Genomic DNA, 144,179 nt, shown 5'->3' on the forward strand with positions numbered 1-144,179 from the left:
TCTTCTTCTTTCTTCTTATTTTTTATTATTTTATTATTATTATTATTATTATTATTATTATTATTATTTATTATTATTATTATTATTACATATACATATACTTCCAGGGATTTTGTATTCCTTTGCATTTCACAATCGAGGCCAGACAGAGTACACAAAACAATTTTTTTCCCAAATATCCCGTCCAAGCACTGGAATCTTTATAGACCCCAAACACCCCATAATTGCCACCATTCAAACTAAAGTCAGGCTTTTACAGAGACAAAATATCCTCCTTTCCTGTGGACACCCTTCCATATCAGTCTCTCTATAAAGTCAGAGCTCAACCCTCCAACGATCACTGTTTAAGATGCCGACTCTAACGGACACTCGAGATTCATGTACGTACGAATTCGGAAGGTCCTTCGTCACGTGAACGAAAAAATATACTAACGATCTGTCTTGCTCTTATCAACACCAGACACAACTTCTACTCCTAAGACGCGTATTAAAAGTCTTCCAAGAATCCCAGGATTCTTCTAGAATATTGACGTGAAGGACTGTTCACAGATTTTGTTGTAATGCTGTAAGAATTTACAGAATGTCCTCTTTAATTAGCTCCATCTTGCAGTGTAAATAACCATCAATGCAGACACCGTGTTAAAAGATGACATTCATTCATTTATTTTTTTTATTTTTAAACCAAGGGCTGGTTTGGAGAGAAGTTTGAATCGCCGGTGCAAAGCCAACGCTCACCTCTCACTCCACGTATCGGCCCTGGCCTCGCGGACGTTTTCCAGTACGACCAGTGGCTTGCTGTACGACATGAAGCCTCGCTTTTCCCCATGCAGGAAGACCTCTCCATCTGGCTCACGGACCTTCTCGGTAAGTCCGAAAGCGACCTGACGGTCGGGTTGGTGGTCTAGTCATGGCTTCAACAGCCTGCATTAACACTTAAGGTGAATAACTGAGTATAAAGTACGTAGGATTTAGATACAGACACACAAAGCTGGCATCCTCGAGCAGAACGGACTGTTTTATGTGTCGGCGTCACGGATGGTACGGCGTGGGAAATGAGCCGAACAATACGCAAGCCGATCTGCCTCTAAGAGCTGGATGTAAAAGACTGAACATAATAGAGGGAGTTCCCGTTCAGGATAATCACCTTAACATGCCTGTCAGCCACAACTCCGTACTTTAACATGCTCCGTCATAGAAAAGCCGTTCCACTGCAGTAGACCAAAAGACGTGATGCTGGAAGTCACGCAGGCCGTTTGTTACCATGGTTGTAGATATAAGTGGTTATTAAGTTTAATAGTGAAAAGTATTATTATTATCATTATTAGATTTAGTTTTTAGTGAGTGACAGTCTAGGGCAGAGGTATTCAACTAAAATTGAAAGAGGTCCAGCAAGAGAATTTCTTGAAGCGGAGGTCCAGAAGATCATAATGTCTAACTAGTTAGTGTGATGATGTATATTTATGTAGCCTAGTAGTTGTATCAACATCTGCAAACGATCGATACCTGACTGTCAAATCAAATAAATTCAGTACAACTCAAAAACTTCTTGACAATATTTAATGTCACGTAGCATAGAACCGAACATATGTACGATTGTAGATATGTGTAACGTGTTCTCATTAAATAAATAAAAGTAGGGCTACATTTCAATATAAGAGAAAATAAATAAAATGCGAAAATTGTGTACGTTTAAATAAAGTGCTTAACTTTCGCTTTTATATCTCAGTGGGAGAGCTGAGCTCTAGCTTGGCTTGGCAGGACATTAAACCTGGGCTTGTATGAAGTCAGGGCCGCGCTCATACACCCGTGGAGGTGCTCGTTAGTGAGCCTGGAACCATATTTAGATTGGATTATGTTCATTGTAGATAAAGCTGCCTCGTTGTTGTGTGTAGAGCCAAACATGGGCAGGATGTATAGGGCTACTTTCCTCAGACTTGGGAGAGCTGTCTCAGGGACGCTGTCTTCGGATTTGAGTGGATATGTTTGTTTAAAACCTTTTTGTCTCATAATGGCGTTTCACATTGCCACTTAATAAGTGCAACGGTTTCTGAACATATGAGACACACTGGTTTAGTGGGAAGTGGGAACAGAAATGAGTCTGTTTATTCTGGATTAAATGCTCTGTTTCCGCTGTCCACTTTTCTTTTCTTTTTTTTGGAGAGTGGCATTTGTTCTTTATTCTCCCTTTCTCCGTCTCACTCGTCTGTTTCTCTCCCTTTCTCCGTCTCACTCGTCTGTTTCTCTCCCTTTCTCCGTCTCACTCGTCTGTTTCTCTCCCTTTCTCCGTCTCACTCGTCTGTTTCTCTCCCTTTCTCCGTCTCACTCGTCTGTTTCTCTCCCTTTCTCCGTCTCACTCGTCTGTTTCTCTCCCTTTCTCCGTCTCACTCGTCTGTTTCTCTCCCTTTCTCCGTCTCACTCGTCTGTTTCTCTCCCTTTGTTTTCTACATGTATCGCTATCTTTCTTTCATGTGTAACTTTACTTTAATTCTCTCTCATCTGTCTTGCGCTGTTGAGTCGCAGTGTTTACTTCAGCAATGCACAGACTTGACTGGCTGAGTGGTATCGGGTGGGATGCATGCTTAACTCGCATGCAGTTGGTCTGTGCGTTTCCACTACCACTATTGTAAAGATCGCAAAAGCTGCTCCTAGTAAAATAGAAGCGCTCCGTCAAGTTTTAAAGCATAACCTTTTGTTTTGGCCGTAGGTCCGGGTCCGTATTGGACAGCTTCTGGGTCCGGATCTGGACCGCGATCCGCCTGTTAGTGACCTCTGGTCTAGGGTTTTTTTTTTTTTTTCTTTTTCTGCTTTTATTTTAAGCTGCACACATTTGCTTTAGCAGCATGTTCTAACAACAAAAAAAAAATATAAACAAAAGTGCTATAAATTCATATAAAAATGTTTCAATGTCATCTATCAACATTTCTGCAGGTTCAGAAATGCGTAGTTTTTTCTTTCTTTCCGCATCTGTCCATCTGCTAGGTGAAGAGGTGAAGGCCGAGGATTTCATGGAGGAGTTGGATAACGGCGTAAAGCTGTGTCGACTCGCTGAAATCCTGCAGAGCAAAATTCCTAACGACTTCTTCCTGGACAAGAGTCGGGTCAGTCATGCGCTGAGCGCTACGTGAACGTTGGCATTTTTTATTTTCTAGCTGACTAACTTAAGTACTGCTCTTTATTATTTTTCCAGCGGTATCCTATGACAAAAGTGCTGTTTAAGAAAACCGCTTCCCCGGGGTCATTTTTCGCCCGGGACAACACGGCGAACTTCCTGTCGTGGTGCCGTCAAATCGGAGTAGACGACACGTATTTGTTCGAGTCAGAGGGCTTGGGTAAGGAGCGGGAGCGGGGGGGTGTAAACAAATGTTTACTGGTAACCGGTGCATATCTCACCAGAGCTACTGTTTTTATATATATATATATATATATATATATATATATATATATATATATATATATATATATATATATATATATATACACACACACATATATACATACACACATATATACACACACACACACACACACACACATACAGCCTGAAGATAAATCCTTGATGCTGACTTGGGGATTATGAAGCAAAATGAACCTAATGTTAGAATGAATTTCTTGGGAAGTGATTAATATCCACACTCCCTGGTGTCACAGCTTCCCTTTTAAATCCGGTTCCTCGCAAAGTTCCTTCCTCATGTCGTCTCCTTCTCTCGTTTGGGCATCCTGAATTTATGTTTCTGTAAAGCTGCTTTGTGACGTACAATCCGCTACTGCCTCCGAGAGTCAGACTTAAGTCGCAAACTTGAGACTTGCTTGACAAATGTTAAAAAAAAAAAAAAAGACTCGACTTGACTTTGACTTGACATTCATGACTTGAGACTTGACTCGGACTCGAGTTAAATGACTCTGAGATGGGGGACTCGACTCGAGTCACACTTTAGTCGCACATTTGAGGCTTGAGACTTGCTTGACAAATATTTAGAAAAGACTCGACTTGACTTTGACTTTACGTGTATGACTTGAGACTTACTTGTGACTTGCACGTGTGACTTACTCCCACCTCTGGTCTATACAACCATCGACTCCTCGTTTCAGCTCGGTGACGTTTACCTTTTATGGAGTCGTGTGGGCGACGCCGAATGCAAATCGGCCGTGCGCCGCTTGGTGGTGGTTTTTTTTTTTTTGTTTGGTTTGCACAAATGTTTACACTCATCTTTATTAAAAGTTGTATGAATAGGGCCAAATGTGTAGTGTTTAATCTTTGCAGTGTCGTGTTACCGATAAGATCATAATTATAATTAATCATGTTTATTTCCTCAAAAATGAAACAGAAAACATGATACAGTAATCTTTTAAATTTAGAATTTAGTTGAAAAATGTGAGACTTCTGGACATGCTTGCTTGACTAATAGATCTGACCAACAACTTAGCAGTTTTATAGGAAGACGTCCTGTAGCTAATCAGTCCTTAGCTCCGTCTACACCGCTATTCATCTCAGTACTCATATTAATCATTGCTTATATGTAAACGAAACACAAAGGTATTATCTTGTCTAATCTGACGATGTAACCAGAGTGTTGTAGCATCATCATAAATCTTTTTATGCTTCAGCTGTTTTTTCTTTTTTCCTTTTAGTTCTACACAAGAACCCTCGACAAGTCTGCCTGTGTTTGTTGGAGCTTGGCCGCATTATCTCCAAGTGAGTGAATCATTTTAGGACTACTCGCAAGCAATGATCTGTCTGCGTACATGAATATACAGTGTTGAAATGCCTCGTAACTTGCTGCAAAAGCTTCTCGAACAGCTTTCTAACACTAAGAAGGCTAGATGTGTTTAGAGCACCGTCTCTCGATTTATACCGATAAGCGACGACCGTTAGACCGATTAGCCAAACTTAGAAAGCTTAAACCTGCAAAGTAATCCTGAAATATTTCACCATAACAAAGCCGATCAGCCCAAAGAACAAATTCTTTCGCAGTGACTTTGACAACAAAACGCAACCTAAGACATAACAGAGCTACACTTTTGTTTTGTTTTTTTTCTTTTCATTAAAATTGTCTTTGTGTTCTGTTCATGACTGACGGCACTTGCTGAAGCCGGGTGCTGAGAGACTTCCCTTTTGGTTTTAACTGCTTGCGAGGTCCAAAATGACAAGTTACCTACTTTATTCAAATGCAGCGCTAAGCTTTAATATGAGCTATTTAAGTTTCTCTTGCTCCTTGTTAGGTATGGGGTTGAACCCCCTGCATTGGTGAAGCTGGAGAAGGAGATCGATTTGGAAGAATCTCTGCTAATAGCAGGCGATCCTGCCCCTCCCATCAAAACCTTTACCGTGTGCTGCCAACATGGAGGCCTCCATCAGGCTGTAAGTATTCACCATGGGGATGGAACAGGTATTTCGAAGTTTGTAATGCGACCCAAACACAAACTGCATCCTGAGAGCTTCTGTAAAGCTGACCCTGATTCATGATCGTCACTCACACACACACATTGTGTGCACGACTGTGGGTGTATTTTTGTATTTTCGGATGTGTAAACATCTCACATCGTATCCTGACTCCTGACACTTTCTTTCCACAGGACTCTGACTCAGATGACCCTCCCTGTAATTGCTCACAGAGGTTTTCTATCGAGTACTTGGCAGAGGGACGTTACAGGCTGGGCGAAAAGATCCTCTTCATTAGGGTGAGACTTGTTCGGTGGATTTAAGAGCAGCACCTAACTAGAGAGATTCTATAAAAGAGTCATGGAACATACTAGATGGGGAAACGGGGTAGTTACCGCATACTGGTGTATATGTTTTTTTTTTTTCTTAAGCATGAATATGTTTATATTGTTAACACATTCAAGTTAACTAGTGTGTGTGAATTTACCATCAAGACCTGATATTAACCTTATTACTTATTACCTGATACTTAATACAGCAACACAGCACCACGCTACTCACGTATACTGTACCTAAAGTACTCTTGGCAGGCTACAAATATGTCAAAACTAACTTGTTTATATATGGCAGTAATAACTTTTGTATAAAGCAGTCAGGCCTTGAACCTGTCAAACTAGTGGAGGCGTGTGTTCAGAGATTGTCAATTAAATCATAAGTCCAGGTTCTGGCTTTATCGCTCTCGGACAATTAAATTATTTCCTGTCTTTCAGATTACAAATCTTTGCCCAAATCTGAAGTGTTTTGGTCCCTCCATAGATTTTGCTGCTGCCACCACCTTGCTTCGCTGTAGAGATGTTGGCTGTTACATAATGACTTCTTTGCAAAAATGTTAGATGGTTACTTTTTTGTAAATAAGTCCTAATGTTTTGGAATCATTTACTTACTGAAGGCCATATTTTCGATGACATAATGGTTAAAATCTGCTTGAACTTTCTGATTATTTTGTTTCGCAATAGTCTCTCACTCTCTCATGCTCATGCACTTTTCCAGATGCTGCATGGAAAGCATGTGATGGTGCGTGTGGGTGGGGGATGGGACACGCTAAAGGGTTTCCTGATGAAGAATGACCCCGACCGTGTGCTGCAGTTCACCACACTTGAGCAGAAGATTCTGGCATTTCAGAAAGGCTTGTCTGTCCCAGACTCCATCCTCAGCACACAGACTGCCCAGCCACCCACCATGGACCCTCTCGCTGCTGTCAACCTCCTCTCATCCTCCTCAAGCTCTTCCTCCTCAACTTATATGCCAACCGGTAAACCCAACACGGCCGCCTCTGGCTCAGTTACGCCACGAGGTGTTGCCCAATCTCCAGTCTGCACTCCTTCCCTTCTAAGGAAAGCAGCAGCTCCGAAAAAGAAACTTCAAATGCCCAATGTCTCTCCCAAGACCCTGGGACCTCTAACACTACAAAAGACCTCTAACACTACAAAAAAGGTACCTTTACTCAAACCTTCACCACCAGTGGTCATGTCCCAGAAATCACCTCTTGCCCTCTCCGACCGGAAGCAACGCCCGCGTGGCGCTCCCTCTCAGCCACGTAGTCCTGTGTGCCCAGAACCCACCTGCAAACAAGCCAAGCCGTCTTCCACCCTGGTCAGAAGCGCTTCACAGCGAGACGGCCGGCCACCTCGAGCGCCTCATCGCACTCGACTTGCCCCGAGACGCCCCTCCTCCCCAGCAGCCACACGTTTGCAAGTGGACACGAAAAAGGGGCGCCCCATTTCCCCTCGACCAGCAGGCTTGGCAAGGACTCCCAAAGAGACTAAGCCCTTGGTAGCAAAAGTTTCCCAAGAGCCCAAACCTGCAGTAGCAAAAACTCGAGAGGTCAGACCCTCACCACTGAATACCAAACCCAGAAGTCAAATCTCAATTCCATCTACACAGGTTTCTAAATTTCCTCACCCATCCAGGACCAAGAATCCAGGAGGACCATCTGTTACAGGGCCCAGAGCTCCACAGACTGCACAGAAACCCAGCACCAAATCCACACTCACTACAGACAGAAAAGCCCAAATCAGCAGCAGCAACAGTAGCAGTAGTAGTAGGCCTCTCAAAACGAACTCCTCTCAGGTCAAAACGGTTAAACCGCCATCCAGTGCCGCCCAAAAGAAACCAGTAAACCGAACTGTGGCCTCTAAAAAAGCAGAGGAGCCCTACTTTGAGATGAGCAGTAAGAAGAAGAGGTGAAAAAACTGCTAAATTTGAGTCATCCTCTCTCTCTCTCTCTCTCTCTCTCTCTCTCTCTCTCTCTCTCTCTCCCCCCCCATGTTGTGCTGGTAGTGGCTTTTGACTTTTCCCCTTGGTGTAGCACTTTATGGTACAGGCCCGAGGCATCAGCCTCACACTATGAACACAGTTTCTTTAACAGCAATATTTCTTGTTTCAGAAGTGTGTTTTAATTCTTTTTTAATTTTTTTTTTACGTTTTCTAATTTATTTGGTCTATTTTTATTTGTGTCATAAGCGTCCTATACAGAAAAAAGGGTCAAGAGATAGTCTCTGGTCTATTTTAACCTTCTCGTTGAACAGAGAGTCCCATGTTTGTACCAGCGTCACTTTTACTTTAACCCAGTGACATGAATCGCAGTAATCGAGGCGTTGAAACTGAAACTGAGTAACACACCAATCAAGACATTTCTGATTCAGTTTAGCATTCTAGATGAAATGACACGTAGATTTATAATTCTGTTTATGGGAATATTATGTGTAATTCTCTATTATGCTATTCAGGAATACATCTTTGTATTCATGTGTGTTAAGAACAATAATGGTTAAAGATTTAATAGTTAATCTGTATGTATCTGGGTATTTTCTTAGAAGTAGAAATTGCATACTTTTTTTTTTTTTTAACATGACATTGTAAACCTATAGAGAGCTCTTGCAAGTATCGTGGCCAGCCACTTGCTTTTTATATTGTCTTTTTATTAGGAACTACCTCTATAAATTACCATGTGTACTGCTGATTGAGTGATGCTCAAACTGATCAAAATTAATGTCAGAATTACTGGTTTTCTTTTTATTCTTCTTCTTCTTATTAATTATTTACAGCACAAACCAAACCTGATTTTTTTTATTTTTTTTTATTTTGTCTATACTTTATATTTGTTGTCTTGGTTCCAGATGTGAATGTCTGATTCTTTCTGTATATATTTATATTACAGCACTTTACACTGGTTATTTTAAAATGTAGACTTTCTTTAGCATCCTGTAAATTGTGACACTAAATTTTTGTGTCTAATAAAAATACCTTTGATTAACATGTTTCATGAGCCGATGATTTGGCCTAAAAAGTAATCTGCATGCTTTGAGGCATCAAAAGTGGAAGAGAGCTCTAGTTCTGTAATGTGACCCCTAGTAAGCAGCAGCATAGATTTCATGGAGAAGTATGAAGCATGCCTGTTTGGAGGAGGAACTGCTTGTAGATTGGTATGTCTTGAGTTGTACCTTGATGATTAGTGAACGCAGAGGCACTGAGAACGTTCAGAAGATTCAGCCACTGTCTGCTTGTGCATGAGTCAAAAACATGTTGGTCAAACCAGATCTTTTGCTGTAAAGTTTGGGCTTCAGATCCTTGTTCTTGGCTGAGGGTCGTGTGGAACCTGATGTGATCTTGTTGGACCTCAGGATTGGATATATGGTATGTTCTGAGATTCTTTTCTGCTCACCATGGATGTAAAGAGCGATTTGAGTAGACTTCCTTTCTTCCAAATGAATACATGCAGACAGACAAAGGTATGTTCTCCTTGCAGACCTTTTGTAGTACATTCAGAGAGCATAAGCTCTTTGACAACAGTTGAAGTGATGTGTTTTACAGTAACTCAGATTACACATCTTAATCCTGCATATAAACAAAGATACAAAACTAACAAAAATACACTTTACAATACAGCAAGTAGTGCCATCATAGAATTTCTAATAACTGAACAAACAGACAAAGTTTGGTAGTGATTTGATTTATATTTATTTGTCATTTTAGCAATAAATCTCAACAAAAGGCAGCTTTAAGCTTTGGATCTTGGAGTTTATTAAACAAGCGAGAGGACTTTGGATAAGAAGACCAAGATATCAAGACTATCCTATACTGGAATAAATGTGTTGAGGTCAAATAATTGACCCATTTTATGTTTTTACTAAGTATTTTGCATTCGTTGTGAATCCTTCAGCTGTATTTCATAGAGATTGACTGCCATTATATTGTGCTTCTATTGCTGTTCCTCATTTTTATTTAGTAAATCATTTTAAAAAATAAACGTTAATTATAAACGTTATACCATGATTTTATTTTCTAGATGTATGCCACCAAGGACGTTATTACAGACACAAATTATAACTTGTATAACTATAAAACAAATGACACTTTCATCTAGCAATTGCAGTCATTAATCATAAATGTTATTTATATTGATTGGGATTGAGATACAGATTATATGTGTAAATAACTGTATAATAAAGTATATCAATGTGACCCTAACTGTGCCAAAGGGTCTAAAGAGTGAACATACGTTACCACATGGTGTGTGTGTGTGTATGAACATCACTACTAGAAACCTGACAGGAGTTTGGAGGTAACTGATGATGTAAATATTTTTATTGACAGTCAGTATTTGTCAGTTATTAGTACATAATAGTATTTGACAGTCAGTTATTAAATACAATGTCTGTCTCCGAGATGTGTTTCTGAAACTGTACTGCCATCTATCGCCCAATAGTTTAACTGCTTTGTTCAATAACATGACACAATAAATAAACAAAGATATAATCACATTGTAATTATGATCAGATTGACTACACCAGGTATGTATCTAAAAATGATTCTAACACAACATTATTATAAATCATCAAATGTATTATGTTTATCATGTATACAATCTTAAAACAGGAAAAATGTCGAGGCAGACACTTTATAAAGAAACATACAGTACATTGCATATAAAACATGATACATCTCTGTTGAAATGGCAATTTTTTTTAAGGTAAAAAAAAGATAAATCATGTTAGAACTTTTTTTCAACTGAATGTGAAATTACAATGTATACAAATAAAAACAAAACTTTTTTTTTAGGGAAAGGGGGGAATAGCAAACTAGTTGTGACCCAATTGCAGAATTATACGCACCCCTAAAGTAATATTTTGTTTAAGCACCTTTTGATTTCACGCCAACACTTAGTGCTTTTGGGTAAGTCTATCAGCATGGCACAGCCGGACTTTTCTTAGAAAAATGTTTGCAGACCATGTCAGATTTTTGTTTTGTCACTAGCAGACACCTGAAGGACTCGCACTAAAATTGACGGGTAATTGTAGCTATTCGTGATTTCCCTGGATGCTGCCACCACCATGCTACACTGTGGGCATGCTGGTCTTTGGTGATGTTTTTTTTTTGCACCAACATACATATTGAAACTATGGAAATATTAAAATAATAATAATAAAAAAATGTAATTGGTTTCATCAGATCATAGCATGTTTTACTCCAGATGGATTGAGGTGATTTCTTTGAGCATGGATGTTTTTGTGAGAAAGGGCTTTCATCTAACCATCTTTCTTATAACCCAGACATTAGAGATTGTCGTCACATACCGTGGGTAATCAGTATCTGTGAGATATTTTTTGCAGCGCCTTTTAATGTTGCTGAAGGTCTCTTGGAACATCTCTAAATTTGGAGAGATATTCATTCAGTAAATTCTCAGCGAAAAAATGTCACTCTAGATCTTCATTATTTTTTTATTTAAATAAACAAATATAACTATGTTGGCGTGTGATTCATTTTGTATCTGAGAGTTACACCACATCCTAATGACAGACAGGTTCAAGTGCTGACATGACTTACACTACTCTTGTGTCCTGATTCACTTTCTATCTGCACTGAATTGTACTTAAGCTCAAAATTTGTGTCCCAAATCATAGTAGGTGGAAATTAATATCCCAGTGGTACATTTTATGATAGGTTTTTAAAACTTGGACAATTTTCAGGTTTTTAAGGTTTACATATTGCACATTAATGCCTGATATTATGCTTGTATAGACTGTTAGACCAGTTTACTGACTCTGGCGACACCTGCTGGAGATTATACAGTTACAGTAAGATGTATCTTTATTTCCAGGTCAGTGTTAATGTACAAACGTATGATTGTACACCGTGAACAAAAGGACATTTGGCTCAATCACTCACAGCTGTACACTCAAGCGTTTAAAACGTGTGTTTATTGTAAATACAGCAGATTAAATTGAATAAATAGATGGATGCTCGTCCATCTCTGAGACGTTTGGTGACAAGGAGTGATTACTATCAAGTTAAATGTTGACACGTGAAAACTCTTATATAAAAAATATAGCACGCCATCCAACTAATTAAGAAACACACAACAGTTTAAAAAATAGCTAGCTCATAGCTTTTCTTAGCAGACGCTATGAGCTAGCTTTAGCTTAGCCAACAACACGGGTCTAATTTATTTTAAATAACCCACAGATGCTACATAGATCCCAAATCTCCGGTTTCGCTCTCTCTCTCTGGCTACACCTGCATAAAATGGTGTTAAAAATGTCCATTTTCTGTGTAATTCGATCAGCATTTGGTTTAAGATGTAGTCCGTGTTTGTTTTTAACTAAAGTCGCGCGTGAGCTGGATGGTAACTAAAGAACGAGCTAAACCGAGCCGCGTCCTGCGCCGCGGATCCCCGACCAACAAAACGTTTCTTCGACGTAACGTTGGACAAACGTCGCCTCGTGATAACTCCGTCGTAGAAAGTTGTTTCTAAGTGAGCACCGACTCACGTCAGTGTGACAAAATGGGGTCTTTTGATGTTGCTCTCCGCCATTTTGTGACAGCGCTCACAGGGGTACAACCGTGTAATGGTTGAAACAGTAGTAACCCCGGCTAGTGGATAATATATCCGCCTGATGTTAGGGACCAGGAACAAATTCCCATTTAATCCCATCAGACACCACACTCTACTTCTCTCTACTCTATTCTGTTCGACTATACTCTATTGTTATCTGCCCTACTCTACAATTATCTGCCCTACTCTACTATACTCTTATCTGCCCTAATCTACATCTATTGTTATCTGCCCTACTCTATTACACTATACTGTCATCTGCCCTACTCTATAGTTATCTGCCCTACTCTACTCTATACTCTATTGTTATCTGCCCTACTCTACTATACTCTATTATTATCTGCCCTGCTATACTATACTCTATTATCTGCCCTACTCTACTATACTCGTATCTGCCCTACTCTACTCTTGTTATCTGCCCTTCTTTACTACACTATTCTCTATTGTTATCTGCCCTACTCTACTATACTCTATTGTTATCTGCCCCAATCTACTCTATACTCTTATCTGCCTTACACTACTATTTATTATCTGCCTTACTCTACTCTATTGTTATCTGCCCTAATCTACAATACTCTATTGTTATCTGCCCTACTCTATTATACTATACTGTCATCTGCCCTACTCTACTATACTGTTATCTGCCCTACTCTATTAAACTATACTGTTATCTGCCCTACTCTACTATACTTTAATGTTATCTGCCCTACTCTACTATACTCTATCTGCCCTACTCTACTACACTCTATTGTTATCTGCCCTACATTACTCTATACTCTATTGTTATCTGCCTACTCTACTCTCTTGTTATCTGCCCTACTCTACTGTTATCTGCCCCACTCTACTATACTCTATTGTTATCTGCCCTACTCTATTATACTATAGTGTTATCTGCCCTACTCTACTCTACTCTATTGTTATCTGCCCTACTCTACTCTATACTTTGTTATCTGCCCTACTCTACTCTATACTCTATTGTTATCTGCCCTACTCTACTCTACTGTTATCTGCCCTACTCTACTATACTGTTATCTGCCCTACTCTACTATACTCTTCTGTCATCTGCCCTACTCTACTCTGCTCTACTGTTATCTGTTCCACTCTACTATACTCTATTGTTATCTGCCCTACTCTACTACTCTATTGTTATCTCTTGTTATCTGCCCTACTCTACTATACTCTATTGTTATCTGCCCTAGCCTACTCTACTATATTTTTATCTGCCCTACCCTACTGTTATCTGTCCTACTCTACAATACTCTATTGTTATCTGCCCTATTGTTATCTGCCTATACTCTTATCTGCCCTACTCTACTCTTATCTGCCCTACTTTACTACACTATTCTCTATTGTTATCTGCCCTACTCTACTACTCTATTGTTATCTCTTGTTATCTGCCCTTACTCTACTATACTCTATTGTTATCTGCCCTACTCTACTGATATCTGCCCTACTCTGCTATACTCTATTGTAATCTGCCCTACTCTACTGCTATCTGCCCTACTCTACTATACTCTATAGTTATCTGCCCTACTCTATTATACTATAGTGTTATCTGCCCTACTCTACTCTATTGTTATCTGCCCTACTCTGCTCTATACTCTTATCTGCACTACTCTACTCTATTGTTATCTGCCCTACTCTACTACTCTATTGTTATCTCTTGTTATCTGCCCTACTCTACTATACTCTATTGTTATCTGCCCTAGCCTACTCTATTATATTTTTATCTGCCCTACCCTACTGTTATCTGTCCTACTCTACAATACTCTATTGTTATCTGCCCTATTGTTATCTGCCTATACTCTTATCTGCCCTACTCTACTCTATTGTTATCTGCCCTACTTTACTACACTATTCTCTATTGTTATCTGCCCTACTCTACTCTACTGTTATCTGTTCTACTCTACTATACTCTATTGTTATCTGCCCTACTCTACTATACTCTTGTTATCTGCCCTACTCTACTGCTATCTGCCCTACTCTACTATACTCTATAGTTATCTGCCCCTCTATTATACTAGTGTTATCTGCCCTACTCTGCTCTATACTCTGTTATCTGCACTGCTCTACTCTATTGTTATCTGCCCTACTCTACTATATTCTTCTGTCATCTGCCCTACTCTACTATACTCTACTGTTATCTGTCCTACTCTACTCTACTGTTATCTGCCCTAGTCTACTCTACTATATTTTTATCTGCCCTACCCTACTGTTATCTGTCCTACTCTACAATACTCTATTGTTATCTGCCCTACTCTACTCTATTGTTATCTGCCCTACTTTACTACACTATTCTCTATTGTTATCTGCCTTACTCTAATATACTCCACTGTTATCCGCCATACTCTACTCTATTGTCATCTGCCCTAATTTACTACACTATACTCCATACTCTTAGCTCAGTTTCGTGAGGCATTATAGATAAACAGAAAATAGACAACTTAAACAATTATATATATATATATATATATATATATATATATATATATATATATATATATATATATATATATATATATATATATACACACACACACACACACACACACACACACACACACACACACACACACACACACACACACACAGAATTAATTCTGAATCCCCCCCCCCGGTCGGATTTTAGGGGTGGTGGTGGGAAGGTTCGCACTTGGGTTGGGTGGTGTTAGAATAGAATTAGAATGAATTCTCAATTTAGATTCAGAATGAAATCTAATCGTCAAACCAACCCCCCAAAAAAACACACATCTGAAATATACACAAAATTTCACATCTGAGAAATACACAGAAAAGTTGTAAAGTTTCGTTACACGGCTATTTATAAACTTATTCCTGAGTTTACGGATTAATAAAGGTGTAATGAACGTGTTCACCCCCTCCCCCTTCCCCTCACCTTCCATGTTATCGCTTTGCTACGTTTTGACGGATGTCGGAAGTTTAACGACGAGCCCTTCGAAAGGAAAAAAAAACAGAAAACACTCTATTGTTCAGATAAAACGCGGTCGGACGGAGCGGCAACTAGTCGTGTTGCCTGTAGAGGGTGCTGCTGTGCGTCTAAAGGCTTTTCTACCCGCGGCCTCTCGGCTCCTTTTTTTTTGTCTGAGAGTGTGACTGCCGTTTCCACACACTGAGCGTGTGTGTGTGTGTGCGCGCGCGCGTGTGTGTGTGAGCGAGCGAGCGAGCGATTCGCACACACACTGTCAGATCCACTCCAAACCCGAACGCGGCCGTTTGAAATCGATCGTGTTTTGGACCATGACGGTTTTAGAGCGCCGTTAGATCTGATTGTTTGGGTGAACTTGGGATCGGAGTCGTTTTTTTTCGGTAGCCGTTTGTGTGTGTGTTTTGTGTGTGTGTGTGTGTGAGTGTGTGTATGTGTAACAGACCTTATTAGCGAGCTGGCGCTCTTCTCTCCATCTGCCATTTCTTTAACTTTTGTAAAACACTGAGCGTGGCGAGAGACCGAGCGCCGCCGGAGTATGATGATGGGTTTCCCGGTGTCTTAGGCGGCCACACAGCGCGCTTCGGGCTCATTGTGCGGATCGACATGATGGCAAATTCGACGGGGAAAAACGTACCCGAGCAGCGAAGGAAAGGACTAGCTTTCCTGGACGAGCTGCGGCAATTTCACCAAAGCAGAGGGTAAGAACTAAAAATACGTCCGAATTTAACTTTAAATCGCTGGTGTTAACGTTTTTAAAAGAAAAAAACAAAACTATGTGTTCAGGAAACTGTTTGTTTTTGTTCTCAGATCACCGTTTAAAAAGGTCCCGGTGGTCGGGGGAAAGGAGCTGGACCTGAGCGCTCTGTATGCCAGAGTCGTCTCTCTAGGCGGCTTCGCTAAGGTGAGTGTTGCGTCCAGAAAGCAACAAAAACCAGCCGTGTTTTCACGCACACTCCGTGCGCACGTGAGACAAACCGAGCTCCGTGAAAAAGCGTCCACTTTTGTGTAGTTTCAGGCGATCGTGGCCTCGCTTTGGGCCGGCAGTGTGCTAGTAAAGGCTTCTCTGTGTGTGTGTGTGTGTGTGATAAGAGAGAAGCGATGAATCGAGCGAGAGTCCGGACGCGAGTGTGTGTGTGAGTGTGTGAGTGAGAGTGTGAGTGTGAAGAGCGGCTCGAATCGAGCGGGCACGTTTTTACCCTCGAGTTTCGTCAATCACCGGGTTTTAACGGCGCGTTTCTGCGCGCTCTGATATCGAGGAAGTTGGAGAAATTCGCCATACTGGGGCTTCGTGGCTAAGGGCTGAAATCTAGGCCTCATACAGGCCTGCTGATGGAATACTGTAAATAAACTAGCGAAATATAACCGCGTCTGTGGCTCAGACGGACCGCACTCGGTCTACTCGGGAACCGGTAGCTTTGTGTAACACTTAAGGACTCGAGAGGGTTTTTATACGGGGTAATAAATGTAGCGTTAGCCGGAGTGCTAACAAGGGGTTAGCAAAGCTACCTGATTCAGACTGACTGGTAACCGGCTACAGAGCAAACACACACAAAGTCGCCCAAACATTCAGAGCGAGAAACTTATTTTAAAACCATTGTTCTGCACGGATTTCTTACATTAAATAAATAAATAAACAAATATGTGTTTTTTTTTCCTTTTTTTAATTCTCAGGTCTCGGATAAAAACCAGTGGTCGGAACTTGCAGAAGAGTTTAATTTTCCCAGGAGTTGCTCGAACGCTGCTTTTGTTCTGAAGCAGTATTACCTGCGGTAAGTTTCCCCTCATGCAGCACACACGCGGCTTGTGTTTACATGTTTCAGCTTCTTTACCGGCGTCAACGCGCTCTTTCTGCTCGGGGACACGCGCTACACTGTATCTACAATGAATTTATACTGAATTTATACTACTTTACACAGTATTTACACTGTATTTACATTACGCTGTATTTACACTGTATTTATACTACACTACAGTGTATCTACACACACTACAGTGTATCTACACACACTACAGTGTATCTACACACACTACAGTGTATCTACACACACTACAGTGTATCTACACACCACACACTAAACTGTATCTACACTACACACAGTACACTGTATTTATACTACAAAGTATCTACACTACATACATAGACTACACTTTATTCACTCTACACTGTATCTACACTACACTGTGTTTACACTACAGTGTATCTACACTACACTTTACATACACTACGCTGTGTTTACACTGTGTTTTCTCTACATTACACTCTACACTACAATGTATCTACACTGCACTGTTTACTCTATACTGTATCTACACTACACTGTGTTTACACTACAGTGTATCTACACTACACTTTACATACACTACGCTGTGTTTACACTGTGTTTTCTCTACATTACACTCTACACTACAATGTATCTACACTGCACTGTTTACACTTATACTGTATCTACACTACACTGTGTTTACACTACAGTGTAACTACACTACACTTTACATACACTCTGCTATGTTTACACTGTGTTTTCTCTACATTACACTCTACACTACAATGTATCTACCCTACACTGCATTTACACTAAAATGTATTTACACTACACTTTACATACACTAGACTTTATTTAGACTACACTGTGTTACTACATTTTACTTACACTACACTTTACATACACTACACTGTTTACACACCACTGTATCACTACATGGAATGATGGAAAGAGAATGCGATCGCTTACAATAAAATCAACACAAAGGAAAAAGATGTTTTACATAGACTACACTGTATTTACACAACATTACACAACAGTGAACTTGGACTACACAGCACTTTACATAGACTACACTGTATTTGCACAACAGTGTACTTGGACTACACAACACTTTACATAGACTACACTGTATTTACACGACACACCAGTGTGCTTAGACTCGACTACACAACAGTGTACATGTACTACACACCACTACATAGACTATACTGTATTTACACAACAGTGTACTTGGACTACACAACACTTTACATAGACTACATTGTATTTACACGACACACCAGTGTGCTTAGACTCAAATGTGTACTTGGACTACACATCATTTACATAGACTACACTGTATTTACAATACACAACAGTGTACTTGGACTACACAACATAGACTGCATGACATGCTACTTGGACTACACTGTATTTACACAACAGTGTATGGGGACTACACTACACAACACAACAGTGTACGGGGACTACACTACATAGACTACACTGTATTTCCACTACACTACAGTGTACTTGGACTACACAACATAGACAATTAGACAACATAGACTGCATAACACTCTACTTGGACTACAATGTATTTACACTACACAGCATAACATTTATACTACACAGGAAGCCACTTTATACCTAAATTACTGTAGCACCACAACACTTCTGTAACAATACAATTACACTACACGAGTCCACCACGGTTACTTAAGCCAAGCTTCGTTTAACTTCTGAGCTGTCATGTCGTCCGTGTTGGGATTGTTGACTTTGCTGCATTATTTAGCAAAAGTGGATATTTTACCTAAACTGCATGAATAGTAGGACTGACGGTTAACATTTCGGTTCTGCAGCTTCACCTGTTGACTCCATGCAACATGTTACACACGTTTTGTCTCGCGTGTTTTGTGGACTAGTTTGGCTCCTGTAGTGTTATTAGAATAAAAACAGAAACATGCTTCACTGGCTTCTTGCAATTGTCAGTGTGTTCTTGCTGCAGAACACACTTCAGTCGAGTGTGTTTCAGACGAGGTGAGACTTGCCGGGTTGAAAGTGTGTCGGCGGTGCAGGGAGGTTTGGCTGCACCTGCCATGTGGTAGCTTAGAGTGTAGTATAATTACCCTTCAGTACACAACATGCAGTGTCTCTGCCCTGTGCTCGTGTGACTCTTTCACTGACGTGTCTTGAAAAAACGATGGAAAGAGAATGCGATCGCTTACAATAAAATCAACACAAAGGAAAAAGATGTTTCATCTTATCCTCTACTTATTCTAATGTGCCTAAGTGATTGCTCTGCTGTTGTGTATGTTTAATCGGGTCAGACCTAAACCAGAGAACACCGATGTGCTTTCGACTTGTTTTCAATTTAAACCCAAGAATTTATCGGAATATAGATCAGAGTAAATAATAGAAATCAGGAAACATCTTGTGCATGCTGAGAATTAAAACGAGACCCATGGACAAACTCCAGGCTGCTATAATGAAGCAAGTGCACATCATTCATGCTAAAATAAAAAAAACAAACACTCTGTGGCCAATCACTCTGTGTCTAATAATTGAGCATAGGGGTGTGTATACTGTGTGTATGTTGCCGAGATTCTGAAGTTATCCACCTGTTACGAGGATGAAGGGTGCTGAACAGTAGAGGAAGACAACATTAATATTTTTTTTATTTGCTTTTTTTTATGAAGTAATTCTTTAGAAATGAGCCTCTGCTTTATTAGTCTGTGTGAAGCGTGTTGCTTTCTCCTCGGTCTGCGCAATAACTCTGTGCAGTCTTTTAGGAGAGAATTGTATTACGGATACATGACCGTGATTTGATTTTCAGTGTATTTTTCCCGAGCATTTTGGTTACGTTTTGTGATGCTAGTTGGTCTTAAAGCTGCATTGCTTCTGCTTTTGTTGTATTCATTGTTTTTCATGTATTGATGCATATTAATGACAAAGTCACACTGTTTTATGCTGTAGTTCTTTTTCCCCCATCTTTGTTTTTGTGGTTCATCTAATATGAGATGCATGTGGGCTTTATTTTTTTATTTTTTTGTGAATTTGTATTTTGTCTTCTGGTATATTTTTAAAAGTGGGCTTGGTTAAGGATCAGGGTTATAACCCAGTAACTGTCTGTGTTAGTGTAAGCAGGTTCTTATAGTGGATCCACATGTTGCTGGCTTTAATTTGGAGTATAGGGCTTTCTATCTGCCTCGTTCAATAGCTGACCTCAACTCGGAGGGCTTTGGGATTAACCCCGTGAACCTGCATCTGGCACAAATGAACTGCATGGAAAATTTATATTTGGTGAATTTTACTGTGTTTTCAGAAGACAATCTTAATTCCTAAGTGCTCATCAGTATCACATGCTTTAGTTTTAGTAAAAGGCAAAAGCCACACCGTGGCCATGCCACCTGATTCCAGTAGAGGGTGGTGTGTGAGCTGTGTTTACTGTTGATTTAAGTGATTTGTAAGTTGATTTGAAAGATGGGATGTGTCTAATAACCGCATCATGTTCCGAGAGGAAATCAGATCAACAAGAGTCATTTCAACCCAATGGAAGGCTTGGGCTTTGTGATGGAACGAAAACATCCGAGGAGCTTGAATTATATCAGGTACGTTGCTTAACAAAACAAACGGAGTGTTGCAGGAATTAGATGATTTGCATACGCTGCTTTCACTAGGCCATGAGTACGTGACATGCCTGCGCGTTAGTTTGGAGGAGACACTGTTTAGGAGTTTCTGCTGCTTCAGGAAAAAGGTTTTTCATCTTGTGAAGAAAAAGCAACAGACTGGATTTTTAGAGAGCTGGCGTATGGATCGAATTTTGAATGTGTGTGTGTGGAGAGAGCAGGAGAGAGATTTAAATCTGATTTGTTGTTGGTGATACGTGTGTGTGTGTGTGTGTGTGAGGTGCAGTGTTCAGTCAGTGTATGAGGGATTACCATAGCTGAACATATGAGGGGAAACCTCGTTCAGGAGACTGCCTCGGTGAGTCACACACAGTGTTATTTTGTACGTTAGTGGGTGTACTATTCCCCTACTACTGATTTCAAATTTGCATGACTCTCATTGATGGAACAGACTCGTGCGTGTCGTCTTTGAAAGAAACATTCGCCCTTTTCTTGACTGATTTTCTGCTGCAAACCATGTGTAAATGAATACTGAGTGTGTTGTTAACATGAAGTGTTAAGCGTTCATTAGCAGACAGAATGGTGTGACCCGAGCCTGAACTCTGTTATGATGATGAGAGTGATGTAATATACACTTGTGCTACTCTTCAGGAATTCCTTCGGCGGTCTGGTTGCTCTTAACACGGAGCACTGTTGCCAGAGTCAAATGAGGTAAAGAATTCAGATCAGGTGGAGCCTAAACCCTAAACCTCATGTGACTAAAACTTTTGCTATGAAAGGAAGCTGTGTTGGAGTTGAAACGGCACATGTGCATAAGGACCGTACCCCAGAGAGCAGACGAAGCATGTTATTGGGGGGGGGAGTGTGTCGGGGTTGGGAGGAACGGCGCATGAATGTGAGCAATGGTGTTGTTTTTTGAGCGATTAATCGTTTGTACGAATCTCCCTGAACAGTCTAGCGGTGCTGGCAGGTGCTGCTGAGAAGTGCACTCCAAATAAACCACACGTTTGCACCATTTGCTGATCATGTCAAAAAAAGTTCTAGATGCAAATGCGCAAGCCTCGCTTCCCATTTAGATCCTAAAGGAACACTTCATCCTTTCCCGTTCACGTAGGGATGTGTTCAAACACAAGGCTTGATGAGGGTAATAGTCTGCATTAACAGCTGGGCTCAGGGACTCCTGAATGACTGGCTGAGAATATCGTGTTCTCTCTCTCTCTCTTCCTCCCTTCCCTAACTATACTTGTGCCTCTAAGGTGAATGCTGCAATACACAACAAAGCACATGCACTTGGGTAACAGTTTTGTGTTTTACCTATGAATGATGTTTTCTCCTCTCTTTCAGCTATTTAGAGAAGTATGAGAAGGTCCATCACTTTGGAGAAGATGACGACGAGGTGCAACCTGGAAATCCCAAACCGTTGCTTCCGATCGGTGCAATCCCTTGCTCCTACAACTATCAGCAACACACTGTATCAGGTACCTGACTAAACATTTCTCCTCTTATGTCCAACAACGTTATTTCTGTCCGTTCGTCTATTCTGACGGTGCCAATCATGAGGTCGGTGTGCAGATCTTTCACACTCCTGCTAGGAGCTGACCTCCTTAGTTACTGTTATCTTTACTGATTTTTCTGAACTTTCTGGAAAAACTCATAATGAGAGAACTTTTGGTTTACCAAAAAAAAAAAAAAAAAAGTCTTCAGCTGAGTGTAGTGATCGCTGCGGTTCCAAAGAAACTCTCTTGACCCTGAATGAATACAGCATGCAGTTTTTCCAGGATTATTTTGTAGATTTCGAGTCTCTCTACTGGCCACATGTGGCACAAAACTGCATGAGCAGCAGCTTGAAAAGAAAACCCATTGAAGTTTGATGGCTTCGGATGTTTCAGATTAAGAGCGTGATAGTCCGCACTTCTGTAACACTTTTAAAGTGATATTAATCGGCGAGTTCCAGATAAACCTGTGTGGTGGATCAGGCTGTAACATGAATAGTGTTAACGAACACTAACAACGAAATTTGTTGTATCATGTAATCATTCATGTGGTGGTGACGATGACCATTTTTTATTTTACATTAGTAATAAATTAAATTATTCACATTTACGGAAGGAGTCTCTAGTGTTAGCTCTTTAGGGTTCAACCTTTTTATTGCCTAACAGTTTTTTTTTGGGGGGGGGGGGATTATTAGACATTTATCCTTCTTATTTTATAACCAGAATTTGAAAAAAAAAATGCAATAGAAACTTTTAAATGTAATGATTTCTGAAATTATTAACGAAAATACGAGGGGGGAAGGGGTGGGGTTGGTGAGCAGTCACTTAAGCATACCAGAATATCAGCTCTTTTATTATAGTTATGCTGCTTTTTAAGTTAGTTTCTTGAAAAACTAACAAGCTGAGAGGGAGAGAGACTTTAAACTGGTAAAACGTGTAATCTGTCATTCATTAGTGATTGAAATGTGCTCATGATGATCTTCACATGACCCCACAGTCTGGAGTGGGTCCTTCCCTATACACTGCCTAAGTTGTACTTCACAATGACTCGTTCACGTTCAACAAATGTTAAAATTCAGTCATTTTAACGTGTCGGTGCATCATATGTACGTGATGCGTTTAATGTAACGAGACATCCCGTAGGGCTGGGCGATATGGCTGAAAATTGTATCACGATATCAGTGTTTCATATCGGTCGATATCGATATTTTTTATGACCTATTTAAAATCAGGACCAGAAGAAAAATATATTACATTCAAACATTTTTTATTTTAAACTAAACCTTCCTCTTATCATAATCCCCTCAGTTATTTAGACAGAAATGTCAACAACCAGGAAAACACACATAATTAAAATGTAAACAAGTCTAAAGTCACAATGTACACTTAATTATCTCTTAACATTTAAGGTGCAAAATGAAAAGAAAAAAAAAGTAAGAAATGCTTAATAAAGTGTAATAAAAAAATAGTGCAAAGTGTTAAATATAAACATAGAGGAACCTGAGAATTTAGTGCAATGCTATTTTATGCTATTGCATAATTTGCAGACAACATTGGTCTGACTACGGTCAGACTTATCCAAAAAACTGCAATACCGGCGATCTGACTATCTTTTATTTACAATTTCCTCGCTCGCTGCAGCCCTCATTTGGCCGCATGTTCACAGGTTGGAGTTTCCCTGAGTCAATAACTCGTGGTTGTAGCTGCCTCTCTACATTACTACGATAGAAACGAGGTGTTATTTGTGTAGTAACAGCGTTTAGCTCAGGAGTTATTGACTCGGGGAAACTCCAATCCGTGAATATGTGGCCAACTTCCTGCTCCTTCAGTTCTCTCCAGCGCTGGAAAGCTGATCCTATATTAACACGTCCTACTTCTTACCTTATCGTAAACCTTTCTTCGCTTTCTTTCTTTGTTTTTATCCTCTATGTCAATGTTGAAACCGCTTTCTGCTAATGTCACACATGCGCACTGAACACTGTCTCCGCCCATATTGACAAGACACGCCCCTTACTGGTCATTGGCTACACGATTGTTTTGATTTTTGTTTAGTTTTTTGTTCCGACTTTCGTTCCGTTTTCTGAAGCATTTCTCAAACATGGGGGACCCTACCTTTTAAAATAACGGTAATAAAAATTACATTATTCCGCAAAAAAGGTCTAAAAAATATTGAACGTTTTATCGAACACATTTATTTATATCGATCACGTGTCTATCGCGATACATATCGTTATCATTTTATCGCCCAACCCTAACATCCCGTGAAATGTTTTTGTTTAAGTTTGGCCAGTTAGCAGCTCTCGAAGCAAACTGCTCGCTTGTTAACTTAACTTGTTGAAACTTAATGAAAACATTCATTCTTAAGTAGTTTGTGAACGTTAGCTTAGTCTTGTCCTTGTTTCAGCAATAATATAACACTTTGGCCATGTTCACACTGCAAGTCTTAATGATCAATTCGGATATTTTTCTCTGATCTGATTTTTTTGTTTGGCTGTTCACATTACCTTTTAAAATGTGGCCTATATCAGATACCAGTGTGAACAGTTTGCTGTTTCGAACTGACCCGCATGCGCAAACGAACAATAACAATGACATCACACGCAGCACGCCGTTGCGCTAAAAAGTTGGCGAGGTTATGGAGGAAGTATTGTCATCTGGTGCAAGCAAACATATGTACTGCTATAATGTGATGTATTCAATGCAAACATTATGAGCTGGTTCACGTAACCACTTTATATAACACTCTTAACCAGTCGCGTTTGTCACAGGTTTATGCCGGCGCAAAAAAAGGCGATAACTTTTTTTTTTTTGCGCCGGCGAAAACGTGACACAACTGGTAACGTGTGTGTTAAGCAAAAAAAAAAAAAAAAAAAAGAAAGTCTTCGCCAGCACATAATTGTGACAAATGTCGATGTAGATTGATGTAAAAGTCGCATCAAATGCGCCTTAGGTCTGATTCAGGACCACATATTGAAGTGTCAACTGATATAGAATATGGAAGTGTCAACTGATAAAAAATCAGATCTGGGCCAGATTTGAGTGTTCACACTACTATTTGAGTGTTCACACTACTCCTGAAGAAGTCTGACCTGGTCACTTGACCCCAAAAAAATCGGATTTAGGCCACTTTTACCTGCAGTGTGAACGGGGGCTTTGATGTTCAACATGTTCAACCGATGCAGCTTCCTTTGAGTCGGTGTTATACCGAGGTCCGTTTCTTTTTGTCCGTTTCTTTTTGCCGTATGTACATAAGGCATATGCTTAATGATTAGTAATTAAGTCTAAGGCTTAGGATTAAGTATAAAGCTGCAAACATCTATTTGACAAAATTTGCTAATAATAATTACTTCATTCTGACTGGACACATTTAACGGAAATGACAGAGAATGTCGAGAAGGCAGTACGACCAACTCTAAAGTATGAGCTCTGTTTATGTTAGACTGCACTGTCATGTGAGTAACTCGAGCATTCCTTTGTGGGACTGTGAGAAACGGTAGAAGCTTCTGTACCAGCCTGAAGCTTTGCTTATTAAATTCTCTGTCCTACATTATCAGACTTTGTGTGGTCCTCTTTATCGATCATTCCTGCCAGAAAACATCTCTGCAAAAAAAAAAAAAAACTGTGCTTGATCAGTTGAAAATGACACACAGTCCTGAATAAATGATTAGTCTACAAGAAAAGTGGTTTCTCACTTCAAAACATAAATTATGCTGCTAAGCATGTGCATTATGCAGTGTTAACTGAGTAGTAAAGCCTTCCACAGTATGTACACACACACACACACACTTGTGTATGTAGTGCATGTTACATAAATGTGTGTTTAGTCATCAAGTCAAAAAGAGTTGATTCACTGATTCACGAATCAACCTTGGTCAATTCCAATAAATGGTATTGTTTCACCTTGTGATTTCACATATTATTTTATAATTGATAATATTCTGACTCATTATCTGATGGAAATTATCTATAGGTCAGTAATTAAAATTTAATCCAAGTCATTAGTCTATTTGTTGCTCAAGCATGTTTGTCTTTGTGTTTTTGATCGACAGACTATCTCCGCCAAAGCTACGGGCTGTCGACGGATTTTGTCCCTCCATGCGACTACAACAAATTGGTGCTGTCCCTGCTTTCGGGACTTCCTAACGAGGTGGACTTTGCCATCAATGTGTGTACGCTGATGTCCAACGAGAGCAAGCACACCATGCAGCTGGAGAAGGAGCCCAAACTCGTCACACTGCTGCTTGCACACGCAGGAGTCTTCGATGACTGTACGATCTCTTCGCCTTACCTTCGCTCGCTTATGAACTGATTACTAATTACTTATGAACTATAATTTACTTGTTGCACTTCCTCTTTTCAGCTACTTTTAATTAATATTTGATCTCTAGTTCAGTGCATGGCAAAATTATTTTTTTTTTCTGTTCTCTCAGCATTAGGTAGCTTTTCCGCTGTATTTGGCATCGACTGGAGGGAGAAAACATCCCGAGACTTTGCCAAGGTGACTGAAATATATATATATATATAGAGTATATATAATAACCTGTTTAACCTCCAGTTTATTTGAACTGAACAAATAAACGGTATTTGTGCTCATTGTGTTCATAGTTTTGGAAAGATATCGTTGAAGACAATGAAGTAAAAGATCTCATCTCTGACAAGAGCTGCACACCACAAGGTGGGTGGACATACACACACTCATTCATTTGTTTTCTTTGTTGTGGCAATGGTGTGATTGTAGGCGAGGTTTCACTTGTTTCATGGCTTATTTAAGGCACAGTGAACAACCATAGCCCCCAACATCTTGATGGATAGCTTTGTGTAGGTTTTTTTTTACTTATTTGTGTAATTACGGTTAGTGTAATACAATCTATCCAGCAAGAGAACCTGAGGCAATCGTTTCAACATCTTTTTTTAATCTTAAGTGCTTCTTTACTTCATGAGGTAAAGGTCTGGAACAGGATGGAATTTACAGACATGGAAAAGTATGGAAATTTGGAAATTTGCTTCAGAACATTTATTGTGCTACACAAGAACCGAACATGTAAATTCTGTTCCTTGCTTCCTTCACTAATGCCCTCTGTCATGGTTTCCATTTTTATGAATGAGTCAAGGACTTTAGTTTAGAACGGGTTTATTCATAAATCGCTACGAGTGTTAACACAAGAAATGTGGTGTTCAAGAAAGTCCTGTAAATTCACAAACACCTTTTGTATCCTGTCGTGTGGGTGTTTAAATTTACACAAGAAGTACTGTACAGAACAGTTTGTGTAGTTTTTTAATATTTACTTTTCTTTTATATTAATATTAAATAATACACAAAGATGGGTACCCAATACACCCATAAATTAAGAAAAGTAAAACCCATTGTTTAGTTATGACAAAAGAAGTGTTGCTGTATACACAGAGGTCGAGACTGAACCTCAACTGCTAAAAGCTTTTAATGCTTGTGTTATTATTGTTGTTGTTGTAAGAAATATAAATTTCTATGGAAGTGAGTCAAAATAATTTCCACTTCTGTTTTACAGCCTTTACCCTGATCATTCATTTCGTGCTCCCAGCTATTTGTCTGATTTACCTTATATGGAGTTATGTGGGCGTGGCTACATGCAAATGAGCTGTCATGCACTCACTTTGCACTGGATAGGTGCAGATTATAGTTTAGATGTTCGTTTGTTTTGACTTGCACAAACATTTAAACTACTTTTAAAATCAAACTAAATGATGGATAATTTATAGTACAAACTTAGTTGAATATCAGTATAGAGATAACGTGTCTTTGACAAGGACAGAGTAAGAGCTCTGGGTCGGGTTTATCCCAGTCTGAGGAAACTGGTTTAAATCAAAAAGGGCTCTTGTTGTCTTTTATTTCTTTTAGATGGTACAGAGCAGAGAGTTGTAAAAGCTGTGCTATTTCACCCTGTGAGGAATATGGGCATCTCTGATGTAGAGGGTCAGCGTGTACTGCAAGTAGCCATCATCCTGAGGAACCTATCCTTCGAGGAGTCCAACGTCAAACAGCTGGCAGTGAACCGCACATGTCTGCGCTTCCTCCTCCTCTGTGCGCACTGCACATTCTTTTCTCTAAGGCAGCTGGGCCTCGACACTCTGGCCAACGTAGCAAGCGAGGTCACATACCTTTTTTTTTTTTTTAAATTGAGAAACATATTCATGTGCATATTTTTCAATCTCATGAATTAAGCAAGTGTTTATTAGAGTAAGCTCTGTACTTAAGTTAAATATGCTTTTTTCCCCCCTTCACAGCTTCAGCTGGATCCAGTGGACTTTCGAACAACACACTTAATGTTCCACACAATTACAAAATGTCTGATGTCAAGGGACCGTTTTTTAAAAATGAGAGGTAAGACCAAAGGCAACAGTGAAAATTGCCTTTCACTCAAAACAACAAAAAAAAAAGCTGAGTTTTTTTTTTTTATTATTTTTTCCCCCATTACAACAAAAATAGATGAAAGCATTAGAAATGTATGTGACTGCACAATTTTTCGTACTCATGTTGCTCATGAGCCACTCATCTACTTTTCTCAAAATTCTTGAAAGGAATCGTTTGTAGATGAAGTGCGGCTCAAAAATCTGAAACGGAGGTTAGAATTATTACATACAATTACATCAGAGTTTTGAGAAATAGCTGTGCCTTTCAAACTCGAGCCGCTATTCGTTCGCCGGCTAAAATGGAGCAGAAGATAAAAGACTCAGATCTGTAGAGGAAATGCACACACCAAAGGCGAGCAGAAGCCTCTGTCTTCTTTACGCACGGTCATTATAATGGTGTTTAAAACGAATAAAGTGCAGAAAAACACCTGTTGGCTACAAGCTGGAATTTGTGTGTGGAAACACCTAATACAGACTCGTCAGGGCCAGCTAATTGAGAGGGTGTAATAAAATTTCAAGATCCTTTCCATTTTCATATATTGTAGCTTGTAATCTATTTTAGCTACTGATATCCACCCCAAATTTTGTTAGTTATGCTGTCATAGGTGAAAGCAGAGCCATGCTCTCATTCTCTCTCTCTCTCTCTCTCTCTCTCTCTCTCTCTCTCTCTCTCTCTCTCTCTCTCTCTCTCTCTCTCTGTGTGTTAAAACAATGTTTTCCTTTTTTTTTTTTTTTTTTGGTAGCCATGGAGATCATGGCCAACTTAAGCAAGGCGGAGGATAATGGCGTACTGATCTGCGAGTATGTGGACCAGGAGTCCTACAGGGAGGTGATCACCCTGCTTACCCTGCCAGACATTATGCTTGTTATCTCTTCCCTGGAGGTGCTATATCAGTTGACAGAACTTGGAGAGATAACCTGCTCCAAAATCGCCTCTGTGGACAGGAGCATAGGTATGCACCTAAAAAGCTTATTCTTCCCCAGAAACCTTGATTTATTCTCTTTTGGTACATCTGCTGCACATTTTGAAATAGCTTACTTCAGGCTTAAGGATCTTGTGTTGCTACTGAAACCAAAGGCATGCAGAGCAGTAACAGTAAATTGTGATACTTGTTATATTTCCTTTGCTGTCTGAGATTTAATGATATCGTGTGTCAATCAACAATGTGTCAATCAAATCCAAAGTTTAATCCACTAAGTCACTTATTTTTATAATTTTTTTTATTTGAAAAGATCTGCTGGTGCGTCTAGTATCTGTTGATCTGCACACATTTGGACCTGAAGCTCTGACAGCTATTAAACTGATCGAGCACCAGACCACTAACAGCCAGGTGGCAGAGGTACGGCCGCAGCTCGTAGAGAACGTACCTCCTCCGGTTCAAGGTGCACCTGTGGCAGGTAAGAGATCCTGTTCCTTACATGAACGTGATTTACATGAAATTACATAGAGATTTAAGCATGAACAAGGCATATTGGTTATTATTCTCTTCTCAGTAATTAGATTGTGCACCAAGGTCATGCTTCGCAGCATGTGCATCTTGCATGTGCAAAGTAATTGGCAGTAATAATAAGCCTTTTGTGTGTGTGTATGTGTAATATATATATATATATATATATATATATATATATATATATATATATATATATATATATTATATATCTAAACACACTATATATATATATATATATATATATATATATATATATATATATATATAAATTATTACACGCGCACACATCTTGTGGCCACATATGCCATGGCTCAGCACTGCCCTCTAATGTTCACACAAAACATTGCCAATCCACTCAAATCTCTGCTTTAGACTGTGCATTTGAATTATAACATGACAAACAATGGACATCTTGCTCACATGTAAGCCTGAACAGTGTCACTGTTGTTCTAAATTTAATTTTTTATGACCTCTGTTTTCATAGTGACGAGAGTTCCTGTACAGACTAACCCACCACCTGGCATTGTAGAGATAGATGGAGAAAAGTTTGCTGCTCAGTGGTAAATCTCTCTCTTTTTTTTTTTTTTTTTTTTTCCTTTCCCTTTTTACAATTAATAAACTAGCCTATGTAAAAGTTGCAGCTTAAGAATATATTACATGTTTGATATGAGTATGGAAAAGAAGCTAGTTAAAATGGTTCGTGTTACACAGTCAGATGAATAACAAAGCAGTTTAAGTTCAGTGTTGATCTATCCTGACCCGATCACGACAGGGAAGGAGCAAAAGGGTGGACATAACTAGTTTTGACGTGCTTGTATCTGATGGCTAACCAATCCAGTATATAAATTCATGTAGTATATTAATCCATCCTAAATTTTTCCAGAGTAGTCAAATATCAGGGCTTTGTAAGTATCTAAAAAGATGAGTGACGGATTAAAGGGAAAACTGGTGATTTTGTTATGTATGGGGAATTACACAAAAGTCAATCTAGTATCAGTTAGAACACACTTTAAAAATTGACCGTTTGCTACCACCTGGTTTTGTATTACATCTTTCTCTCTCTCTCCATACCAGGCTGAATGCCCATTTTGAGGTGCATGCAGAGGGCTCTATTTCTCGCTCTGAGATATACTCCGACTACCTGGCAACCTGCAGCAAGTTGTCACGTGGCGGTGTTCTCTCAACCAGTGGCTTTTACAAATGCTTAAGGTGAGTGCATGTGGCTTTATCTTATCATTTATGCTTGTAACAGTGAAAATATTCAAAGGTATATTCAGTTAAATGATTATGATGCTTGAATTCCTTTGTTTTTACAGGACAGTATTTCCTAATCATACCATAAAACGTGTGGACGAGTCTAAGGTGAACTCCCAAGCTCAGATCCATGTAGTTGGTGTGAGGAAGAGGCCAATTCCTCTCCCCGTCCAACTGTATTACCAGCAGCAGCAACAGTCCTGCCCTGTACCAGGGCCCAAACATGAAGCCTCCTTAGAGTCTCTACATCACCCCCAATCAGGTAGGCTGCTGGTCTACTTGCTACATTTTGGTCTATGTTGAGTGATTTCTTTTAATGACGTCTTGTCTCTACTGATGTTTGCTAGCGTTGCCGCCTGGTGTGGGAGGGCAGTTTGTCCGGGCACCAGCACCAAGCCTTACTGCCAACCAGGCAGCACCACCGGTTGCCTTCAACATGCACGGAGTTCCACATCCTCATGCTCCCAATGCTCCAGTGCCGGCTCATGCAACTCCACGGCTCCCAGCGCACCCAACCGTACACGCTCCAACACCTTCCTCCCCATCAGCTACACCAATGCTTCCACGGCCTAACGACATCCTAAAGACAGCCATGATCCAGAGCTCCATCCCCACAGCACCCACTGCCCCTTTTGCCTCCAACCATAATATTACCCCTGCAGTTTCCGTACCCCAGACTTTACTTCCACATGCTCCTGTAACACTGATACCGAAGGCACTACCACAGGGACATATACTCACAGGAAGAGTACAGGCAGCATGCCCACCCTTGGAGCAACAGCGGCTTCCAACCCCACAGAGCCAACAAGTTGCCTCTTCACAGGATACTGTGGTACTGGCCAACCCTCCTCAGTTTTCAAGCACCCCTTGTACGCCATTGATGGCAGAAGGGCAGGTGTTTACTGTAGCAGGTGTGCAGAGTGCCCCAGGACCACGTGTGACTTTCCAGAACATTGCCCCAAAACCTGCCCCACAGGCACAGCCACATATCCAGCATCCGCTACACCACCAGCCACACCACCAACAGCAGCAACAACAGAGCTTAGTTATTGTAAGCCCTAATCCACAGCCAAATCCTGCCTTTGCCCCAGCCATTCACCACATTGTTCTGGCCAACCCTTCAACCATGCAAAATGCCCAGACTATCCAACTTTCAGGGCAACCTGCCACCTCTCCTCAACCAGCCTCTTCACCTGGCCAGCTCAGCTCTTGCCCTAACCCACAGATGCAGTCTCCATCCTCAAATCCTGTCCAGGGCCCTCCTCCCACTGTCAGCCAGATGCTGTGTGTTAAGCGACAGCAGCAGTTACAGATCCACACATCTCCACCGCCACCACCACCGCCCCCTCTGCCGGCACCTCCTATGGCCCCACCCATGGCCCCTGCCCAGACTACCTCCACAGAATCTAGCTTGATCAAACAGCTGCTGCTTCCAAAGCATGGGCCTACAACACCAGGAGGAAAGCTTATTCTCCCAGCACCACAAGTCCCTCCTCCTTCCAGCACCAGGGCACCAAGCCCACAGGTAGTTTACCAGGTAACGAATAGTAGCCAGGGAACTCCACAAACACCCCAGCTGAATGTACAGCTGATGCAAGGTGCAGGTGCTGTACAGACTGTGCCCATCTCAATCATACCTGGGCAGATCCTTTCCACCTCCAACCCTGCCACCATCTTACAGGCCACACCGAGTAACCAGGTCACCTTTACGGTAGTGCCAAACTCTAGTTTTCCCAATGCTGCCGTTAGCAGCCAGGGGACACCGTCTTCACTGGTTTCACAGACTGGTCTGACCATTAACACATCACCCCCCACACTTGGTTTCCAACTGACCCCACCCACACCACCTCCAGTATCTACCTGCACAACACCTGTTCCACCTTTTCGAGGTGACAAAATCATCTGCCAAAAGGAGGAGGAAGCCAAGGATGCTACAGGACTTCATATCCATGAGAGAAAGATTGAGGTGATGGAAAACTCCTTGGTAACTGAAGTCTCCACCAAAGCCAGCAATGGGCAGCCTATGGAGGTTGATGGTCCTGGGGCCAAGCTGCTCAACGGTAGGAAGTTTGACTCAAGTCTACCTCCGTACCACTCAGGGAACAGCCAGCCAGAGTCTCTGCAGGGCACACAGGCGCTCAACGGGCCCACTGTACAGGGCAACGATGGCACGGCCAAACAGACATCAGGAGGCCCACCCTCCGAATCCAGAAAGCCCCTAGTAAATGGGGTATGTGACTTTGATAGAGGGGACGCCACAACTGGTACCCATCCAAGCAAAAACATTCCAAATCATAAAGCTTCCAAGCATATGGGCAATGGGGAGGTGCTGCTTCCTCAGAAAGTACATGAGACTTTTACTGACTCTCTCACACCCCAGCAGGGCACTGCCAAAGCAGAGCAGCTGGAACGCCTGGCCAATGGGCCAAAAAGCTCCAGTCATAGTGCTGAGATTTCCAATGGCCCCTTAGCACAGAGCCTGGACACAACAGGCCTGAGGCAACAGCACCCACCTCACAACCACATCTCTCCTCCACTACCTGCAGCCACACTTACCACACAGAATCACCCTGGAACAGACCTGGCCACAAATGGCACATCTGAGAGCAGGAACTTAAAGAGACCAGCAGAAGATGGGGAGCGGAATGCTTCAGGAATTCCCAACAAAGTTGGAGTGAGGATAGTCACCATCAGCGACCCCAACAATGCTGGCAACAGTGCTACAATGGTAGCTGTCCCAGCAGGTGTAGACCCAAGCACAGTAGCAAAAGTAGCAATAGAAAATGTAGTGCAGCAGAGGCCCAGTGTGCCTGCTACGCTTCCTGAATCTACCACTCGGGTAAGACTTCTACAGTCCTCAGTCCATTTGAACTTTTTGCCTAGAGTTTTAAAATGTACAATCTTTACCTTAATACGGACACCATTCACAGGAAATAATCTTTATCTTATAGTAATAGCTTTTTTTTTGTAAGTGGCTACATTTCTGTGACTGCAAAGTTAAGAACATATTAACTTTAAAAATGTCTCCAAGTCAGTTTAATCCAGAGGCTTTTTAACCTTTTGTGGCCAGAATTATTATAGTGGACCATCGTAAAAACAATACAGCTAAAGAGTTTCTGTGCCTAAGTTAAAATAACCAAACCATAAGTATCATAGTTGAAACTCTTTATACGAAGATTGATGTTGATCTTAATTTTATTTGTATCTGAAAATGTTTAACGCTATAATGTTAAAATTATTACATGTACTTACCAGCTTCTTTAAGAAAATTTGTATCAACTGTTAATACTTGTAACTATCTAATTAACCAATCATGTGGCAGCAGGGCATTACATAGAATCCTACAGATTCACAGAGGGTAGAAAGACCAGGAGATGTTTTTCCAGTCATCATCTGTCCAGTTTTACTAATGGACGTATGCTGTTCATTTATCTTGTGGTTTAAAGTGTCCAAATGCCACATGAAAAGAGTGGTTATTGGATTTAACCTGGTCTTTGTCAGTTTGCAGAACTTCTGGTCATTGGATTTTTTTTGTGCACCAGACTGGATTTTAACAATTGAGTCAAAGTTCACCTCATTATAGTATTAGATGCGAACATTTACTGAAGCTCTTCACTTGCTCCCCATGTTGCCCTAATGTCCCATGTTTGGCTGATTTTTGATAGTTGCGATAGTGTTCCTATTAAAGTTGGGGTGCTTCAGAATCGAATGCCTCGGAAAACTGAGTCGGGCCGACTAACAAAAACATGTAGCCAATGCGCAGGGAGGGGCGTGTCTTCTCAATATGCGGCGGAGAGAGTGTTCAGTGCGCATGTCTGACGTTAGCCAAAAGCGATCGAAAGATTGACATGGCGGATACCTGCCGTTACCTCTGCCTCGGGTTCTAGGTGTTTAACGTCGTCTTCTGTGTGAAAACCTTTCACAGTACAACACGGTACTATAAAAACACATTTGACCTTTATTACCATAGTATTACTCATTGAGTTCATTTATTGATGATAAATATACCCTCGGTCAGCTGCCCCAGCAGGTTCCGCCATAATAGTTGCCTGGGTTGCGTATGTATGTCTTGGGTGGCGCTATCAAAACAGGGGTGACGCCCATTTGGGTTAGGAGCGTGTTTTTTTTTTAAAGGTTATTTCAAATGTCAACTTTGGCTTTTAAACATCGTGCACACCGCCTTTAAAGATGGTGGTGTGTATATCGTATAAAATATACTTCATATTTTGTACATCAACATTGTAGGTGGGTTCTTTATATGTACACATTTAACACACGATTTACTGGACTTGGTTTGGACAAAAAATAAATAAAATGTTTGCAGCACGTGCTCACATTGTCTGGCATAAAGACCATTTGGGTTAAAGTGACATGAGCTCAGGTCTAGTAAAAACCTCTCAAAATAGTGATAATATTGCCTAATGGAAATTATTGTTCATAAATAATTTATTTTAGAATAAACAAACCTTTTGTCTTTTAAACTGCCATATGAAAGGCTAACAATGACCTTAGCCTAAGGAGGTGTGTGTTAAACCTGCTAGTACTTTTAGACAACTGACAGCATTTATTACCCAAAAATGATAAATGTGCCATCAACATTCACTAAGCAGGTTTAGTCTTTACCTAAATCACTGGGGATCTGCCTTGTGCATTGGTGATACCATGACTAGATTTTACATTTGAATGCAAAGATGCGCTTACTTTACTTTAATGAAAGTACAGGCAACTTGCCAACCATGGAGGGAAACTGTAAAGTGTTAAACATTTGCATCTATGTTAATCAGCATTAGAACAATCAGGTGATCAGACAGAGGCTGGCCCCAGCTTTTGTGCCTTTTAGTATGTATGCGGCTTTGAGGCACATAATTGGAGGTACAGCAGAGGTAAACCATTTGAACCTTTGTGGGTAAAAGATCCAAAAAGGCAATGACAAGGAAAGGGTACAGTTTGGTTCTTTTATTTTCTGAGTGCTCTCTTCAGTGAGCTCATTGTTAATGAATTTTCTGGAATACTTTTATCTAATAACTAAATTACGAAATTGGCACATTTGCCTCACTCCTCCAGGGTTGGGGGTTCGATTCCTGCCTCCGCCTTGTGTGTGTGGAGTTTGCATGTTCTCCCCGTGCCTCGAGGGGTTTCCGGTTTCCTCCCCCGGTCCAAAGACATGCATGGTATCTCTGGAAAAATTGTCCGTAGTGTATGAGTGTGTGTGTGTGTGTGTGTGTGTGCGCCCTGCGATGGGTTGGCACTCCGTCCAGGAGTGTATCCTGCCTTGATGCCCGGCGACACCTGAGATAGGCACAGGCTCCCCGTGACCCGAGAAGTTCGGATAAGCGGTAGAAAATGAATGAATGAACTAAATTACGGTTCTGCTCAGACAGACCATCTTTTGTTTATACGGCACCCATTGTTTTGCCATAATTGAATGATGAGATTCATTAATGGGATTCTGTTGGCTCACTGTTTCTTTATTTATCTTTAGTTAATACCAACAATGGAAGAACATTAATAATGATGCCCTCAGTGGTTATTCTTAGTCCCTGACCTAGTGAAGTAGCACAAGGATGTTTTGATGGACTCTCCAAAGCACTTCTATAAAAAAACGGATAAGAGCGTCTGCTAAATGATCTGCCAAAATATTTAAACTAAACCGTATATTCCGAGTGCTGTAATCAAATCCATTAGGTTGAGGTTGACAAATTTTTTAATAGTCTTGTGCAAATGCTTTTTTTTTTTTTTTTTTTTTTTTTACACTTTTTATGAATAAAGTCCTTTGTTTCTGGCTTAAAGAATAGATCAAATCTAGCATCTATAATAAATAATTCATTAATTTTTTTCCAAATTTAGTTACCCAACAGTTTATTTGTGAACCTCTGCATGTTTTTCTTCTGATTATCTAGAACCTATTTGATAGTGGTTGGGTTTTGCAAGTCAGAATGTTTCCACTGAGCTTTGAAAAAGGTGGAAGGTAAATGCTGTACTGTAACATGCTTAAAATATAAATGGTAGCATTCGTTTTAATCCGAGTCCTCGGTTTTCTGTCTGTAGCATCCTGTGTCTGCACAGTCTCCACCCCCAGTGGTTCAGACTGCACAAGGAGTCAGTCAGAGTTCAGTTCCTCCAGGTGATGCTCTCCAGGCCGCGGTGCTCCCTCCAGAACAGACACGCAAACCTGGACAGAACTTCAAATGTCTTTGGCAGGCCTGTAAAAGGTACGGACAGATACGTGTTCACATCTCTTGAGCCACTGGTTTGTTTTTTTGGTTACTTCATCTTCAGTGGGGAATTTCTGTAGTCTCTTTCAGGATGGGCAAAAGAGATCACAGAATGGTTTAATGGTGGTCACTGGTTGTAATTATTACTGTGTCTCTGGGATTTAGTTCTGTGCAAATCTGTAGTAGTTCTGTTTGCATGAATCTCTTCTTTTTATAAAAGGACTAAAAGAAATAATTCCAGGTAATGGAATAATTGGACATGATGTAAAGATTCCATTATAGGCATAAAAAAAAAGGTTTTGCACATCATCTGTAGTGTAAAGGCACTCATGGAAGCTCTAGTTTCATGTATTGACCAATTTTAACAGGAAATGTTTCACTGGGTTTTAGATAGTCATAAAGACATTTTGGTGACACAATTGGTGGCTGCCATGAATACCCTTCAAATCTCCTGAAGTGTGTTGATGCACAGCAGACTGTGTAAAATCCCTCTGCTCTCTTAGCAACGTCAAGGTCTGCTGCAAAACAAATCGTGCCAGCCGTTAGCAGCAGCTGCGCTTTGCTCCTTAACTCGTTATAGAATGGACTGAGTCCAGATCTAGATTTTAAACACCTGGAAAAATGTAGGTTTATTTAGAAAGTATGCATCATCTCACTGCCTTTTTTTTTAGGTGGTTTGAGACGCCGTCGCAGGTTTTCTACCATGCGGCCACACAACACGGCAATAAAGAGGCTTACCCCGGCCAGTGCAAGTGGGAAGGCTGTGAACCCTTTTCACGCCAGAGACTCTCTTTCATTACACATCTACAGGTCAGACATCGATTACTGAACATTGATGTCATATCATATCATAGTTCATAAAACATCCATACACTTGCTTTCTGGATAACACACATTGACCTGGGAATGAAGAAAGTGCTTATAAGCGGTGTGTCTTCCACAGGACAAGCACTGCTCTAGGGAAGCTCTACTCGCTGGACTCAAGCTGGAGGAAACGCAAGGCAGCAATTCCAACACTTCCAAGTGAGTAACCCTTGCCTTAAGTCATTGCTCTGGTGTTGAGCTGCCATACATCTGTATGTTTTTTTTTATACTGTGCAAAACCTAGAATTAGACACTGAATCGAAGCAGTGACTAGACATTAAGCATTATTGACTTGAAGACTGATTTTATAATCTCACTACTTGGTGTTGGACACAGAAGACAACGGGTTGGGTTCGTTTTCACTCTGGTTCCTCTCAGAAGAGGACTTTCCCTTATGCCCCCTTTCCACCAGAAAGAACCGGTTGCTGGTTCAGAGCTGCTGCTGGTTTAAAGATGGTTCCACCGGTGAAAGTTCTAAGAACCGGTTTGCCTTTCCATGGGCTAGAGAGCCAAGTGTTACGGGACCAAGTGTTACGTCACTGTATACGTCTCATCTTTCCTAGCGAACATTAGCGCAGCAGCAACAAACACATCAACAATGTTGGCTGTCGCTTTACTGTTAATGCTCATGGCTTTGCAAACCTACATTGGCATCCAAACGTAGCGAATCCAAAGTGAACGTGCAGCTTGATGTCATATTTATAAACTAAGGTTGCAATCGAGAATAACGGAAAGTACATAGCATTATTTTATCATTAACACAGTAGGTAGCTACATGCTAAGGATAACTTTTTTCCTATCATGTGTGCTGATAATTGATCATATTGTGGAAAAGTAAAAGTGTATTAAACATTGGTATACTTAAGGTACATTATCAAAGGCGCTAACAGTAGCCCCGCCCCCAACCCCTGACGTTAGCGGTTCTTAAGTCTAGACCAGCAACGTTTTGGTGCTACTTAAGAACCACTTTTCCTGGTTCAGAGGAATTGCTTTGGTTGTCGAAAAAGAAAGAACTGGTTCTACATTAGGCTCTGGCTCCGAACCAGCACTGCGAACCAGCGAATCAAACTGCCTCGGTGGAAAAGGGGCATACGAGTCTGGTTACTCTCAGAAGCGGACACTTTCCCTTAGACTTTCCTCACCATTGTGACCATGAGGATTTAGAGGTCATTTTAAAGACTTCTCTTCTGCATTATGTTGTATAAACTCGTACGATAAACTTTTGCCTTACAACACATCAATGCTCTGTTGATCCAGGGGCGGTTGTAGACCTTTTTTAGGGTGGCTGAGATCACACACAGCGGGGCTGAAGCCACCCTAAAAAAAGGTCTAGAACCTATAAGGATTATTTTTATTTTCATAAATAAACAATAAAAAATTAAGTTAAAATGCAGGACATGTCGTCGATAGGAAAGAAAATTATTTATCAGCTTGATCCAAGAGCGAATTTTTTATTTTTTTTTTTTTACTTTGCTTTTACACGCGTGTGTTGTAGTCTTTCAAAAGTGCGTCTTCAGCTGTCTGCTTTATTAGAACGGAAAGTCACAGGTACGCGCAGCGTGCACGCGCAGTCAGAGCTGGAGGCGTTTATCTATAACGTTAATTGGCGGAAAGACGCAAAGACGGAAACCAAAAGCAGTGAAATGTCACTATTCTTATTACCAGAGTTGTCATATAATATATAATATATATAATATAAAACTCTTCTTGTTTTAAATTCTCACTGAGGGCTAAACCCCTAAAGATGAAATCCTAGAACCGCCCCTGCGTTGATCTACTGAGCATGCTGGAGTTCCGGCTCTTACGTAACCATTGATAACTTTGTTGTAGGAGAAATGGAAGGCGGTGGTCATTTTCATGGTTTCCTTCAAATCCTTGTAGCTAAATAAATGCAGGTTCTTGTGTGTGAATTTTTTTTTAATTTATTTTCTTTTTGCTTTTTAAGCATCTTTTCTCATATCAGGAGTTGACATTTTTTACTCAATAGGTTTTGTCTGTAATTTTGATCTTATTCTTGTACAATTGCAGCTTTCTTCTTCTTTTTTATGTAGTTAAACAGTTGTCCTAAAACTTTGACCATGTCTATTTGTTAAACAGAATACATAAACTAAACGAATGTAATGTTCATATTATTTACTACAGTAGATTCCGGGATGCTATTTATTTATTTATTTATTTATTTATTTATTTATTTTGACCTCTACTTTTCTCTTACTCCTGCATCATGTGGGATTTTCTTCCATCAAGTAAAGCTACACATGAATGATGGAGTGTTTTTTAATTATTTTTATTTTTCTTATTATTAAAATGTGTAATAACCAGCCATCTTTAAACTGTACAGATGTAAGACCATAATCCACATTACACTTTTTGTCTATTTCTAAAATAGGTTTTGATTATTGTCTTTTTTTCTTTTCTTCTTTTATTTTAAGGTCTCCCCCACCGGCAGACGGCAGCTCGGCTCCTCCGAGACCGCAGAAAGCTATAGTGAATCACCCGAGTGCGGCTCTCATGGCCCTGCGCCGGGGCTCCCGCAACCTGGTGTTCAGGGACTTCACCGTGAGTAACACAACACAGATCATCTCTTTAACTGTAGAGAAGTTTTTACAATCATGTAACTAATAATTCAGTTTTTGGTCAAAAGGTCAAATGTTTAGAACTTCAATCAGCCATCCTCATGTTCTCTTTTCTCAGGATGATAAAGAGGGACCACTGACCAAACACATTAGACTAACTGCTGCCTTAACGTTAAAGAACATTGCCAAGTATTCAGACTGTGGACAAAAGTAAGTGAACATCCTCGCTTCAGTAAAGAATAGCTTGCGTTAAGCCGGGAATTGAAACCGGCTGTGCTCTCTGGGAAGGAGGTGTGTTCTGTCTCTGTCTGTCTCTCTCTGTCTTTCCCATTAATCAGAGTGAGACTAGCCAATTATGTGAGTCTGTTAGCCCATGTGTGCAGAAGAGGGTAGAAAATGCTTTTTACGAGTGTCATGTGCTGCCCTGTGAGTTCAAAATATTTTCGGTCGGCTGCCTTCACGCATCAAGGAATGAATCACATGTTTGCTGGATGGCTCACATGAGATCTCGCTGATGGACCGGATCTGGGGAGAAGAATCCAAAAAAAAAAAAAAAAGGCTAAATACATGATCATCAATTATGATTTACCTCTTACTTATGTGAAGTTTGATTGATTTTCAGCTAAGTACAGACTCCCGTAACTGCGTATAAATCTGTGGTAATTGTGGATTGTAGTTCACAAGTTTTTTTTTTCTTCTTCTTCTTAAAACTATTTGCAATGTCCTGAATCCGGCATGCCTAACTTTGTGTTGTATGTTTGTGTGTGTGTGTGTAGATTGGTGAGACGGCATGAGAATCACCTCTCGGTGCTGGCGCTCAGCAATATGGAGGTCTCCACCACGCTCGCGAAATGCCTTTATGAACTCACGCACACACTGCAGGCTTGAGCCCAGCTGAACCCAAAAAACATTTGAACAGGAAACGGATCTTTTGTCCTCGTACTGGTGCGCGAGATGCCGCCATCGGCAATGCCTCTCTCCTCCCCGTTCATCGTTTTCTCCCTCCATTCCGTTCTCTGTGCGTTGGGATTTGTGCATCATCATCTTCACCTTATTTACAAAAAAAAAACAAAAACAACGAAACAAACAAACAAAAAAAACCTGCCACGGGTCTTCCACCAGCCACACAGAAACCAGCGCACACGCAACACTTTTCCAAACAAGCCACCATCTCTTCTCCTCCTCTCCAATCCTCTCTTCTCCTAGCCCAAACAAAGCTGCCTCTCCACTCTCAACCAAACGAGCACATTTTTCCTCGGTCCTGAGCGAATCGCTGGTAGTGGACTGGGGTGGTGGTGTCGGATTGGGGAGGGGGTGTTATTTTTTTGGACTGGGTGGGAGGAAATGGGCGGACTCAGTAGATGCAGGGGTGGAGCAGGGGCAGCAGAGGTGTGGCTAGATGGATGTTGTGTTTTGTTTTCCTTTTCTTTAGAAGTTGATAGCTTTGGTTTTCTTACTTGAGCCGATTATATTTTCACTTATTTATTATTGAAATAAATACCAATATTAAATGAGAAAAAAAAACTTGTAAATATTTGTGAATAAATATAAAGCTAAAAAAAAAAACTCCTTTCATGCCGCTGCAGCCACTGGAGAGCTCAATCTGTGGAGTGTCAGAAGCATTATCTTGGTAGGTTCAGATTATTATTTTTTTTTGGGGGTTCCCTGGTGACTTGTACGAGATGTGATTCTATACTCAGCAGTGGATGAATGTACTTAAGAACTTGTAAATATTCTACAAAGGTACTGATGCTGTAAAGTTTAGGGAGGGGGATGGGGAACTTTTTTTTTTTTTTTGTGGAACTGTGATTTATTATTTTATTTTTCTTTCTCTTTCCCCACCTCTGGTTTTTGTACTATTATAACTTGTAGAACTCATTTTGCTGGCTGAAAGAGTATGGAATAATATATCTTGTTATTTTGTAGAAGAGCAAAAAAAAAATACAACAAAAAACCCCCCCACAAATATTGAAGGTATTTCCCTCCTCCACGTATCCACTATAAGCGTCACTGTACAGACTCTCTGCCTGTACCGAGTTCTTTTTGTATTTGTAAATTGGTTTAAATACATGGCATTTTATACAGGTTTTCTCCTGTTATTTGCTTTCTGTGCATATTTTTTTCCTCCCCCTCCCCTTTTTTCTATCTTAATATAGTGTGGAATTTTATTGTACTATTTTTTCATTCTTAATACCATGCCACATTCCGGCTCCCTGCTTCCCAGACTGTCCTCCCTTCGAGTGTGTTGTGTAACATTTATAAACTGCCTGTTGTGTTAGCATCCGAGCGGGGTGTCCCCCCCCCCCTTTCACCATTTCTGCCGTGTCAGTAGGGTGTGTGATTATATATACATATACCTAACAGTCTGTTCTAGGTTGGCTTACTTTACTGGGTGACTGTTTATAGTTTTTAAATAAAAGACTGAACATTTTTGCTATTGTTTGAGACGAGGGTTTCTTTTTTGTAAAAAATTGTGTGTTGCGTCAGCTGCCCCTTTTTCTTCATTGCACAATTTGTTTTTTTTGGCCTGTTGATGTTAAATAAAATCTACTAAAGCTATATGTTACAGGCATGTCCTAATAATCCGGTATTTGATATGAGACTGTTCGAAACAGACATTTATCCTGTGACTGACACAAAAGCTGGTAAAAATACAAATGGGAACAGAGAGCTTGTTTATTTCTTTTTTCTTTTTCTTTTTTTTGCTCTGGGAGGTAAATAAATACATTTGTGCACTACAGAAAGCACTATAAGGGGCATTAATCCCCAACTAAAACAGCTCTGTTCATATTTTAATTGAAAAATCTGTGAACAGGCTCCCTGCACCTAATGTCCAAGATTCACATAGAAACAAATCTCCAGCTGCACTGATAGCAAAAAAAAAAAAATCACATTGTCAGTGGACATTTATTGAGGATTAAGATTATGTTGAGTAGAAAAGTAAAGAATTTGAATGCTATTACATCATTAAAGTCCTTGACACTGTGAGAGAGAGAGAGCTGAATGGATGGAGAACAAGTAAGATACAGAAGTACCACCCTGTTCAGTTGATTAAATCACTTACAGCAATGCCACAGACTGGAAAACAGCCAGAAACGTGATTTAAAAAATAAACAAAAAAAAAACCTGACAATGATTTTTCTTGAGTAAAATGTGACCTTTGAGCGCCACCCCTCAGCGATAGTTTAGCAGCCCCACCAGAACAACAGATAAAGCAATTAAAGGGCAGTTTGCACTATATGAAATCCAAATGAAACAAAAATAATGCAATCTATAGAAAAATCTTCATTACTCTTTCTCAGGTATGAAAAGAAGCTCCAGCCGTAAAGGCCGGTGGAACACGGGCTCCTGTGGAGGAATTGCACTTGTGCGGGCAGCAGAGCGGCATCTTAATCAGTTCTTGTCCGTTTTGTTCTTGCGACCGTGTTTGTACTTGTCAACGTAGGCTTTGACGAGGTTGGCCACTTTATTGGTGTTGACTTCTCCGCTCTTGCTGTGGCAGACCTGAAAAGGCAAAATAAAATAAATTACACTGTGTTGAAGTCTGCATGTATTTTCCTTCAAGAGTGATTAAGACAACTCAGGAAACAATGCAGTGCTAAACTCATGGAATAGCGGATTTTTGAATATTTTTTGTTAAAGTTTAAACAGTAAACAAATCAAGGTTTTATGGCATATAAAAAAACAATTTAGAAAACAAAACAATTGTGCACACCCTGAGGATACGACTGCCCAAAATACACCAATCGTATTCAAACTAACGTTCGGATGTAACGGTCATACATGTGTAAACAAACAAAGATCAGCAGCTTCGGCGAGATTTTTCTGCTACTCAGACTTCTGAAGCCATGTTATAGAAAGAGCTTAGAAAACTGGTAGAGGATCTGTGGAGAAAAGCATCGATCGGGAGAATGGGACGAAAGACTAACCTTTAGTTGGAAGACAAAACAATGAAGGCCATTAACAAGTGAAGAAAATGTACACTTATGCAACCAGGTTTTGCTAAGTTTTTCAACCTAGCTAAATTAAAAAAACAACAAACCTGTTACATTTGGCCATTTCTGACACGTTTTTTTTTTATTTGACCCACATACGAGTTCTGTACTGTATTTTGCAATCTGTAGATGACATTTACACACTAAAGTTGATATCTAAAAGGAAATGGAAAACCGTCTGCTGCCCATTTACTGATTTAGGTTCTGAAATCTGCTCACTAAATAAATCCACTGCTTACTGAGCACTAACCTGAAAATGTTTGAACTAAAACACAAAACCTGCTGACTTACTTTTTCTACAGCTTTGCGTACAATTTCTTTGTACTCCTCCTTGGTGATATCCTTCTTTTGGTAATATGGCTTGATGGCTGCTTTCACTTCAGCGATGGCTTTTTCCTGAATCTGTAATTTCTGTCATAAAAGTGAGAAAAATGAAATTTTAATTTTTTTTTTAATAAAAATGCAACCCAGACTTTATTTTGATGCATTGTTCCACCGGTGCAATATGCTTACCTTCTCTTTCTTGGAACTGTCTGCATGGGCTTTGCTGTGAGACGAGGACTGTGTGGTGGAAGAGGGCTGTGCTACACTCGATGTGTTGGTAAGATGAGCCTTATTTGGTGAAGCTTTCACTGGACCTTTTCCTGGCAAACTTATTACCTGGTAAAAAAAAATAAAAGAACAAATCATGCCGATATTATCTCAATACAAAACCAGGACATTTTAAAAACACCCTGAAAATCAGTGAAATGTGGATCCCTTACCTGAGGAACAGGGTCAGTGGGCAAGACAGTAAGGCTGCCTTGCTGTAGAGGAGGAGGCGGTGGAGGAGGCGGAGGCAGACCCTGTACAGCCATTGTGTGCATCTGAAGAGTGGGGCCAGGTGGGTGCAGGTGGACAGGTATCTGTGTGGGAATGGCAAACTGGGCCGGCTGGACAGTGACAGAAGGGCCTCGAGATCCTATAGAGCCCACTGGATAGCGCAGCACTCCGAGCATGTTAATCTGGTGTGGAAGAACACTGGGAGGTGCAGGTACTGCTTCGTTGGGTATATGGGTGTTCGGCTCACTCTGTGGGAGATCTAAAGTAAAAATACCAGTAACAGCAGCATGATTAATACCAGCAAGATCAGAAGTGGAGTGATAACGGGCATTTACCAACAGGTTTTAATAACACTACATTACACCAATGTACAGCATTCATCCCATAGCATAATTTAGAATATCTGCCTCAACCATCTTCTGCCACACACATTTTCATGTACCATATAAATATAAATGTAAAATATAAATTTTTATCAATAAATGAACTCAATGAGTAATACTATGGCAATACAAATGTGTTTTTGTAGTACTGTGTGTTGTACCGTGAAAGGTTTATCTCCGTTTCACACGGAAGATGTTCGGTTCTCTCCAGCGCTGGAAAGCTGATCCTATATTAACACGGGTCCTGCTTCTTGCCTTATCGTAAGCCTTTCTTCACTTTCTTTCTTTGTTTTTATCCACCATGTCAATATTAAAACCACTTTCTGCTAATGTCACACATGCGCACTGAACACTCTCTCCGCCCATATTGACAAGACACGCCCCTTTCTGCTCACTGGCTACACGTTAGCTTTGTTTTTGTTTTGTTTGGTGGCCCAAAGCTGTTTTCTGAAGCGTTTCTCAAGCAACGGAGACCCCACCTTTAAATGTATATACCCCTGACCATCACACCCATATATGGTCTTCCCCAAACTGTTGTAACAAAGTTGGAAGCAGACAAAATATATAGGAGGTCTCTGTACACGGTTACATTGCAATTTCCCTTCACTGGAACATGTTCCAGAATGACAATGCCCCTGTGCACGAAGCACACAGCTCCATGAAGACATGGCGTCTTACGGTTGGAGTAGAAGTTGTTCTGTCTCCTCCAGCTCAACCTCAGAGCCCTGAACTCAACCCTACCGAACAACATTGGGATGAAATGGAATTCCACTACAAAAGTGTACTACAGAGGTGACCCACCAATCTTACAAAAAAGTATGCCCTAACAACGTGTACATTGTGGATGGGGACTTCAAAAAGAATAACAGGATCGAGATGTTTAATCAAAGACCTCAAGTTATCAGGACTTTCTATGAAATTGAATTTCCCTCTAGGTGGAAACTTTATGTAAGGCCAACAGTATAAAAATCTTAGCAAGTACATACCAGTTTGTTTGGAGATTCCAGCTGCAGGCTGCTCGTCCTCTTGTTTGTTCCAGATGCTGCCACCAGGCCCTCTTTCCCTTCTTGAGTAGTAGTTTTGTACATCAGCAGGGAGAGTTCGGCGCACTGCCCAGCTGGAAGCAGCAGACCATCCAGATCGGTCAAGAAGTGTATCGGAGGTCTCGGGCTCTTTTCTTTTACCTCCTGGTCTGTTCTCTTTGAACTGACTGTAGGAGTCACTCCCTGTGTTTGTTGTCCCTGAGAAAGAGCTACGTTGTCGCCAGTTTTCTGACGATTCACCATACTGACCATAGGACCGCTGATTGGCTCGACCCCGTCCAGCAGGACGTTCTTGCTCAGAGCCCCAGCCCCCTCGAGGCCAATAGTCTGTAGATGCATCACCAGATTTCTCCTCCAAGTGCTGATCATGTTCCCTGCTGTCAGTATTAAGCCATGACCTTTCCTTTACCCACTGTGGGTTTTCTGACTGACCTCTGTCCGGTGAGGTCTCTGGAGGATAGAGGCTGCCGTTACCCGAAGAGTTGAACTCCCTTGCTGAAAATGGTCTATCTGAATTGCTTCTCTTGTTGGAGCTGAAAAACGAACGCCCAGATCTCCAGCCTTCCCCTCCCCGTGAGTCTCTTTTCCGTGGCGACTGCGCCCTTTGATCACCGCGTTCTGAAGACATGCTTCTCCGATTTGGTCGGTTTCTGGATCTTGAGCGTGATCTGGAGCGAGATCTGGACCGACTTCGAGACCGTCTCTTGCTCCGTCTCTCTCTGCTGCGATTCCGTCTGAAGCCACCTCGCTCCTCCTCGTGTTCACGGCCACGACTTCTGTGCGGTGAACTAGCATTTCGGCTACGATCCCTGGATCGTGACCTCCGTGAGCCTTCATTTTTGGACTCGCTTTTAGGGGACCAGGTGGTTGTGGGGGAGTGGAATCGAGACTTGCGTTGCCGACCATCTCTCTTGTTTGAAGAGGTCTGGTCCTTGGCAGGCTCACTCTTATTGTGTACCTCAATCTTCTGCTCTCTATCCTGAATGAGGATTTGGTCAGCAGATAATATCTGGGGTTCAGCAACAGCACTGTTGATTTCCAGCACCATCTCAGCAGCAAGAGAAGTGTTCTCTGAAGCAGGAGAGTCACAGTCCATAGGTATGGACTCCGTATTGTCCTGCTGACTACTGATGTCAAGAGACGAATCTTGTTTTGGGTCTGTAGTTACTGAAGTGTCTTTCATTTGTATGCAGTCTCCAGCTGTATGGAGTGTGGAGATGCTGTCAGGCAGAGGTAGTATAAATGCTTCACTGGTTACATTTCCATGCTCCACTGGCTCTGCTTCAGCTTCAGATTCTGGATTATGGTCCGTTACCTCTGAAGAGCTTGTGGTTGTAGTAGTCAAATTATTGTTGCTCAGTATAGACTCAGGTGTGTTGCTAGGTCCCTCTAGCATCATCTGCTCAGCAGATAGAGCAGAGGACTGGTGGTAATCGCTTTCGAGACATGCTGCTGCTTCACTCTCGGGTGGGTCCTGTGCAGAATGATCCTCCTGAGATGATGTCTGATTATCCTTTGGCTTAACTGCATCCTCTCCTTCCTCACTACACTGTTTTAAAGCGAGAGGTAAAACATTTTCTGTCTCCGCTTGACACTCGGTGTTACTTTTCTGTTCCTCTTCATCCTGATCAAAACAATCTGAACCTTCGTTTACATCTTCCTGACACTCTGGTGAACTATCGTCTTCTTCTGTCTCCTCCGTTGTCCCCAAAAATTTCAACTCCTCCATATCTCCTCTATCAGGTTCCTCTTGACTCGTCTGTTCGTCCTCCTCGCTGTTTTCTTCATTTTCAACAGCTGCTAGTTGAGTAGCCGCTTTCTTCCTGCCTCCTTTCCTCTTTGTGGTAGGCTTCTGTTTGCTGGCAAGCTTTTGTTTACTCGTAGAAGCAGGCATGTCGTTTGAAGCACTGCCAGCAGGAGAAGAGGAGCCGGACTCAGACTGGGGGGACTGTCCGGTTAAAGTACCTTCATTCGAACTTTTGGTCTTTCGAGATGAGCGTCTCGTATGATTCTCAGCCTGTTTGACGGAGCTCTTCGAGCCGGATCCTCTTTTGCCGTTTCTCCCTTCGCCTTTGGGACATGTGACTGCACAAACCTTTCCATAAAGAACTGAGAAATGCAAAGTGGATGAAGAATGTTTGCTGAATGAAAATAAAATTCCATGTACAATACAATCTTCTGTTTTACTTTACAACAACGTGTTGATCAAAAGCACATAATATCTGTGATACTCACCAGGGAAACCAGACCCCAGTAAACATGGAGAGAAACTCATTACAGGCTGATGGAGAAGAGCGCGGGGGCAGTGCCTGGACAGAACCCTGATGTAAGAAAATCAGTCAGTGTATGTCCATGACCAAACGGCATAAACAATTACAATTTGAACATAAAATGCTCACCTTGGGATAGAGGAAGGTGGTATAGAAACTTGCGTCCACTGGTGTTCGGTTGTATTTCTACAGCACATGGTCCATTCCTCATTCACCATCTCATCTTCAAGAATCATCGTAGTCTCTGTACTGCACGGCAAGTTAGATCACAGAATTTTATATGATCTGCTTTGAACAAAATGTCAGTTAAAATAACTGCTAGATGCCTTAACGATCAAAACAGTCATTCATGAAGCCTACAATTTTGAAATAATATGCATCCCAAGTAAAGAGTGGAGGCCATGGGAAGTGTAGTTTTGCAAGTTTAAGTGGAAAGCTACTGGAATTGACAGGCATTTTTGATTGGAACCATTGATTTTAGGTAGATATTTGTTTGGATAGATGAAGTGCAAAATATCTAACAAGATTTTAGATTAAAAAAAATATTACCAAATAATAGTTAGTGTAAATCACCACTGACCCTTCGCACCCTGGACACAACCTCTTTCAGCTCCACCCTTCTGGCATTCGCTACAGAACTTTGCTTACTAAAACTGCCAGACACAGGAACAGCTACTTTCCCCAAGCCCCTTATCACCCTGATCAACAACTCACCATAATTATATTCACTGCTCCATATCTACAAGTACTGCATTATCAGGACTGTCAGTAATCACATCATCCGTATATATTACACACACTAATGCTGCTGTATATTGTACAAAAAGCATAATATTGCACAATATTGTTATTTGCACTCCCACACTATGTACATAACTGATCGGTCATATTCTATATTCATATTTAATACTCATCCTGTCTATATTGTATCTCATCGTCTGCATTGTCCTGTATAGTATAGTGTTATTTATGTCTGTATTTTTGAGAGTCACAAACAGCTAGAACCAAATTCCTTGTGTGTGTCAACGCACTTGGCCAATAAACCTGATTCTGATTTGCATATATAAAAGCAAGCTTCCTTTGTGCCTTTTATGTAGTTTTCTGTAAGTAAATCCATTATACAATAATGCCGAAAGTTCTTAATGGTTCATAGTTCTTATCAATGGCCGTAACTCACACCTTACTTCATTCTAACAAATTGACGACGCTCCCGCAACATGGACACCAGCGATTTAGTCTGGCTGGCTGCCTGATGTTTCTTTGAAAGCCCATAAATCAGTGCGCTGATGGTTAGAGCATGAGCAAAGAATCATCGATATGAGTGTCTCTGTAACCAGAATTACTATGGAATATCTCCCTTATTTTATCCGATGCCTGTAGAATATTTACATGACTTGGGTGAGTATGCCGAGTGTCTCCCCCTGCTGGGCCGAGCGTCCATGCTCGCTGTGCTGGGTGAGCAGCTGTGAGCGGCACGTTTCCCCTTCAACCTGCACAGAGATTTAAACACACAGTATTTATGGACGAATGTCTTTAAAGGAGAACTTTTAATATGGAGTATATCATAATTTTTGTTAGAAGACACGTAATAAAAGTATGTAGTGAGATCAAAGTCAACTGAATGTGATCTTAAAGCCTTAAACTGCTAGGAACTAAAAAAGCACCTCTCTACCAGAAGCATTATAAAAACAGTTTAGAAAGCAGAAAATTCATAATGTCAAGTGTGTCATCACAAAACTGAACATGTAATAGGGATGAAAACAAACCTTTTTTAGTGCAGAGGAACCAATGTCACCTGTTTGGAACAAGCATGTACAAACTGCACGTTAGTCTCAGAAACAAAAGCAAAAGTCATCTCTCTCTCTCTCTTTTTTTTTTAAATAAATGAACTGTATTCAGATTTTATGGATGTTGTTTACATACATATTTTACATGTCAACTCAGCACTGGCTCTTTTCTCCTCCTTTCCATCCTTTTTGGTTTTCCCCTCCCTACAATCAACACAATTATTCAGCTAAACGCATAAAAAAAAATTAATTCCTTAAAAAAGATATTACCAAAAATATTAACACTTACTCTGAAAAGCTTTTACGTGCTTCATCATCTTTAGAGTTGCATACACAAGTGTTCAACGTACTGGAAGGTTTTACAGGAACCTGAAGACACAGAACATGCCCATTAGGTCAAGTAAAAGAGAAATATTTGAGAGAGAGAGAGAGAGAGTGTTAGTTAGTTACCTCAACGTATCCCAGGAAAGGGTCCTGTGTACAAATTGAGCTGAAAGGTCTGCGGTCCACTGGACAGATCTGCAGCATCTGAGGTACAACACACCCGAAGCATTTGGATGAGTAACATTTTATTAACCTTGAAATGTTTCATGGAAAAAATTGAATCATGAAACACCACCAATGGTTATTATTATCATTATTATTGTTATCGTTATCAGGCCGAGCCACTGTGAGAGTTTAGGACTTTGTTTGGGAACGAAATGAACAAGTCGGCATGCTTTTTGTTAACCATTAACCCAGCCTTGTGTCTGTTGACAGTTCAGAGTACGAAAATGAATTTGAAACTGAAAATGAATGTACAATGTGAGCATTGGGGTTATAACAATCTGACCATCATGAAGGATTGACATCAGAGGCCACACTGAAAATTTGGGATTTTTTTTAAAATTCTCTCTCTTTTTATATTAAAATTGAAAAGAAAAAAAAAAACCCGAAAAGGTTTTAGAATTAAACATTTAAAACCGAGAAAATTATGTTGAACATTTAATATTCAAGATCCTACACTAGTTCAGATCAGATTTTTCTCATGTCTAATGTCTTCCACTGAAGCGTGTGATCAGACGACACCGACGGACAGACGGAAAATTTTACACAAACCAATGGAGTTCATGCAGCTCGAGTTACAAGGTCATGAAAGTGGAAAAAAGAGACAGAAACATTACAAAGTTCTTAGATTCATGAAAAGACTTCACAAAGTTTCATTCAAGTTGTTGGAGTTAAGTGCATTCAGACCACACCGTGTGAACGGTATAAGGAGGATATTTACTAAACCAGTAAAAAGCTCTAATTACTGGTGTGTGTGTGTGTGTGTGTGTGTGTGTGTGTGTGTGTGTGTGTGTGGGGACTGGCTTTTATTGTTCAGTTTGCAGTCAGCTGTTAATAAGTTGATTTCATTTTATCAGACAAAAACACCATGTGGCTCAGAGGGGTTGATTACTTTTGCCTGTAGTTGTCGAGTGTGTGTGCGCGTGTGTGTGTGTGACTGTAGATGCGAGTAGCAGACCTGAGCCCAACGCAGGATGCAGCTGAGACAGTAGACATGGTTGCAGGCATCAGGTACAGCGCGCTCTACAGGCCTGGGGGGGTTCAGGCAGATAGGGCAGAGCTGGCTTTCCTCATCCTCAGACACATCCTCTACGCTCTGCACACCTACCAATATACAACACATTAATGCTTTTATATAAAACTATAGACGGTCTTGAGTATTTTTTCTGGAAGTGTGGCCTGTTAAACACGTTACAAGTACCAGGAACACTATTTAAAAAAAAAAAAAAAAGCCTCTGTTTAAACATACTACCTGCTTGGTTAATTTTGCAGATCCCAGTTTCAGATTCAGCCTGATTGTGCACATCATCTCATTTGTATCTCATTTACAGCTTATAAGTTTCTCAAAAGCTCCTAGTTATACAATTAATAAATTGTTTCCAAATTTCTTGAGTAAATGCTCATCCATAATGATTTATAAATAAATAGAAGCTAAGCAGCTCCACTAGCAGGGCACACCCATACACGCCCATGCAAACCCATACATGCCCACACCATCAGACGAGGTGGCAAACTTCAGATCATGAGCAGTTCCATCCCTTTTTCCATTATTCTGCTACATGTTGATCTTTGTCTCATCTATCAATAGGATGTTGTTCAGACTTTTCCAGACTTCATTTTTCTAAATCTAACCTCTTCTTCCTGTTTTTGAGGTTTACAGCTAATTTGATTGCTGAGCTTGACACCATTGTGGAGGAGGTTTCAGCATGGAAACCATTTTTTGGGTCCTACGGCCGTTCCTAAGCTCAGCAGTTTGTACTTTCTTTTAAGATGATACCAGAACGCTGATTAACCACACCTCACTTCTCTGCCCTCTCTCTCTCTATCTGATTGGTTTGTTTGGCTGGCTTCATTGGCACCGACAGCTCTATGGAACTCATGTTGAGAATTAAGAGAAACAGATTCCAGCTGCAAATGTCACAGTTTTTAAATCTGCTTAACTTTACTGAAATAATGATTTGATTCAATATATTTATATAGCAACTGACATTGTCTCAAATAACCTTTACAGATGCATAGAAATAGAATAAAAATGGTAAAGTTTAAAATTAAATGACTATTTATCTCTAACATCTATTTCTAATGAACAAGCCTGAGGTGAAGGTGGTGATAAAAACTCCCTGAGATGATACGAGGAAGAAACCTTGAGAGGAACCAGACACAGAAGGAAACCTCATCCTCATTTGGGTGACACTCTACAGTAAATAATGTAAATGTAAATAATATCCTTTCTACAACAGTTTATAATCGATTGGAATTGTGTAACCAAGAGCTCCTGAGGAACTAACAGGTCAGAGTCAGCTCTGAGTTCATTACAGACTTAACACTAGATCCTTCCCAATGAAGTCTACAAATGTTCACTGATAAAGACCCGAGTACAAAGCTGGACCGAAGCAACAGACAGTGCGATAGTCTCCAAGTGGTTCTATCCTCTCATTGATCCCATGGGACACGAGCTGTCCAAGCAAGATCTATCCCAGCAGAGTGCAGCACCAAGCGACAAGACCGATGAGCAATGCGGGGAATAATACACACCTGACCAAGGAACAGCTGTACAATTACTGTGGTCCCTTAAAAAGGGGAGGGGTCACTGAGTACACACCCACACAGTAATTTCTATATTGTTCACCCTATGGGATGCAAATATCCCCATAGCACAGCTGAAAACCTGCACTTCGAAATTGTATTATTTAATTAAGGAAAAAAAAGTTCTGTTTGTGTGTCTATTGATTTGACATTAGACTTTAAAAGATGCTTCATATTTTGACTTCATGGTTCTTTTTGCTCAGACTAAAAAAAAGCAAATTTTCATTCACTTATCTTCAGGAGCTGCTTTATCATGGTCAGGGTCACAATGGGTCTGGAGACTATTATCCTAGGAATGCCACCGGGAATCCAACCCATTACAGAAAAAGCAAAGCCAAAAAAGAAAAAGTGTCAGACACACTCACCATTTCTGGGACATGTAGGCATCTTTAGCTCAGTGCTTCCACTACTGCCAGTCTCAGGAAAGTCTGGAAGGGTGAAAAAAAACTGACTCATTATGATGTGAGAGGTCCTTTATCTGTACAGTCTGAGACTTCATAACAATTTATCAAGTTAGGGATCTGTAAGTAGATATACATTGAATATTTTATAAACAAATATACATGTCAAAAACAATCTCCGTTCATCAGTTTCTGAGTCTGTCATGGTTAGTGATTATATGCACAGTAACATTACACATAGACATGATCTGATGCTCTTAAACCTGTGTCATCGTCGTAATTGTTGTCACAATCCATATCACATTTACAAGAATGTTTGCCAAACAAACAGAGCTTTCGGTAGGTCCAAGAAGGTTTTTAAACTTCAAACACTATCCTTAATGAGAAAACAGCATTAGAACTCCATAAAGGTCCCGAACAGTACATGAGAGTCCGATTTGAGTCACAACGTTAGGTTCTTTATTCAGTGTCGCATGGCGCGAGACGGCCTTACGATGGTGCTGCACCAAACAGCAGCATGATACACGCAACACCCATTTTCCTCTAGGTGTGATATGTGCGTAGGATAAATTCGACATATAGTGCAGTGTTAACATCCTTTTTTTTTTTGACATTTTCTTGTATCACAGAAATCATCAATTACAACAGTGTTTAATTTGACTTTGAAAAAATCAATCAAAGAAAAACAAAAACACACAAAAACAATCATCCCATCTTTGCATTGCAAATTTAAAATCAAATCAGATACAGCCTGTACAGCATAGCCATGATTTGTGAATAAATACATGTTTTTAACCACACTTATTAAAAGAGGAGGCAAAAAAGCTATAAAACATATCGGCAATTTTATGTGGTGTATAAGTCCGTCCGTCCATCCATCCATCTATGAAAACTAGGCATTAGTTTTAAAACTAAAGCTCAATGCAAACGGCTACAAAAATCAAAGTACTTATTTTTAATATTATTTATTTATTTATTTATTCAAACAAACACTAAAATGTGAATTTTATATACGACATAAAAACTTTAACACCAGTGTCTACTTCCAATAAGCTTGTTATTTTAATTGAAAAAGTAAAACGCATAAAAAAGGTATCACGATATCTCGTTACATCGTATCGTGTCTTAGTTATATCGCGATATCGGTGTTCGTCATATTGCGCATCCCTTGTATCACTTAAACAACACCCGCCGCCTGGGCTTCCATAGAAACCAACATGACCTTTGACCCTCAGCAGTAAACTTAGGCCCAAAATCCTGTGATGTAGCCGGACACGCTTCGTCCATAAGGACAGCTTGCTTGGGGTTTAACGAACCACACACACACACACACACACACACACACACACACACACACACACTAGTTCCAACCGAATCTTAATAACACCCTTGTGGTGTTACCGGAAGTGTCTGTGCAGAGCTAACGTGCTAGCTTAGCTTAAAAGCACAAGTGTTAGCGAAGTTATGCAAGTTGTAAACTTGTTTTGCTCAGTCTGTGCGATTAACTTAGACGCTAACTATGCTAACAGAGCCACGGGAACATTTCTGTGAAGCTTAAGCGACACTGTGATAACTTTCTAAAGTTGTTCGCTGGTTAGCCGCAAGGACTTAAATTCTTTTTTTTATCCAATCACTCACTGACGCCGTGTTGTTAGTTAGCATAGCGCGTTAGCTTAGCGCGCTGCTATCCGTGTGCACAATACATAAACACTTACCTTTAGCCTAGAGGCTTAGCCAGTCAGCTAGCCTGTGTGTGTGTTACACCGCGGTGTCGCTTCTTCTCTACAACTAGCATACGAGCCGCTGGAACAACCCAAACACCGACCCGCGCGTCCAAACCGAACGCGTACAAAGTGTACAAGCAGCGGCGACGGCTTTAAAAGTGTCCCGGCCACATGTAGAGAGCTCGGGTACTTGTCGGTGTCACTCCTAAACGCATGGCGGCGCTGAACGAGACAGTAATGGCGGCCGGGAGAACGAGTGCGTCATCACGCACGACGTCGTTACGCCGTTAATGCTGTCTACAGACTTATGTACATACGTTTGTTTGTCTAACAAAATAAAATGCAATGCCATATTATTCAAATTTTAGAATAGTAACATAACATAAATGAAAAATAAAGAAAAAATTACACATAAAGTGTAAAAGTCTATAGTTATGACAGAATTTCGGCTTTTAAAGTCCTTTTTTTATTTCCAAAATAATTTTCTCAATTTTTATTTATTTATTTATTTTTTATAAAGTTTTTATTTCCAGCTTAAAATGGAAAATGTTTGGTTTCTTTTCAGATCACTTACATTTATAGAGATGAAACTTTCCAATTAAAATAAGATTTAAAATAAAAATACGACATTTTGCCATTTTACTTCATAAAAAAACAACAAAGAACATGTTTTTTCTGTATATTAATTTTTGTCGCACATAATGATTAAAAAAAGTTCTAAATCAATCAAAAATAAAAATACAGTGTATATACAATTAAAAAGGTGTACAGCAGATTGTTTTTATATTAAAGATTTTATATTTTTTTTGTAGAAATTGGATAGATTAGGTGTATAATTTTAAATTATTATTAATAATGAAATACCTATTATTGTAAATCCAAACCAAATTACAATTAATATTATCAAAGAATCTGTCTCTATATTGTTTATTTCACACCTGCTGATAAAGGTGAAAATGCATGATAATGGTTATTTATTTACATATTCTAAGTTTCTTTTAAAAAAAAAAAAAATCCCAGTTTCTACATGAGAATATCGCATTGTTTTTGATGCAGATCCTGCAGGTTTTTTGAGATTTTTACAAAGTAATATGGAATCTGGAGACTACATTTAAAAAATAAATAATTTTGAATGGTATCAAGATTAAAGACATTAAATGTAATAATGAATTTTTTTAGGGAGTTTCTGTACTGTCCTGCAGTATTGAAAATATTAATTGGAATTTTTTTTTTAAGATTGATGTCGCCGTTTGTTTGAAAAAAGATATATATATATATATATATTTATTTTATTTTGAAAATTTTCATGTCCATAAATGTAAGTGGTCTGAAAAGAAACCAAACTTTTTCCATTTTAATCTGGAAATGAAAATATTTTTAAACTTTAAAAGGACTTTAAAAGCCATAAAGCTATTAAAACTATGGACTTTTACAAGGCTGTTAATTTAATTCCTTTTTTTTAACCTTTTAATTTTTTAATTCCTTGACAAAATTAATTATATTGCTCGATGCCCTTTCTTTGTATTTCCTTCTTCTTTCCTTTTATGTTATGTTACTGTTTTTAAGATTTGAATAATATAGCATTGCATTTTGTTATCTGTTATCATTTTTATAATAAATAAATGATGCTGCCTTCAAGTGCTCGCCACTAAGTGGCGTTCGTTAGTACGAGTCCCCAAGGAGTGTATGTTTGGTTTGCTTTGTATAATGGACAAGTTTATTTTGTCTTACTGAAAAAAAAATAATAAAGAGCTGAACGTCTAACATGCATAAGGACCACTTTACGTCTCAAATTCACTTACAATCACACCACATTCATAACTACGAAGTTTTTATTTTTCAACCTTTCCTTAAAAAGTATACTATAATTAACAGTGAATAGTGCCAAAACCGAGTTGGAAGAGCAATACGATTAAAAAAAATCGAAAATATATCGAATTCATATTAAATCATGCTGCTGAAAAAAAGTGGTAGAAAATGGAATGGAATGGAATCATGCTTTAATTGTCGTTCTTAGTTTTTACGCCGCCATGTTGTTGTTGTTGTTTTGACGTCACTGAATCGCAGAAGTCGGAGCTCTCGAAAACTGTTGTTACTTGGTCATTACTGCTCCTTTTATCCACCCCGGCTATGCTGTTTTAGGTTGTGTTTTTGTTTGAAATAAATTGTAATAATTTTTTAAGAGGCTGTCGAGTTTTAGGAGCCGTTCCAGCGGATTTTTCCAACTGGGAAGTCGGAAACTTTCCAGATCTCACTTGGTCATGAATGTGGCTTTATGCTGCCTTCAAGTCCTCCTTGACAGTTTGTGTATACGGGTTTGCAGGTGGTGATTAGCTTTTGGTCAGTCAAATGGACAGCATACAAATTGGTTTTGCACATTATTTTGTTTTTATTAAGTCTTTTTATATCATAAATTACAAGAAGATTATTTTTTTTCCGTCAGAACGTTAAGAACGTATTTATTAGCTGATTAAATAAATCAGTTAATCTTTATTTCCAATCAACTGTTAAGTGTGCCTCCAAATAATCTGTAATTAAATTCATTTATGTCAGGCCCCAGTTCGTTAGACTGGGTAGTAGCACTTCAAACATTATTATTATATATATATATTTTTTTTACAGCACTGAGTCATGAAACACACTGATCTAGTCTATAAATTCTCTGATGGCTCTGTGGTTGTAGGGTGTATTAAGGATGGGCAGAAGGCAGAGTACAGGATGTTATTAGACCGAGTTTTGAAGTGGTGCGAGAAAAATAAACTGCTACTTAATGTTTTTAAGACTTCTGGAGGAAGAAGATGGTAGCCCAGCCCATCTTCATAAGCATCTTCACACGCATCTTCATCTTCATTTATCTTCATAAAGGTAGAGGGTATAGCGGTTAACGATTACAACTACCTCAATGTCCACCTCAAAAACAGTGTAGATTGGAAGGCGAACAGCAAGGTAGTCTTCAAGACTTACTTTCCTGAGGAAAGTTGGTGGACAAAAATGAGAGGACAATGAAAATCTTTAAACACACCTTCTATGCCATACTGGCCAAACAGTGTTGCTTTGTACAGAAGACTACCGTATTTTTGCTGTAATAGAGAAAGGTACAAGAAGTCATTCCTGCCCACTGCTATCAATCTTTACAATGAGTAAACACAAAGAATAGGAAACTGTGTGGACATTGAAGACAATGGTCTGATTTTTCTTATTCAAATACGCTACAGCAATTGCACAAAAAGTTTGCAAAGTCCGGAAAAAAATATCCCTGTGCTTTTTTTTGTTGGTGGTGTTCAAGTGCTTCCACCTGTTTTAAAAAGGATTTGAAGAAACATATGATATACGCTTCATTTCGTTAAAGTTTGGTCTTAAATTCGGAAATCCTACCCAGGAACCCAATACAATTTCTTCATTTTCTAGTTATGAAGACTTTTTTTTGCAGTGATTCCACATACTTCATGCCCAATGATCTAATATCCAAGTTCTATGGAAGCGATGCATGAACACCAGTGGTGTGCGTGCTGCTTTAGCATTGACTATATTAGAGAAACAGACCAACCAGCTTGCATGTACTGTTCACAGGTTGCAAACACTGCCACCATTAAAAAAACAAACAAACATAGAGCAGATGAGATGAAATGAAAATGAAATGAGATGAAATGAAACAACTGCTGTTGAGCAGCATACAACTGAATGTCAATCTGAATGTGTTTTGCACAACACTGTCCATAGAAACCTGTATGAAGAGCACGGGAAAGTTTTTATAAACTTGTCTACTGAACCACACCTTTTATTTGCATCACATGCTTTAGTTAAAGTGCATTGTGAAAAAATACCAGATGAATGTTGAATTACATCCTGTTGAGTTCTTGCCCCATGCATTCCATACAGGTAATTCTTTAAGAGTTCATTGCTCACTTTTGAGCAATCACACCAATCTAAAACTGTTGAACTATTCAACTGATTCACCCCTGGCCACCATTTGACCAGACACCAGGATGATCTTCATTAAATTTACGACATTCGGCAGACACCCTTTTCTAGAGCGTCGTACATTTATCTTATTTATACAACGTAAGGGCCTTGCACAAGGGCCCAGCAGCAGCAGCTCGGAAAACCTTTGATTCAAACTCATATCCTTCCAAGCAGTAGTTCAACACCTTAACCATTGAGATACTCCTTACTTTCACCAGTCTGGTTTATGCATGGTACCAAGTCTATCTTTGTCTACTGTCTCTGAAGTGATTCTTATTGGTTCACCTCATCAGTTGCATAAAGCAGAGTCCATAACCTTAAGTGTGGATGGCTCAGCTTTACAATTCCTAACTAAACTAAAAAATTTGGGGGTGATATTTGATGCCAATTTAACATTTGACCATCATGTTCGTAACACTGCCAAAGCATAATTTTTTCATCTCAGAATCATTACCAAATTATGTCCCATGTTGAAAGTTAATCAAACCTTTTGCCTTTTCGTGTCTTGATTACTGTAATGCTTTGCTGGCTCGAGTTCCTAAAGCTACCCTAAGTAAATTACAGTTGGTACAAAATTCAGCTGCTAGAATTCTGACTAGGACCAGTGCAAGGGAGCACATTACACCGATCCTGGAAAAATTGCACTGGCTTCCTGTTAGTTTTCATAATTGATTTTGAAATTCTCATGCTCACTTATAAGGCCTTGAATAATTTGGCCCCTCGATATTTGTGTGAGCTGTTAAAATGTGCTCTACGCTGTCCAAACAACACAGTTAAAAACTATGGGTGATCGGGATTTTTCTTATTTGGCTCCCAAATTATGGAATTCCCTGCCCTGAGATTAGGAATGCAGAATCCCTGGGTGTTTTTAAATCCCACCTTAAAACGTACTTTTTTAGGGTTTTAGCTTTTATGTGATTACTTTGTTATTTATAGGCTTTTTATTTTTGTATGGTTAGTTTTAGTGCCTGTACTGTTATGTGTATCTTTTAATGCCATCTTTTATGTAAGGCGCATTGAGAAGCTACTTTTAAAGGCCCTATAGAAAATAAAGTTGTTTATTATTATTATTATTATTATTATTATTATTATTATTATTATTATTATTATTATTATTATTATTAAGTGTAGCTGGCACCATCAGAAACCAGAACACCTAAATGGATCAGCTGGAATGCAGCCTCGCATTTCCCCAAACCTGGCTCATAGGCTAGAAACTTACATAAGACCCTGTGGCATGACTTTAACTTGCAACAAGAAAGTAAATATCACAGAAAGAGATACATCATTGTGTCATAATGAAGGGCACAAGCTTCCTGGACAGTCAATTGATTTTCCACAACAAATCCCATTCTTCAATTTCTGAAGGAATACCTTTGTTAATCACAGATGTGCAAAAGGAAAATACTGTCAGTATAAAAAATAAGTAACACAAAATATTAGATTATTTCCAATATAATATAATATAATATAATATAATATAATATAATATAATATAATATAATATAATATAATATTAGAAGCTAAAATATATTGTTCTGTTTAAAAAAGATACAGGTATAGGTAACACATACAGTGTATAATTAGTTTCTTGAAGATTTTAATAATTACATTTACAGCATTTGGCAGACATCCTTATCCAGAGCAGCATACGTGTCTTATCTAATTTTTATACAAATAAGCAGTTGAGAGTTAAGGTTAGTTACTTAACTACTGTATCAGACCAACCACTGAGCTACCTCATCTTCCATAATTAGTAGGTACATTATACCTAAATTCACTTTTCTTCATTTCAGTACTTGGATTATGTGCAAATCATATTTTCTAACAAATGTCCAACCTTTGGTTGTTTTGTCTTGACTTTTGTAGCCTTGTACTCACCAGCAGGGGCTGCTTTTCTCCAGTCAAATGAAACCCACGATAAACACACACACACACACACACACACACACACACACACACACACACACACACACACACACACACACACACACACACACACACACACACACACACACACACACACACACACACACACACACACACACACACACACACACACACACACAAGGGGGAAACATTTCTTTTGTCTAGAAATACTAAAAACAGTATTCTGAAAACTTCATTCTGGCATTATTATGATTTGGCTTTTACAATTAAATGACTTAAATGTCCCTCAGACCACAAAACACAACACACTTACACATTTAAGCTTGACAATTGGTTTTATTATTGTTTCTGTTTCAAAGAAGCACTATAGACCTTCCTTTTCCCCCTAAATACCATTCTGCTGATTCCAGAAGCAGGTTTAATTACATCAGCGCTTATTCTGACCTCGTTAAACGTTGAGAAGATCTATTGGTTAATAACAGAAAAAAGAAAGATGTTTATGTGTAAGTGGTTTTAGTTTCCAGAGAAAGAGGAAACACTAAACATAGATGTGAGCACTGTTTTATATTCAACCCTCTGTACATTTAAATAAGGGGAGATATTTAAGGGTGTAACTGCAGATGCAGTATATATCAGAAGGATAGTCTGTCTCACTCCACAACTCAACCACACCAAAACACCGGAAATGAAGATTAAGTTCTTGGAACCTCCTGACACTTCATGAAGTGCTGCTACTGTGGTTGACGTCTACAGATACAGATGTCTGTCAGCTCAAATGAAGCCTGTGCCTTTTCAGCCATTGTTCAAAACTGTTGGTGTAAAGCAGCTTAAACTCCTCCCTTCTAGTCTGATTTGTTTATGTAAATCGCTGTGACGACTATTGCGACGTCAAATGGAAAAAAAACATGTCAACATGCTTACCTCTTCTGGCCAAGAACCCAACCAATCCTAATAATTTATATAAAAGTTGCTCAATATCAATTCAAACCACACCTCATCATCCAGACTACACCTAAATTCTTCTAGACAGCACCTTGTTTTAATTTAGCTATTAGAAATGTCAAGTCTATTTTCAGGTTTTTTTTATTACTTTATTTAAAAAAGGTAAATTATCTGTCAATAGAAAATTATGCTTGAAATGAATCAATATGTTTTAATATGTTGCATTAAATATCTTATAATAAGAAATATTAGCTTTTCCTTCATTGAATATATCTTCACTTGCTGTGATATTTTATGCTGTGTGCATAAAGGATTGCATTTGGTAATGTATTTACTTTTTTTTATTTATTTACATGTTTTTATGAAATAAGTATTTAATTGAAATGCAGAGATGTCTTTATTTAATTCTATTTCAGCAAATTATGAGAAAAGCACACTTTTCTTTTCTTTTTTTTTTTTTTGAGACCAAGGATTTAGACATATTTTGGTAGATAAGGAGTAAGGAATTTAAATGAAGTTAAAAAAATAAATAATAATAATTAAGAATAAACGATCAAAGAGTACTGACAAATATTTAAAAAGAAATGTTATATATATTATAACACACATTGTATAACACACATTAACATAACATAAAGATAATAGAGGATGACTGTACATTGCATAAAATGAGAAATGTGAACTTCTGAAATTGTGGAAAGACAGGGTACGTCTCCAAGACTTCAAGACTTCAATATGCAGTAAACAGTGAAATGAGACATATATCCAGGACCATGGTGCTACATAAAACAAAGACAGAGCTAGGGACTTAAGTGAGTAGTCCTAGACACATAAAGTGCATCACAATAGTGCAAGACAAAAGACAAAAAGGCATTACACAAAAGACAATACACAAAAACAACACCGACCAGTGGTAAACCTGTATGTTCAGTCAATATTGCATGTGCAGAAATACTGGAATGAACACATTAGTATTATAGCAGCAGTTACATGAGGTAATGTAATGTATTGTGCAAAACAGCAATTGACTGAAATGTTAAAGACAGCATGTGCAAAACGCAAAATGTGTGTGCAAAAACAGCATGTAAACAGTTTGATATGATGGTGCTGTAGACATGAATGTAAATTGGAAGAGTGTGTATTTGGTGTGGGTCATTGCAGTCCATACAGTTGATTGTGTGTGTGTGTGTGTGTGTGTGTGTTTGTGTGTGTGTCTGTGTATTGCGCTCGGTACAGTTCAGTACAGTTATTGAGGAGTCTGATGGCTTGTGGAAAGAAACTGTTACACAGCCTGATTGTGAGGGCCTGACAGAAATGCAGCTCTGTGCGGTAAGGCTCGCGGTGGTGGTGTGTGTTTACGTCAACCCGGAATGGTGAAAGAACTCTGTGCTTGTTTCTAGTTACTGGTCATCACTAGTGGAATTTGTGACTGTTAGATGCAGGCCATTTAATTTACCACGGGAATTCACCACAGTTTTCATTGTCTGAGTTTACATTCCCCCCAGCGCTACTGCTAAAGAGGCGCTATGTGAACTCTATGGGGTTATTAGCAATCTGTAGAATGTTCAAACTGACAGTTTATCATCACCAGAGATTTCAATCATGCAAATCTCAAGTCAGTGCTCACTAAATTCCATCAGTATGTGGACTTTGCAACGAGGCGGGAAAACACGATGGGTCTTGTTTACCCAAACATTCCCAGCGCGTATCGTGCGGAGCTCCGCCCCCATCTCGGCTACCACAATTCACAATGCTAATTCCAGCATACAGACCACTTGTTAGATGCACTAAACTGGTTCTGAAGCAGGTGAAATCCTGGCCAGCAGGAGCTACCTCTGCTCTTCAGGATTGCTTTGAATGCACTGACTGGAACATCTTCACGGAGGCTGCAACCAACCAAGGTGAACAGCAGAGGGCTGAGGACGCAGCCCCGGGGGGCTCCAGCACTCAGTGTGGTGGTGCTGGAGATGCTGTTCCTGATCCGGACTGGCTAAGGTCTCCCAGTCAGGAAGTCCGGGATCCAGTTGCAGAGGGAGGTGTTCAGTCCTAGCAGGCTGTTTTTCAATCAGGTGCTAAGGGGTTAAAATGTGAACAGCAGCATACAGTAAGCTTACTTTAAGAAGTCTTTAGCTGTATTAAATTATACCGTTATTAATACCATTTACAATTTATTTATTCTTCATATTTCAACACTATTTTTTAATTCAGCAAGAGCCTGGAGATAGAGCGAGAGAAACGAAAACCACAACAACTTCAAACTAGGAAGAGAAAGAAAATAAAAGACAAGACATGCTGGCACAAACCATTAACAAGTTACATGAATTAATATTTTATCAAGAGTAGGTGTGGAAAGACAAAACAGTTCTTGATGTACTAGAAGAAACATGACAAGATGTCCTACAAAGATTTATGGTTCATTTTATAGATTTATAGATTTCCAGGCTGAAGTGATCTACCAGGAGGTTAAACCACTGTTTTAATGGTTCAATGGTCATAAAAGCACAAAAAAAAACTTCAGTCAATGAGCAAGCAAAGAAACAAAAACCCAATTGTTTATTGTTTATTAAACAGTAATACCAATACAATATTACATGATTCAATGAAACATATATATCTATTTATATATCTATCTAGATATATATATATATATATATCTATATATATATGTATATATATATATATATATATAGAGAGAGAGAGAGAGAGAGAGAGAGAGATAATATACATTATATAGCAGTATAAAAACTTCTCATGGCAACAAAATAAAGATTAAAGCAGCTACATGTCCATCCTACATGCCATTCACGCTGCATCTTAGTGACCATCTCCTTAACTCTACGGGGCAGCAGAACTGTTGACCCAGTCCAGGATGATCAGAATCAGGCTACCAATCATGACAATGATGCCACTGCACAGAAACAGGATTGCCTGCAGGACACACAGAAGAAGGACTTGACTTTTTTTTTCCATTTTATTTAATTAGATTTTCTAAACCCTCAGCTCTCAGGATATCTGAAGCCATTTCAAAAAGCAATTCAGAGTAATATGCCAAAAAATTCTTACCCCAATCTTCTGCACAGATTTCAAGGGCTCCTTCTTCACCAGCTTGATGTAGAAGGCAGACGGCAGGATGAAGATCAGCATAGCGGCAGCAGAAGCACCTAAAATAAAAACAAAAGAACCATGACAATGTCATTTTTGCCATTGAGACTGTCACTAGAATTCGTTGTGCTGTGATTGTCGACCTACCAATGAATCCAAAGATATCCCTAATGCTTGGTACGAAGATGACAAGCACGTTGGCTGCAATCAACAAAAGCACCGGGATGCTGATATGGCGGATCCAGCTGAAGTTGTTAGTGGCGCCCAACAATTGATTAAATGAGGTGCGAATCTGACATGTCAAAGAAAAAGATTATAAGATTTTGCGGATTTCGTATTTACAAACAACATGCTACTGTTATTAAGATTTAGCTCTACGCCATAGTATGTGATCATAAACAGATATACTCACAGGAAAGAGGACGACGGGGACAGTGAGAGTGACAGCAGTCAGAACAGCCAGACGTACAATCAGCAGCACCACATCCAATTTGTACACCTTCGCATACGTGTGTAAAAGTTCAGGCTCGACCGTGTCTAAAAAATACAAACAAGTTTTTTTCTTTATTGGACAATCTGTCTCCGTCCTAACACTGCTGTTCCAAAAGAAAAAACATGAAAGTGGTTTTATTTTCAGATGAGACATCGAGTGCTTACCATAGAAGGTCAGGTATCCAAACAGAGCAGCGAGCAGATACATGATGTACATGGCAATGAAAGACACATTAGCCACATTCTGCATCTTTTTACGAGAACGACTGTGGAAAAAGACTTCATGAGATGATGCTAAAGCTTTTAACCGTTCCCAGACATATTATTGTCTTCTAACCGGACTTTAAAATGCCAACAACAGAAAATAGCACTTACTCTATCAGCTCATCGTACAAGGGCAGAATAGCCGGGTGGCACACGAAGGCAAAGGTGAGAATGGGCACGGCATACACAGTCTGAAGACAGGAGAATAAAAATGGTAGTCACACACCATTTAAATCACACTGTACACACTCTCTAAGGAGGGTGAAACTTCTATGTCTGTACCTTTGAGTTGTAGACAAAGTATTTGGGTTCACAAGAGTCCTCATTATAGTCTGTGGCCGTGGTGTTGCTTAATGTCGAGTTGAAGTTACTGGATAACGGGCAGGGAATGTAGAACTTCTTATAGATTACCTAAAAAGGGGATGTCTTTAATCACTGCGCTGTAACAGTCTGTAGGCTGCTGTGGTGGAAAGTGAAGAATAACATCACATTTGCTTACCACAATTAGGAAGAAGACCATGCACAACAACGAGAAGCTGCTTGTGTAGCCGAGGTATCCTGTGGTGAAGATGAAAACAAAATTAGTTTCTTTCTATCTAGCTTAACCCCAGATCTGGACTTCTTTTACTCTTCTTGTTCTTTTTGTTAGAAAGAAACTCACCCAGATTTTTAAGCAGTGAAAGCGGCAAAATAATGATGACAGTAACAAGCAAAACCAAGTAGTCTCCGTTGGTGTACCAAGCCCTAAGAAAAGGAGAAAAAATGAATGAGTTTTAACACTGAGGGTGCCAATACATTATTATTATTATTATTATTATTATTATTATTATTATTATTATTATTATTATTATTATTATTATTACACAGGATAAAATCTACCCTGCAAGTATTATTTGTCAGAAAATAATGTTCATTGCAAGCTCTGTGTGGTACGAGGCAGTCTATAAAGACCCCTTTGATTGGCACTCAAAATACATCTCGTCCTAGCCGACACTACAATGAAACACTTTACCTCACGAAAAGACTCTTAAACAAGCAGACACTGCAAGTGACATGCAGCGAATTTAAACATGCACACATGAAGAAACCTCTCAAAGAATAAGGACAAACTAACTGACAGAGTATCTCACCCTTCATCCCCGGTGAAAGCTTTGATGACTATTGGTAATTCGTACTTCACAATGTAGAGGTAGCTGGCCATGGCTGGAATGGAAGGAGAGATGTATGTTTCATGGAACAAACCCACAAAAAACCTGCTAATCATCCCAAAAGCGGTTTGAGTGTTTGAATCCTGCATAAATTGTCATCTTACCTCCAAAGTTCAGCAGGGTGATGGAGAACGTTGCTGCAAGCTTTCCAAGCAAGCCGAAAGCCTTGTAGCCCAACTTCTCATAGACCATATGACCTGGAGAAGGAAGGATTTTGCAGAATCAAAATCTGCCACCAAATTCACATGGGATATAATATATACATTTTGGTGAAGAAGAAATGGTGCTAACCTCCTACATTTGCGGTCTTAAGCAGCAGATGTACAGAGTAGAGGGAAAATATACACACAGCTGTTAGCAGGATTCTGACAAAGTGAACAGAGAGAAAAACCAGCCATTATTATCCATACTCATTTCCCTCAGCATTCATGATGTGCTAAAAAAAAGCTGTTTTCCGTTGTCATTTAGGTCACATCAGTTAAAATTCAGACAATTCAATATTTCCAGGAAGTCTGCTAAGCAGGCATGTTAAGGCATTGTGTTTACGCATCGATGGTAACAGATAAAGAAAAAGTTCCCTAACCTGCCCTACAACTGAAGTACTGTCTCGAACCATGTTGTTCCTATAATTTAAATGTGCTTCACCTAACGTAACATGAGGTCTGATTAGATATCAGGCGTGTACTGTGATCCTGTATTTATACTTAAAACAGGTAAGGATCTGACCTTAAAATTGGGGAAGTGAACTGTTTCCATTTATGAACCTAGTTACACTGTAGTCCTGTTTAAAAACAAAAGCATGTGGAAGCATAGCATACAAAATACCTAAAATACTCTGACACGCTTTATGTAACTTGTAGCCTGACTGCAAAGGTATTCATGTGCTTGCTGCAAGGCCTGTTGGCCCGTCTGTGAGTATCTCACTGATAGTTAGCATTCACACGTTCACAGATCATGTCTGTTTGTAAGCACACAGTATATACAGAGTGCAGATTATCCCTGAAACTGGGGCAAACCTCAGTCGAAAGGAACATGACATACAGAAAAAGGAGAATTATTTATTCTAACGCTGATCTAAAATGGGGGGGCACGGTGGCTTAGTGGGTAGCACGTTCACCTCACACCTCCAGGGTCGGGGTTCGATTCCCACCTCCGCCTTGTGTGTGCGGAGTTTGCATGTTCTCCCCGTGCCTCGGGGGTTTCCTCCGGGTACTCCGGTTTCCTCCCCCAGTCCAAAGACATGCATGGTAGGTTAGTTGGCATCTCTGGAAAATTGTCCGTAGTGTGTGTGAATGCGTGAGTGAATGAGAGTGTGTGTGTGTGTGCCCTGCGATGGGTTGGCACTCCGTCCAGGTTGTATCCTGCCTTGATGCCCGATGACGCCTGAGATAGGCACAGGCTCCCCGTGACCCGAGGTAGTTCGGATAAAGCAGTAGAAAATGAGTGAGTGAGAAATGAGATGAGTGATCTAAAATGATTCTATATGCTTTTTTTGTTCCAAGAGTTTTGTTCAGTGTTTGATCGGTGATGCTTCGTAGCCATGAGAACTATACTGTAAGTAAATACATTCAGTACCAGCATACTCACACAAACTGTATAATGCCTGTGTGGGCCATGGCATAGGATAAGCCGAGAATTCCACTGCCCATGATGGTGTTGCCCAGGTTGAACACGGACATCCCAAATGACGCAGTGCCAGGGTGCTAGGAGGAGACAAGAGGGCACTGATTAAATTTCTGATATTTTCCAGGGTTCTTCAGCAGGTCTGCGCTTGCATAACTTTTTCTTATAACTACACGCCTTTTCTTTTAAGTTTTACACATTTGGGAATAACTACATATGGGTGCGATTGTCAGGAGTCCACAAACTGTTGGCTTTATAGTGTCTCTGAAAATTGCACTTACATGTTGAACTTTATATTTCTTATTTTCTTGTCTTCCATTGGTTAAGCTGCTGTCTGGTGGCATGTTAAAGCTTCTTACTTTCGCTTTTCCAGGAGTAATGTTCTTCAAAACCCAAAAAACACACAAACACACACATCAATCAGCGATTTTGAATGAGCAAACACAACCCTGGTAAGTGTAACCTTTGTGGCTGATGGATTATTGCTGTTCCCGTTGCCTACCGCTACAGAGCCCAAAAATACCAGTACAACCACAATCTTTATTAACATTTATTTGTTATCTCCTCTATTTCACTACATCCCTGCATCTCATTTTATTCTATTCCATTCTATCTTCTATAGCTGTATATACAATTTATTTATTTTTCAATTGTTTTGTCTATTTGTATTTAGATATGTACATTTTTTTATCCTTACCTTATTTGTATTGTCTCTATAGTCTCTGTTGTATTGTCTCTGTTGTATCGTCACTGTTGTATTGTCTGTTTTGTCTCTACTGTATTGTACACTGAGCTTTTGACTCTAAAATAAATTCTGATTCTGACTTTAATTCTGATCCTGATTCTGACGAATTAGAATCAGTCGGTCTTTTCTCCTTGCTGCGATTAGACTTTACAATCAAAGCTGCTCCCAGGTAACCAGTCACCATAATATACACACTGTTATTACTGTTTAACTGCAATAATAACAATAACAATGTATTTAAACAACACATGTGCAATAACAGAAATTTTAAAAACGTGCAATATTACCTGTGAGCAATATGTCTGTTAGTGTAACTACGTACTCATGGTCTCTTAATTCTTTGTATTTATATACACAATTGTGTTGTGTATATGCTGTATTGTACACTATATTATGTCTTTATTCTTTTATATATTTGCATTTCTTTTTCTTTGCTGCTGTAACATAGAAATTTCCCCACTGTGGGACGAATAAATGTATATCTTATCTTATCTTATCTTATGATTCTAATTCTGTTGCTGATCCTGATTCTATTTCTTATTGTAATTCTGATTCTAAATGCTTGTGTGTGTATGTGTGTGTGTGTGTGTGTGTGTGTGTGTGTGTGTGTGTGTGTGTGAGAGAGAGAGAGAGAGAGAGAGAGAGAGAGAGAGAGAGAGAGAGAGAGAGAGAGAGAGAGATTATGACTGGTGTTGTTTATTGTGTTTGTTGCCTTTTTAGACTCATTTATCATTTGTAATGCTGCTCCCATTTAAGACAGTTCGGCTCAAGCCCAGCCATTTTTAGGGTCATGAATCGATTGAGGACAATGTCCAGTCCAGAGACAAGCTGTTTCGTGTTGAGGTGTTGTTCAAGCCGACCATCGAAAATACCCTTGATAATGAATGTTATTTTTTCATTGGTTGTTGCGTTAAATCTTACCCAGATAGTGCTATTTTCTGATTGGCTATTGTGTAGCCTCTTTTTTTGATTGGCTGATAAGTGTCAGGCTCGACTAAGAGCTCCAGGGGAGATGCGCTTGATTCCTGCCCGGTCCCATAGAGACAGCGGTGCGGACTGATACGTTTTGGGCGCTGCGACTTATTAGATATATGATAAATAGTCAAAAAGTTTTTCTGCGTGAGAAATACGATGTGTGGCGGGAGATCGTGACAAAAGCCCCAAATGCGTGACTGTCACTCTCAATGCGTGACACTTAACAGCCCTGCAGTTATAATCATATGCCACATTTAATAACTACAAAGTTGGAATTTCCCAACCTGTTCTTAAAAAGTGTATACGATAATTAACAGTGAAAAACATAGTGCCAAAGCTTAGATAGAAGTTCAGTCTGATTAAAGAATCTTGTAAAAAAAGACGAATTAATATAAATCATGCTATTATTCTCGTTCTTAATTTTTACGCCGCCATGTTGTTGTTGTGACGTCACCGCCATTCAGAGAAGTCGGAGCTCTCGAAAACTGTTGTTACTTGCTAATTACTGCTCCTTTTATCCTCCCCAGCAATGCTGATTTAGGTTGTGTTGTTTTGTTTCAAAATAACTTTTAAGAATTTTTAAAAGTCTTTAGTATGAATTACGAGATGAGGAATTTTTTTAAACTGATTTTTCCACCTGGGAAGTAGGAATCTTCCCAATCCCAACACAGCCACGGTTACTGGGAAGTCAGAAACATTTTGCCTTCAAGTCCCCCTTGACATTTTGTGTATACGGGTTCGCAGGTGGTGATTACAACGTAGCTTTTGGTCAGACAAATGGACAGCATACAAATTGTTTTTATTTTATTTAATAAGTTTTTTTTTTCCGTAAGAAAGTTAGGAACTTTTTTATTTAACTGACTTATTTAATCAGTTAATTTTTATTTCCAATCGACTATTAAGTGTGCCTCCAAATTAGCTGTATATAAATACTTTTCTGTCAGACCCCAGTTTGTTAGACTGGGTAGTAGCATGAACAGGTGCTGAAGAATACAGGAGCACTGCCAAGAGCCTGTTCTGTCTCCTTTCTGGTTTACTGTCTACACTTCAAACATTAAATACAAAACTGTACCATGACACTCTCTAGTCTAGAAATTATCTGATGACTCTGTGGTTGTAGGTTGTATTAAGGATGGGCCGAAGGCAGAGTGTAGGATGGTATTGAACACAGTTTTGGAGTGGTGCGAGTACAAAAAACTGCTACTCAATGTGTGATTACTTGTGGAAGAAGATGGTAGCCCAGCCCATCTTCATAAAGGGAGGGGACATTATAACGGTTAATGAATACAGTACAAATACCTCGGTGTCCACATCAACAACAGTGTAGATTGGAGGGCTGACAGCAAGCTAGTCTACAAGAAGGGTATGAGCAGACTACTTCCTGAAAAAAGTTGGGGAGAAAATAGAGAGAACCATGAACAATTTTAAACACACCCTCAATGCCATACTAGCCAAACAGTGGAGTTTTGTACACAAGACTACAGCAGTTTTGCTGTGATAAAGAAAAAGGTACAAGAAGTAATTCTTGCCCACTGTTGGGGCTTGAGCACCTGAGCAACCTCATAGAAAATAACCAAAAATATCCGAGGATTTTATTTAGCACAGTGGCTAGATTAACCAAAAAAAATCTGATATCTGAAAACACTATTCCATTAAAGTTTATGAAATTCTTCACTGATAAAATTGAACGTATCAGGAAAAAAATTGTTGATTCACAATTGACTCACAATTACAGTGCTTTACTGTACATGTATAGGACACTAAGAGCTAGATAAACGTATTACAACACCCAAAACATGCACATGTGTGGTAGATCCCATTCCAAACCAATTACTGAAAGAAGTGTTACATACAGCTGGTGAGCCTCTTCTCAATATTATTAACTCCTCGTTATCTTTAGGTCACGTCCCTAAATCCTTCACGTTGGCAGTTATTAAGCCCCTCATTAAGAAATCTTATTTAGATCCTAACGAACTATTAAATTACAGACCAATCTCAAACCTTCCATTTATGTCTAAAATATTAGAAAAGGTTGTCTGTTCAACTGTGCTCCTTCTTACAGGAGAACTACTGTATATCTTTGAAGAGTTTCAGTCAGGTTTCCAGTCCCATCATAGCACAGAAACTGCACTTGTTAAAGTTACAAATGACATATTCTTAGCTTTGGACCAAGACTGCATCTTACTATTAGTTGTAATTGATCTTAGTGCTGCATCATTCTCTTAGATCACTTGTAAAATAACATAAGTATTCAGGGACAGGCTTTAAGTTTAGATCCTATTTCCTCTCCACTGCTTCTCTCTTTCTACCCATCCCGAGGCATCCAGAGATTATACCAATTACACTTGTCTTCCGTGTCATGAAGGTTCAGACCTTCATTAAGATGGTGATGACCCTGTGAGGATCCTTAGTCATGTAGAGATGTACAGTTGGACTCTGCTTCATGAAATATTCTAAGAGGAGATGCCAAATCCATGTGTTCTTTGAGGACAACAATCTCCTCATCGATACACAAATGCCAGACTGTATCTTTATAATCACACCCTCCAGTGTCACCCAAATGAGGATGAGGTTCCTCTCAAGGTTTCCTCCTTTTAAATCCAAGGGAGTTTTTCCTTGCCACAATCGCCTCTGTCACGATGAGTCACAGGCGAATGCAGATCCAAATGCAGTTAACTCCTTTTAATAGACAAAAACAGGAAACAAGAAAGAAACAAGCAGGCAAAAACAGGACAGAACACTGAGCAGGACAGGGCATGGGAACAGAGACATGAACAGACAGCATAGCCCATACTAACAACGATTCACAACAGGGAAATGAACAAACAGAGTAGATATAGGGAACAAGAACCAATCACAGGACGGAGGCAATCACAGACTAAGACAAATCACCTGGGGAAGAGAATGAGTGCAGTTAATGTCCATAGTAACAAATAGGTGGGCGGGGTCAACAATTAACAGCAGGGAATGACAGCAGACAGAAACAAGGGCACCTCAGGCTTGCTCATTTGGAATAAATATACTCTCTCTCACTCTTACTCGTTTTCTACTGCTTTATCCAAACTACCTCGGGTCACGGGGAGCCTGTGCCTATCTCAGGCGCCATCGGGCATCAAGGCAGGATACACCCTGGATGGAGTGCCAACCCATCGCAGGGCACACACACACTCTCATTCACTCACACACTCACACACTACGGACAATTTTCGAGAGATGGAATAAATACAAATACATATAAATATGTCTAATTATAATCTTGAATTTTTGTACTGTATTAATCTTTATATTAAATGTTTTGTATGTTTATGTTCTGTAAAGCTGCTTTGAGACAATGTCCATTGTTAAAAGTGCTTAATAAATTAGAATTTGAACAACAGACTAAATTCAAATTCAAATATATTTGTATTATAGTTTATAGAACTATTTGCTTGTGTTGCAGCTGTTTGGTGTGACACCAAATATCCCCATGGGGATTTAAGTACTCCACCCTACTCGTTATTGGGGACCACAATGACTTTTTGATTTTTTATTATTGACTCTCAGTGTGTGGGGGAAAAAAAAATCCTGTGCTTTTTTGTTGTTGTTGTTGGTGGTGTTTAAGTGCTTCCACCTGATGACGTTAATATTTTTGACAGGTCTTGAAGGAACATATAGTTCACAAGTTGTAAAATTGTACAAGTTGTGTTGGCATCCTTTTCAAACTCTCATCACCAGATTGTCTTCCATGTCTCTGGTGTCGCACACTTCAGGTTTCGACTCTCGGACGTTTCAGACTTTTCGAATTTTGCTTTGAATTAAACCTCTATCTTGTTGTTTGGATTACTTTTGTTTCATGGATTAGTGGCATCTCTCCCTTTGAGTTTTTTCCCTTTTTTTTGGATAGCGTTTCTCAGTTTGTTTCTCAGTTCTTAGTTATTCACTCTGCTGCCTGTCTACAAACTGTTTTCTGTGTATTATTTCTCTGTGTTTTGGGACTTTCGTAGTGCGATTCCTTTTGTCTGTACATTTATTTATGACTTTTATTTTATTGTTAATTTTTGCTATTCATCCACCAGCTGATATTTGTGCTGCATTTTCTTAGTTGTGTTTTTCTCTGGTCAGTAATGTCTTGCTAGTGAGTCTACCATCCTGATTGTCATTAGAGATGACCGTGTTCCCTCCAGGGCCAAGCTGATTCTAGTTGATTTGTTTTGTTTAATCCCACCAGCGAAAAAACCCTCTGCATCAGCATTGCAGTGTAGCAGGACTAACACCAATTTAGCAATGGTGGAGAGTCTCTTAAACCTGCCCGCCTAGTTTATGGAAATAAATTGTGTATTTCCCTCACAATTGTCACAAAAAACTCACTACACTGTCTGTCTGGTCTCTCTGCACATTGCTTTGCGAGATCATGCGGCGCGATTTTATTTCCCTCTCTGCTGCATGAGTCTGCGTGAGAATATGGGAGTGTGGCGTGAGAATTGGCACAATTGCGTGAGTTGGCAGCCTTGCTCTAGGCCTTGTACTGTTTGTCTTATTTCTGGACTTGCTGGCTGTGCCAGGCTTTCAGTTTTTTCATTAAACCTCCTACTGACTTTATTTGGTTTCCTTGCATTTGGGTCCTGACACTGAATGTGTTCTGAACAACACTGTCCATAGAGAACTGTATGGAGAGTAGGAATTTGTCTACTGTACCACACCTACGCTTTGCATCACATGCTTTAGTTAACAGGGTGGATTGTGTGCAAATACCAGATGAATGTCGAATCATCTTCTAGTGAATTCTTGCCCAATGCATTCCACACTGTAAATACTTTGAGTTTCATTGCTCACTTTTTGGCAATCAAACCAATCTAAATCTGTTGAACTGATTCACCCCTTGTGACCATTTCACAAGACAACATAAGGATGGTACCAGAGCCTGAATATATCAGCTGGATAGTGTTGAGAAAACAATGAGGGAAGGAGTATGAATAAAATAAATATAAAATAACTAATCTACATAAATAACTCTAAACTGTACTAACCTTATCAAAAAGTAAAGCTTCACAGTAAAATAGCCTATAGCTTAAGCGTTTTAGTAGATAAAGTATTCAAACAAAAGCAATCACTCAGAGAAACAGGGATGGACATAAAAGAAGATTTATTGAAGAAAAGCCTTCTAAAAATGAGTATACGAACATATTGGAGTGGGAGAAGTAGGATTAAGGGATGTAGCAGAATTTTCAGAATGAGGAGATTCAGACATACGAATCTTAGCCTCAATGCTCGAGGGAGAAGAGAATAGCTGGAACAGGGAGAGACAGCATGGCAAACGAAACCATTAAAGGCTCCACCTGTATAATGGGAATTCCATGGATGCAATGGAGTCTGAGTGCCATGTGTAATCGGTGTGGAAATGGTGGAAACTGGATCAATTTGTGTAGAAACATCACAGCATGGTGGTAAATAGTCAAAGGTGTGGAAGAGTCATTGGAGGGTTCAGGAATAAGGAAGTAGGTGGTACCTGGAAGTAATGGGAATTGGGACAAGCTATGTAAAATAGATAGGAGAAGACTAAATCTTAAACTTGAAAATAATGGGAAATCGGATAGAGCATGCAAATTAAGAAAAGGAGGCGCGTAAGGTGCCAGAGCATAAATAGAGACAGCCTGACTGAGACTTTGAGCACTCAACTGCACCACGCCTGGAAGTTTGGATTGTTTTGCTGACTATCTGCTGAGGACTACTGTATCTTTCGGAAAAGATTATATCTGAAGATTTCTGTTTGACTGCAATAAAGCTGAGACAGGCTTGTGAAGTCTATTTAAAAATTTTTTTTTATTTGGCTGATATGTCAGTGAAGGGCTCTGAGTTCCAACAATAGCAGCCTCACATTTCACCAAATCAGATAACACCTAATCTAATTTTAGATTATCTAAAATAATCTAATGTTAATAGCTAAAACATATTTTGGTCAATTTAGAATTTTATAAATGATTTTTTTATTGTTCTGGTAAAAATGATAGTAAAGTAAAGTAAAGTATATGATACATAATGATACACATAAAGTATATGATAAGGTTTTTTTGTTTTTGAAGTTTTTAATAATTACATTTACAGCATTAGGCAGACACCTTTATCCAGAGCAGCATACATGCTTTTTCTCATTTTTCTACAAATGAGCAATTGAGGGTTAAATGCCTTGCTTGGGGGCCCAGCAGTGGCAGCTTGGTTTACTTGGGTTTTGAATGTTCAACACCTTAATCATTGAGCTACCACATCCCCCAAAATTAGTAGGTACATTAACTCAAATTCATCATTTTGGTACTTGGCTTATGTGCAAATCATATTTTCCAACAAATGTACAGCATCTGGTTGTTTTGTCTTGACTTTTGTAGCCTTGTACTCACCAGCAGGGGCTGCTTTTGTCCAGTCTAATGAAACCCAGGACATTCACTCTCACACTCACACACACACACACACACACACACACACACACACACACACACACAGACACACACACAGACACACACACACACACACACACACAGACACACACACACACACACACACACACACACACACACACACACACACACACACACACACACACACACACAAAGACTATAAGCCCTTAATCGTTGAGAAGATCTATTGGTTAATCACAGAAAAAAAAGAAAGATGTTTGTGTGTGGTTTTAGTTTCCTGAGAAAGAGGAAATGCTGAACATAGATTTGAACACTGTTTTATAGTCAACCCTCTGTACATTTAAGACTGTCTCACTCCACAGCTCAACCACACCAAAACACCGGAAATGAAGATTAAGTTCTAGAACCTTCTGACACTTCATGAAGTGCTGCTACTGTGGTTGACGTCTACATTTCGGTCAACAGATACAGATGTCTGTCAGCTCAAATGAAGCCTGTGTCTTTTCAGCCATTGTTTAAAACTGTTGGTGTAAAGCAGCTTAAACTCCTCCCTTCTAGCCTGATTTGTTTATGTAAATCGCTGTGACGACTACTGCGATGTCAAATGGAGAAAAACAAAACAAAACATTTCAACATGCTCACCTCTCCTGGCCAAGAACTCAACCAATCCAAAAAGATTGCCAAAGTTGCTTAATATCAATTCAAACCACACCTCAGTATCATCCAGACTACACCTAAATTCCTCTTTGCTAGACAGCACCTTGTTTTAATTTAGCTATTAGAAATGTCAAGTCTATTTTCACGTCTTTTATTACTTTCTTTAAAAAAAGGTAAATTATCTTTCAATAGAAAATTAAGCTTGGCATGAATCAATATGTTTTAATATGATGCACCAAATGTCTTATAATAAGAAATATTAGCTTTTCCTTCATTCATATATCTTCACATATATCATTCAATTTTTAATTTTTTTACAATCAAAGTATTTAATTGAAATGCAGAGGTGAGCCTTTATTTGCCATAATAGATCTATAATATAATAAGACTATAAAACAAGAAAATAAGCGTTAAATAAGATAAAAAAAATAACTAAAAAAGTTTTTCAGGCTTTCAAAAAAAAAAAAAATTATTAATTAATGATTAATTAATAATATTTAGTAAATAGAAATCTTTCAATTGCTTAAGATACTTTTATTAATTTTATTTTATTTTTATTTTGCAGTGGGTGTATAGTGGCCTTTTTCACATTTTTTTATATCAATTTAAATTCTAACATGAGAAAGAGAAAAAGTTACTCCCCAAAGTTTCCTTATTTGCAGCTAACCTAACCCACTAAAGTTCGCCACGGATAACGAGTTCATTAGACTCGAGTCACTCTGTTATCTTTTCACTGATCCCTCTTGTTAACATTGATGTGAGAAATAATTGTAATTATTTATGTCTTGCTATTGCTTTACAATGAGCTGCTGCTGTTATCTGTACAGCGTGTGAACGCTCTTCTGTGTTTTGATGATGATGCGGTAGGTAATTTATCAGCCGGTATCTGATCACAAACTGAGTTGCTTCGCTTTATGCTCAGCTTTCACTTCAGCAAATTGTGAGAAAAGCACACTGAGACCAAGGATATCTTTTGGTAGATAAAAAGAAAGAATTTAAATCAAAAAGTTTAAAAAAACTTTGTTAAAAGTTAAAAAACAAAACAAAACAAATTCATGCTGGCATGAACCATTAACAAGTTATTATGGTATTAGTATTAGTAGTACATGAATTGATATTTTATAGAGTAGGTGTGGAAAGACAAAACAGTTCTTGATGTACTAGAAGAAAAATGACAAGATGTCCTACAATGATTTATGGTTCATTTTATAGATTTCCAGGCTGAAGTGATCTACCAGGAGGTTAAACCACTGTTTTACTGGTTCAATGTTCATAAAAGCACAAAAAAAAAACACTTAAGGAACGAAGACCCAATTGTTAATCTTTATCTTTTATTGAACAGTAATTACATGATATACATAGTGTTTCATTGAAACAAGAGCACTTGTACGACTGGCTATTCATACTTGAGTTTTGCAGTCCTCGCCCCCTGTCTTGTTTAACTACAGCAGTCTAGCCTCAATGTACATGAAATGTGCAGTACAAGTTGTTAAGAGCAGTGTGGACTCTTGTAATATTAAGAAACTTTTTCTGGATATGAAAGTAAAACTTTTCATATCCAGCCACAATGCAGGGACAAGCCTAAGGGTGATTAGATGTCAGACAGTTATCCAAACCTATGGGTAATAAAATACATCAGAGGCAGACATTTATATCTGAAACACCGAACAAACTGACAAATGAAAAGGAAAAATACATATATGTGACTGTGATAAAAACTGCACATATATATATATACATATACATACGTGTATATATATATATATATATATATATATATATATACACACACACACACACTTCATTGGCTTGATATATATATACATATTTACAATATATAAATATAGTAAAATAGATAAAATTACATTGATGCTTTTCTATAAATAAGTGTTGGACAACACATTTTAGATGACACAAGCTAATAGTTAGTGACTAGAAGCAGGGTGAGGATGTACTAACGTCTTTGTGTTTGTGGTGTGTAAATTCACTCAGCAGCTCATGACAGACCAGTGGATGTGACAATTTGAACTAATCCCTCTCGTCCTTTTTTACTCCCTCCTACGTCTCAGACAAACGATCGTAAAGCTGCCGACGGTTAACACTGAAGATGGAAATGTTGAAAGCCTCATCTTCTTCTTATTTCAGAAAATTTTAACGAACCGTCTGTGTCGTACTCTCGTTCTCAACCACAGCATGTGACTAAAAAGTAAAATGTTCTTCAACAATATATTTTGGTGCCTTCAACCGGTCACAACAAAACAGAACAGATCATTTTTCAGCTTTGCCTTTTGAGCAATGAGGTTATTGTTGTAAAATATGTACTTGAATACCTTTTCAAGTACAGATTCAAATACGTCTTGTAGTAAATTCGGTCTTCCTTCATTTAAAAAAAAAGGTAATAAACTGATGGATAATTTTGCTCCTGTTGTATTTAAGCAGGAACGTAAATGTAGTGTACCGTTACAACATTTAATGACTGTACCTTGAAGAATTTAAATGTACCTGTATGGTACATTTCTTTCCCCTTACAGTGTCTTGTTCGACTACCGAAACCTCAGGTGAAAGACTAAATGTAAGCATTTTTTTTACAGGCTGACAAAATGACATTGTAACTAGTACGATTAAGGTTGAATAGTAAAGTTTGGAATTGCAGACGTTCGTGTATAGTTTTGATTATTAAGTGCTTTTTGATATACAAACTTAGTAAGAAAGACTTTTTTTGGCAAAGTTAAAAACAGAAGTCGAATGCTAAGGTCTTGACAAGAGTCAGTTGCGACATAGAGTAGGGGTTTTGGTTGCGAGTTTCAGAAGCTAAATACTGAGAACTGTGCACTTGAGATCGGTCTCTCAATTTGCATTTGCATTCATAATTTGTTTCAGAATCTGAATGACCAGCTGAACTCAATAAAAAAAAACTCCCCATGGCAACAAAAACAGATAAAGCACCATCTTTGTGGCCTAACAGCATACTGTACAGTGTTTTTGGTACATTCTCTCAGAATGGTAGGAAGTTCTTTGCTCTCAGCTGGAAAAAGAGCAGGGTTTATTTAATTTTGGTTGTTGTAGCAATGAGAACAGGAACGGCGATGGACCGGTCAGCAGCTCAGCATCGGTAGAGACATGTCCAGCCTACCCGTCACTCATGCTGCATCTTAGTGACCATCTCCTTGACTCTCCGAGGCACCAGCATTGTGGACCCAGTCCATGATGATCAAACTCATGGAACCAAACATGACGATGAAGCCACTGCACAGAAACAGGATTGCCTGCAGGACACACAGAAGAAGGACATGACATTTTAAGAAGCGGCTTTTTTTTTTTTTTCCATTTTATTTAATTCGATTTTCTAAACCCTCAGCTCTCAGGATATCTGAAGCCATTTCAAGCAGCAATTCAGAGTGATATGCCAAAAAAATTCTTACCCCAATCTTCTGCACAGATTTCAAGGGCTCCTTCTTCACCAGCTTGATGTAGAAGGCAGACGGCAGGATGAAGATCAGCATAGCGGCAGCAGAAGCACCTAAAATAAAGAAATAAAAAAGAATTGTGATGAACAATGTAATTGTTACCATTGAAACTGTCACTAGAATTCGTTGTGTTGTGAATGTCGACCTACCAATGAATCCAAAGATATCCCTAATGCTTGGGGCAAAGATGACAAGCAGGTTGGCTGCAAATAACAGAAGCACCGTGATGATGATATGGCGGATCCAGCTGAAGTTGTTAGCGGCACCCAACAATTGATTAATCGATGTGCGGATCTGACATGTCAAAGAAAAAGATGATCAGATTTTGTAGATTTCGTATTTACAAAGGACATGCTACTATTATTAAGATTTAGCTCTACGCCATAGTATGTGATCATAAACAGATATACTCACAGGAAAGAGGACGACGGGGACAGTGAGAGTGACAGCAGTCAGAACAGCCAGACGTACAATCAGCAGCACCACATCCAATTTGTACACCTTCGCATACGTGTGTAAAAGTTCAGGCTCGACCGTTTCTAAAAAATACAAACAAGTTTTTTTCTTTATTGGACAATCTGTCTCCGTCCTGATACTGCTGTTCGAAAAAAGAACATTAGCAAATACATGATGTTATTTTCCTGCCATGACAAACAGCCCAGAGGCCAGATATCAGGGACTGTGTCTTTCTCAACGCTTACATAAGAATTACCGGGAAGTGAGGCGGGTGGGATTTAACTTTTTACAATCCACGTTAATGTGAGGACTGGGGTGTGTCAGTACAGTATTTGGAACAGCTCAGCAATTCAGGATTGTATGAAAGTGGTTTTATTTTCAGATGAAACAACGAGTGCTTACCATAGAAGGTCAGGTATCCAAACAGAGCAGCGAGCAGATACATGATGAACATGGCAATGAAAGACACATTAGCCACATTCTGCATCTTTTTACGAGAACGACTGTGGAAAAAGTAACAAGACTTCATGAGATGATGCTAAAGCTTTTAACCGTTCCCAGACATCTCTGTGTCTTCTAACCGGACTTTAAAATGCCAATGACTGAAGATAGCACTTACTCTTTCAGCTCCTCGTACATGGGCAGAATAGCCGGGTGGCACACGAAGGCAAAGGTGAGAATGGGCACGGCATACACAGTCTGAAGACAGGAGAATAAAAATGGTAGTCACACACCATTTAAATCACTCTGTACACACTCTCTAAGGAGGGTGAAACTTCTATATCTGTACCTTTGAGTTGTAGACAAAGTATTTGGGTTTGCAAGAGTCCTCATTATAGTCTGTGGCCATGGTGTCCTGCAGATGTGTGAGTGTGTTGTTTAATGTCATGTTGAAGATGTCGTTGGAAAACGGGCAGGGGATGTGGAACTTCTTGTAGATCACCTGAAGAAAAAAAACAAACGTTTAGCATGTTCCTCCTGAGATGTCTTTTATCTATCCCTGCACTTCAACCGTCTGTGAGCTGCTGTAGTAAATGAATTTAACCAGCCTGAATTCAATAAAGTTTATCATATATCTTATTAATTCTAGAAGAATAACATCACATTTGCTTACCACAATCAGGAAGAAGACCATGCACAACAACGAGAAGCCGCTTGTGTAGCCGAGGTATCCTGTGGTGAAGATGAAAACAAAATTAGTTTCTTTCTATCTAGCTTAACCCCAGCTCTGGACTCCTTTCACTCTTCTTGTTCTTTTTGTTAGAAAGAAACTCACCTAGATTTTTAAGCAGTGAAAGCGGCAAAATAATGATGACAGAAACAAGCAAAACCAGGTAGTCTCCGTTGGTGTACCAAGCCCTAAAAAAAGGAGAAAAAATGAATGAGTTTTAACACTGAGGGTGCCAATACATTATTATTATTATTATTATTATTATTATTATTACACAGGATAAACTCTACCCTGCAGTATTATTTGTTACAAAATAATGTTCATGCATTAGGTCATTGCAAGCTCTGTGTGGTACGAGGCAGTCTATAAAGACCCCTTTGATTGGCACTCAAAATACATCTCGTCCTAGCCGACACTACAATGAAACACTTCACCGCATGAAAAGACGCTTATGCAAGCAGACACTGCAAGTGACATGAACCGAATCTAAACACGTACGCACGGAGAAACCTCTCAAAGAATAAGGACAAACTAATTTAAAAATTCTGACAGAGTATCTCACCCTTCATCCCCGGTGAAAGCTTTGATGACTATTGGTAATTCGTACTTCACGATGTAGAGGTAGCTGGACATGGCTGGAATGGAAGGAGAGATGTATGTTTCATGGAACAAACCTACAACAAATCTGCTAATCATCCCAAAAGCGGTTTGAGTGTTTGAATCCTGCATAAATTGTCATCTTACCTCCAAAGTTCTGCATGGTGATAGATAAAGACGCTGCAAGCTTTCCAGGCAAGCCGAAAGCCTTGTAGCCCAACTTCTCATAGACCATATGACCTGGAGAAGGAAGGATTTTGCAGAATCAAAATCTGATCTGCCACCAAATTCACATGGGATGTAATATATACATTTTGGTGAAGAAGAAATGGTGCTAACCTCCTTCATTTGCGGTCTTAAGCAGCAGATGGACAGAGTAGAGGGAAAATAGGAACACACATATCAGCAGGAATCTGCCAAAGCAAACAGAGGAAAAACCAGCCATTATTAACCGTACTCATTTCCCTCAGCATTCATGATGTGCTAAAAAAAATTCAGACAATTCAATATTTCCAGGAAGTCTGCTAAGCAGGCATGTTAAGGCATTGTGTTTACGCATCGATGGTAACAGATAAAGAAAAAGTTCCCTAACCTGCCCTACAACTGAAGTACTCGAACCGTTATTCCTATAATTTAAATGTGCTTCACCTAACGTAACATGAGGTCTGATTAGATATCAGATGTGTACTGTGATCCTGTATTTATACTTAAAACAGGTAAGGATCTGACCTTAAAATTGGGGAAGTGAACTGTTTCCATTTATGAACCTAGTTACACTGTAGTCCTGTTTAAAAACAAAAGCATGTGGAAGCATAGCATACAAAATGCCTAAAATACTCTGACACGCTTTATGTAACTTGTAGCCTGACTGCAAAGGTATTCATGTGCTTGCTGCAAGGCCTGTTGGCCCGTCTGTGAGTATCTCACTGATAGTTAGCATTCACACGTTCACAGATCATGTCTGTTTGTAAGCACACAGTATATACAGAGTGCAGATTATCCCTGAAACTGGGGCAAACCTCAGTCGAACATGACATACAAAAAAAAAAAAAAGGAGAATTATTTATTCTAACGCTGATCTAAAATAATTCTATATGCTTTTTTTGTTCCCAGAGTTTTGTTCAAATAAAAATGTCTGTTAAAGCTGGTTCTAATAAAAGGCTGGTTTTGATCGGTGATGCTTCGTAGCCATAAGAACTATAAGTACTGTAAATACATTCAGTACCAGCATGATACTCACACAAACAGTGCGATGCCCGTGTGGGCCATGGCATAGGATAAGCCAAGGATTCCACTGCCCATGATGGCGTTGCCCAGGTTGAACACGGACATCCCAAATGACGCAGTGCCAGGGTGCTAGAAGAAGAGAGGAGGGCACAGATTAAATTTCTGATTCAGGGTTCATCAGCAGGCCTGTACTTGCATAACTTGTTCTTATAACTACACACCTTTTCTTTTAAGTTTCACTGAATTATTCATGATTCATGACTCACTAATATGTGCTTTGACAGACATATTTCATGACATCGTTGATTCAGATATTTCTACTCTTACACTATATGTATACCTGACCGTCACACATGTGTACTTTATTTAGATTTATTTCCTCTTTACTCATATAATAATCTTCATTCTTCTCTTCTGTCATTGTTCTAGTTCATCCCAAAGGTGTTCAGTGGGGTTTCGTTAGGACACACCTCAACCTTAACACACCATGTGTTCATGGAACTCTGTGCTTTGGGCACAAGGACATTATCATGCTGAAACAGTCTCTCAGAGAAAAGGGAAATTATAATGCTACAGCATACAGAGACGTTCTGTACAACTGAGTGATTCCAACTTTACGGCAACACTTTTGGGAATAACTACAAATGGGAACGATGACCAGGAGTACACAAACTGCTGGCCTTGAAGTGTCCCTGAAAATTTCACTTACATATTCAACTTCATATTTCTTTTTTTCTTGGCTGCCACTGGGGAGGAAGTTCTGACTTTCGGCATCCAAATCACCGTTCTGACTGCAATTTAGGGAGAAAAATACATATATTTTTATTTTGTATTGCATAATAATATGCAAATATGAATATATAACAGCATGCTGAATAATTGCTACCTGCTCAATGGCACTTTCTTGGGGTGATAGTCAGGGCACTCAATGCTGTTGGAACTGGAGCTGCTGTCTTCATCTGGTGAAATGTTAAAGCGGCTAATTTCCGCTTTTCCAGGAATAATGTCCATTGTAACAAATGTCCTAATGTAAAAAACCTAAAACACACACAAAGAAACACATCATTTAGCGCGTTTGTATAAACAAACCCAACCGTGGTGAGTGTGAACTACGTAGCCGAAAGGATTATAGCTGTTCCCTTGCCCACCCTTCAAGAACTGTATATATCCAGAGTGATGAAAAGGGCTCAGAAAATATCTCTCGACCCCTCACATCCAAGTCATCCAAGAACTTTTACCATCTGGCCGACGCTACAGAGCCAGCACAACCACAAAGACACAAGAACAGGTTTTTTTTTTATCTCCCCAGACAATCAACCCCATGAATAGTTAAATGTTCCCCACATTACACGATAACAATGTGCAATAACCTTACATTTACTTGTTACCTCCTCTATCCTTGAACATCCCTGCATCTCATTTCTATTCTATTCCATTCTATCATCTATTGCACAACTGTACATAGAATTTATTTCTTTTTCTATTCATTTCTGCGTGTCCTTGAACACGTGACGCCTGGGCTGAAAGGGGAGGGGTGGGGGTTGGTGGTGGGGGTGGGGTTGTGTTGCGGCTGACTCACGCGGGCAGTGGAAATTTCCAACCGGCATCTTCAGTCTGACTGAATATAAAGACCGGCGTGTTTCTTTAACACCGCCATGACTCACAATACAACATTCTCCGGCAAATATTTAACCGTCTACTAGTGTTTCTACTCGGAAAACGACATGTACGCGTATATATATATATTTATTTATTATATATATGTATATATACATATCCCTACTGTTATAAATATATGTATATATGTTTAGGGTTATATATTTATATTTTACATAGATGGAGACAGGAAGGATTTTTTTACAAATAGATACACATAATAATAAACAAATAAAAAGTAGTATTATGAAAGACATCTTAATTCTAGAGCCTAGGAATAAAAAGAAACAAAGCCACGTGCGTCCGTTTTTTTTTTGTTTTTTTTTCGCTCAAGCGCTTTATTTACCGTCAGCAAGCACTTAATCCCCACCCAAAAGAACCGGCTGATGAAACCTCATAAATCAGACGTCTAAAGGGTAAAAACACGCGTACAAATGATATCATTCATTCTGTTTCTTCCCTACTGTTTATTATCTGTCGTTTTATTTCTTTTATGTCTATTATTATGTCTATATATATAATCCCTTTAGACTATATGACTGCAGTAGACGCTTTTATATAATGTGTACATTTCCATCTGCGACTCAATCGCTTTGGATGTGAAGGACAGACAGGAAGAATTTTAGAATTGAAATAAAAAAAATATATAAATATATAAAATAGCAAATTAAACCCCATATCAAGAATGGATATGTATATACACACACCTCTTATTTCCTATATATTTCCATATACAATAAATATACATTTCATTGCACGTTTAAACAGCTGTGAATAGGTTCAATAAATAAGGAATAGTGCAATCAATGGTCTTACCTTTCAATAAAACAACAGAATTTCCAAAAAAAGAAAGAAAGAAAATAAAAAATCCCCCTTTTTCAGGTTGTTCTGCGACGCGGGTTATTTAACCACTTCCTTTTTTTTAAAAGCTACAAATTTCTAATCAGGATGAAAAAAACAAACAAACAAAAAACTGGCGAATAGAAATAAAACAGATCGGGATAAATAGTAGAATAGATATATTTTAAATATAGAATAATGTTAAAATCGGGTTTAGTGAGTTAAATGAGCTGGAGCTGTATTTCCGAAAGCGTCCTCGAATGAAACACCGCCGGATGGTGTGAGTTTATAAAGGCTGAATTGCATCAGGCACCCTCATACACACCCTCATACACACACCCTCTCTCTCTCTCTCTCTCTCTCTCTCTCTCTCTCTCTCTCTCTCTCTCTCTCTCTCTCTCACACACACACACACACACACACACACACACACACACACACAGGGGAGCGGCTGAATGACGCGAGGTTTGTATACAAACACGAGCATGAGCAGAACCTTTACTTCTGATCATTACTTCTGAACAAACATAGGTTTGACTCTCAACATCATCATCATCATCATCATCATTATCATCAATGTCAAGAGCCCGGGATGGTCTCCAATTAAACCTCCATGGCCAAACCACATGCAACTCACTGTCCAATGTATTTAAGGATTTAATGACTACAGTGATTATACACTGTAAAAAAAAAAAAAAAAGCTCTATTTGTCTTTTAGATTGAAGCCAGCCAAATATAATAATAATAATAATAATAATAATAATAATAATAATAATAAATTTTATTTGAGGCTCTCAAGGTCACCTTATGAAAATACATTTAAAACACACAACATAATATAAAACATACAAATAGACAACAGAATAATAAAATAAATGGAAATGAAATGAAGATAGAAAATAAAAATCAATATATAAAGTAATAAAAGAAAATAATTGTTCAAATACAAAATTCATTTTGTATACAAAATGTGTGTGTGTGTGTGTGTGTGTGTGTGTGTGTGTGTGTGTGTGTGTGTGTGTGTGTGTGTGTATATATACTGTATATTCTTAATAAGCCTGTTACTAGTTAATCTGTTAGGAGATTTGAAGAATTATTGGACGTTTTTCTTATTTCAAGTGTATATTTAGAGAGAAGCAAAATTACCTGCCAATAGATTAAGAGAATTCTTTTATTTTTTAACTAGTAATATTAATAGTAATATTTAATATTAGTAATATTAGTAGTGATATTAGTAGTAATATATATATTAGTAATATTGCTCTTATGTTTGTTATATAATAAACTTAAAATGACAATATTAGATGTCTTTTACTTGACTTGTGATACACTATAAAGCCAAAAGTATGTGGACACCTGACCATCACATCCACATATGGTGCAATTCCCACACAGTTGTATAGGATCTCTAATTATGCCACAATAGTACGGTCTTCAGTTGCAGAAAGTAAAAGGTCCAAACAAGTTAAACCATGACAATGACCCTGTGCATAAATATGAACGGAAACAAAGTCACATGCATCTGTTTTTGTGCAATCAGTCCATATCTGATCAGCCCTCATCCAAAGCCACCTAGAAAGACAGGATGATAAACCTCATGATGACATCTCAGGTGAACAATTATGCATACAGTATGTAATCTGTTTGGCCATGTGATTTTGGACATGTTTCCACTCACTGCACTTTTGGTCAAGTTGTGTATCTTCACAATGTGCTGACTTACAGACGTGTCACAACAGGTTCTGTACCTATAAGCTCACATATAAACACTAAGTTCGTTAATTGCTAATGCAACACTGAGGACTAGCTGTGGGATGGGTGCAGTAGGTCAGGTTTGGTGTTTTCCTTCCCTCAGACATATCATTTGCATGAGTGCTTCCAGACAGAGGCTCATCGTCACTTATAGAGTGGCCCAAATCCATCCTGCTGAAAGTTCTGGGGAAGAGAGTGAACCCGCTCTGTCTCGTATTAACCTCGGCTTAAGGGCTACCACTGGCTTTCACACACTGCCTCTGTTCTTTAGCCATCCAAGGCCGCATGGCTCAGAGGACAAAAGAATTTTCAGCGAGGGAATGTCTGAAATATTGAACAAGGCCTGGGGCCTCAGGATGCACAATGATTCCATAGGTAGACCAAGATCAACACACACATTTTTCTGGCCCTGTGTGAGAAAGAAACAGAATAAACCATCGTCTCTGCATGTATGGCCAATGTAAGTGGTTTAAAACACAAGATGTCAAGAATTTAAAGTTGTGTAACATCTGTAAAACAAGTTAGTTCCTGTTATCACTTAGGTAACAACCGCTATGGACAGTTCTTTCCTCATCATCCTCTCATGTTAGACATAAACCCCACAGCATAAACCTCACATAAAGTGTTGGAAAACATAAAGGAAATCATTCAGAAACAACCCATGTTTTGCTGATAAGAATCAAGAATTCCACAGTACTGTGGTCTAAGGATTCATACATGGTGCTCAAATGTTCTACATTGGTATGTAGAAATAATAATAATAATATTAATAATAATATCTGTTGGTATTAAAGCTGTTAAAAAATCCTCACTGTAAACTAAATATAATCTATGTAAAGACGTGTTTTCAAGTGACACACTATAATAATTTACCTGTTTTTATGTTTAACACAGGAAACTTTTATTAGTATGAACTAAAACATCCAAAAATGCTGTACACTGTGTTGCATAATATTTAAAGACAGTTACTTTTCTTTTCTCAGGCCCTAAAATGACGAGGCCATAAAGTACAAGCACAGGCAGAACGGCTAATGGCTTCGAATTTCAAAGATGCAAAAAAGAGAAACCCGATTAGGTAGTATTGAAAATGAAAAATAAAATAAAATGAAGCAACTCTGTATACTTAATAGTTCATCCAGTCCAGAGGTCGGATCTCCACCCCAACTCCCACTGTGCTGGACCGAGGGCATCTCACCTTCCTCTGGCCCTATGCCTGGTCTCTTATAAAGTTTTTCTTTTCTGTCTTTCTTTCATTTCTTTTTATTTTTTTTAAATTTCACACCAGCTTAAACAAATAAGTTGCTAGAGACCTACACACTCTGAAGCTACGACCTGCGTCATGCAAAGTTTACATTAATACACTAAATTAAATATACACCCCTGATCTTTCTAAGTACTCTTTGGGGTGTTTTAACACATCTGTCTCAATCCTGTCTTACATGATATGGGAACATTTCTGGAATAGATGTAAAATTTGTTTATAAATAAATACAATTTACTTTCAATTTTTGCATGTGATGTTAGACCAATGACTCTGGAAACTAGACCATAAGAGTGATACATTCAATATCCATCCATCTATCCATCCATCCATCCATCCATCCATCCATCCATCCATCCATCCATCCATCCATCCATCCATCCATTTTCTACCGTTTATCTGGGGCCGGGTCGCACGGGCAGCAGTCTAAGCAGGGACGCCCAGACTTCCCTCTCCCCAGACACTTCCTCCAGCTCTATGAAGTATTTAAAAGAACAAACTGCTACAACAAAATAAAGGAACTGCTTCAAAGCTATTGCATGTTAAACTGTCACAAATATCTGGAAACAATTTAAAATAACATTACATGACTTAATCCTGAATTCATTCTGTGGTAACTTTGAACTAATGAAAATTTAAGACGTGTTAATCCTGAACCAATGAAGAGCTAAACTAAAATTTGGCTTATGAATTCATGCCTAAAATAAATAGTGACCTCCAAAATGATACGTTTGCTAGTTAATGTATTAATGAACATGTAGGAGTTAACTCAATAAGAGCTCTAGACATACTTGTCTATCTAGTGTACTCAAGGAGGCTCAGGTCCCTGGGATCTGTACCTTTATACATAAGACTGAACAATTAGAAACGATGCAGGTTTCATTCATTTTGTTTAACTAACAAATACGTACTTAAGTTAGTCGTTATACACACATGAAGTCATAAGACTCCCGTGTTAAAATCTTGCATTTGTGCTTCAGAGGCTCAGCTGAGCTACAACACCATCAGACTGGTGTGAGCGATGTGTAACATGCAAAGAGGATACGACTAATTGACACTTATTAAAACACATAGGATGAATCTGTGGTATATATCAGTATGTTGTATGTCTATATGTGATCAGACCAAAAATCAGTCAGTTTCAGAGCAATGGTTAGACATTTTATATATCTAATTCAATCCTATTTTCACTGGCTTTTTGGTTCCTTTAAATGGGCAGCAAAATTTATTATGTAAATGTATTATTATGGCCAGGATGTTTTTTTTTTTAGATTGTCTAATACAACTTAATAGAGGTTTTGAATGTTATACTAGAAGCATAAGCAAGTCTGAAACTAGCAAAGAACTATAATAACTGGTTATCTGTCATAAATGCTCCATCTAAAGGGCTAAACATACTGTAGCTGGTGGGAACAAGACTCTGCATGGGCAAATTTTAATATGAAGCTTTAAGGTTTAATCCACTTACTGGTGGGAAAGTAGTTTTAGTGCCACATTCCAGGAACCGTGGACACATGAGAAGATCAGAGCGAGGGAGATGAGGCCATGCCTTCGGATCTTCTTCAAAACTTTCCAATGGGATATTTTTCGAGGTGGAGGTCCTGTATCGTGATTGAATGAACCCGCTGACTTGATGTGCATTAAACTGCCAGGTTCAAGATGGACAGGATAGACTGTCATGAGAGTGGGGGGTAAAGTGAGGAGGTAGAGAGCAGGAGGATTACAGCGGATCAGTAAAGGCAGACAAATACACCATAATCGGGCCTCCCAGACAGAAGAACACACAGTACACTCAGTACATTACAGTACACTCAAATGATCACCAAATTTGTCTAACCCACATTTCATGAACCTCATTTAAACATTAGCACAAAATGTTCAATTCCTTTTGTCATTTATAGTTAATAGACCTTATTTACATGATGTAAAACTATTTCTGATATAAAAACAAAATTTGACACCAAGGTAAATTTGACACCAAGGACAACCTGTGGGTTAAAAATGATTTTAATTGTTGTTTTGTTTTTAATTGTTGAGTCTTTTGTTGTAGGTTATTTTTGTCAGAGAGATTCAATCTCAATGAGTTTTTATCCTGGTTAAATAAAGGTTACTAACAAATGGAACCAGAATCCTGTCATTTACATAACTTTCTTTAGAAAACTGATCTGCATTTAATTTAGCTTGAAGTTCAATGTATTCTTTCACTGCCTGTGATTCAAGCTGAATCTATGCCTAGTGGCACTAATAGGTGGTTAATTTCCTGTCTAAGGATGTAACGTGACTGTTGTTTGGATGCTTTCAAATTCCAGAGGAAACAAGAACATTCTTTTGGATTTCCTAGCTCCATTTCTCGTAATGTAATTACATCATAGACATTTTTTAATACCCCAGGGAGGGCTTGTTGCCCGTGTCAGAGCACAATAAGTAAATACGGAATAACTTCTATAACATATGAATTTTCTCACTGCTTTACATAGCATCATCTTATCCTAATTTTAGACAGACCTGATTCAGCTGAATGAGCTGAGATGAGTTGAGAGTTAAGGTTGTAAACAAACGAATGACAAACAGAGACAACAGGAAACTGTAGTCAGGTGATCTACGCTCAAGAGACCTAAAAATAAAGTGGAAGTAAAGTTTACAGAGTATTAACGATAAATTATTTCTGAATTTGAGTGAAGTCGCTGTATATGTCGTATCTCAATATAATCTATGATAATATTTAGAGATTTTCACTCGTTTCAAGCCCATCTTGTTCTCCTGGCAGATACCATTTGTAATTGTAGCAATTTGTTAACTTGAACAAACAAGCTAGATGCCAGATGATGTCAGATGAGGAAAACCTGAAATTAATAAAAGCATTTAAAAACCACTTTTCCATAATGTTCCCATATTCATATTTTTGTTTGCTAAGATGTCATCATTTGCATTACCCTTGTGGGGCCATTCCTGCAGTGCACACATCCTGCAGCGGTGACGTCTCAGTTTCAGTAACCGTTTTGGAGCAAAATGTAGTCAGAGAAAGTCGGCTGTACTTTAGATGTTCTCCAATTCCTGTGTTTACACTGACAGGCTTGATGTACGTACAGTACGTTAGACAAAGGTTTCTGCATATAAAGTGGAGGTTGTTCACCATTATGAATAGCCACACTGTTTTTTTTTCTTTTGGCTCACTTCATAGGGGCTTCATTGTGATACTCATTCCTTCTGCAGGTTCACGCCCTGCTGATGATTGATACTCTTCAAAAACATTTATTAGTAGTAGAAGCTGTAGAGACGCACAGGAAAAGAGGCGACTCCCGCTTTGTTTCCTGATTTTCATGATGGACTTGGAAAGAAACACATAATTACGAATACATTTACTTTCACATTGCAAGGTTATCACATTATGCTAGCCTTGTCTATTTAAACTTTAACTATCACTCCAGCTCCTAATATGAGCACACTAACCAGTCATTACAGTTGGCATTTTCTTTTTTATGACTGGTTAGTGTGCTCATATTAGGAGCTGGAGTGATAGTTAAAGTTTAAATAGACAAGGCTAGCATAATTGTGAGATGAATTCCATAGACATCCTCAGTACGGCTATATCTCAAGAACACTCACTCACTCATTTTCTACCGCTTATCCAAACTACTTCGGGTCACAGGGAGCCTGTGCCTATCTCATGCGTCATTGGGCATCAAGGCAGGATACACCCTGGACGGAGTGCCAACCCATCGCAGGGCACACACACACTCTCATTCACTCACACACTCACACACTACGGACAATTTTCAATGCCAATCAACCAACCATGCATGTCTTTGGACCGGGGGAGGAAACCGGAGTACCCGGAGGAAACTCCCGTGCCTCGGGAGAACATGCAAACTCCACACACACAAGGTGGAGGCGGGAATCGAACCCCCAACCCTGGAGGTGAGAGCTAATCACTAAGCCACCGTGTCCCCCATCTCAAGAACATTTTTTCCGCACCAAATGATGGTATGTGCACACCTGACCATCACAATCATATGTGCTTCTTTCCCAAACCGTTGCCTCAATGTCAGAAGCACACAATTGTACAGAATGTCTCTGTATGTTATAGCTGTACAGTTTCCCTTCACTTTAAATAAGAAACCTTTTTTCAAACCCTTTTCCAGCATGACAGTGCCCTGGTAAACAAAGCACAGAGCTCCTTGAAGACATGCAGTGTTAAGTTTGAGGTGTGTCTTGCACTCTGACTCAACCCCACTGAACACCTTTGGTAGGAACTGGAACACCGACTGATCCCCACATTCCCTCACTCTTACATCATCAGTTTCTGATCTCACTAATGCTCTTTTATCTGAATTATCACTAATCCCTACAGCCACAATCCAACATTTGGGGAGTGGAGATTATTATATGAGTAAAGAGGGAATAAATCTAAATAAATACACATGTGTGATGGTCAGGTATCCATATAGTGTAGGAGTAGAAACATCGGAAACATCAAACCTGTCTGTCGAAGCATATAATATTACTGAGTCATTAAACATGAATGATTCAGTGAAATTAGAAAGGAAAGTCATGTAGTCATAGTGTAGATGTATGTGATTTACTGGATAGGAAGAATTTCTCTCTCTCTGTGGCTAATAATCTAGGTTAATCAAAGATATCAGACAGCTTTAGATATATTTGATATATAGGTCTCTGAGATGAGCATGCCAGCAGATGAAAATAAGAGCTGCTCTTGGAAGACATAATGCTAAAAGCTGCCAAAGATGTCAACAACACAACACAAGAAACAAATTCCTCAGTGCACCAACTGACACGGTATACCAGAAAACTAGAAAGAAATCCGTCTATTGGCAGTGAAAAAACCTCTTCACGTTCATTGCACTCTGGCAGGCATTACACTCGATGTTTGGCCAGACAGTTATATAATGGTTCACTCAACTGCTGGAATATGACGACTGTACCTAAATGACGGATCGAACCACAGTCTCATCCCACACGATCTCTCACACACAATGTACAAGACGAGATTGAAGACCGATCCTGCTATACGTTAATGTCTAAATACTAGTCGGCTAAGCAGCAAAAAAGGTTGCATGACAGGTTGAGATAAAAGAAGCATGTCAGCATGACTCATCATGTTTCTCGATGCTCAGCTGGGTAATAAGTAAATGACATGTTAAGCTACATTCCATTTAATTACTTAAATATCTAAGTTTGAATGTATTAAACATAACAAGGTTTATGAATTATTCTATTAAAATAAGTTAAGACATCGGATAAATCCATCAGTTTTTTTTTTTAAATTTGACACTATTGTAACATCATAAGTTATCTATTTTATTCCAATGTATTTTAATGCAGTTTAAATAATGAACATCTTAAACAAAGTGTAAAATGTAATTAACCACAATGTAAAAGGTAGTTTTTTTTTGTTGACATCATTAATGTTTTAAAATGTTTAGCATAAAGCAAGCGACGTGATCCAGGGTTACTCATGGTGACTCAACATGGTGCAAATGTTCCAGTACTGGAGAGTTAATTATTGTTAGCATGTGATGTATTCCTACTATTGTGAAACCTGCATCTCTGTGGTTAATGTTTGTTAATAATCAACAAACAGTTAATAATCAGGAAAGAATCTATTTCTATTTTACAATTCTACCATTTGTGCTTGAGTAAAGCATCCGTTACTTAGCATTCGGAGACTTCACAGTCGTTCCCGATTGTCTCCCGGAGGTTCTGCTTTAGAAACACCTGACTGTTATTATTTTCAGTTGTTTACTGTTAGTCATCTCATCACAACTCCCCTGTTTGGTTCTGGTCCTTGCATTACTGAGAATTCTTTGAATCCTTGGCTTGCTATGTGTTTGGAGTTTTTTCTGATCTTGATTGCTGTCACTGTGTACTGTCACTTTTACAATCCTAATTACAACCGGAGCTGGATTTTTTAGAATTAGGCAAGCATTTAGAATCTCCTTGACCTGTGACAAGCGATAACATTTTGCGTGACGGTCAAAGAGTTTAAATAAAGTGAGGAAAGGGTGATACGGTGTCGATCATATGCGATACCGTATCACCCTTTCCTCCCTTGTGCTTCAGAACATTGTTTCTTCCTTTCCTGCAGCATAAAAGTCTACAGAAGTCACATAGAACTCAAATTGGTGGAAAAGATATGGATGAAAAGACCTTCAATCTCAGGATCCAGGCCAGAGTTTAGTATTTGATATGCAAACTAAATCTAACTACATTAAAAAAAACGGTAGAGTGTGAGTTTGTAAAGATTTTGCTATTAGGTTTGACTGTGCTTTTGAATTAGAAACTAGAACTTTATTTAGTTACAGTTATAGTTTTAGATACAAGGAAACCATTTAACATTGGCATATTAGTGGTATTTAAAAAAGTAATTTAATTCTAAATTCATTTCTGTTCTTTCCATCAGAAAATGCTGGGTACACTGAATTGATGCCAGCGACATTTTCCAAAGTAAACACTGGTTTGTAGACAGAGCGAGTCCCGATATGTGAGTCAGTGCCCTCACCACAGCAGATCAACAGTTTAATGTAAGATATGGCTGTTCTTCTGAATGACTGGTTTAGTGAACACACACCTCCACTACCGCCCCGCTGACGTAACTGCTGACCTTCCTTCATCACTTATCAGTGTCAGCAGGATACATTGCCAACGGACTAACACTGACAATACTATGTATTTCTTTTTATATATGATAATGTTGAGGAGAAACTTTTACAAGCATTTTTCACTTATAATTGTTCTTTCAGGTGCTAGATTGTATATTCATTCATTCATTCATTCATTCATTCATTCATTTTCTACAGTTTCGCTTATCCGAACTACTCGGGTCACGGGGAGCCTGTGCCTATCTCTGGCGTCATTGGGCATCGAGGCAGGATACACCCTGGACAGAGTGCAAACCCACCGCAGGGCACACACACACTCATTCACTCACACACACTCTCACACACTACCGACAATTTTCCAGAGATGCCAATCAACTTACCATGCATGTCTTTGGACTGGGGGAGGAAACCGGAGTACCCGGAGGAAACTCCCGAGGCACAGGGAGAACATGCAATCTCCACACACACAAGGCGGAGGCAGGAATCGAACCCCGACCCTGGAATTGTTCTCCCCGTGCCTCGGGGGTTTGCATCTCTGGAAAAATTGTCCATAGTGTGTGATTGCGTGAGTGAATGAGAGTGTGTGTGTGTGTGTGCCCTGCGATGGGTTGGCACTCCGTCCAGGGTGTATCCTGCATCGATGCCCGATGACGCCTGAGACGCCACAGGCACCCCGTGACCCGAGGTAGTTTGAATTAGCGGTAGAAAATGAATGAATGAATGATTCTACCACCACCATGCGTCAGAGTGGATATGGTGTTCTTATGAGATGGGAGGTGATGACTTTCTATTTGGTCACATAATAATCTTTTTTCACGTTTGACTGGTTCGCATCCTCTACACAGAGGCACAGTTGCACCATCTTCAAAAATACACATCGCACTCTGAAGCCAAAAAATCATTGATTTGTTTATACTGATTAAAAATGTTTGATATATTGATTTTCATTTCTCCATCAGGACAGAAAAAAATAGTACCAGAGTACTGATAAAAAGGGTTAAATAAGCAAATCCTGGTTAAAAAAAAAAAATTAGTTTTCTTCTTTTAAAACTCTGTTTTCCTCCAGAAATGTGATTATACTCCATTCATGTGATTATACTAGCAATAGGGGTAAAAAACTTGCTCCAATATGCTCCAAAAAAACAAAGATTTACTAAACTTTGTTGATGTTCTCTCTGTTATATCCACCAAACTGTGGCGTATGTTGTGTCCATTAATGACATTGTGTCAGATAATACATTTTAATGAAGAATCAGCAAACAAATCCAAAACTTAAGACAAAGACTAAACAAGCACAGGCCCAGGTGTCCTGCAAACTCTAACAACGGGGGAATATGAATGAGAAAACTAGGCAAAGTTCACATTCTTCAAACACAGAAGAAAGGCTTGATAACCTCAGGACAGAATGTGACTGAGTGTATACTCCATGAAGTACCGAATGAACGAAATTTCCTTATGACTGTGGCTGTGAGTGCAGTGTGATTGGGAACAGGTGTGTGTGATAAGTAAAAGCGAACTTGGTAGACCTGACATATACTGTATAAATACATTCGACAGTACAACATGTGGAAAGGTTCAAGTGGGTTCTTTTCCTTTGCCAAGGTTTGTACCAAATCTGACTCCCCTTGAAGTCTCTTTAGACGTCCATATGTACAAATGTATAGCTGTAGTCCTATTTTATAAACAGATAAATTCAAGTGAAAGAAACACCACATAGAGAGGAAAATATACCATCATAATTCTGAAGTCACACAGTTACTGAGTGTAAACTGGGTTCAGAAACACTTTATCACTTGATCACCATTACTGTGGACCACAGGCACCGAACTCTGCAATCCTCCAGGATTAAAGCTCTTTATTAACTGGCACAGTTGTTTTATTATTCTTGGATTACACATAAAGTATACCATGAGAACTCAAAGCTTTCACTTTTTCTTTTTAATTTAGTTTATTCCAAGATGGATCATCAAGAAATTCCCTGTTCATAAGGGCATTATTTCTGAACAGTGATGAACAGCCTTTGGATAAGAACTCGGTGTGAGACCTGTGTTAAATTTTTGTCCAGATTTAATAATAAAACATTTGTTCATATCAAGTTGTAAAAAAATGCACAGCCTCCATTTTCTGTTTCCATTGAAAGATTGTTGGATTCTTTGAGAAATTCTCTACAGGGTCAAATAACACGATGCCTCAGTATGTTTCCACACACCTCTACTCAGAACTTACATGAAACGCAAGCAAGCACTAATAACACCGTTACAAATCTGGGAATTTGGTATGTAGAGTAAAAGTCACAGGTTTAATTTATATAAAGAACTACAAAATGCACAGTTAGGGTCGATATTCGATCATCGGAATTGTGTGTTCTGAGCGATTAGGTTCCCATTGTCTGTTTATGGAAGAAGAAGAAGCCTGAACACCCTCACTGCTCTCTGCAGGTCCCTGAGTAGCAGGCAGCGAGTGACGGGGTCAGTCCATCACACCACGCAGTCGGAGGTTAGGATCATAGCGGACTCCATCAATTCTGCTGCTGGACTGCTGATTTTAGCACTTTTGTCAGTAACTCACTAACATTTTACATGACTGCTGTGCAACTTTAAAGGCTGCTTGGGATACAGATCACTGGTTTCTTATTAATTAAACCTATTAAAAAATGATGAAAACCTTTTTTTGCATTCTTTATAAAAGGTGTGTATGTGTGTGTGTGTGTGTGTACACACCCCTGCACACAGATATTCACAGACTGTTCTTTTAGGCATATCACTAGCGTGTCCGTTCCTCGTACTAACACACCGAGGGCGTCCTCGGTATCTTTTTCTTGACGTCAGCACAGCACGCTAGTTAGAAGCATAGTTTGAACAATACATGTGGCTCTTCCTTGTCAAAGAAAAGTTTAACTGAGAAAATTCAAAAAGCCTTTCTGATCCAGTATAGTTTTGAATCCGAATGCTGTCTTTCACCTTTTCTTTCCTGCTGTGACGTGGCAGTGAAGGTGGAAGAACGGCAGTAGACCACATTTACTTTGACATTTTTTGCATTTGACTAGGACAACTCAGCTCTGTGTTGTTTTATGTAGCACCAGGGTTCTGGAGGACTGTACTGCATCAGCTATAAATGGTTGAAATGACAATAAAGGCTTCTTGACTCTTGACTTTACTTGAAACACTGATTCAGAGACAAAATCTATTTTAGGAGGTATATAGCACACAATGTTTTTTTTTTTTTTTTTTTTTTGTGTGAAGACAGCTAGTGACTCTATAGGAAGTTCATTGCATCACATCAGGTTCCACTGACATCATCCAAAAACACAACTACATTTCAGGCATTAGGCAGGTCCCACTATACAATGCAACTTATATTTATCCAATTTATCTTTCCAAACAATTGAGGGTTAAGGGCTTGTTCAGGAGTGGCAGATTGGTGGCCCTGGGATTCAAGCTCACAACTTTCTGACCAGTAAGCCAACACTCTAACCATTGAGCTACCACATCCCCAACACAAATCTTGTATCATGGGCACTGAAACGGGACAGCTGACAAATAGAAGGCAGGCAGGTGCCTTCTAATGGATTTTTTTCTGTTCCTCAATGACAAGACTGAACCTCATGTGATCATCTTCTACAACCTTTGAACCTTTGAGGTTTTTATGAATGACGAGATGCTTTTCTGCTCAGCATGGTTGTAAAGAATGATTGTATGAGTCACTCCTTCACTCCTTCCTTTCAGCTCAAACCCGATGGATCCATTCCCTTCCACTATGCTCCTTCCACTTCTGTCTTTCATTACCACTATCATCATTGAATTCATAGCATCTGGTCATGTACCAACTAACTTCAAGAGAGCTAGTATTATTCCCATCCTAAAGAAACCTGCTCTGCGTCCATCAGACATCAGTAACTACAGACTTGTAGTACAGTCACTTCTCTCGTTTCTTTCAAAGATTCTTGAACGCATTGTTTATAACCAACTGTCTGTCTATCTCTCACAGAACAACCTCCAAGATCCCAACCAGTCTGGCTCTAAAGCAGCTCATTCCACAGAGACAGCCCTTTTGGATGTCTCTGAGAAACTACATGCTGCTAGATCAGCCAAGCTGTCATCCTTCCTTATCCTCTTTGACCTTTCAGCAGTGTTTGATACGGTCAACCACAAGATCCTCTTGTCCACCCTTGGGAGACTTGGGATTTTCAGATCAGCATGGGAATGGTTTGCTTACTACCTGGAAGGACGCTCATATCAGGTAACATGGAGGGGAGTGATATCTGCTCCACGCCGTCTCTCCACTGGTGTCCTACAGGGCTCGGTACTTGTTACTCTTTTTCCCCCCCCTGTATACTCACTCTCTTGGTGAAGTTATTTCCTCACATGGTTCTCTTACCACTACTATGCTGATGATACTCAACTCTTTCCCACCCTCAGATACCACAGCTTCTGATCGGATCTCAGCATGTTTGGCAGACATATCATCGTGGATGATGCCTGATCAGTCAAAGCTCAAAAAAACTGAACTGCTGATCATCCCAGGTCATGATCTTGCATCCCTGCATAACAATCTGGTCTCCCCTTCAGTCACAGCTCGCAACCTTGCGGTTAACCATGGACAATCGACTGACCTTTTCCTCCTATGTTGCTAATGTGACTCGCTCATGTCAATTCCTTCTCTACAACATTAGAAGGATTTGGACATTTTTCTGTCCACACAGGCTGCTCAGGTACTTGTTCAGTCTCTTGTCATTGCAAGACTGGACTACTTGCAGCTCACTGCCTACCTATGAATGAAATTTGATTTCTGCAAATAATCCAAAATGCAGCTGCATGTCTTGTTTTCAACCGGCCTTAGTTCTCACATTCCACCCTGCTGCTGTGATCCCTCCACTTATCACCCCTTGCACTGCACCTTAAACATTCAGAGCTCCCAGCATTGCTCGACTGGTTCCACCATCTCTCAAGGTGAGAGGTAAGTATACTACAAGACTCTTTTCTGTTCTGGCACAAAGGTGGTGGAATGAACTTCCCCTAGGGGTCCAGATGGCTAAGTAAAAAAAAACAAAACCTCGACTAGCACTTTCTTACCTGTTTGTTGTACAGTATGTGTATATTTACTGTGTGAACAGTGATTTAGGCTCATGGTATCTTAAGTATGTAACCCAGTGAACCAGAGTTAATGCATCCAATTATAAAGACTTAAGCACTTATGAACATTGCTCTGTATAAGGGCATCTGCTAAATGCTGTAAATGTAAATATAAGTCTATCTTCTCTGCTTTCCTCTGATTTTTCTTATCAACAAAGCAAACTGGTTCTCAATCAATATTTTTTATTTTTCACACCAACTCTAGTGTTGCGTACATCCATGGTGTTTCCTCACCTTTATTAAGCTGTTTTAAGCTGTTGTTATACAACCGTTTGTTAGCAGCATAAAAATGGAAGCTAATATTATGTTTACGATGAGGTTGGTAGCACCGGTATCAGAGCTTTAGACTTCAACTTGCTATGTGTAGAGAAGTCTAGAAGCTGAGCAGTTTTTTATTAGCTGATCCAGGAGAGAGCTGTTCCATTAACTCCAGCAACATTTTCTGTTCTACAATGGAGAGTAATATGATCAGTGGTATCAAAAGCTGCACTAACCAGCAAGGACACATTACACTGACCAGAGCACAGTGGTAGGTCTAAACGCTCAAGTTTCTTAGGATCTTTGTTGTTTTTTTCTGGCTTCTTTAGTTAGAAGACCACGACTTAGTTGGAGTCACAGAACAGGGTCAGGCCTTATTCAGCGTCTCTGAAGCAGAGAGGGGCCTTGGTCACGGTCTTGAAGCCTTACTTCTCTAGTTTACTAACTGGCAATGTTAAAATAAATAAAATACATTGGTTATGTTAAAATGCCTCGAAGTGTTAATGAGTGTGTGAAACTGAATCAGCAAAAGAGGGTCAAGCAGGTTTGAAATTCTTACAGAACCAGTTGTTCTGTGCTGCACAATGACTGATGCGACACAATTATACACAAACAGATCTGCGTGTTAATGTTCATACTTCACAGTAGTAGTAGGGTGTGTATGTAATGAAGGTGGAGAGAGCAGAGTCCTTAGGTATGTGTGTATACAGGAAGCCAAAGATCAAAGAGAAACTGAGAGAACGCAAGAAAGTGTGTGTGTATGTGTGTGAGAGACTGAGAGAGGGTCTGAGTAAGTGTCTGAGAGAGAGAGAGAGAGAGAGAGAGAGAGAGAGAGAGAGAGAGAGAGAGAGAGAGAGAGAGCCTGAGTATGTGTGTGTGTGAGAGAGAGAGAGAAAGGGCCTGAGTAAGTGTGTGTGTGTGTGAGAGAGAGAGAGAGAGAGAGAGAGAGAGCTGGGGAATCATCAGTGTTAGGAGACTTGGAATCACCACATAGGCCTGGTGAGATGTTATTGGATAAAGGTGTGTGTGTTTAAGATCGGATTTCCTCTACCTATTATTGCTTTGTGACTAACACCGTTTATTTAGAGAGATTACACCCCCTAAAAAAAAAAAAAAAGGCCACAATTTGAACACCAAGACCAAACACAAGGAAGAAGTTTGTCTTTTTTATTTTTATATTACATATTATTGAAACAGCTTCAATGATACAAAAAAAACCTGACGGTAAATATGCAAATCACGTACAGTTGATCCACAGGAAGCAGAGCCGGCTTGGCCAACGACAAGCAAATGCTTCTTGTGGGTCTGATGGCACTCAGGTAGAAGAGTTGGAGAGACAAATAGAGCTCTAGCTGTGTGGTTGAGTTTCATCTGTGAAGGGGCTTCTAGGTTCGAACTTTGTGTCACAATCGGGAAATCGGTAAAGTGTACATCAGCAATAAATATGCAAAAACAGGTTGTTCTGAGGTATTAGGGAAAATCCGTACTGAACCCCTATACAAATGAAGCTGGACTCCTTTAAAAATACCTGAAGGGAAAGTCAAGGCACAGAGCTAAAGCCCATCCAGCATGACACTGACATCAGACACTAATCACACACACACACGCATACAGGTGCACACACACACACACACACACGCATACAGGTGCACACACACAAGGGCACAAAACACTGACAAAGTGACTACAGCTGAATTACAGTGCGGAAAAAGACTCCGTGTATATCCACCATTTTACAGGTGGACTGGACCCTGCCCCACAATCAAGGCATTACAGGGTGTACAAAAAAATGTACAAAAGGAGTTAAAGAAAGAGCAAGAGATGATCTTCAGCCAAATGCAGTACAGCCGTTCATGCTTCTGTTATGTACCAAACGAGTAGCTTCTTAAAAAGAAAGAAAAAAAATTGTTCATTGATAAAAACTACCAAGCAGGACACTAAATAACAGAAATACAATAATACTTTCTTCCTCAAAAATTTACAAAGCAAGCTCTAAAAGAAAGAAAGAAAGAAAGAAGTTAGTTGACTAAAAAAAGAACTAAAATACATCATAGTAAAAGTCATCAGTAAACACTCGAGATGATTTCCCTCATTTCCCTGAAGAAGCTCATGAAGTGTTTTATCTTGTAGATTATTTACAAAGAATATACAACTGTCAGAAAAGACCATGATTCCAAAACATGCACAAAATATACCATTTCGTTCGAAATATCTGTCTATGTCTATTTAGATCAACAAAAGATCTATAAATAATGTCCAAAAAAAAAAAAATCAGCACAAAATACAGTCAAATCAGCAGTGTTTGGTTTGTTGTCTGTTGGTCTCTGCACCAGATGAGGACACAGTTCCACTCTGACATGACTAATAAACCTTTACAGCGGCGTGGCACAACGATGGAAAAAATAAAACCCCCAAACAAACAAAAGACAAAACCAGATGTCGTTTGCTGGACATAATAAAATCAAAAGTTATTATTACTGAACCAAGAGAAAACTTTTTTGCGGGACAACAGAATAAAGAATTTGTTGAGGTGCACCGATTTACAGCACAGCACTACCAGCAATTCAGAAATTTCCTCCTGTAGAGCGTACGAGCGGATGACGTTCGCCTTCGCCATAGCTGAACGGTACGATGTGAAATGCTGAGCCGTCCTTCTTGCCTGCTCTGACTGTATTTAACTAAGCAATAGCTTTAGTGAAGTTTTTAATGAGGTGCCTGTTTAATACTAGTACTGAGACTGTTCACACGAGGATGATAACTGGAAGCCCGTTCCCGCGTCGAGCTCTCGGATTTCACTTTAAGGCCAAAAAAAAAGTCCTATTTTCGTGCCTCGGTTGTACGGTGTGACATTATCAGATCTGGAACAGAGCCGGATGTTCAGGAATCACACGCGGTATTTATTTATCAGGGATCCCGAAGATCCCCAAGGCCATAATGTTAGATTTGATTAAATTGAATAATTAAATCGAATATTATTTTGCATAGAGATAATTTGTCACTTTTGTTCATGCATTACAGAGTAAACGCAGTCAAAGCAAATTGAAGTAAACTCCACCGAGTCATGGAACATACACCACCACCATCGACGATATGGTGGTGAGCGTCCACTTAAAGGTGAAAGTTTGAGAGGAAATTTTTTGGCTCAGAGTGGAAAAAGAAGTAAAAAAAAAAAAAGGACCATTACCCTTGCAATGCAACCAATAAAACCCTTGTAAAAGATCGACTAACACTTATTTGATCAGATGACTAAGTTTTACATAAAAGAAACACAATGAAAAGTTTTTTGTTTTAGAAAGAGAAATCCGTCCCAAAAAAAAAAAAAGAAAAAAGAAAAGAAAACCTACTCCTAGCTAGCCTGTGTATTGGTGTCAATTGCGCCTGTCTGTGAACATACATATAAATCTTGAAAAGCAATCTAGAGGTGCTCTGTATCCATCGTGACGATGATGTCCTGAAGCACCATGGCATACTGTATTCCATTTTTTCTGCAGTGTCTGAGGCAGCCAGTTGAGGCTCTTTCTCTCTCTTTTCCGGTTCTCCTAGAGTTTGTATCCGCAAAGAGCGTGGCGTGCGAGATATTAATGGGTGACGAGGAGAACGTAATAAAAACAGAGAGAAAAAGAGATCACGTTGGCTGAATATCTGTCTGTGATGCTGCAATGCTGAGAAGGTGTCTTCTGCAACGTGTAGGTCACGTCGTATGCTTAACAATAACAACACTGTCTGAATAAACCCTCGGTTTAATGGCCACCTCCAGTTCCGGGAGGATTGTTGATCCAGTCAAGAATGATGAGAGACAAGCTGCCAATCATGAAGATGACGCCCATGATCAGGAAAATGGCTGCCTGTGGACACAAGGCAATGTTCAGATCAATAATTTAGCCAACGTCTAACAGAACTTCTAGACACCCTTCTGTTTTCTCTAGTGGTGATCTTACACAGGTTTGTGGGAAACCTGGAGTCTATCCCATGGGAGTCAGGTGCTGGATGGGATACGAAGATATCAACAGGCCACAATTGCGCACATATACACACACATGCACTACGAACAATTGAGAGATGCCGATCTCAAAGCATCTAGGATGTCCCGGAGCTACGAGGCAAACTTTCGGCCGCCCCCAAAAGACCTTGATATACTTTGTAAATCATGTTAGGACTTACTGATATCTTTTGGGTGGATCTGAATGGTATGCTCTTCACCAGGCGCAGGTAGAAAGCAGCAGGGAGGATGAAAATGAGCATGGTTGCAGCAGAGGAGCCTGGAGAAGGAAGAAAGTTATTATAAGTATGGTAACATGAACACCTTCAGGTCATCAATTACTATTTTAACAGCGGTACAGATGTACAGCTATAACAAATACATACAGATCTAAAACACCAGAGATCACAGAAGCTGTTTTTTTTTTTTTTAATATTATTGCATATGCAACACTTCAACATATCCGGCGTATTTAGAAACAGCCAGACGTTGCATATCTGTGTGGACTGAGGGGTGTTGAGAAACTACCCTGAACAAAACAAAATGGCTGGAACTCTGGTGTTTCATTATAACTTCATGGTAAGAATGCTAATAAAATAAGATTTGCCACATTTCTTAATTGTAGTTGGTTCAAATGGAAATATAAATGTATCTACACCGTCAGTACTACAGCCTAATAATAGTAATAGCCTCATCATCATCATCATCAGCAGAGAAGCTGCCACTGTTGAGTCCTTGAGCGAGAACCTTAAATTAAATCGAAATCTCTGTAGAAAACCAAATATAAATGTAAATACAATGTAGGTGATGCTAACTGCGAATTACGAGTATGAGAAATGACTTTCCAGCTAGGAAGGTACACATGAATCAAGGGAAAATTGGATACCAGAGGTTCTGAGATGGGAGGAGTACAGTTTCAGAGGTTTTGTTGATTTTTTTTTGTTGATTTTTATAATTGGAGCTAATTTTCAATGCTTGCTAATTTTAGACAGGTCTACATGTCTGGTACATTTTTCCAAAATAAACCTAAAAGTGAAATGAAACATGACTTATCAGTAATTAAAGCTACATGAAGTGAGATCATAATGATAGCATGTGAAGGCGATATAATGCCTCGACTGGGACAAACGTCGGCAGAATAGCCATGTAGTTATCCTGCTAGCTAGCTATATTATTCCAATAGGTTCTTTTGGTACGACTTCCATTTTAGCTATAAAATATCTAAGGAAAACCGACCTTTTAGTTACAGTAGCTATCTGGGGAAAATGCTACAACACCGTAAAGAGTTAGCTTAAGAGACGCTGCACACACTGTAAAACACGACTTACCTATAAAGCCGAAAATATCTCTGATTGTCGGGACAAAGATGACGAGAAGATTGTTGAAAGCCAAGATGGCGGCAGCAATGAGGATATGTCGGATCCAGCTGAATTCTCGCTCAGCAAATAGCAGTGTGGTGATAGAAGAGCGAATCTAAAAATATAGAAAATTGAAGGTCAGCTGCAAATCGTTGACCTAAGAAATGGTTCACTGTTAAAAATTGAGTTCAGAGACTTTATCAGAGGTTCAGGGAAGACAGGATATTGTGGTTTTGTGCTTGACTAGACAAATTGAAACGTGCAGGAAGCAGATTTTCAGGGTATTCAAACCTTCTATGAGGATAAAGCAAGAGAATATCGAAGTAAACCTGTGCAAAGCTTTTTTTTATTAACTTTTTCATTTCAAACAGAATCCTTTTCATTTTAACAAAGACAACCAGACTCCCTAATTCAGAGAAAACCTCAGTCTTCAGCCTACATCCATGGTAGTAGCAGTTAGCTGTGGGAAGTTTATTTCCCCAGCATGCCTTCCACAAGTGTTGACAACACTTACGTACACAACAAAATGTCAAGACCGAAAAACAAGTTGGACAAGAATATTTCACTACAGGTTTACGAGTATAGCTTTTAGAAGTTATGTTAATGTACATCAATGACGTGCACTTTTTAATTTAGCTAGCTAGCATGAGAAAGTCTGCGTATGTAGCTAGTCAGCTTGTTTATTTACCAAGCCTGATGCTCTTTCAATGCCATGTTGTGTTTTTTCATATTAAACAAATAGATTAAGGGCTAAACAACACGCCATTTTGTGTGCCAACAGTAGCAGCAAGTGGATAACTGAGTGCAGTTAATGAGCTGAAGCCAGGTCACAGGACTGAGCACTGAGCAGCTCAACACTTAGGCCTGGGAAAGCTAATGCACTGGGGGAAAGTTCACCAGCAGGAGGTGAGCAGGAATCCTTACAACAAACCCCCACATGACTGACACACACACACACACACACACACACACACACACACACCTCACTGTGCTGAGCTGTGAAATGTACTTCAAGAGTTGCATCAGCCACAGGAGGAAGCGTGGCTCAGCTTGTATTGTGTACTTTCATTTTACTGTCCTCGCTGCACAGTTTAAACTAGATTACGATTTTATTGAACTTCCTCAGTGCACAGACACCCGAAAGAAACAAATAAAGTCGAGTCACAGAAGTGTGTGATTAAGATAAATGACAATATTTATTGTGTATATGTAATCACTGCAATCTAAAATAGCACTGATAAGCCCTTTTTATCCAGCGAGCAAAACTGTTTGACTTTTTATGCTTTTTTTTTTTTATTATTATTTTATTTTATTTGGCATATTGTCAAGCAATTCATTGGCTGTCTGCAAAGTTACTGTTACATAGTAAAGATATAGAACACATAATAAAAGTGACTGGGTTGAAAGTTTCATGGTGTTGAATTGAACTGCTACAGAATATACTGATTGTAAATCCTCAGACTCTCACTGTATTGTGTAAATGACTAAGATGGAGAGTTAAATATATATAAAATGTGGTTTTAATTATAAAAAGGTTCTTTAGTCGTGTCTTAGAGGCAGTTCTGTGTAAAGCAATACAATGACAAAAGACTCCAGGCTGTTTAAGAGGACTTATTTATCTAACGAACCCTTAAAGAGCCCCTGCAGAAACTCCAAAACACACACACACACACACACACACACACACACACACACACACACACACACACACACACACAAGATTTTCCAATTAATAGTAGAAAGTTTGAAAAACAGACTTGAATAATGAGGTGATGATTATTTTCACTTAAGAGTGTAATTTTTTCTCTCTCTCTCTCTCTCTCTCTCTCTCTCTCTCTCTCTCTCTCTCTTGTTCTCTCCCCTAGTGAGGTGTCTAGGTTGTATTTTTAGCAGCTTAATGCCAGTGTTCCTCTTTTGTACATTAAAGAACTGTTACTTGTTGGCATCTGGGTGTGACATTTCGGTTGCTACAGTGCTTGGGACTGAAAAATTTGGCATCTACTGGTGAACAGTAAAGAGCCTTTAAAGTGGATGCATGTGTGATCTTTGTCCAGTGCTGCGTGTTCTCTCTCTCTCTCTCTCTCTCTCTCTTCTCTCTCTCTCTAGTTACTAAGGAGGTGAAGAATGTGGCAACAGGCCACTGTAATACATCATGGGACACCGTTGAGAACATCTCACTTTATCCCGTTACCCTAATTAAGCCCCAGAACTCCGACATAAATGGAAACGAGTAAAACTAGGCTGGACTTTAATATGTAATGATCAGCACTGTGTTAGAATTAGTACACGTTAATCCTAAACTAAAGCTGGTTTTAGTGCTGTACTGATTAGCTATGGAGCTAATCCATCTGCTCCAAATATATTCGGTATATATATATATATATATATATATATATATATATATATATATATATATATATATATATATATATATATATTCAGAACCTACACCTGCAAAAACTCAAAAGAGCTACAGTGCCTAGACACACCGACACGGGTCCAGCAAGATCATGAACAGAGCAGATTTCAGAGCCATTTGCCTTCTCGTACTCCTTTTACCGGTAATGAAGTGCTGTCCAAATATATGCAAAATAAACTTTGACTATAAAAAAAGGGGGCATATTATCACCTCTTTTTCCACCATCGTGTCGCTCTCTCCACCATTTCTTTCCTTCTCTTTTTCTCCTATTTTCTCTTTCTCCGTTTCATCCATTCTCTCTCTCCTTAGCTCCCATTTTTACTCTCTCTTTCTTCTTCTCAGCTTCCCTCTCTCTCTCCCATTTTTTCTCTCTCTTTCTCCATACCATTGGCTGGAGTCTCGAACCACTTGTAGACTATCACGACGTCTATGAACAGCGTTTTGTGTCGTTCGGCTTTGTGCTCGGCTCTTCATCAATGAACATATGAAGACTCTGGCAGGAAGGAATTAGAGTTAAGTCTGTAACGAACTCAGAATTGACTCTGACCCGTTCGATCCTCAGGAGCTCTTCTTTACACAATTCCACTCAACTATAAACTGTTGTAGAAAGGAAATTCTTCAACATTTATTACATTATTTATGTATACTGGTTCCTCTCAAGGTTTTTTCCTCACCACGCTCACCTCAGGCTTGTTCATTAGGGATAGATATTAGACAAAAATTATTCATTTTAAACTTTACCGAAGCTTAGAAAGGTAATACAAATTGCTTTGAGGCAAGGTCAGTTTTTAAAAGCTCTATACAACTAAATTGAAATTTCACAGAGGAATAAAAGCTCAGTAAGCATTGAGCATTAGCCATGTCCATGAGAAAGTTTTTTTTTTATCATTCTTTATCACTGTTACTAAGCCAAGGACACTGCGGCCTGGAGACACAGCAACTGTAATCTCTCTTTGTCTCTCTCTGATCTTTCAGAAATGCAAAGGACACAGACTACCGAGAAATCACAATGTGCCTCATGTATATTTGACTCTTAATATAAGTGCCATCTTTTACCCTCTTCTCTAATACGCTCCAGATTCCTAACATGTAGCATCGCTGTCTGCATAAAGAGGATGAACTGAAAGACTTTTCAGTCATCCAGGTTATATTTTAGCTGCAAAAGTTCTAGTTTCATGGTAGAAAAGGGCAATCTGACTTGTGGTAAAGATATTTTGTCACTTATCGTATACTCAGTGATAAGTGGAAGAACATCTAAACATCATCTGTTGCCTTGTGTTTCTGCAGACGACCTACAGTAATATTGCTCTAACATGCTTATAGCACTCCAAGTGGCAACCGAACACCATTACATTATCTGATGCCAGGCAAGGCCACACACACACACACACACACACACACACACACACACACACACACACACACACACACACACACACACACACACAGCACAGCACCTGATCACTACAATGGAATATTCCACTCGCCCTCACTGTCTGAACCCCCCCTCTCTCCCTCCCTCCCACGGATCTCCTATACGCATGCCTGCAGTCACGATGAGCCCATGAAAGTGTCCTCATGCCCTTCACAAGTCACAGGATCATACTGTATTCCACAAAACTAGCCACAGATGCTGTTTCTTAATGGATTCGGATTTCTATTCAATACTACATTAAAAGGTTTAAGGGTTTAGAGAAGAACGCTGCATGTTGTCATTATTTATCATGCTAATTTATTTGAGTCTTAAAGCAGCTTTACAGAAGGAAAGAAACAGAATAAAAATGGTAAAGTTCAAAATTAAATTACTCACTCTCTAATATCTGTCCCTAATGAACAAGCCTGAGGTGATTGTGGTGAGTAAAAACTCCCTGAGGTGATATGAGGAGGAAACCTTGAGAGAAACAAGACTCCAGAGGGAACCTCGTCTTCATTTGGGTGACGCTGGACAGAAAATAACGTACAGTAAATGTAAATAATGTCCTTTCTACAACAGTTTGTAGTCGAATGGAATTTTGCAACTAACAGGTCAGCGTCATTACCGAGTTCATCTTCAGAGTCTTTAAATGTTAAGTCCTCATGTTAGTTGTGGTTTTAAATACCAAAGTCGGTTATATCTATGCCGGTATGATGCAAAGGACATCCGCATAACGTCAGGGTGGAAAGACACCACACCATTAACATAATCCATTGCATTGTTCTTGTGTTTCATGCAGAAATATGTGAGAAGTATTTCATTCAGAGCATTATTATGCTTTGCACTAAACCTTGTGAGATACAGCTGCTATACTGGATGCCTGACAGCTCCAGAGTCTGTGGTTAGTGTCTCTGCACTTTGTTCCTGACCGTGTGGTTATTCGGTGTCCTCGTACCTCGTGAAAACGTGCCAGTAGTCGGACAAGCTACACTAAATGTGAACGTGTGTGAAAATGGTGCCCTGCCATGGTGCAATATTGGCTCTGGATACACCCAGATCCTGACCGGGATAAAGCAAATACTGTACCACGGGTGAGAGAGTGCGGAAACCACACACAAACACACACACACACACACACACACACACACTGAACTGTATTGAGCACAACATACACACATCATCTGCATGGACTGCACAGGCCTACACAAAACACACACTGACACATCATACTGTTTACATGCTGCTAACAATCCATCAAACTGTTTACATGCTGTTTTGCACTTTTCTGCCGTTTTGCACAAACTATCCAACATTTCAGCCGTTTTTGCACATATTGTACAATATCTCAGCCATTCCGCTCATGCTATATAATATTTCAGTCATTTGCTGTTTTTTTGCACAAATCTATATATTATCCCAAGGACCTGCTGCTAAGAAACTGTTTTCATTCTAATGTTACTGCACGAAACATTGTTTGAACATTCAGTATTCACACACAGTATTTACACTGGTCGGTCGGCGTGGTTTCTGTTTATTGTCTTTTGTGTATTGTAGTCTTTGTATTGTCTTGTAACTTTTTTCTACATTGTTTTTTGTCCTGAACTGTTTGTCTTGTCCTGCACTATTTGCACCAGGTTGCACAGTTGCACTTTATGTGGCTAAGACTACTTACAAGTCCTTAGTCCTGTCTTTGTTTTATGTAGCACCATGATCCTGGAGAAACATTTTCTCATTTCACTATGTAATGCAACAGCTATATATGGTTGAAATGACAATAAAAGCGACTTGAATTGCGCACACACACACACACACACACACACACACACACACACACACACACACACACACACACACACACACACACACACACACACACACACACACACACACACACACACACACACACACACACACACACTATTAATAGTTTATGAGCAAATGCTCACAGCCAAAAACTATTCTGAGCAAATTCCTAAAGTCCAGATTTGATTGCACAGTTGCACCCCCTAGTGGACAGTACAATTTACAGGAAGTCTGTCTCTTAAAAAGTTCTTTTAAAGTCTTTTATTCTTACTTATTCATATAATCCTCCATAAAAGCTTGTTTTAAACCTTTTTCGGTTCCAACACATTTTAACTTTTAAAGGTAAAATAAATGGGGGAAAAAAAAAATCACAGACTGTACTGCACATGCTGGATGGGAAAGCATAAAGATTGTTAAAAAAAAGCTGTTTCTGATAAAGGTTAACATGCACACAAGGTGGTGTGGGAATATTTTTATATCATGTTCCTGACATCGATATGAACGCAGTATATCTGACAGTTTTGATCTTGGTGGATTATTTGGCTGGTTCCCATTTTTGTTCTATTAATTGATTCTCTTTTTAGTTACTGAGTTACAGGTTAAAGTTTAAGTGTTAATGCGTATCGCTGGATGGCTGCATCGATAATCATGTCAATGGAAGGCACTGATAAGGACTGTAAAACAAACGTGTGTGTGTGTGTGTGTTAGTCAGACCCAAACAGGGCCCCAACATCACACTCCTGCTACTGTCAGTGCTCTAATATAGCTGTGACTATGTAGGGCCCCCCGACCTTGGTGACCAATCTCACCCTCCCTGCCCTCCCGACTACATAAAACACAAGCACAGCAACACGTCAGGGGCAGAAGGACAGACGCACGGCCACTCAGACACATTCTATATATTCAAGAGGGAACAAAGTGGGTTTTTAAGTCGGGACAAAACACGCAGTTATTCAAAAATCTCACAGAGGTCACGCTGACAACGGACAAACAGCATTTGTAAACCAGTCTGATATTTTGGACATAACTCCTAAACATTTAAATGTCACCACAGATGTAATTAAAAACCAACATCAGCAGCGCCGAATATTCTAAATATAGTAACGCCTTTCAGAATAACTCAAGTGCCGGTAGCGAACACGGGCTCTGCTTCGTTTGTTCCATCAGCCACACAGACACAATCTCAAGTATAACATTTTCCAATTCAGTTCATGTTAACAGTAAACTTAATGTGAAGCGTTAAATATTGATTCAGATTCTAAACTTCTGGTAAAAGCTGCTTTGAGCAATGTTCAATTGTACAGAGATAGGTTTAACTGACCTACTGCAATCGTACGATAGGAAAAACTAGCGATTTTTTTTTTTTTTACTTGATGCACAAATGTTTTTGTGCGTTCTCAAACTGCTGACGTGGCTAACAAAGCTGTAGTCCTTGAGCCTGTAAATAATTTAAGCTTTAAGCATGTAGAATCTTAAAGTTTTCAATAAGACTGGAATGAATGTACTGCTGAGCCTTGGGATGTGATTGGATAGGTTTTTTTTGTAGAGAAGAGAAGATTCATGAGCTAATCCATATGTATGTGTGTATGAAGAAGGCTACGCTGATTGTTTTTTTGTTTCAAAGCGATCCTTTATTACATATCAATCGTGGCGGTTTGGTGATGATACAGAAGAAGTTGCATGTGAACACTTTATAATGCATATACAGTATATAATGATACTGTATAAGCAGCTGTTTCTGCCTCGTGCTGTTGTTTCTAAATAGATTAGCAATAAAAAAAAAAGATGCTCGGTGACCATGTATCACTGTGTTTGTGTGTGTGTGTGTACTCACAGGGAACAGGACGATGGGGACGGTGAGCGTTACAGCAGTCAGCACGGCGAGACGCACACACAGAAGCATCGTGTCAAACTTATAAACCTTGGTAAAGGTGTGCAGCAACTCTGCCTCTACGTTATCTGTGTGTCAAAGTGTGTGAACAATAAAAATAAAAAATCAATAAAAATCACGTCTGATAATCTCATACCTATGACATGTATGTTATGGTGTGTGTGTGTGTGTGTGTGTGTGTGTGGAGGACGTACCGTAGAACGTCAGGTACCCAAACAGCGCTGACAGCATGTACATGATCAGCATCGCCAGAATCGACAGGTTCGAAACACTTTGCATTTTCTTTCGAGTGCGACTGTAAAAAATGTCAAAGTTTAGTTTGTGGTGTTGTTGTTTTCTTCTCTCTACAGCAGCGAGGTATGAAACCTTACTCACTCTTTGAGTTCACTGTAAATGGGAAGGACTTCCGGGTGACACACAAAGGCGAAAGCCAGGATAGGAACCGTGTACGCAGTCTGGAGGGATGAGAGACAACAGAGTCATATAAAAAGGAATTAAATACTTTTACAGACAGTGTTACAAAGAAATAAGCGTTGATGCGTCACCACATCACTTTATCGATTAACATCATGACCTGAAAAGTTCATTTATTCATCTTAAGTGTAATTTTATGAAAAAACAACGTCATGATTTTAACCACTTACATTGGCACAACATGTAAATAAACATCGTATTTTGCACCTCGGTCGTGGCCGGCCCGAGACTCGAACCCACAACCTTAGGATTACGAGTCAGACTCTCTAACCATTAGGCCACGGCTTGCCCCATTTCGCACCGTATGACACCCAATAAGCTTTTTTTTCTACATTTAAACATGCAAGTGTTGTATTTTCAACCTGCAGAACAACATCAATGCATCGTAACACGCCCAAGTAGAAATGGGTAAAATGGGGGAAATCAGAGCCATATCTCACTCATTTACAACTGAACTCATTTAACAGAGACCGCTGATGAATTGCCTGGTTTTTTTTGCATCAATGTTTCTTTTTCTCACAGGCGAAAGAGACATACTGTCTAGGCCATAGTAGCTTTTGTGGGGGGAAAAAAAACTGAAGGGATAATCGAACAAAAGAAACTATACTAATAAAAGTTCTCATCTGTCATCGTCCTGTCAGTCATCGCATCTCACAGGAGAGGCTCGTGTCACTCGCCTGCCGTCATGTGACTCCTTCTCTGTGCTGTGACTGCGGCTCATGCTGGACGGAACGACGCGTCACTTTTCATCCGTTGGGTCTATTGTTAAGACTGAACTACATTTATTCTAGACATGTATTTTTCACACTAGGCTACTTGAAGGCCTGGAACAAATTACAGTACCTTGCGCCAATTGTGTAGACTCGAAGCAAGGAAAAGACAAATACCTTTATCTTAGACAGGATGTAGGGTCGACATTGTTGCTAGGTATGATGTATTCCTTTGAATAGAGTCTATTATAAGCCTTCACATACATATCTTAACATAGTGAATACTTTCTTTTTTACTTTCATGAACTCACCGTCATCCCCGGTCTTCACCTCAACACATTTCTTCATGGCTAAAGTAACTCTTAAATCTCTTAAAACTTCTCCTCATTACTCCTAACACCATTGACCTTAAAAGCTCATTTAAGGGTTAGGAGGCCTCGTGAATATCTTTACTAGGATCTTCTCTTGAATTTCAGAGGAAACGCACACATTACTAAGAATTCCTCCATTTTCATTTCTCATAGAGTTTCATTTCTCAAGACACCTGCTCCATCCTGATACTCTGAAATTTTTTGAACGAACTATTAATGAATGAAGCCATCTTTGTTGTACTAAAATACGGATGGCTTATTAAATACACCATGAGCTCTCACCTGAGAGTTGAACACAAAGTATTTAGGTGTGCACATGTCCTCGTAGTCGTCCGCATGAGGGCTGTAATGGATGCCAGACGCAGGTACAGCGGAAGAATGGGGGTCCAGGGGACTGCTGCTCACGTCTGCTCGAGAAAACTCCATCAGAGCTGAGTGGTTATGCAACGCATAGGGATTCATCAGCTCTGAACCGTTTAGACTCATGTTAGCAGAGTGGTGGAAGAACGGCAAGGGACATGGGAGCAGGGTCTTCTTATAGATCAGCTGAAACATTAAAAACACAGGAGTTATAATGCATCAGGTTTTGGGGGGAGAGAGAGAGAGAGTGTGTGTGAGAGAGAGAAAGAGAGCGAGAGTGAGCGAGAGAGAGAGTGAGTGTGTGTGTGAGAGAGAGCGAGAGAGAGAGTGTGTGTGTGTGTGTGAGAGAGAGAGAGAGAGTGTGTGAGAGAGAGAAAGAGAGCGAGAGTGAGCGAGAGAGAGAGTGAGTGTGTGTGTGTGTGAGAGAGAGAGCGAGAGAGAGAGTGTGTGTGTGTGTGTGAGAGAGCGAGGAAGAGAGCGAGAGAGAGTGAGTGCGTGTGTGTGTGAGAGAGAGAGAAAGAGAGCGAGAGTGAGAGTGAGCGAGAGTGAGAGTGAACGATAGTGAGCGAGAGTGAGAGTGAGAGAGAGAGTAGCAGTGTAAGTCTTTTTAAAACTGTTCAAACAGCCCAAATCTCTGATTTACTCCAACTTTGGACTGTTTTGTCAAAATGAAAAAAGAAAGAAAGAAAGAAGACAAACACTTACCACACCCAGAAAGAAGACCATACAGGAGAGAGAGAAGCCGCTGGTGTAGCCCAGGTAACCTGCACAATAGTGGGATAGACACACATTTACATTTACAGCATTTGGCAGAAGCCCTTATCCAGAGCGACGTACAGAAGTGTTTACGTCTCTCACATTGACTACATTAATGCTGGGTCACTAGGTTACATACTTAAGATGCCACGAGTTTAAAACTTTTGTTCAAAGTTACAATGAAAAGGTGTCAAAGGTTTTAAGACACAAACATAAGACACACACGTACACACACACACACGCGCGCGCACGCACGCACACGTACACACACACACGCGCACGCACGCACACGTACACACACACACGCGCACGCACGCACACGTACACACACGTACCCCCCCACACACACACGTAAAACCCTCCCCCCCCACGTACCCACACAGACACAATGCATCAAAAACACGAGCAGGTGAAGAGCAGCAGGACTTACCCAGGTTACCCCCCCCCCACACACACAAACACATACACACACACACACACACACACATACCCACACACACACACACATACCCACGCACACGTACCCCCCCCCACACACGTACACACACACAGACGTACACACACACAGACGTACACACACACAGACGTACACACACACAGACGTACACACACACAGACGTACACACACACAGACGTACACACACACACAGACACAATGCATCAAAAACACGAGCAGGTGAAGAGCAGCAGGACTTACCCAGGTCCCCCCCCCCACACACACACGTACCCCCCCCACCCACACGTACCCACACACACACGTGTGCCCACACACACGCGTGCCCACACACGCACGTGCCCACACACGCACGTGCCCACACACGCACACGTACCCCCACACGCACACGTACCCCCACACGCACACGTGCCCACACGCACACGTGCCCACACGCACACGTGCCCACACGCACACGTGCCCACACGCACACGTGCCCACACACACACGTGCCCACACACACACGTGCCCACACACACACGTACGCACACACACACGTACGCACACACACACGTACGCACACACACACACACACGTACCCACACACACACACACGTACCCACACACACACACACGTACCCACACACACACACGTACCCACACACACACCCACGCACACGCACCCACGCGCACGCACACGGACCCACACACACACACACACTTACGCACACACACACACACGTACCCACACACACACACACGTACCCACACACACACACACGTACCCACACACACACACACGAACCCACACACACACACACGAACACACACACACACACACGAACACACACACACACACACGTACCCACACACACACACACGTACCCACACACGTACCCACACACACACACACGGACCCACACACGAACCCACACACGTACCCACACACGTACCCACACACGTACCCACACACGTACCCACACACGTACCCACACACGTACCCACACGTACCCACACACGTACCCACACACGTACCCACACGTACCCACACGTACCCACACGTACCCACACGTACCCACACGTACCCACACGTACCCACACACACACACACACGTACCCACACACACACACACACGTACCCACACACACACACACGTACCCACACACACACACACACACACACACACACACACACACGTACCACACCACACACACACACGTACCCACACAACACACACACGTACCCACACACACACACACACGTACCCACACACACACACACACGTACCCACACACACACACACACGTACCCACACACACACACACACACACGTACCCACACACACACACACACACACGTACCCACACACACACACACACGTACCCACACACACACGTACCCACACAGACACAGTGCATCAAAAACACGAGCAGGTGAAGAGCAGCAGGACTTACCCAGGTTCTTCAGCAGGGCCAGGGGCAGAATAACTCCAACAGAGACGAACACCACCAGGTAATTCCCATTCAGATACCACTCACTACAGCAGAGAAGAAACCCCATGAGCGCTTCAACTCACACACACCCTTCACTACAGAAACCTCACACAAAGGTCAAACTGTTTAAGCTTCATCAGAACCACAGAGCAACAGTAAAGCCTTTGAACAATAAATAAATGTAGACACAGATTACTTGGGATTGAAGCTCTGGATTTTCAGTTCATTAAAAGGCACAAAAAGCTTCCTGGGTTCAAATCTTCTACAAGTTTTACCAGTCTGGTACAACGGATTATGTTCAATGTCTGCAAGCAGCAACGATTAAGCGTTTTATATCACAGTTCAAATGGATTTTTTCCCCAAATCCTCTGACTTTCTAATGCAGAGTCTGACTCGCATCTGAGGTTAGAATTATATGCAGAAATGTATGACCTTAAAGACTTGATGCTTTCAAGCTACAAAGTGTGTGAGAGAAAGAATCAGACAGAGAGAGAGAGAGAGAGAGAGAGAGAGAGAGAGGAACTGAGTCGGGGAGAGGGTGGGGGGGGAAGAAAGTGTGTTAGAGACAGATTAGAGAGCATATAGTTCCTAAAAAGCATATTTGGCACTGCGTGTAATTGTGTGACAAGCTGGCTAACTTTAGGAAGTGGTGCTATTTTTCTCTTCAATACAGTGAAGTTGTATAGTTGTGTAAAGTTTTTTTTTTAATGGATTGATCAAAAGCAAATTCATATCATATCCATAATTATGGGTTTTCTATTTTCTATTTATTTATTTATTTGTTTGTGTTTGTTTGTTTGTGTTTGTTTGGTTGCACTTATATTCAGCTTTGAACATCTGGTCACATCTCACTCCAAATTGGTGGTTAATATGAAGCTCATATGAAAATACACACTATATTCATATATATATGTTCAAAGTAAACGTAGATATCAAATGACAAAATGGTAAAAAGTGCCACTTTGTGCGGCCATGTTTGTCCAAGTTTCTGAGGTATAAATTATTATTATTTTTTTAAATTCTTTGTTCTAGGTTTGACCTGATTTGGATCCCAGCATGTTTAACATGTTGTCGCCACTCACCCAGAGAGCTCCTCTAGTCCCATGAAAGCTCGGATAACCTCCGGCAGCTCGTATTTCACTATGAACAGGTAGCTGGACATGGCTGAGTGAAGACAATTCAAACAAGTGTAAAGTCCAAATCAACTGCAATATCATATCATATATACAGTATATTTTTTATAACAGAAGAGTAAAGACTGAAACATGGCTCTTCTTCTCACCTCCAATATTCTGCATGATTATAGACCCAAACGCTGCCATTTTCCCCGGCCACCCGAACGCCCTCTCACCCAGTGTTTCATATATAAGGGAGCCTGAAAATAAATAAATAAATATATATATATAAATGTTTAAAAAATTATATGTAACAAAATAGCCCAGAACACCCATACAATGCCATTTTTATCTTTAGCTAGCAACAGAAAGGAACACGCCTACGATATCAGTTATACTCGTATGTGTGTGTGTGTAAGTTCATTCTTACCTCCTTCTTTAGCTGTTACAAGCAGTAGGTGAATGGAGTAGAGCGACAGAATAGCAACAGCAAAGAGGAGAACACTGCAGGACAAAAAAAAAGCAGATGTAGACATAAACATTGTTTCCCCATCACAAGAAATAACATGTCAAAAGCCTAAAATATATATTTACTGTATATATAGTGACGTGACATACGGCTAAGTACGGTGACCCATACTCCAAATTCGTTCTCTGCATTTGACCCATCCAAAGTGCACACACACAGCAGTGAACACACACACACACACACACACACACACACCGTGAACACACACCCGGAACAGTGGGCAGCCATTTATGCTGCGGCGCCCGGGGAGCAGTTGGGGGGGTCCGGTGCCTTGCTCAAGGGCACCTCAGTCGTAGCCGGCCCGAGACTCGAACCCACAACCTTAGGATTACGGGTCAGACTCTCCAACCATTAGGCCACGACTTGCCCCTCAAAACAAAACAGGGTAAAGCACGAATGCAGTCCCCCACTATCAGAAATTATGCAGTCGAGATTCCCGCATTTGGAGAATTCGCAATGGTCAGCACAGCCCGAGTGCAATGGCTGAGCCTCGCTTTGGGCAAACCACCTCCTTGATCATGGTATTGCCCCTGCCAGGTAAGGATATATATATATATATATATATATTAGGTATTCCAGTGCACTTTAATCTGTGTGAAGCTGCACATCATGGGTTAACCGACTGTGGTATGGAGGTTATTTTTGAGTATACATTCAGTACAGGCCATCAATCTCCCCTTACATTCTAAAGTCAACCTGTATATTCCTGTCCACCTAAATATTTGATATCGTTCGCACTGTTAAAGTGAAGATGACAGAGTGCTGCTTGTGTAAAAGAGAGCAGAAGGAGAAAAAAAAGAAGAAGGTGTTGAAGGGAAGCCTGAGTATCTGTCACTGATAGTTCCCAGGCACCAGAAGCCTATAAACAGAACAGAAATAGCCACGTGACGCAAGCGAGAGTAGAAGAGCGACGGAGACGAGGCCAAACGCTGACCCGCTAGTTAGGTGAGAACGGGATACAGCACAGATTAAGGCGTCTGCGTCGTTCTCCTGCTATGAGGGAATACGTGAGGACACGGATAAGGTTAGGGCAAGCTCACGGTAAAACGGACACGGAAACATGGCTCTGGGACGGAAACTGTGCGCTCTGGGACGTAATCTGCAGGAGCTTTGAGACGGAGGCCACTGATGGGAAGTTCCTTAGCTGAAAATAGCACCGGTGTGTGTTACGTTAACAATCATGGTGGTGCGCTAACGTCATATACAGAACACAGACATGAAGATCACAAAGTAAAGTAATGTTAAAAAGAAAATGGAAAAAAAAAAAATGTTTCCTTGAATGCTATCATTACAATATATTATTATTTGAAGAAACCGTTTTAAACACTAATTCTAAACAGTTGCACCCCAAAAAAGTTCAGATTGACATGTTTAAACTGGCCTTTAAATAATTCAATAAATAAATAAATGAGTATTAACAATACCGTATACTTGAAGTGCATAAAGCAGTTCCTTGTAGTTTTACGGAAAAGTATTTCCAGAATGGTGCATTTTGTTGCATCATGTTAAATATACGTTAAATATCTGGAACCTGTGACTGTTAAGCTCTTTAAATTACCGGACAAATTCATGCGAGATCAGTCAACGTCTTGTATCGTCTTCCATTTAGCACATGATTGGACTGTTATTTCACTTTCGTTCATTTACATTGCAAGCTGTAAAAAAAATAAATAAATAAAATAATAACAATAAAACAAATCCTCATGACATTTTAAACCCACGTGCATGTGGAATTCTCTCGGATGTTCAAGGCTACTCGAATGTTTCCTGAATACAGCAGACGCGATCTCACCCCGTGTCTGATTCAATTCAAGGTCTAGATGGGATTAGATGTTAGATGGTCATGATCTGAACACTTCTGCCCTAGAATAAGAAACCTAGCGGATCGTACGGCACACACGGAACGCTAGAGTTAACCTGCTTATACTGTATGTCACTGCGTAAACTACATTCAGATTTTTCTCTCATTGTCACCTTCTTAAACTCACTCGCAATAGAAAATATCAGACAAAATCCTGACAAAAACAAAACAAAACAAAGAAAAATAAAACCCAGAAGCTTAACGTGTACCGCACTTACAAAAAGAGGATGATTCCCGTGTTGGCCATCGCAAAAGAGAGGCCCAGGATCCCACTTCCCATGATTGCATTACTTAGGTTAAACACAGACATGCCAAATGAGGCATGACCTGGGTGCTGTGAGAGAGAGAGAGAGAGAGAGAGAGAGAGAGAGAGAGAGAGAGAGAGAGAGAGAGAATAATACAATGTCATTTAGACCTCATTAATTAGACTTGTTTATTTAATAGCTTATATAAGTATATTAATGAGCTACATTAACCAAACTGCACAGAAAGACAGGAACTGCTAAAAGACTCAATTATGCAATCATCATCATCATCATCAATCATCATCATCTTACATATTCTTCATGATACTCCTCAAACTTCTTCTTCTTCATTATCCCATTAGCGAGAAACTTCTGACTCTCTGCATCGTCTTCATCAAGATACTGACTGCAAAAGTAAAAGTGAGAGCCAGTTGTTATAGAGGTCAATAAATACATAAAGTAAACACTGACAGATGTTTGCTTTAGCTCATTATCCACATCTGTCTGAGGGAAAGGGCCGGTGTGGGAGCAGGTTATCATTGCAATCAGTCAGCAGCCACACCTGACTGCACCTGTTTCAGTAAAGCCTCAGGTGTGGCTTCTGCATGGCTGGAATGAAAAACACACACAGACACACACACACAGACACACACACACAGACACACACACACAGACACACACACACAGACACACACACACAGACACACACACACAGACACACACACACAGACACACACACACAGACACACACACACAGACACACACACACAGACACACACTTCCAGATAAGACCGGACACATCTGGTCTAATCTGGTCTATAGGATGCTGGTGGCTTTGTAGACTGTTTTTGGTGACCTCTAACCTGTTCTTTCTTGTCAGCCTCATGATTGATTGTTTTTTTTTTTAGGTAGTGACGCACAAAAACACAGACGCGCACACAGGCTCAGAGACACACAGGCTCAGACACACACAGGCACAGACACACACAGGCACAGACACACACAGGCACAGACACACACAGGCACAGACACACACACACAGGCACAGACACACACACACAGGCACAGACACACACACACAGGCACAGACACACACACACAGGCACAGACACACACACACAGGCACAGACACACACACACAGGCACAGGCACAGACACACACACACAGGCACAGGCACAGACACACACACACAGGCACAGGCACAGACACACACACACAGGCACAGGCACAGACACACACACACAGGCACAGACACACAGGCACAGACACACACACACAGGCACAGACACACAGGCACAGACACACACACACAGGCACAGACACACAGGCATAAAAGCAACGGCACAGACACACAGGCATAAAAGCAACGGCACAGGCGCACAGACGCACAGGCACAGAGGCACACAGGCACAGAGGCACACAGGCACAGAGGCACACAGGCACAGAGGCACACAGGCACAGAGGCACACAGGCACAGAGGCACACAGGCACAGTGACACAGGCACAGTGACACAGGCACAGACACACAGGCACAGACACACAGGCACAGACACACAGGCACAGACACACAGGCATAAAAGCAACGGCACAGACACACAGGCACAGGCGCACAGAGGCACAGGCGCACAGAGGCGCACAGTGACACAGGGGCGCACAGTGACACAGGGGCGCACAGTGACACAGGGGCGCACAGTGACACAGGGGCGCACAGTGACACAGGGGCGCACAGTGACACAGGGGCGCACAGTGACACAGGCACAGTGACACAGGCACAGTGACACAGGCACAGTGACACAGGCACAGACACACAGGCACAGTGACACAGGCACAGTGACACAGGCACAGTGACACAGGCACAGACACACAGGCACAGACACACAGGCACAGACACACAGGCACAGACACACAGGCACAGACACACAGGCACAGACACACAGGCACGCACGTGCATGTGCACACAGCTATGGAACAGCTAAGCACCAATTTGTCCAAATTTTTGTTCTCTTAAAAAGGTTCATGTATAAAAATATAGAATTTCTACACTGCTCATACAAAATGATTGATGTAAACATCCTCGATTTAAAGCTTTTAGAACTTATTCGATAACACAGTAACACAACTTTGTCAATGGTTTTGAGAAATATTTTGGCTCAAGGTGAATGAAATTGGTGTTTGTTTGGATCACAGTGGAATACGAGTTCGGTTATTGCAGTGCTGACACTAACAGACTATCTGAGTACAGATCGAGCAAGCGGGAGATGAACAGACGGGCAGAAGTGTAGACGTGTCGAGGTCTGTGTGCAACAGCAGGGTCTCAGAGTACTGACCTGTTCATGGTGGCCTTCTCGGAGTTACCGAGCCCGGAGTAGCGCTCGTCAAGGCTGTCGTTGCTGTCATCGTCCGCCTCAGTGCACACTTTCTTTAACTCCATCCGCTCCATGGCTCATATGAAGAAGGTAGGTCGTAGGCAAAACAAAGAGTTCTGTTAATCCTGGGGGGGAAAACAAGAGCATGAGAAAATCAGTCAGGAATAAAGACACGGGAAAACATCCAGTAAGGATTAATGAAACAAATGAGTGTGTTTAAATATTGTCACTAAGCGAGGCTTGATGTCTCTATGCTATTAATAGAAAAAAAATGGTACAATATACCGTGTTACACGTTAAAAGAGCTGATTGGGAAATTTAATGTACTGAATCTGCATACTATAACGCCTAAAAAGTATCGACTGTTCCAAATGCCGCTGTCAGGTTCTAAGGCATGATGCATTTCAAGTGCCGTGTTATGCTAGTAACACATTTTCCCAATGCCGGTTGACGGTTGCAGCGTGCTATAAACGAACAATAGCAAACGCACGACACAATCCATTCATTTTCTTTTAGAGCACTTTATTTTAATGTGAAGCACAACCCGAGTTCACATGCTGTGACAGGAGCCCAGTGTAGCAGGTTTAAACAGGACAATGTGTCGTCCCGTTAAATAACGCAATACACAAGCTCTGGTGTACAAGTCTCAGCAGAATTCAAACCAAAGTTCAAACCTTTTGACCATAATGAAGCCAACACGAGAGAACAAGCAAGAGTTATGCGACACTTTCACCAAAATGGATCATACCTCAATTCTCCTCTTCCTCACACAAAGGTGGCGTTTCTCACCCGGTGACGTTCGTTCTAAGTCTGAGGATTTAGCTAAACATTTCCAGTGGCACTGCCACTATGAGAGTGGGCTGCTTGGGCAGAAGCGGAGTGGGAACGTTCTGTTACATCGAGAGTGTTTATCCTGCAGTAAGATCACCGCATGAGGTGTGGTTTGTTTGCTCATGAATAAAAGCTCACCATAACCAAGTATACACTCAGAAAGTGGTTTGATATATGGAACCATTTTTTGATAGTCAAGCTTTTTTGTTTGTTTGTTTTTTTTGTAAGCAGACAATGATTACTGAGTAACCGAATAAAAAAAGTTATACATTTACACACTTGCGTGTGCACACACACTTGCGTGTGCACACACACACACACTCTTGCGCGCACACACACACACACACTCTTGCGCACACACACACACACACACACTCTTGCGCACACACACACACTCTTGCGCGCGCACACACACACACACTCTTGCGCGCGCACACACACACACTCTTGCGCACACACACGCACACACTCTTGCGCACACACACGCACTCTTGCGCACACACACACACTCTTGCGCACACACACACACACACACACGAGCGCACACACACACACTCTTGCGCACACACACACACACTCTTGCGCACACACACACACACACACTCTTGCGCACACACACACACACACACACTCTTGCGCTCACACACACACACACACACTCTTGCGCGCACACACACACACACACACTCTTGCGCGCACACACACACACACACTCTTGCGCGCACACACACACACACACTCTTGCGCGCACACACACACTCTTGCGCGCACACACACACACGCGCACACACACACACACACACACTCTAGCGCACACACACACACACACACACACACTAGCGCACACACACACACACACACACACACTCTAGCACACACACACAAACACACACACACACTCTTGCACACACACACACACACACACACACACTCTTGCACACACACACTCTAGCACACACACACACTCTAGCACACACACACACACACACACACACTCTCTCGCGCACACACACACACACACACACTCTTGCGCACACACACACACACACACACACTCTTGCGCACACACACACACACACACACACACTCTTGCGCACACACACACACACACACACACTCTTGCGCACACACACACACACACACACACTCTTGCGCACACACACACACACACACACACACTAGCGCACACACACACACACACACACACTCTTGCGCACACACACACACACACACACACTCTTGCGCACACACACACACACACTCTGGCGCACACACACACACACACACACACTCTAGCGCGCACACACACACACACACACACTCTGGAGCACACACACACACACACACACACTCTCGCGCACACACACACACACACACACACTCTTGCGCACACACACACACACACACACACTCTTGCGCACACACACACACACACACACACTCTTGCTCACACACACACACACACACACACTCTTGCGCACACACACACACACACTCTTGCGCACACACACACACACACACACACGCATGCGCACACACACACACACACACTCTTGCGCACACACACACACACACACTCTAGCGCACACACACACACACACACACACTCAAACTCACACACACACACACACACTCAAGCTCACACACACACACACACACTCTTGCGCACACACACACACACACTCTTGCGCACACACACACACACACTCTTGCGCGCACACACACACACTCTTGCGCACACACACACACACTCTTGCGCACACACACACACACTCTTGCGCACACACACACACTCTTGCGCACACACACACACACTCTTGCGCACACACACACACACTCTTGCGCACACACACACACACTCTTGCGCACACACACACACACACTCTTGCGCACACACACACACACACTCTTGCGCACACACACACACACTCTTGCGCACACACACACACACTCTTGCGCACACACACACACACTCTTGCGCACACACACACACACTCTTGCGCACACACACACATTTTTTTAGACCTAAACTATTCAATCGGTTCAATTAAACTTTGTTAATGAAAATGGGAAGCGGATTTAAGCGACTTTCTCTTTGTCATGTGACTGACTTAACCATCACTAGGCTCATAACAGTTTGTGACAGAACGAAGAAAGCCGTCCAACTTTTACTGTCCTTTTGACGCGTCTGCTCTGTTTACTTAACATTTTATGGGTTCAGGTCACAAGTCAAAGCTCGTCGTTCCGGATGATATTTTTGTCTTCTTGCAAACAACAAATATTAAAAAGCATCTTTCCGATCATGTAGTGTACAAGGTGTCAGACCTCGCAAGGTACAAGGTGTCAGACCACAAAACTAAACAATCCAATTGGGTTTGTTGTCAATTCTTGTAAGTTAGAAGTTCTATCATAATTCATGTCTTAGTGGATTTCTAATATCACCATCACCGACATTATTCCAATCTATGGTTCAAGCTGAAAATCAGCTTGTCACTTCAATAGTTTTCTCTCTGTAGATACCTCGGGGTAGATTCACACAGCAGGTCTGCTCCTGTGAGGAATGCAGGCCGGCTGGGAGCCGTGAGCACTTTTACAACAGTAAAATACAAACAAAACTTAAACATTCGCTCTTAAACAATCCACTCATGTTAAGACTCATTGGTCATGTTCACGGCTAGCTAAAAACCCACCACCGTTCCAGAACCACAACCCCCCACCCCACCTTGACGAGATATAGACCAGGACACATGACACAAGTACACAACTACTGCACATGCACAATTAGTGGCATGAAAACAACTCGAAGTTGAAGAAGGTGTTTGGTTAAATTTCAGTACTCACAGGCAGTCTAGGGCTTCGAGCTGAACGGAGACTGTATGAGCGTGCTGTTTTTACTCCTGCAGGTGAGTGGCAGCTATAAAGAGCAGAGGGCGGGCCCTTCTCAGCCAATCACCATGCCTTTTAACACAAGCACTGGTCCCAATACACACACACACACACCCCCCACCACACTACCTCCCCACCACATGCGTCATTAGACACAGAGAACACACACAGCCCTAACAGTGTAGACAAGATAACGCACATTGCAACAGCTGCTCTTTGCTCCGTCCTTCTGGGACACAGAGGATGGGTGACTTTTTTTTTTTTTTGGGTATTCATCCATGTTTTAATCCTGATCTTAAAAGTTTGCCCACACAGAGGTAGCCATCTGGGTGCGTGGGGCAGTGACATCTACAACCAATCAGCACAAAGCGTGCCATCTCAGACACACACCTACACATTCCACCTCATCAGTTTATTGAGATGAACTGAAAATCAGGTAAAAGTGAAGAGAATTCGTTTTAGGCCAACGTCATGTGTATATATATATATATTAAAAAAAAAATAAAATACTGCTAAAAGCTTCTTCGTGTACAAGATACAAAAACTACATCGAATTTCAATCTCTTATCATTGCAGATGAACCATAAAGTCGGACTAAGCTCACCGATCCTCAACAAATTCACCTCTCAAATCTGAGATAAAAAATAAATAAAAAAATTCTATAGCCAAATAAAATCTGCACCAAGACACAAACCTCATATCAATCCATGTAGCAAAAAGACAGTACTTGTAGAAAGACAAGTTGCAGCCTATTATCCGAGGTAAGAAACAGCTTTTTAAAAAAGATTTCTAAACTAAAAAGGTAGCATGCTGAGAAAAATAGTAAAAAAAAAAAAAAAAAAAAAAAATTGCTCTTACTGTGTCGGTCTAGAAGCAGTTTCTTATCTCAAGGAGAGCGTATTCCTTTGCTGATGCTCATTCCTTATATGGAGTCAGCCATCGTTAAAGTCCACGACTCAACCCACCCAGACCAATCACGAGCTTTGGCTCAACGGTCGAAACAAAGCAAAGATTTCCCACTACGACACCCCTTTTTGACGTGCTAAACTCAGAGCAAGTTCAAATGCTATGGATGGTTCCTTCATAGAACACAGGAGATGCTGAACAGCCAAAACTTCCAACAGCATTGACGAACCTCTTCCATGAAAATAAGCAAATCAGCCTTGTTTACTGGACAATAACGCACATATACTCCGGATAAAACAAGCAGCAGAATTATATTTCCTGAAATCTTAATGATCTGGGTGAAAAGGTTTAAAAAAATAAATAAACAAACAAACAAAAAAAAAACAACATATGTAATATCAGTTGCATAGCAACGCATCATATACAGATCTATCATAAACAATCAGATTATTTTTCTTCCTCTCTCTCTCTCTGTGATTTCTTCCACAAAATCGTACGTAGTCACAGACCCGATTGACAAAATCAGCACAATCTCCGGCGTCTCCGATCACAAGCATGAAAAACAGATGACCAAACTGCAGCATCTATAATGACTTAGTAAAAGATAGAATTAAATACAAATTAAATCATGCATCACAGTGACTAAAGAAAGTTTTCAATACTCCAAAGCACCAAGAACGAACTAGATTTAGGATTTACTGAGTAAAATCACCTAAAGGAAACTAAACACCTTTTAAAACTCCACAGCATAAATCCACAAGATCCTAATGTTCTAATGTCTCTAGAAACATGGAGAGAGTGAAATGGTTGTTCATGGCAGTATCTAAAGGGCAGTTTACACAGTGATAGAGCACTATTTCAGTCTCAGAGAGATGATGATTTGTACATCATAAGAGCCAGGTGGCTTATGTAAGAGTGGCCTATAACACAGTACAGTATAATCGGTGGAAAAGTTTACAAAAGTTTATAATATTTCTATTATGAAATGGAATGACATGAATTAAATTGAAAATATCTTCAAATGTAGTAAAAATTGATCTCATATTTGCTGATATAAGATTACAAAAAGACATACGATTATTAAACCCATTTCTTTTTTTTTATTATTGGCCGGTTACTCAGATGCACATAAACATAGCGATACAGTCACAAGTGTACAATAAAAAAACAATTAAAAATGGACGTTCAGGGGAAAAAGATAGCACATTCAGGCAAATAACAAAATGTACACTGTAGCACAGAGGATCAGGAGAGGTTGTTAATGTGGCACCAGAGAGGTGTCCATATCTGCCAAATGTCATTAGACTTTTAGTGTATGTCATAAGTGAGCTTCTCGAGCGGAAGTAATATGGACATTTGAGACAACCACATTTTAACAGAAGGTACCAGAGGAGAAGACCACAATAACAATATACATTTCTTTTCCATACAAGGCAACTGTTTTGGTTTACCTGGCAGTCAAACACAGTCTCAATTCCACTATACAGCAGATACAATTCTAACGAGAAACAAAATTTGAACTTAAGGAGCCTTTGTAAAAAATGATGTACTTTATTCCAAAACAAAAAGATTATGTCACAATACCAGAAGCAATGAAGGAATGTTCCTGTGTGTTTCTTGCAAAAACAGAGATCGGAGGAGTCTTTGTAAATCTTTCTTTAGACGTGAAGGTGTGAGGTAAACTCTGTTAAAAAATCTGTAGTCGAGTTCGTGAATCCGCAAAGATGCACATTTAGGGAACAAATTGTTACATACTGGCGGACCAGTCCAGTGTGATTCGTCCACACGAATCAACCAAAGCATTATATATTTTAGATATTAACCCCTTAGAGAGATTGTTTTTTTTATTATAACTTGTTCTATGTCAGTAAGATCACGTCTCAGCTTACCATTATCAGACAGAGGTTTTATGAAATGACGCAGCTGAAAGTAAACCCATTTCTAAACATTTACTTACTGTTTTGTGTTATAAATAAATAAATAAATAAATAAATAAATAAATAAATAAATAAATAAATAAATAAATAAAATTCTATGCATTTTTGGTCTCTGATGAAAAGTCTTCCGATCAAGAAAATAAAATGTATTTAAAAAAAATACATCAAATGTTATTACAATAATTATTAGATTAATTTAATTTTTTTAAATAAATGTTCTTATTCTGGCAGATTAATTATGCATTAAAATAATTTTGCTGCTTTCTAGAATTAAACAAGTAACATACCCAAATTACCTGGCAACACAACAAGACGACTTCAATCTTGAACACAAACAGGTTTTATCATTTTAACCAAATTTGAGTTTTTTTACTAAAATTTTTAAATAACAAATACACCAAACATTCGACAGTATTCAAGATACAATCGCTTGTTTTCACTCTTTTTTTCCAAGCAGTCGATGGAATTATTTCTAAATATTACAATACAGGTCATAGTCATGTTATTTGATAGGAGGAAATCCTATGAAAAGTTTAAGAAAATGAACCACTATTGTCACTATTTGTTAAGCATTTTCATATTCTATCAATTTATATTTTCTAGAAATGATTTTAATAAAATCTGCCAACAGAATAAGAACATTTTATTTAAATCTTAAAATGAGTAAAATAAGATTAATAATCTTAGATTTGAATATATTCAAGGTAGATCAGTTTGAATATATGAATACAAGATATATTGTGTTTAAAATTAAGAAACAATGGTAGCAAACTATAGCCATATACAGCTGCCTGTATTCCCATTTTTTCCCTTTTATTGTCAAAAACAAACCATCAGACTTCAGCCAAGCATCTGAAAGTATTCAGATTGCTCACTTCTCTCACTGCTCACGCTTATATATCCTATACACTAAAGTAGTAGAAGTGTTTTTTCCTCGATTAGCCTCGAGTGCAGACTGTCTGTAACCTTGTTGACCCTATTTGTTTGCTCATCTTTAGGGCAACTGTAGAACAGCTGAACTCGAGATCTCCATTTAACGAACACGTCTTTGCTAACATACGATAATGGCCTTGAGACAAAAAGTGGCTGCTGCTGTCTCACTCGAAACAGATACAAGCCTGTCATTTACCCTATATTTCATGCCACTAATCAATATTAGCGGTCTTGTTTTCTTGCTAGACCTAAAAATCATGGTGCAAATCAGTATCAGCTGTCTTGTTTTGCTAGTTCTAAAAATCAAGCCACTAATCAGTACCAGTGGCCTTATTTTCTTGCTAGTCCTAACAATCATGCTGCTAATCAGAACCAGTGGCCTTATTTTCTTGCTCGTACTAAAACTCATGCCACCAATATCAGTATCATCAACCTTGTCTTCTTGCTAGTCCTCAAAATCATGATGCTAATCAATACCAGCGGCCTTGTTTTTTTGCTAGTCCTGAAAATTATGCTGCTAATATCAGTACCATCAACCTTGTCTTCTTGCTAGTCCTCAAAATCACGATGCTAATCAGTACCAGGGGCCTTATTTTCTTGATAGTCCTCAAAATCATGCTGCTAATATCAGTACTATAGGCCTTGTTTTCTTGCTAGTACTAAAAACCATGCCGCTAATCAATACCGGTGGCCTTGTTTTGTTGCTAGTCCCAACAATCATGCTGCTAATCAGAACCAGTGGCTTTATTTTCTTACTAGTAATAAAAATCATGCCACTAATATCAGTACCATCAACCTTGTCTTCTTGCTAGTCCTCAAAATCATGATGCAAATCAGTACCATCGGCCTTGTTTTCTTGCTAGTCCTAAAAACCATGCTGCTAATCAGTACCAGGGGCCTTGTTTTCTTGCTAGTCCTAACAATTATGCTGCTAATCAGTACCAGGGGCCTTGTTTTCTTGCTAGTCCTAACAATTATGCTGCTAATATTAGTACCATCGGCCTTGTTTTCTTGCTGGTCCTAAAAACCATGCCGCTAATCAGTATTAACTGTCTTCCTTCTTTTTAGTTTTCTTGCTAGTCATAAAAGTCATGCTAATACTAAACAAAAACACATGTTAACAAATGTTTATTGAACATTCTATCAATATTTTTGAATATGCTGTATTGCATCATACATTTATGAGGAACAAAAATCTGAGGTACTTTTAGTGTCTGGACATCAGGGCCAAGATGTGAGAACTGATGAAAATACGCAGTTACAGATAATCACTTTCATCCTTCATTATATTACGTGTAGATATTAAAAGACAAACGTTGTGTAAATACAATACAGACAAGACTATACTGATTTTTCTAAGTGTCAAGACAATAAAATGTGCATTTGTCATCATATTAATTTAAGAATGAAATGGTGAGCAAACCAGTTAAAATCGCTGACTGTGATTCTCTCTCTTATATCAGTGCCGAACACATTGTTATGATTACTCTGCATTTATGCAAATATGGGCGTATTAGCTTTCAGCAGATGTTTCTCTCTGGTGGGCTGAAATCAGGTAATTCTAGTTATTTAACCAAGCTCAAAGCAATACAAGACTGAATTTAACATGTAAATTAAATTAATGCACACATAGATCCAATAGGTTCAGATGAAACTATTCCAAGCAGAAGGATTCTTCGTGTCCTTTAGCGAACATTGATATATATTGTAATATTGTTATATAAATGTAAATGGTGATGTCTAATGAAATGGATTTTTATTTACTAACACTATGCATCTGTGTAACCTTAATTATGCCTTTTCATTTTTTAGACAATTTTAGGAGGGAGACATTTACACGAATTAGTTCCTCTTTTCTACTGTGCCATCACATCTCTGTTCGTTTTTCTAACCAGAACCATATCCGACAAACAATTATTCTATCCCAGTAGGCTCTTCGTTAAAACTCAGAACCTTGACAATGTTGTCAGGTGCACATAATACAGCTTCTTCCATAGACATCATGGTATAACGTGGATCATTATTTGTTTCCGATGGAGTACAGCAGGTAGAATTGCTGCCTTACATCTCTAGAGTTCTCAGTTTGATTCCTCGGATCAGTTACTGCCCATGTGGTGTTCTAAATGTTCTCCCTGTCTCCATGTGGGTTTGAACCAGGATCTTTGGTTTCCTCACATCTACAACAAATCATGCCAGCAGATGGCCTGGCTACTCTAAAGTGTCCCTTGGTGTTAGTGTGTGTGTCTGGCATCGCATCCAGCAACAGTATATTACTGGCTTGTGCCTACTGTTTCCAAGATGCCTGTGAAATGGTACCTGAAGATGAAGATTGAAGTTGATCCATCATTTCAAGTTACGTATCAGGACAGGAAAAAACTGTTGCTGAAGGCCGAACTACAAAGACCCTTCTAGCAGGCAAACATACAATATAACCATAGAGAAACCTCCTTTTCTTTATAAACTTAGGAACACCTGCTTATTCATGTAATCAGCCAAACGTGTAGCAGCAGTGTGATATATAACATAATGCAGATACCAGCTTCTGTTTGACATGAGCATAGTTGTTATATCAGAAACTCCTGGAATTTTCTTGAATTGCTCAAGATATTAAAAAAACTGTCCAGTACGAGACAAGAGTCCATATCGACTGTAGCTTCAAACTCCTGCTCATAACTAACAGAAATCTAGCCATCTGTAGTTAATCTACATGGAAATTCGATATATTGTGCATTTTGAGATGCTCTTCTATTCACCACGGTTGGAAAGATTTTTTGGAATTACTATATACACTCCTTTGCAACCAATCTGGGCATTTTCCTCGGATTTCACTCATCAACAAGGCGTTTCCAACCACAGACCTCCTTCTCATTGGATGCTTTTTATTTTTTTCATACCATTCCAGGTAAACTCTAGGGACTGTTGTGTATGAAATTCTCAGGAGGCCAGAGGTTTCTAAAATACTCAAACCAGTCTGATCTGGCAGCAACGACCACCGCACAGTCAAAATAAGTGAGATCACATCTTGTGAACATTAACTAAAACTCTTGCCTCGTATTTGCACAAGCGCATGTACTATCCTGCTACCACATGATTGGCTGATTGGATAACTGCATGACCGTGCAGATGTTAGTTGTGATTAATAAAACAGCAGAGGAGTGTATTTAAAGAAGTGCAGATCATTGTACATTCATATATCTCACAACAGTATTTCATATGCCTGCTCGATATGCCTATGATACTAAATGAAGTGCCTGAGACCTGCCTTGCACCATTTAGGGCCAAGTTAGAAGGGCGAAGCTAAAGGAGAGTTATGGGCTTCTCTATTTTGGTCAGTTACGTACCGTATGTGCAAATGAGCAAATCTCTGCTGAAAGATGGTGATCTCTGCTGTGTTCAGGTCACTCTGTACCAAGCAACCTCAGTGTAAAGTACACATACTGAGTTTGTTTTCAGTGACTGATCACAAACAGAAATGTCGACATGCTTCTTTAAACTAAGAATCTCTATTAATGAAAAACTGGAAAAATAGTAGGTCAGAAAACAACACCTAAAAGCAACAAATCCTAAAAATGTCAACAATAAAGAGGTTCCGGTGAATGATTTCTACCACCTAGAATATGTCAAACTTTTACACAACACCATTTGTGGTCCTAATGAATGGGATTTAAAGCATTAGAAAGTGTAATAGTTGAAACTAGACAAATAGGACTTTATTACATGACTTTCTTAGTCACTTGTACACAATGTCTTCTTTTTCCTCCCCAAATGTAAATTATCTACTAATGTGGTACAATGTGTGCTCATTATTATGGTCATTTCCAGAGTTGAAAAAGCTCCTAAAAGTGTGATGATATTGGCTACAGACCGTCAAAGCATAATAGTTGTATTATTTACAGAGCTTATTTTCAATTATCCCCCTTTTCTCCTGATAACAGACAATACTAAAAAATACAGAGCTTTGAAAGGTTCTCTTTCACACAAAAATCACTTACACTGTGAAGTGTACAGCATAAACACAGCATAAAGTACAGCCTAAATATAATAAATATTAACCCTAACTAAAGGAAAAAAAAAAACAGTTAAATCCCTTTATATATTAACATCTCCATTTCCAAATGTGGCATTTGTAACAGGATCCGAAATTTAATACGATTTCCCTGATATTCAATCCACCATTTTTTTGCTGGTGTTGGCACGGTACCAGTGCTGCATATCGGATCAGTGCCATCTCCACTACTTCTTGGTCTTCTTTGTCTCTCCTTATTTATTTGTTTGTTTGTTTGTTTATTTACATCATCATCTTTAAAAATATTGAACTGTTAATCAGATTAATTAAAAAGCATGATATTAAGTTGATTAGTTATCATAATGCCACTGATTAATTACGTTCAGGTTTAGGCAATGCCATGGAAGTTTGAACAACATGTGAAACTAAACAATATATAATTTATTTACCTAAAGAGGCCTGTAGATGCAGGTGAATTGTTAACAAAAACAAACAAACAAACAAAAAAAACTTAAACTGCTTATTATTATTGATGTGGTCCTAAACAAAAACCTTAACATATTAAAGACTGTAATTTACTATAATTCTCTTTGCAAATGGAAAGTCAGATAATGTTATACCATGAATCTTTAGATCCTACACTTATCATACTGTAAACTCCTAGTTGATATACGCTGTATGGCCAAAAGTACATGGACACCTGTCTGTCACACCCATTCTTGGTTCTTCCCTGCATGAGATAGCACGTCTCTGTATGCTGCAGAGCCTCAAACACTGTTCCTGCATGACAATTCCCCTATGCACAAAGTGAGAACCATGATGTGTTAAGTTTAACTGTCCTCAACGCCAATGAACACTTTTCGGATAAACCCCAGGCACCCATGCCTCCTTTTTCTGCCTGATCTCTGATTTTTGAAATGATCACAAATCCCCAATGCCACATGCCAACATCTATTGAAAAAACTTCCCAAAAGGGTGTTGGGTATTATAACAGGAAAGGTGGAATAAATCTGGAACGGGCCGACGTTCAGCGAGCACATATGGGTGTGGTGTCTAAAAAGGAGTCCACAATCCTCTGGCTTTACAATGTAATATGGATTAAATGATGTAATCTCTGTGCAGAAAACAAAACATATTCATACAGCATGGAAGAACTATGGCACGTGTGAAATAGTGGGCGGGGCTAATTCTCTGTGTACTTTTATTCTTCTTGTAGATCAAATCAAGCCCATGTGGCCTTAGATAAGTGGTTAAATACTTAAGTGATTAGACCACTTGCATTTTATGTCAGCAACTCAACATACTAATATATCAATATATATATCAATATATATATATATATATATATATATATATATATATATATATATATATATAAAAATCAAGAGGCTAGACAATAAAGACTAGACTTATATAAAGTCATGTCATGTGTAAATGTCATTATTATTCATTTTTAGGAGAATTACCCATTTCACCAGAAACAATAAGAACTATTAACCCACTATTCAGTCTGCACACTGGTCTATTCGCGGTCTTTTATCTCCAAAACACCCCCCACATCCCCAAACACACCCCAACCCCCTCCCATGTCTGTATAAAAATAAATCAAATAATAAACTCGATAAAGGCTTCGATTCATTTCGCCTAGTGCATGCAGTATTAATAAGTACATACTGTACCATGGGAGTCATTTAAACAATGCAGCCTATATATCCTCAGGTCCACACATGCAGCCTTGTCCATCTGACTGCACTGGTGGAAAAAAAAACAAAAAGAAAACACTAAATTTCACTAAAACATCGTATTTTTCCTTTAGACTATCAGTCGGAACGAACAGGCAGTGCAGTTTTATTTCTGCACGTCAGATCTTCCTTATAAAGCATTCACACAGTTAAAGGTGCATTGGAAAGCTTTATTCTGTAGATCAGCCAAACGAACATGCAGTCCGACACAATGCGTAAAAGCCTAGGCTTCACGCGCCAACTCCATTCTATAATACGTTCTATAATAATAATAATAATAATAAAAGACACCAGGTTGACTGCGGTGTCATTATAAGCAATGAAACCACGCACTGACCCTGGAACTCAAACAAAATATGTTTGTTTTCATAAAGCTGTACTTGCATGAATAGCAACACACCCCTGGTTTAATCTCCGTTTATATCTATCCAGGCAATTCTCTAGTAACAAATAACTGCTTTAATTTTATTTCTTTATTCCAAGAAGCCACTTTGCGTAAGCTCACCCACGCTCTACAGGTTATATTGACTACTTATTAATATGGTCATCTTGCATAAAGCATGTCAAACATTTCCCTTGCAGCCGATAGAAAAGATACAAGCCATTTAAATAAACAGAACTCACCTGATTTAGTCACTGGAACAACAACAACAAAAAAAACCTCAGTGTTCAGGAGCTCTAAGATGAGGCGGGCTACTGATCCTCAGCTCTTTTAGTTCTTACCCATTTAAACCAAGGCAACAGCGTGGAAATTTCCACCATGTGATGATGGCACAGCCCTCCCGTCGCATCAGATTACAGCGACACACTCCTATGGTGGTCGCCTGTACCGTGCCTGTCGCTTAAGACAGAGCAGACCAAGACAGGACAGGACAGGACAACATAGCTTGGCTCAAAACTTTCCCTAAGCTTTTGTTCTCAAGCTTCCTACCAGTGGTTTGAAATATTCTTTAATTGACTTTAAATATTAGATAATAAAATTCCTGGAATTTTTTTATATAATATATTTTTAATATATTTTATATTCAATACACTGCACTAATTGTAATAATATCAGAAATCAAGCAATTCCTTTTTTCCCCAGTGATAAACCCATGAAAGCTTTCCTCATTTTTAAAAAATTGTATTTATTTATTTATTTGTTTGTTTGTTTGTTTGTTTGTTTGTTTGTGTAGTAGGATATTAATGATAATCTCAATCATTTGTATTTTGTCTCAGGTGGAATGCTATTGTGGAAACACTTTAATGCCAGTGCTGAATTGGGGGGGGGGGAAACAACAACCAGCAATTCGCATACATTAACTGAACAATGTGGAAGAGCAAGATGATGATCAACTATAAAAAATGTGCATGAAAATTAAGTTATGGCTATAATTAAATATAATTGACAAAACTTTCAAAAAATTCAGTGTCATTCCAGTGGCCAATTCATTGTGTTGTAGTGACAGGAGCAGAAAAATGTTAAATATTTTTCGGACAAATTGCGCATCATATCTATATCTGGTTCCACCCCAAGCTGTTCCCACAAGCGCAGCATTCTGCAGAATGTCATTATAATTTCCCTTCACTGCAACTAAGAGGCCCAAACCTGTTCCAGCATGACAGAGTGAACAAAGCAACAAAGCACACAGTAAGATGTGAAGACATGACAATATACCCGTTAAAAGATGCTCTCACTCTCACTCACTCATTCTCTACCGCTTATCCGAACATCTCGAGTCACGGCGAGCCTGCGCTTATCTCAGGCGTCATCGGGCATCAAGGCAGGATACACCCTGGACGGAGTGCCAACCCCGCAGGGCACACACACTCATTCACTCACACACTCACACACTACGGACAATTTTCCAGAGATTCCAATCACCCTATCATGCATGTCTTTGGACAGGGGGGGAAACCAGAGTACCCGGAGGAAACCCCCGAGGCACGGGGAGAACATTCAAACTCCACACACACAAGGCAGAGGCGGGAATCGAACCCCTAACCCTGGAGGTGTGAGGTGAACGTGCTAACCACTAAGCCACCGTAACCCCCCAAATTAGAATCATTAGGTCATTAATCACATAAAAAATACCTTTCAGCTTTTGATTCATTAGCTGTAGAGTAGAACAGGTGATATTGGATTTCTTACAATACAGTTACAGTAAGTCTCTACAACACCACTTCACTTAGGACAGAATACAACATGTGTAAATGATCACTAATATCCATCAACCTCAAAAGCGATTATAATTGACTGGTGTATCCTTCAACTGTGAATATAGGATAGATCAAGATGCCTGTGGTCCAGGTTTTATTTCTAAATACTACATCCTGAACCTGAGCAACTTCATTGACCCCATGACTAATAGTCAGATCACTTTTGAATAGTATAATAACTTTGCATGCAACCATCAGGATAATAAGCGGCAATGATTAATATTGTTAACTGCGAGAGGTGGGAGTATGTCGAGTCTTTTTTAATATTTGTCAAGCAAGTCTTAAGTCTGGGGGGCACGGTGGCTTAGTGGTTAGCACGTTCGCCTCACACCTCCAGGGTTGGGGGTTCGATTCCCGCCTGCACCTTGTGTGTGTGGAGTTTGCATTTTGTCCCCGTGCCTCGGGGGTTTCCTCCGAGTACTCCGGTTTCCTCCCCTGGTCCAAAGACATGCATGGTAGGTTGATTGGCATCTCTGGAAAATTGTCCGTAGTGTGTGAGTGAATGAGTGTGTGTGCCCTGCGATGGGTTGGCGTCCAGGGTGTATCCTGCCTTGATGCCCGATGACGCCTGAGATAGGCACAGGATCCCCGTGACCCAAGAAGTTTGGATAAGCGGTAGAAAATGAATGAATGAAGTCTTAAGTCTCAAATTTGCGACTTAAGTCTGACTCGAGATAAGTCATATGACTCGAGTTCCCCATCTCTATTAATTGCTGTTACATAAACATATCTATGCTCGAATCGCAGTTTGTTATACATATCTATACATATAAATGACATATCTGCTCTCATATACATGTACTTTGTATGTACACAAAGGAGACTATTTGGGGGATGAACTAGAAATAAGAGCACCAAAGAAATATCTAGTTCTTCTAACTGATTATCTTTATCCTGTGGTAAAATACACTCACTGAACACTTTATTAGCTCTTTGTAGCATTTCATTCCTTTGAGATTTTGACTGCATCACACGATTCCTGCTTTTCATTTTAATGTATGAGACATTTTCTTTGTGACAGGGTGCATTATCATCCTGAAAAAAAAAAGACATACGAAGGTGGATATATTTTGGCTGTAGAGACATTTAAGCAATGATAGATTGTTATTATTGAGCCCAAAATGTTTCATAAAAATTTCCCCACAATTTTACACCACCTCCACATGCCTGGACTGCTGATACAAGACACGTTAGGTCAGTGGATCCATGCTTCTGGTGCCAAATATCCATTGACCCCACATGCCTGGACTGCTGATACAAGGCATGTTAGGTCAATGGATTCATGCTTCTGGTGCCAAATTGTGACCCTAACATTTGCTTTCAGTTCTTGTCTGACAGAAGTCGAACCTGACATGGCCTTCTGCTGTTGTAACCCATTTAATGCAAGGCTTGAGGTGTTGTGCATGCTGGCATGCTTTTCTGCTTAAAACAATTGTACATTTGAGTGTCCTTCTGAGTTATGGTTATAGAGATTTTCTCTCTAATCAAAGGGCATTTCAGACTTTAGAACTGCCAAGTACTGGATGTGACACAACCATGAAGCCAGCAGTAGGACATTTACCACTTTATCCAGCACTGGCTCTGTGCTACGGTGAGGCTTAAATCATGACCAATATATTTCATGAATCTTATTCCTTTATAGGTATGAGCTACCAGATTTTCTAGAATCTTAGAGATAATGAAGAGTTTTGATATTGACCCATAGTGCGCTGCTGCCAAACAATTGGCTGATTGGATAACCGCATGAATGTTTTAGTGAAAGTGACGTGACATACGGCTAAGTACAGTGACCCATACCCAGAATTTGTTCTCTGCATTTGACCCATCCAAAGTGCACACACACAGCAGTGAACACACACACACCGTGAACACACACCCGGAACAGTGGGCAGCCATTTATGCTGCGGTGCCCCGGGAGCAGTTGGGGGGGTTCAGTGCCTTGCTCAAGGGCACCTCAGTCGTGGCCGGCCCGAGACTCGAACCCACAACCTTAGGATTACGAGTCAGACTCTCTAACCATTAATTCAATTCAATTCAATTCAAGTTTATTTGTATAGCGCTTTTTACAATAGACATTGTC

The 144,179-nt window shown here is 39.8% G+C and overlaps 6 protein-coding genes, 2 long non-coding RNA genes and 1 other non-coding gene across 15 annotated transcripts in view; 4 read left to right on the forward strand and 5 right to left on the reverse strand.

Moving 5' to 3' along the window:
- gas2l3 (growth arrest-specific 2 like 3) overlaps positions 1 to 8,696 on the forward strand; it is an 18,636-nt gene extending 9,940 nt beyond the window's left edge. For 2 of the 3 annotated variants that reach the window (XM_027163888.2, XM_027163887.2), the window contains exons 3-9: positions 687 to 864; positions 2,980 to 3,098; positions 3,188 to 3,329; positions 4,630 to 4,693; positions 5,221 to 5,359; positions 5,575 to 5,679; positions 6,431 to 8,696. In XM_027163888.2, the coding sequence (XP_027019689.2) occupies positions 687 to 864; positions 2,980 to 3,098; positions 3,188 to 3,329; positions 4,630 to 4,693; positions 5,221 to 5,359; positions 5,575 to 5,679; positions 6,431 to 7,627 (1,944 nt within the window). In that variant the 3' untranslated portion in view covers positions 7,628 to 8,696. The remainder of the gene's footprint in view (positions 1 to 686; positions 865 to 2,979; positions 3,099 to 3,187; positions 3,330 to 4,629; positions 4,694 to 5,220; positions 5,360 to 5,574; positions 5,680 to 6,430) is intronic. The other variant, XM_047820061.1, reaches the window with a different exon arrangement.
- Positions 8,697 to 15,449: 6,753 nt separating this feature from the next.
- On the forward strand, positions 15,450 to 43,269 carry arid2 (AT rich interactive domain 2 (ARID, RFX-like)). The gene is made up of 21 exons (XM_027163885.2): positions 15,450 to 15,920; positions 16,030 to 16,123; positions 16,894 to 16,991; positions 21,941 to 22,074; positions 26,139 to 26,357; positions 26,520 to 26,587; positions 26,695 to 26,764; positions 27,965 to 28,215; positions 28,351 to 28,447; positions 29,220 to 29,429; positions 29,710 to 29,874; positions 30,412 to 30,487; positions 31,002 to 31,136; positions 31,244 to 31,443; positions 31,529 to 34,020; positions 37,230 to 37,393; positions 38,068 to 38,206; positions 38,340 to 38,419; positions 40,693 to 40,819; positions 40,955 to 41,046; positions 41,613 to 43,269. Exons 1-21 carry the CDS (start codon positions 15,826 to 15,828, stop codon positions 41,722 to 41,724), a joined length of 5,118 nt encoding a protein of 1,705 aa, XP_027019686.2. The 5' UTR covers positions 15,450 to 15,825; the 3' UTR covers positions 41,725 to 43,269.
- LOC125145699 lies at positions 17,263 to 21,923 on the forward strand. The gene is made up of 3 exons (XR_007144149.1): positions 17,263 to 20,578; positions 20,883 to 20,954; positions 21,248 to 21,923. It is a non-coding gene; the product is annotated as an uncharacterized LOC125145699 (long non-coding RNA).
- A 225-nt stretch (positions 43,270 to 43,494) lies between the features above and the next one.
- Positions 43,495 to 56,650, reverse strand: scaf11 (SR-related CTD-associated factor 11). The gene is made up of 15 exons (XM_027163886.2): positions 56,385 to 56,650; positions 54,634 to 54,696; positions 52,641 to 52,786; positions 51,587 to 51,664; positions 51,426 to 51,505; positions 51,273 to 51,340; positions 51,116 to 51,144; positions 50,739 to 50,839; positions 49,479 to 49,598; positions 49,315 to 49,400; positions 47,023 to 49,188; positions 45,596 to 45,912; positions 45,345 to 45,491; positions 45,123 to 45,242; positions 43,495 to 44,340 (listed from the first exon to the last, which is right to left on the reverse strand). Exons 2-15 carry the CDS (start codon positions 54,653 to 54,655, stop codon positions 44,230 to 44,232), a joined length of 3,591 nt encoding a protein of 1,196 aa, XP_027019687.2. The 5' UTR covers positions 54,656 to 54,696; positions 56,385 to 56,650; the 3' UTR covers positions 43,495 to 44,229.
- Positions 56,651 to 65,862: 9,212 nt separating this feature from the next.
- Positions 65,863 to 70,731, reverse strand: LOC113653977 (sodium-coupled neutral amino acid transporter 2-like). The gene is made up of 15 exons (XM_047819600.1): positions 70,575 to 70,731; positions 70,159 to 70,260; positions 69,842 to 69,957; positions 68,546 to 68,619; positions 68,359 to 68,451; positions 68,177 to 68,249; positions 67,708 to 67,790; positions 67,546 to 67,604; positions 67,329 to 67,457; positions 67,158 to 67,237; positions 66,948 to 67,048; positions 66,703 to 66,827; positions 66,438 to 66,582; positions 66,252 to 66,349; positions 65,863 to 66,116 (listed from the first exon to the last, which is right to left on the reverse strand). Exons 2-15 carry the CDS (start codon positions 70,219 to 70,221, stop codon positions 66,024 to 66,026), a joined length of 1,332 nt encoding a protein of 443 aa, XP_047675556.1. The 5' UTR covers positions 70,222 to 70,260; positions 70,575 to 70,731; the 3' UTR covers positions 65,863 to 66,023.
- Positions 70,732 to 70,744: 13 nt separating this feature from the next.
- LOC125145693 lies at positions 70,745 to 86,605 on the forward strand. Its single transcript, XR_007144133.1, has 2 exons — positions 70,745 to 70,791; positions 85,991 to 86,605. It is a non-coding gene; the product is annotated as an uncharacterized LOC125145693 (long non-coding RNA).
- LOC113653976 (sodium-coupled neutral amino acid transporter 2-like) lies at positions 79,961 to 86,584 on the reverse strand. Its single transcript, XM_027163898.2, has 15 exons — positions 86,448 to 86,584; positions 86,271 to 86,352; positions 85,575 to 85,690; positions 84,674 to 84,747; positions 84,482 to 84,574; positions 84,300 to 84,372; positions 83,843 to 83,925; positions 83,681 to 83,739; positions 83,357 to 83,509; positions 83,186 to 83,265; positions 82,969 to 83,069; positions 82,525 to 82,649; positions 82,260 to 82,404; positions 82,066 to 82,163; positions 79,961 to 81,909 (listed from the first exon to the last, which is right to left on the reverse strand). Exons 1-15 carry the CDS (start codon positions 86,570 to 86,572, stop codon positions 81,796 to 81,798), a joined length of 1,521 nt encoding a protein of 506 aa, XP_027019699.1. The 5' UTR covers positions 86,573 to 86,584; the 3' UTR covers positions 79,961 to 81,795.
- Positions 86,606 to 104,233: 17,628 nt separating the features above from the next.
- slc38a4 (solute carrier family 38 member 4) lies at positions 104,234 to 140,675 on the reverse strand. Of its 5 annotated transcripts, XM_047819597.1 has the most exons (17): positions 140,525 to 140,592; positions 139,838 to 139,910; positions 126,621 to 126,784; positions 124,605 to 124,698; positions 124,266 to 124,381; positions 122,088 to 122,161; positions 121,825 to 121,917; positions 121,625 to 121,706; positions 120,504 to 120,586; positions 118,565 to 118,623; positions 117,782 to 118,045; positions 116,320 to 116,399; positions 116,139 to 116,239; positions 115,888 to 116,012; positions 108,388 to 108,532; positions 107,242 to 107,339; positions 104,234 to 106,925 (listed from the first exon to the last, which is right to left on the reverse strand). In XM_047819597.1, exons 3-17 carry the CDS (start codon positions 126,731 to 126,733, stop codon positions 106,821 to 106,823), a joined length of 1,632 nt encoding a protein of 543 aa, XP_047675553.1. In that variant the 5' UTR covers positions 126,734 to 126,784; positions 139,838 to 139,910; positions 140,525 to 140,592; the 3' UTR covers positions 104,234 to 106,820. The 5 variants fall into 5 exon arrangements, with proteins under 5 accessions (XP_047675553.1, XP_027019639.1, XP_047675554.1 ...); XM_027163838.2 differs by lacking the exon at positions 139,838 to 139,910 and having other exon boundaries at positions 140,525 to 140,675; XM_047819598.1 differs by lacking the exons at positions 139,838 to 139,910; positions 140,525 to 140,592 and adding an exon at positions 131,235 to 131,362.
- Positions 122,568 to 122,731, reverse strand: LOC113654084. The gene has a single exon (XR_003443295.1). It is a non-coding gene; the product is annotated as a U1 spliceosomal RNA (small nuclear RNA).
- Positions 140,676 to 144,179: the final 3,504 nt, after the last annotated feature.

The sequence above is a fragment of the Tachysurus fulvidraco genome, chromosome 10 (assembly GCF_022655615.1).
Source record: "Tachysurus fulvidraco isolate hzauxx_2018 chromosome 10, HZAU_PFXX_2.0, whole genome shotgun sequence".
In the NCBI taxonomy this organism is placed as follows: Eukaryota; Metazoa; Chordata; class Actinopteri; order Siluriformes; family Bagridae; genus Tachysurus; species Tachysurus fulvidraco.

Coding starts and splice junctions, on each gene's coding strand:
- arid2 (XM_027163885.2), top strand. CDS start 15,826: ATGATGGCAAATTCGACGGGGAAAAACGTACCCGAGCAGCGAAGGAAA. Junction 30,488..31,001: donor GAAAAGTTTGCTGCTCAGTG/GTAAATCTCTCT, acceptor TCTCCATACCAG/GCTGAATGCCCATTTTGAGG. Junction 31,444..31,528: donor TCTACATCACCCCCAATCAG/GTAGGCTGCTGG, acceptor GATGTTTGCTAG/CGTTGCCGCCTGGTGTGGGA.
- scaf11 (XM_027163886.2), bottom strand. CDS start 54,655: ATGCCTACATGTCCCAGAAATG. Junction 49,401..49,478: donor CCACCTTCCTCTATCCCAAG/GTGAGCATTTTA, acceptor TTCTTACATCAG/GGTTCTGTCCAGGCACTGCC. Junction 49,189..49,314: donor ACTGGGGTCTGGTTTCCCTG/GTGAGTATCACA, acceptor TGCATTTCTCAG/TTCTTTATGGAAAGGTTTGT.
- LOC113653977 (XM_047819600.1), bottom strand. CDS start 70,221: ATGCCACCAGACAGCAGCTTAACCAATGGAAGACAAGAAAATAAGAAA. Junction 68,452..68,545: donor TAAGACCGCAAATGTAGGAG/GTTAGCACCATT, acceptor TTCCTTCTCCAG/GTCATATGGTCTATGAGAAG. Junction 67,049..67,157: donor TTGTACGATGAGCTGATAGA/GTAAGTGCTATT, acceptor CTTTTTCCACAG/TCGTTCTCGTAAAAAGATGC.
- LOC113653976 (XM_027163898.2), bottom strand. CDS start 86,572: ATGGACATTATTCCTGGAAAAGCGGAAATTAGCCGCTTTAACATTTCA. Junction 83,070..83,185: donor ATGTACGAGGAGCTGAAAGA/GTAAGTGCTATC, acceptor CTTTTTCCACAG/TCGTTCTCGTAAAAAGATGC. Junction 82,405..82,524: donor TCCCCGTCGTCCTCTTTCCT/GTGAGTATATCT, acceptor TTGACATGTCAG/ATCCGCACATCGATTAATCA.
- slc38a4 (XM_027163838.2), bottom strand. CDS start 126,733: ATGGAGCGGATGGAGTTAAAGAAAGTGTGCACTGAGGCGGACGATGAC. Junction 121,707..121,824: donor AATCATGCAGAATATTGGAG/GTGAGAAGAAGA, acceptor GTCTTCACTCAG/CCATGTCCAGCTACCTGTTC. Junction 118,046..118,564: donor TGGTCTTCTTTCTGGGTGTG/GTAAGTGTTTGT, acceptor TTAATGTTTCAG/CTGATCTATAAGAAGACCCT.